General features: G+C 43.2%; 4 protein-coding genes, 1 long non-coding RNA gene and 1 pseudogene across 12 annotated transcripts; 3 read left to right on the forward strand and 3 right to left on the reverse strand.

The window, feature by feature from the left end:
• Positions 1-4,960: 4,960 nt before the first annotated feature.
• On the forward strand, positions 4,961-56,361 carry Dapp1 (dual adaptor of phosphotyrosine and 3-phosphoinositides 1). The gene is made up of 9 exons (XM_027395799.2): positions 4,961-5,173; positions 21,898-22,020; positions 26,078-26,211; positions 38,109-38,239; positions 46,614-46,661; positions 48,245-48,307; positions 49,413-49,498; positions 51,548-51,635; positions 53,759-56,361. The coding sequence occupies exons 1-9, from the start codon at positions 5,073-5,075 to the stop codon at positions 53,825-53,827; spliced, it is 843 nt and encodes a 280-aa protein (XP_027251600.1). The 5' UTR covers positions 4,961-5,072; the 3' UTR covers positions 53,828-56,361.
• A 1,934-nt stretch (positions 56,362-58,295) lies between these two features.
• On the reverse strand, positions 58,296-68,639 carry Lamtor3 (late endosomal/lysosomal adaptor, MAPK and MTOR activator 3). 6 transcript variants are annotated; one of them, XM_027395796.2, is made up of 7 exons: positions 67,704-67,844; positions 67,446-67,489; positions 66,361-66,395; positions 62,193-62,251; positions 60,631-60,764; positions 59,875-59,938; positions 58,296-59,113 (listed from the first exon to the last, which is right to left on the reverse strand). In XM_027395796.2, exons 2-7 carry the CDS (start codon positions 67,452-67,454, stop codon positions 59,040-59,042), a joined length of 375 nt encoding a protein of 124 aa, XP_027251597.1. In that variant the 5' UTR covers positions 67,455-67,489; positions 67,704-67,844; the 3' UTR covers positions 58,296-59,039. The 6 variants fall into 6 exon arrangements, with proteins under 6 accessions (XP_027251597.1, XP_027251598.1, XP_027251599.1 ...); XM_027395797.2 differs by having other exon boundaries at positions 67,700-67,841; XM_027395798.2 differs by having other exon boundaries at positions 67,730-67,806.
• A 2,384-nt stretch (positions 68,640-71,023) lies between these two features.
• On the reverse strand, positions 71,024-117,855 carry Dnajb14 (DnaJ heat shock protein family (Hsp40) member B14). Of its 3 annotated transcripts, XR_003481297.2 has the most exons (9): positions 117,637-117,855; positions 104,167-104,338; positions 96,017-96,162; positions 85,920-86,105; positions 84,314-84,408; positions 83,515-83,624; positions 82,868-83,040; positions 79,053-79,328; positions 71,024-78,421 (listed from the first exon to the last, which is right to left on the reverse strand). XR_003481297.2 is itself a non-coding variant. In XM_027395791.2 (8 exons), exons 1-8 carry the CDS (start codon positions 117,767-117,769, stop codon positions 79,204-79,206), a joined length of 1,140 nt encoding a protein of 379 aa, XP_027251592.1. In that variant the 5' UTR covers positions 117,770-117,855; the 3' UTR covers positions 71,024-79,203. The 3 variants fall into 3 exon arrangements, 2 of the variants coding, with proteins under 2 accessions (XP_027251592.1, XP_027251593.1); XM_027395791.2 differs by having other exon boundaries at positions 71,024-79,328; XM_027395792.2 differs by lacking the exon at positions 104,167-104,338 and having other exon boundaries at positions 71,024-79,328; positions 117,637-117,740.
• On the forward strand, positions 74,293-74,382 carry LOC113831559 (annotated as a pseudogene).
• Positions 81,506-84,856, forward strand: LOC118237980. The gene is made up of 2 exons (XR_004771564.1): positions 81,506-81,678; positions 84,036-84,856. It is a non-coding gene; the product is annotated as an uncharacterized LOC118237980 (long non-coding RNA).
• A 953-nt stretch (positions 117,856-118,808) lies between the features above and the next one.
• LOC100763852 (histone H2A.Z) lies at positions 118,809-121,135 on the reverse strand. Its single transcript, XM_027395790.2, has 5 exons — positions 120,979-121,135; positions 120,426-120,503; positions 120,002-120,115; positions 119,509-119,638; positions 118,809-119,248 (listed from the first exon to the last, which is right to left on the reverse strand). The coding sequence occupies exons 1-5, from the start codon at positions 120,979-120,981 to the stop codon at positions 119,187-119,189; spliced, it is 387 nt and encodes a 128-aa protein (XP_027251591.1). The 5' UTR covers positions 120,982-121,135; the 3' UTR covers positions 118,809-119,186.
• Positions 121,136-144,179: the final 23,044 nt, after the last annotated feature.

Here is a 144,179-nt window from a genome sequence, read left to right on the forward strand (position 1 = left end):
TCGTTAACTGTATCCTCTCAAACTGTAAGCCAAATTACATACTGCATCCCTCAAGTTGCTTCTTGGCTGGTATTTGGTCACAGCAACCAGTGCTGTACTATATAAGGAAAACTGATATTGAAAATGAGAGCAATAATCATGACTAAAGCTGATCATGTGGCTCTCAGACCTTTGGGATTTTTTTTTTCTTTTTTTCCTGAGAGGATGCAGACATGTCTGGAGATGAGGGGCAAAACAGAACTAGAGTGTTGTAAGCTTACGATGGGGCTTTCTGGTGGAGCTCAGAACACAAGAATGCCGACTGGAAGACAGGCAGAAAAGATTAAGCTTGGGAAGTGTTGGAGCAGAAACCAGGAATCTATCAGGAACTAAGCTATTCTGAGAAAAGATCTGGCTGACTTCCACCAGAACGGAAAATTTGTGTGAGACCGTCCAAATTCAAATGTAAGACAATTTGTTTGGTGGAAATTCAAGAAAGCATAATACTCACATTGTGACAGTGCTACTACTCTTAGTCAAATTTTTGTTTGAGAAAGAATAGAAAGATAGGAAAATCGAGCCGATAGTGTGAAAAAGGAATGCATGTTTAAAGTCATAGACAAATTGGCTGGAGACCAAGTATTTATCAATGTTGAAGAAGTTAAATTTTATACCCTGAGTTGGTTAGTTGTGATCATATCTAGGTGATCTTATCTAACATAGAACCTGGGACTGCGTATATGGACAACAGAATAAAATGAAATAGAGCCCAAATAACTTAGAGCATAAATTGACTCAGCCCCTGAGATCATTTCCTGTTGTAGCAGAGATCACAGAACTGACTGATCTGAAGTAAAATTCATCCATTCATATTTAAAAGTAACATGGCAGCAGCACGGAACTTGCCCACGGAATTAGGAGGAGCTATGGTGGACATCGCTTTGGGAAATTGGCGGGCAGTGAAAGATGATTGGCAGTTATTTCTGTAGCTCTCAGCTCAGTGTGAAATGAAGAGTACCCTGTTCATGAGTGGGGAGCACAGGCAGGCTGAAACAGAGGGAGGGGCCACGATGGTTGGTCTTGACTGTTAACTTGATTGGAGATAACTCAGATGAGTAAAACACACCTGTGTGTGGTCTGTGGGGAGATGCCTGAGATGGCTTAGTCCACTGATGGATTCAAAACTTGAATGGATGATGGAAAAGTGGCGAATTAAGGAAAGTGGAGCCTCGCTGAGGGGTGCCGTCATTGGAGGGTGTCTTTGAAGAGTACGGCTTGGCTCTTCTTTGTCCTTCTCTTGCATTCCTGCTGCACTCACTAAAAATCCTCCACACCTGCCCACTGCCACAGTGTCAGCATAACCCCGGGCCCTAGTCATGAAGCCAGCTCACCATGGTCTAAAACTATGAGCCCATTTAAATTTTTTCTTGCCTGCGCTATTTGTTCAGATGGTTTGTCACATCACCAAAAGGTTGACTGACATGGGGCACCTCATCCCTCAGCTGTGGCAACTTTGGTTCATGTGATCCTGGGCAAAGCTTGTATCCTTTTTTTTTCCCATTTGCACTGCGGTATGGAGATACAGAGGCTATGTTTAACAACAAACAGAACCAGGTGGTGGTGGCGCACGCATTTAATCCCAGAACTTGGGAGGTAGAGGCAGGTGGATCTCTGTGAGTTCCAGACCAGCCTGGTCTACAAGAGCTAGTTCCAGGACAGCCTCCAAAGCCACAGAGAAACCCTGTCTCAGAAAACCAAAAACAAAAAAACAAAACAACAGAGCTGAGGCATCTGGAGGACCATTCTCTCTGTTGATGGGAACAGCGGGCTTGTCAGGTGGGTAGATGAAAGTGATCTCTGGGCTTTCTGTAAAGATAAACAGATAAGAAAATGCAAAGGCAGTCTTCAATTACAAGGAGTAATTTCTTTTCCCTACCTCTCATTTTAGAGGGTTGTCAAGTATTAGGTGTCTTTCTTCTAATGAATTACATTATTATATTTGGGGTTTTGAGATAAAGTCTCATTCTGTAGACCACATTGGCCCAGAACTCTGTATGTAACCCAGGGGGGCTTCAAGCTCATGACTTCCACATACTGTGATTACAGATGTGTGCCACCACACCCACCTTCTAATGAAATTAAAATTTGGACAAATTAGCACTCTCTCAACTCTATTTGTTGTTTGCATAAGCAGTCATGATATCAATGTCATAACTTAAAGAAAGGCTTACCAGATTTTGATAAATAAAATGTTTGTAAAAATATGGCAAAAGGGATGTGGGATGGCACCAAGGATAAAGTGCTCACTCTGTGAGTGTGAGGACCAGAGTTCAGATTCCAAGATGCACTGGAAATCTAGGCAGGAATGGAGGCTGCCTGCACCCCAGGACTTAGAAAGCAGAGAAGATGATCTTCAAGGCAAGCTTGCTAGTCAGACTAACTGAACATGGTTCAAAGAGCGACTTTGCTTAACTGAGATAAAATGGTGAGTAATCAAAAACACTTGACATCAATTTTAGGCTTCCACACACCCGCTCATGCATGAGCACATACAACACACACACACACACACACACACCACACATACACTCACACACTCACACATATACCACACACACACACACACACACACACACACACTCACACATACACCACACACAAACACATACACCACACACACACACACACACACACACACACACACACACACACTTGATGATTCCAGATGTAACCCATTGGTAGAATGTTTGTCCAGAACTCATGGGGCCCTGGGTTTAGTCCCCAGGACAGCCAAAGGGGGAAAAATATCAACAAAGAATAAGATAGTTCAAAATTGTTTAAACTACTTTGCATACACAGACCTTGAGAGGGTATTTGAAAGCAAAAATCAGGTTCCTTAATTAAAAAAAAAATTAAGGGTTGGAAAGAGATGGTTTAGTAGCACTGACTGCTCTCACAGGTGGTCACAATTTATTCTCAGCATCCACATGGTGGCTCACAGCTGCCTATAGTTGCAGTTCCTCCAGCTCCAGGGAATCGGATGCCCTCTTTCAATTTCTGTGAGCACTGGGCATGCACACAGTGCACATACAAACATAGAAGCAGACAAAGCACTCATATACATAAAATAAATGAACTGCAATAAAAGCAACATCTAAATGATCTAATATAAAGTGTGCTGTTAAATATGATCTAAATAAGGAATGCTGTTAAATATTGCTATGTACATCCAGCATTTTGCAGACACCAGCTCTTAATTGTGGCAGATAGTGGCGAACAGTGCTAGATGGTAGATCAGAGGGCCCGGCTAGGGAAGGTAGAATACCTGGGGAAAGGGGGTGACAAGGGGGAAGGAAGGCTGCTATCAAAGGAGAAGGCTGCGGAGCAAGATAAGAAAGGGAGGCCAGGAAGGTTGAGGAAAAAGAAAGGGGTCTTCTTAGGTTGTTACTCTGCCCTCTCCCCCAAAAAAAAAATTATGAAAAATGGAAACCCCAGAATGTGCTAAAGTGGCAATGAATGAAGAAGATAGTGGAACCCTGAACACGGGGCTACAAGAAGGAAGAGGCCATCTGTTGTACTGGCTGTCCTGCTGTCCTGCTTCCTCTGCCCTGCGCACACTGGTCCCTCCCTGCTCTCCAAAGTCCTCTATCCAAAAGAACTGTAGCTGCTCATGTATGCTCAGCTCTGTGTGTGTTATCAGGGCAGATTCTCCGAGAGACAGTCTCTGGGCACTGAGGAACTTCTCGGTGGCAACCAGCAGAAGCCTGGGTCTCAGGGACCACTGGGAAGCAGAGATGAGAGGAAGATTCCCGAGGAGAGATCAGCCTCTTTCTACCGCTGCTGTAGAGGACTCGTAGTCGGGTCTTCATTCTAGCAATTTCCTTACGATGTCAAATGAAAGCGCCCCCTGTAAACCCTAGTCCATTGTGGGAAAATGGAGGCGATGCATGCAGAGAGGAGGCTCTTCGTCCACCCTCTGCGGGACTTCCGGGCAGGTGGGATTCTCCCCTGTATAAGAGTCTAGATACCACTCATCTCCAGCATACATCAGTCCAGCAAAGCCCAGTGGGCACTAATGTGACCCCTTAGGTACTGTAACTTTCTTTTGCCTTCTCACTGAATCCTTTCCCTTGTTTGTTTGTTTACTTTTGGTTTTGCTCTGAAACAGGGACTCATGTAGGGTAGCCCTGAGCTTGTGATCTTTCAGCCTCTACCTCCCGAATGCTGGGATTTCAGGATTCTATGTGGTGTTGGGGATGGAACCCAGGGCTCTGGGCATGCGTGTCACAGCCTCAGCCCCTAGTCCTTCTTCCGTAAGAGAAACAACAACTGTCCCCCAACCTAAGCCTCAAGGGGATATTAGAAAGAAATCCTGAAGACAGTACCAAAAACAAACTGGGAGCAAGTAGGAATGCTTGTTTGACTCTAATTTTTTATTTTCAAGACAGGGTTTCTCTGTGTAGTCCTGGCTGTCCTGGAACTCACTCTGTAGTTCAGGCTGGCCTCGAACTCACAGATCTACGTTCCTCTGCCTATGGAGTGCTGGATTAAAGGCATGCACCATCACTGCCTAGATTGCTTTCTTTCTTTTTTATTTTTCCTTCCTTCCTTTTTTATTTTTATTCTAATTTTGTTTATCCCACTCAAAAACATGTTTCTGATGTACAAGTTTTCTTGATGTTCCTTGTGCTGTTGTATGAGGTGTCTGTGCACATGCAGCCTCCTCTAGAAACTACAGGCAAACAGAACCAGAGAGAAGCTACAGTTGGCCTCCTACAAAGAGTTTGAACAGTCCAATCCTGGGTGGGTGGTCTTTCTGCTTGCTTTGGCAAAAAACTGGCTTGTTGATGCATTGTGGGTGCCAGAGGTGCTGAGAGTTTGCACACTTCCTGACTGACAGAACAGCTCTGCCTATGCCTCAGGCCCAGGGTGGCAGTGTCAGTGGGAGGAGCAACCAAGTTTCACTTCCTAGCTAGTCAGAGCCTCAGCCACAGCAGGCTCATATCTTACTGAGGAGCGGTGTGTCCAGAACTGAAGTCCATCTCTCTCTACAGCACCTGGCAGGGAGTCAAGAATCAGCAGCAAGGGAACGAATGGGCAGAGCAGAACTTGTAGGAGGGAACATGAGTACCCAGGATCCCTCGGAGCTATGGGAGCGATCAGATGGAGGAGAAGAGCTGCTCCAGGACTTGGGGTAAGAGCACCTTTTCAGGGAGTGTAACTTACCACTCCATGTCCACGTTCACGTGTTCACTTCCATCAGTGGGTATTTTCAGTGAGTCTCTTCCCTCTGTCACCCTGATCCTGTACCTGGCCATTCTATTGATTTGTGGGAGCTTCCTTTTAGGGGGAAGAGGGCTGATTCATTCTAAGTATAAGTTAGTTTTTTCTAAAAGTGAAAACTGACTGAGAGAATGAGACAAAAACCAACCGTTGGGCAGGCATCCTTTAACAAGTGGGGCAGAAGTGGGATGTACAAGGGAAACTGAAAAGCCTGGTTATTTTGATAGTGTGCTGGTTTATCATTAACGTGGGGTTGAAGAGTTCTGAGCGCTGCCTCTTGGCAGTGAAGTGTGTCACTGGTCCCATAAACAGCAAGGCTACATTGCAGCAAGTAAAAGGGATTGTTTTTTCAAAAGAAAAAGAACGAGGAAGTTTGTACGACAATCTGGTTGATACGGTTCTTTCTTCTGACGTGGCAGTTGGTGAACTCTTGCATAGATGTAGTCCAGGAACGAGGTAGTGACAGTTCTGATTTAGATGGGTAGGTAAGGTTAGTTAGGTGAGATCATCGGAATGGTTCCGAAGGGAGGCTTATGACCCTGCTCATCTGGACATTTAGTCAAGAAAGAAGGGGTTTTTCAGAGAGGAAAGGGGCTTCCTTGGGGACAAAGCTTTGCACCCACACTGTGCTTCCCAAGAGAGGGGGAAGCTAGACTTGCCATCTATAGAAGTAGCTGGAATTCCTCATCACCCAATGACATAAGACCTACTGCCATCTTGCAAAGGATGAAAATGAGCACCAAAGGGTCCTTATCAGTCACATCAGCGAAATAAAGCTGAGACACCTGCCAGAGGCTCCATCGTCCTCTGAAGATGGCTTGAAATCTCTGTTTACACTGAAAAGATTGTATCTTTTTGTGTTGTTCTGCTGTGGAATCTGTCAGCCTACTCAGCTGCCTCAGCAGGTAAAGGTGCTTGTGACCAAGCCCAACAACTTGAGTTCCTCCCCCCTCCAACCCATGTGGTGCAAAGAGAAAGCCAAGTCCACACAATTGTCCTCTGACCTCCACATGAGTGACATGGCAGGCAGGCAGGCAGGTGCGCGCGCACACACACACACACCATGCACGCCTATCATAATGATGTAATAAAAATTCTAAAAATAGCACTCAATAATTCTTTACATTTAAAGCCAAGGTCTCAGCTGAGACCTGCACCCTCATTTGGCAAACCAGACTTGACAGCTAGGATTTTCAATAAAGGAAAGTCCTTATGAGGCCATCAGTGCCAGAATCTATTTGTGACTCTTTGAATCTAAGACAGGAGAAGTAAGGACTCCTCGGAGATCGTCCAAACCGGGATTAGAGGCAATCAATGTAGCTGCAGCCTTACTGCCCAGCTCCTGAGGCTTTGTAAGAGACCCCAAAGGAGAAGTCAGACCCAGGAAATAGTAACCTCTGTCTCTTTAATTAAACAAATCCCGAAAGCAGGATCTATGCTTCAGAGCTCTGAGCACACACAGAGGACACAAATGAACCTGACCGTGTGTCTGTGCCTGGTGCTCAAGCAGATCTTGGGACACAGTGAAGCCACTGCTGTTGAACCACAGGCAAAGAATAGATGCCTGGTACTTAGTCCAAAGGGTCCAAAATAAGTGGTGCATTTGTGTCCAGACTTCTCAACTTCAAAAGACCTGGACATTTGCTTGAATATCCGAGTTTGGTTTCAAGAACAACATAAACTTCAGCTGAGGAAACTGTCCTGTAGTGTGGGTGGATGTCAACCTTCTCTGTGCACAAGACAGACAAAAGGACATTTTTATTTGGTTATTTTTTTTTATTCTTGCTTTTGTACCTGACACGAAGTCTCATGTAGCTCAGCTTCTAATTCAAGGTAACTGAGAACGACTCGAAGCTTTTGCTCCTCCTGACTCTACCTCCCAAGGACTGGGGTTACAGGTGTACAGCACCACAGCCCAATTTATGCAGGGCTTCCAGTATTCGAGGCAAACACTCCATCAAATGAAGAACTTCTTTGGTCTCTGTTTTGTTTCAATTCTTGGTGCCAAGGCACAAAAACAATCTGTCTCTTGGGTGAATATTTGTTTCTTTCTATAAGTTTCTAAAATAGGACTGGAACTGAGAATGAAGGTATACACAATGTATATTCTCTGAAGTGTTAAGTACAGTTTTATCATTTATTTTAAATCTGTTAGCTGTGTCCCCAAATTTTAAAATCACTAGTAAATCCTGGCATTCTGTTTGGGAGTTTGAGACATTGTGGCTAATAAATCATTGAGGGGCATTTTAATTTAAATCCACCCATTTCAACTTTAAGGGTGCAGCTGTCACTATAGTAAATGTTTTCACCTCCCTTGAAAACCAGTAAGGAACACGGTTCATTTAAACATAATCAGTGGTCTACCTGGATGTCTAACAAAGAAACCCTTGGTATCTAGAATTCCTTTATTTCCAGACACTGCCTGTTTGAGATGTTTGCTCTACAAAGGGATAAACAAATGCACCAAACTGCTGGTGACTTAATCTCCATCCTGTAAAACTGAATATTTAATCAGCAGAAGCCAGCTCTGGCCCCCAGCACACCAGCGATAGGCTTTTCACAGGAGATGCACAGAGGGATCTTGGCAAGGACCTGTTGCCTCTGGCCAGATTCTGGATGTAAATGAAACCTGGTCTTTGAACCTCTAATCCACTTTGGTGATGCACGGTCTATACCAAGCCTCCAGAATAATCCAGTTTTTTTCAAAGCTCCATTTTTGAGAAAAAAAATTGTAATGGATATATAAAAGATAGGTTTAATAACTTGAATTTTCAAATTGTTTTAATGGGCTTTTCCAGTCGTTAGATGTTTCTTTTTGTTTTGTTTTCTGTGGTGCCAGGGATGAAACCAGGGGCCTTGTGTGTTTTATATAGATGTTAAAGAGATAATTTAGTGGAGGCATACACACACAGAAAGGGGTGGGGGTTGATCTTGGTTCTTTGATCCCCATTTTTCTTCAGGCTCTGAAATATGTAAATCCTGTGAATTGAACCCGGAACTGCAGCAAATCCATTGCCGGTCCTCCCAGAGCACACAGGACTAGCAGAACCCTGGCTGCATAGTCTCTGAAGGAGACTTGCACCTCATCAAGCCACTGAGCTTCATTAGAGTGCCAGTCCTAAAGCACTTATTTTCCTCTCCAGAGCATTAGTGAGCCCCCAAGGCGAGGAGAAACAAAGCCTGTTTGTTGTGGAGGTGTAGGAACAGGGCAGGCCCAGGGAGAGCGGGGGTGGGGGAAGCTCAGCTTTGTGGGACCAGCTAGGTCCACTCCTCCGCTTTCCAAACCAAGAGCTGGGGGTGGTGGGTCAGGCACTCAGCACTCCTGCCACCCAGCTACAGCTCCGCATGCCCAGCACCCCAGCAAGTCACGGGGCCCAAGACCACAGCACCGTCGGAACTCTCGGGGCCAGAGGTGGTGTGGGTGAGCCTCGTGGCCAGTTTTCTAGGACTTATTTGATAAGGGATTATAACCCAATCACAGACACTCCTACAGAGAGCATGTGACAGAGGAGCAGCCAGGTCACCAGGACACACAGGCACGGAGGCAGCGGAAGGGTGTGGAGTCCTACGGGTCTTTTACAGTTCAAAGACAGGTCCAAGGAAAAGCTCCAGACAGTCTCGGAGCCTTTAATTGATAATAAGGCACAGCCCGCGATCATAGGAAGATGATTTAGGAAGGACAGCCGTTGGCATGGCAACTTCTGCTGACGAGGATGAAAGTGTCTGCGGAGGTTAAGATGGATGTAGATTAAGTTTCCCTATGGAATCTTGCCTGGGAATACAGAAATAGAACCGCCCCCCTCATCGATCCTACTGGGAAGAAAAAGAGGAGAAGCATACTGTTGTGTTCTTTCTAAGAGTCCCAGAATTTGAGCTGCCACTGCCAGGAATGCCCCATCCCCTCTCCTCGCTAATTTCATCTTCACTACTCCCTAGCCTAAGGCAAATTACACAAGCGTTAAGACTCAGACCTGGGAGTTGGGTGATTCCAGTCTGCGGCGTTGATGCAGTGGCCATTTCCAGAGAAACGCAGAGCAAGAGCAAAGACCTGATTCTTTAAAAATAAATGTTTGAACACACAGGTACATTCTCCTCAAGGACTGACATGTAATGAGGGTAAATCAGTTTGGGAGACTGAGGCAGCACAGAGCTGAAATCACAGGTTATGATATAACTTTTAGCTTCGGGAACTAGATGGCCCACTGTCCGCTGTGCACAGAGACGGAGATTTTTTTTTTTTTTAATGAGAATTCACCTGTCCTTAAAAATATTTGATTTGCAAAGTGGGTATCGAACATGAGTACTCCTAGCACTTGGGAAGCTGAGGTGAGGTGAGGAGGATTGGTGAGTTTGAGGTCAGCCTGAGCTATATGGTGAGGCCCTGTCTTTAAAAGGGAAGAAAGGAAGGGAAACGGAACCTTTTCTCACATGTAAGAGAAAGTCAGAGATTGGCAAAAAACAAACAAACAAAAAACAAAACAAAAACAAAAAAACTCACAAAACAACAACTAAAAGGTCAGCTTTTTAGTAAAGGTACAGGTAACAAATGATTTAGGCTTCACGACTTACCACAACTACTGTTGAACTATACACACGTCAGAGAACACACACAAATGATTTGATAGTGCCCAAACAAAACATTAGCTATGAACAATGACATGGATTTTATATACAATTGTCCAGCATTCACACACACACATAAACACACACACACACTCACACACACTCACACACATACACTCACACTCACACACTCACACACACTCACACTCACACACTCACACACACTCATACTCACACACACACACACACACACACACACACACACACACACACACACACACACACTTTTCCCTAACCACTTCAAGATGTTCAATCATCCTTGCCTCTTAGTCCATACAAAACAAAGGGTTTGTGGAACTGATCCTTGACTGGCAGTTTGCTGGCCCAGGGAATGCTCAACGATAAATGCAGTAAGTCCCCATTTCAAGGCAGCTACTTTGTGGACCCTCACTCCGGTCTCCCCAAACACACTTATTCCAACTTTACATGTAAGAAGTCTGGGGACCTGAGCAATCAGCTGGCTGAAGCTCTAGAATGGCCAGGTCCAATGCACACGCATATTTTACAAACCAGGTGGTAGTTTCCTTCTGTGACAGTCATTAGCCATGCTCACCTACTGTGCACCAACACCTTGACTACCTTACTCTCAAATTGCTGCATTTAACCTTCACGATGCCCACAGTGCAGTGTTAGGCATTCCTTTCGTAGGTACAGACCTTTGTGGCTTCCAAAGCCAAGTGTCCTGACCAGGTCACAGACCTTAGCAGTGGGGTTCAGGAGCATGGGGAGGGGATTACACACAGCTGATTGACTCCCTCCGTGCAGTGCTGCTTTCTTGAGCCCACCAGTTAAACAATAATGGTGACCATTTCATCTTGCAGGGTTACCACTTGCAACAGTCTCATGGCCTTTGCCTGTAGGAACTCATTAATCACATACTGCTGGTGTTTCTGACATGAGAAAGTGAGGAACCTGCCTCTTACATATGCCCAGGTTTACAAAACCCACATGCTTGACCACAAAGACAACTTCCTAATTTTTTCCTTAAACTTCTCCCTTTTCATTAAAATGGTACACTGTTTGGTGCATGTGTAAACTGAAGGGAAAGAGAAAGTTCTATGACTTCTACAAATTAGCACAACTTACAAGAAAAGGCTTCGTTCTTTCATCACCTCACAATAGATGGGCCACATCCACAGGCCAATGTCCCAATGAGCCAGAACCTTACTGAATTTTGTGCATGTTCGATTTTCTGGGCTAGGAAACGAAACAGGCTAAGAACATTTTCAGGTCAGAAGTGTCAACACAGATGTGACACCCCCGGAAGAGTGATGGGCTCATTCTTCTGTGGACTCTTCTGAAATCTTCACTTCTAAAAGTGGAAGGCAGTTCTTGTGTGGCTGTTGTTGTGTGACAGCAGTGAGCTGTCCGAGATGTTTGGCTCAGGCCAGTTTCCTCTCCTCCTCTTCCTCCCATGGGTGATTCCCTGCCACCTGCATATTTGGGAAGCTGCCCCACCAGTCCCTCACATTGGGCGGGGCGGCTTTGCCGCATTCTTTGCTCGTACACCCATTCATAAGCCTATCTATTGCAGGAGGGCGTTGGGCAAGACTGGGAGGCTGTGGAAAGAAGGCACCGGCTGTGCAGAAGCAAAAATACACCCTGTGCATAGCAAGAACACACAACCGTGTGGGCCGAGGGCCTTACACCGCCTGGGGAAACACTGTCCCAGGAAGGGCACGATGCAGGTGGAAAAGGTGGCCTGGGATGATGATTGTCAGCTGAATAAGAAAATATAGCACTTTATGGGGGTAAGGTGGGGGTGGAGGAGTGGAGGTGAGGTGGGGGTCATGGGTAAAGACGGTAAGCTGAGGAGACTGGAGTGCTTAGACATCCCAGGCATTCAGTCTGGCTTGCTCAAGCAAAGCAACCGCCTGACTGCTGTAGAATTTCACTTTTAGGACCAACCCCATGAGTTTGCTTTTTAAACCCTTGCTTGATTCCTAGCTGAGATAGTAACTTTTCACACTCTGGCTCTGGCTCCCTGCTATGCACTTGCCTGGAGCCCTGCCTAGTCTGAGCACCATCCCTGCTCTCCTCAGGCTGCTCTGCTGCAATTACTCCCCACCCCCACCCAGCCCAAGCCCTACCACCATGTGATCTGTAGCCTAAAAAGTTTACACATTTAAAGTACATACATGTAGCCATTTAATTTATATTGGCGCGAGAATTACATGAAAGAATGCTGTATTTTGGAGACACTAAAGGGATTATTATATAGGCCTGACATATCAAGATTGAAGAGACCCTCAAACAATTGGGTCTTCCTCCCAGGCCCCAGATTAGGCACAAACCACACCCAAACACCTGTTTTCACAGATATCCTTTGTTAAGCAGGGAAGAAAAGTTAAAGTGGTTGCTTTCTGACTCAGGCAGAAAAACAGCAGCAAATGACCTTGCAGGTGTCATTCTTAAGAAGAGAGGAAGGGGAGGTCTGTGTTAGAATGGGCTAGGTAAAGGGCTAGGGTGTGGTGATTAAGGAAACAGGGGTGATGGGGAAGGGAAATGGGTATTTGTCCCTCTGGATAGAGAGGAGACTGACATGGAGCATAAACACATGGCCATTTGGTTTATAAAGGTAAAGGGGGAAACAATGTGTTAGGATGGGGTGTTAAATTTTAATTGGGCATGTTAATTGGGTGAACCATAGAGGAATTTTGATAGCTGGACTTTGGGAGTCAACCTCTGGAGGAGGAAGTGGCCAAATGAGGAAACAGACCTTGGTAGCTAGCTTTAGGAAAGTAATCTAATATTTTTTTAGCAAGGTGGAGGGAATGGGAAAAGGGAAAGTCCTGTCAGAGCCATCAGGCTAGTGTCCCTTCAATACATCAATTTGATTTTACAGCCACTCACCAAAAACTATATAAAACACAGCAAAAAGTTAAAAATGTATTTGCCCTACGGAGTAGATACCGTAGGTCTACAGAGATAGCCCTATGTGTGGGTAAAGGCAGTTGCCACCAAACCTGACAATCTGAGTTTGATCCCTGAGACCCATATGGTGACAAACCTAATTTCCATGTTATCCTCCTGTCTCTGCACATACCTAGGGCATGCACACCACACCACACACACAAACACACTCACTCACGAACACAGGCATGCATGAACGCTCCAACACACATGCACACAGAATAATGGGTATTTTTAAATGTAAGCTTTGTTTAAACTATTTCCCCACTTCTCTGTGTGCTTGAAGGTGTTTATAATAAACAGTTAAAATTATATTAATCTGTTAATTACTAAAAATTGGAAAATAAGCCAGGAAGTGGCGAATGCCTTTAATCTCAACACTCAAAAGGCAGAGGCAGGTGGATCTCTGTGAGTTTGTGGCCAGCCTGTTCTACGGAGAGAGTTCCAGGACAGCTGGGCTGTTACACAGAGAAACACTCTCTCTCAAAAAAAAAAAATTAAGAAAAAATATGGGAAATAAAAAAGTTAGTCTTTTCTATCCAAACAAAACATGACATTGTTTAAAATCTTTCCCGTCTTATAACTGTATTTTTCTGTGGACACACACATTACATACACAGATTAAATTGTATTCATAATTTTGCTCTTGGTCTTTATCAGAGCAAGTGCTGGGTCTCATATTGAGGAGTGGGGGGCCTGTTAAACTTTGAATGCTTACATTAGTCTGGCTCCCAGAGGACCTGGGATGGACTTGGTCAGTGGACGATATGGACTCATTGAGTGTTTGTGGAAATGTAATTAACTACTTGGTCTGAAAGACCCCTGGAGGCTCAGGCCCACAGGATCTCGGCCCAGGACTGAGGCAACCCCAATCACCAGGTGGAGGCGAAAGCTTGATGCAAACAGCAAGAGGCTTTATTGCAGTTGTTTAACGAGCTAACTCCATGTTAGCTCTGGCCTTTCATCCACCCACCATGGCGTATGGCTGGGGAAAGGCTCTGAGAAGCCACAGGATAGAGATCTTGTAGGGCAGCATAAGGGGAGTGTCTAGGGGCACGCACAGGCTCAGGATTGGTGTGCCTCCAGGCTTGGAGGACTTGCCCTGTGTTGATTGGTCAACTGGTTGTTATGGCCATAGCTATGTTCTGCACATCATTGCTGTGCACTTGTCCGTAAAGCACACCCAGAGCCGTAAAGCATAGCACTAGCAGCTAACTTCTGATTGGTTCCTTGCCACGAGGCAGGCATCTGACCTCCTAGTGACCAAGACAAGTGTTATTGTTTTGTTTAAAAAGAAGAAAAGAGAAATGCTGAGACAGACATAAGACTATAAGTTTATTATAAGGCCCGGCAGAATGGGGAGACTAAGAAGAGGAACAGGGGTAATGGCTGACCACCATGGCCAGTCGCCATAGAGAGAGAGAGAGAGAGAGCGCGCACAGAGCACGGGACAGAGGAACAGAGCGGGACAGAGAAACAGAGAGACAGAGAGCGTAAAGGCGCAGGGACTTATCTTTTAAAGGGGTCCTCTGCACCTGTGTGCAGACTTAGTTCCCATGGAACCTTGGGCTGACCACGGTACTGCCTGTTTCACCAGGTAACAGGGGCAGGCCAGCATAATGCCTGAACCTCTCAACAAGGTCAGGCAAACATGTGTTAGACTGTCGTGGCTGCTGAAATGGGGAGCTGGTCCCTTCAGGTCTTCACACCACATTTTTCAGTGGGATAATGCAGTAGTTGAGCCTGGTGAAGTGTCACAGTTAAGGAGCCTAGAACGCCTTAGGCAGTTCACAGAATGGTGAGTGAGAAATAAAGTGGTAACAGAAGTCAGGAGTGTGGATGGGAGCCAGCCATTCCAGGGAGCACTAAAAAGGAGTCACACCCTAACAAAGCCTAGGTCTACTACTTTCTGTTTTTTGTTTGTTTGTTTGTTTTGTGTCCCCTCCCATGGGGTGGACTTTGTTTTTTTGTTTTTGTGTGTGTGTGTGTGTGTGTGTGTGTAATAGAAGAGGTTGTGAAACCCTTGAGACTCACAGATACCTTCTAATTCCTCCTTTGTTTGCTTGAATGCTGCGTATTTCCAAAGCTGTCTGGGTTTGTATCTCTGTTCCAATTGTTCTGACCCACACCTGTGCCTTTCACCTTTTGGGTTGATACTTGACACTTTGCAGGTGTCAATGCTACAGTGCTCAGGGGTTAGGCCACCTACTTCACCCCTCCTTTTGGAAGGGAGCCCCTTAGGAGCAGGGCTGGAGGCCATTGATTTTACCTTTCCCGTGTGAGCCTACTTTTTGTCAAAGAGCAGATGTATAAGCAAGCGTTTGTTGACTAGGCAAGACTAGAACTCACGGCTGCTGACTTCAGCCTGGTGATGCCATACCCTCCTTACTCAGTCCCCTTCCATCCAAGGCTCTTTACTGGTCATCTAAACCAATACTGGTTGAAACCATGCAGTAGAGACGATCGAGATGGAATAAGGACCTACCTGTGACATTCCTGGAGGGTTAGGGCGCTTTTCTGTGCCCACAGGGGTGGGTTGCCACTGGCAAGCATAGTCCTAAGACAGCTAACCCCAAACCAGCACTTTCTGAGGGCTACAAGGGCAATCACAGTGAGTACACAATTAACTTAGTTCCCCTCAGAGACAGAGCCTTCTGAGGGAACCTTGGGTTTGGGATCCTTGACCAGTCAGAATGCTTTTCCCAGTGCAAACTAAGCGTTTCCTCTGGGGAATGACGCCCTGACACTGTGCAGGCTGGCCTGGGGACTGAACACGAGGAACCTGCAGGGATGAGATGCAATTTCTACCCCTCTCTCCAGTTAGTGGCTGTGTCCTTCAGCTGCTTCAGTATCTAACTCCTCTGGGCATATGAATCTGCCTCAGGGCTGCACTGTGAGTTTCTCTTTGTGTGACTGCTGAGCTCTTCGCCTTCGTCCTCTAATGACTAGGTTGCTCTCTCTGTGTTCTCTACATCACTGCTTACTGCTCCTAACTGCCCACAACACACATCTCTTTTTTTTTGCCTGTTGTGTGAGCTTTCTTCCTCATCCTTTCTTCAGTCTCTTGTCTCCTTTGATTCCACTTGGAGGCAGGTCCTGATGAGAGAGACGACTACCCCTTCCCCCGCCTTGTTTTCATTCATTCTTTCCCTCATCTTTTGAGATTTGGGTTAACATGTAACCTAGCCTGGTCTTGAACTCTTCATCCTCCTGTCTAACTCCCTTGCCTGCTGGGATTACTGACCTCCATACCATGCCCTGCTGTATCTCTGTGTCTTTGATTCCTGTGACTCTGAGTCTCAGCACCTCTCCCTCCATGTCTATGTGCTTCCATCGCCCAGAAGTTCTGGTCTCATTCCTCAGATTCCCCTGACAGGTTGATCCTGCCGCTTTAGTTGTGCCTCTGCTGTACCCCGTGTCTGTTTCCTAAAGCCTGAGGCAGCTAGCCTCACCATTTAACTCTGCAAGTAGGGTGCATAAGTGGGACGCTTAGAGCAGTGATGTGGAAAGTCCCAGCCATGCTGATTCCATCACCGAAAACTCCCTGCTGGAAAGACCGTGGGGAGACTCTGCCTCCCCCGGACAGTGCTGCGCCTACCTGAGCTGTTTTTGAACTTCCTCAACCCTTTGTATAGCTTCTGCTCGCCTCTCTCTACTTGAGAAGTTAAGTTCAACCCTGTGGGTGTGTGCATTCACATGTTGTTTTAGGCAAGACCATCTTGCTTGGATATAGCCTGACTGTAATACCAACTACAGCCCTGAGAGCTCTTGAGCTAAACAAGAGACATCTTTATATTACATTGACAATTTACAATGACACACAGAGAGGCCAAGAGCTTTGTCTTTCACACAGTTGAAGCATCCAGCTCGGACTCTGCGTACAAATGAACACAGATGAAATCAATGCCCCAACAGTTCCATGGAACAACTCAGGAGCCGAGGTCAGATCAACCCGAGTGAAGACAGCTTGTATCAGGAAAGCCCAGTGGAGTCATCTCACATTTTGTCAGCCCTGTGTTCACAGGAACGTGGAGCCAAACTGTAGGTTAAGCCACAGATCTGTGCCATGGCTTTCGAGAAGGAGAGTGACACAGCATTACACACTTGTCATTTCAGGACATGTCACTGGCACTCAAAAGTGAAAACAAGAAAGAAAATTGTTAGTACTTATGCTAGCTGTTCAACTCCAGAGCCTTTATCTAATTTCCTATAACCAGGGTTTCTATTCCTGGTTTTGATTCAAATGTCTGTCCCTTTATTTTGTATTTATTTATTTATTGATTGGTTGATTGATTTTTTGAGACAGGGTTTCTCTGTGGCTTTGGAGGCTGTCCTGGAACTAGCTCTTGTAGACCAGGCTGGTTTCGAACTCACAGAGATCTGCCTGCCTCTGCCTCCTGAGTGCTGGGATTAAAGGCACACGCCACCTCCCAGCTGTCTGTCCCTTTATACCTCTCAACAGAATCCAAGTTCCAGATCACTGCTCGTTACCAGGAAGGGGGGTGTGATTAAATACATTAATAACCTGCAGGCATGGGTTGATAAGATATTTTCTCACCGAGAAATACTCTAGGGCTGAGGGTGTTGTTTAGTAGTAGAGCACTTAACATGTAGAAGGCACAGTTCAACCCCCAGGAGGGAGGAAAAAGGGAAAAAAAAAAGATACCTTTAATTAGTATGCAAACCAGCAGTTTTTCCAACATTACTTCGCATTACTCCCCAACATGGACCCTGTCTGTGCCTCACTCAGCTAGGCACTCTGCTGTCCTTATGCACCATGCATGAACTGGTCCCAATGTCTGTGCTTGTGTACTGTCCTCTTGAGATGTCCTTTCTCTCACTACCTAATAGATCAAATATCTGTTCTAAAGCCCAGACCACGATTGTCTTCCTTCATGAAGTTTCCCTGAATCTTCCCTACCTTCCATGAGATCCAGTACCATACAACACTAAGACGTCAGCCACAGGGCATTTCTGATTGTGCTAACTTGAAGATCCTTCTCCTTGCCTTTCCGTACTGAACCCAAGAGCCTTGCTTTTTTCTCCTGATGGCAAACATCCAACTCAAACCATTAGGGCTCCAGAGGTGAATGGAAGTTCTTAGGATCTAAGGTCTTTCATATTCATTTTTCTCAGATTCTTAGCAGGGTAATAGTTGCTTGAGCCTCAACAGCTCTGGGGCCTAGGGGACAAGAAATACATTAATAGCAAGGTCTCAGGTGCTGAAGATGTGGCTAGCCTATATTTTGAGTAGCAAGGCTTTGAATTCATTTCCAAACTCCAACAGCAACTCATCAGTGGTCTGGTAGTGAATTTAGTTGTTTATATAAATAATTTCTCAAAATAAACATAAAAATATTGAAGTAAATAGCATGTAGGAGGATAATTTTTTTCTTGCAAATTTCCTTTTTGGGCATGCTTTATTTTCATTTTTTTGAGAGTATTTCTTGGTGTACCCCTGGCTGTCCTGGCAGTCACTCTGTAGGCCATGCTGTTCTTGAACTCACACAGATTCGCCTGCCTCATACCACCTGGCTTGGGTGTGCTTTTAACATATACATAGGTGTGTGTGAACATGCAATGATACATACCATGTGTTATTTCAAAAGTTTTAAAGTCTATTCTTCAAATGACAGAGCATAAATGAGGCATAAACTTAGACCAACAAATTAAAGTAATAAAATCCAAAGGAAAAAGCAACTTCGTGTTTGCAGCACACTGGAGCAATCTTCTAGAGGATTCTACCATGAAAAGGTACTGGGATGAAGGCAGGAGGGGCAGAGTTAAAGACAAACTTTCTGGATCCAGCCAGTGTTCTCTGTGGTTGAGTTTATTTCCTGCATCTCACTGAGAAGCAGCTATGAAAACTATTTACTGTGTGGGTGTTTCCTAATTTGCTACTGTATCATGGGAGAGATAATACCACTGTTTCCTTCAAGGTCAACTGCTAGCTTTGATATTCTTCTAAACCCAGTGCAAATGTTCTGTTCCAGTCTGATTCGTCTGTGCTCTGTTACTGCCACTGACCTTGAGACACACTGTGAAAATGGATAAGCCATAGGGATAAAAGGTGGCTATAACACATTGCTTCTAAAACACTGTTATCAATAGTAGTTTCTTGACCTTCTGGTTTCTTTAGAGAAAGACCAAAAGACTTGAAGAAGGACAATAAGCCTTATTCTAAACTGCACAGCCATATACTAGTAACCAGCAGCTAGGAGAATGTCTGGCATATTAGTGATATATAACTTAGTAAAGCTTGTGGTTTCTTCTCTTTTGAAGAAGTTAAGGGATTGGGGAAAATATACGCTAGAAGATAACATCTCAATATATGAAAATAAGGTTTTTCGCTCTGGATATTGTGACTCATCATCTTGATGTGTGACAACCTTAAGTTCCTGCTGGCAGGGGACCACGAAGTTCCTAAGCTAAAGCAGTTGGAACAACTAGAGCTACTAAAGAAGAGATTCCAGCGAAAGCATGGCTTCTTCTCACAGCATTGCTTGCTCTGTTCCCCATGTTCCTGGGTCCAAGGTGGATGCTCACTAGCTGTTTTCTCTTAGTGTTGCCCACTAGTCGCCTGGTTTCTTACTTCACTTCATGCTAGAAGTATCAGTCTTGCAGAGGTACAGAGAAAAATGACAATGGGGAGCTTTTGTACACAGCAGGCTCTTTGTGAGCTCCCTCACACAATTCTGTGTGAGATCCCTCATGCAATTCTTAAGAGACTGGGGCAAGCTCAGGCCACCTTGTGTGTGCCCCACAGCAAGACCAGAAAAACATGGGGCTGTTCCGTTTGGCCATCGGAACTTAGCTCTTAGATGGAATTCAAAATGCAAAACGTGAAAGGTATTGAGAGATGAGGGCTCTGGGTGGTAAAGGAAACAAAAGCCTGTGATAAAAGAAGAAGTTGAAGTTGATGGACGGGCAGAAAAGGGAACACATCCCAGGTGCTTCCAGCTACGTGTATTGCTCCACCTATGAGAGGATTCTGCTGAAGAAAGAGGCACTAGAAAATGCAGGTTTCGGAGACTGGAAGATGTATGTAGCAACTTCCTTTCACAATCTCAAGCTTATTCTTTACTGCTCAGGCTGACAGGTTGTGCCACAGCCACATCACGATGGATGCCTGTGCTGTTGACAAAAAGCTGTTCCTTCAGATGCCTTCTTAACTCCACTTATCTCATCATGCTGGCATTGTCGGCAGGACCAGCCATCTCTGCCTCACAGTCACCAACACCTTGGGACTGGAGGTCACTGTAGCTGACAACCACCTCTAGTCCCTAGCTTTCTGTTATCTGCAGTAAATGGAAATGATACAAATTAGAATAAGGAAAGCATACCACAACGAAGAATTTGCTAGGTATAGTTGGGTGAATCTCACCACTTCGTGACAGTACTAGCCTACTGAGTCCTACTGTATTTCACTGGTGTGAACATGAGCAGTTCTCACCTATGATGAACAGCTATTGTTACTCTGTCTTTGGATATAATGGAGCTAAGGTTCAGACTGGTGAAACAATTGCCTAAGGTCTTGCTTCAAGTGAAAGGTATGACCTGGATTGGGACCTAGGCAACAGGACTCCAGGGTCCTGACAGCAGTTACCACCCTGCACTGTCACAAGGATGTGCTGAATGACCAATTGAAGGACCTATCACTAGGAGATAGGTCCAAGGTGCAGAGCCATGGCCTACAATGCTCTTATCCATATAGAATTAGGGAGTGATGGTTGAGGGCCAGAACTGATTGTGAACTCAATTCATGGGCTATTTCTGAGGAGACACAGTTGTGTGGTAAACTGCCTCCTGGAGAAAGAAACAGGGAAACTGAGGCTCAAGGATAACACAAGGGCTTTTTTTTTTCTGTCTTCTCTTAACCACACATATGTATTACCTTTTCTAAGCCACAAAGATCAATTAAAAACGCAGGCCCATGAAAAGATAAATTTGAATCTCCTTGGGACTTTCCCAGCTCCTCGGATATTTGTCAACTTGAAACAGTGTCTGTTTGACTTGACAGACCAATGCTCACTATAAAACACCAGGGTTCTTGGTGCCCAGCTTCATTGTTCCCATGACCATGGACTGTAGGGCAGTTTGGGTTTTCTCCCCATCAAACTGTCCTGCTCTTGGGAAAGTGTGACAGGGGGCAGAAGGAAGAGAAGTGGTCAATGGTCTTACAGTTGTTTTATTTTTACTTCTTTTTCTTTTTCCATTGTCATGTTTGTGTGTATGTATGCGTGCATGCCTGCACGTGTGTGGACACATGTTTATGTTGAGGAGAAACATGTTTATGTTGTGGAGGCTTAGTTGATATTGGGAATCTTTCTCTGTTAGCTCTTCCACATATTTGAAGCAACGTCTCAATCAAACCCAGAGCTTGTGGGTATGGCTAGTCTTGTGAGCAAACTTGCTCTGGAGATCCCCTCTCTATCTTCCCAGGCTATAGGAACAGGCAAACTCTAGGCCTCAGGCTTGTGGGACAAATATTTAACCACTGAGCTGTCTCCTGGGCCTCTACTATGGCTACTTTAGCTTGGTCTCTTTAAACAACAGTATTAGCTTGCCGGGCTCCCTTACAAACTTGGATGCTTTGCCAAAGAATAATCCTCTCCTTCACAGCTTTGAGGGCTAGACACTCAAAACCGAGGCATCTCTGAGGCTGACTCCCTGGGAAGGCTATGAGGAAGAATGAGTTTGAGGTCTCTGGCTCTCTGGCGCCTTCCTTGTCACACAGCATACTCATGTATGGAAATCCCTCCAGCTTTCCCTTTTTACAGGAGGATCCCAACCACACTGGATTGAGCCCACCTACTCGCCTCGTTTTCACTTCTCTCCATATAGGGTCATACTCTTAAGAACTGGAGGTTTGGATGGTGTGAGAATTGTCAGGACATAATCAGCCTATATCACACTGCTATGAGCCACTTCCATCCCTCACACTCATCCAGGGGCTACCTGTCCTCTTGCTGGGACTGAGAGCTTGGCCTCTGGCATCCTTAAGATGGAAACTATTTCTCGTTAATCTTTGAGAGGAGACTCCAGTGAAGGCTCACCCACGGTTCATCCTGAAGGAAAGCGCTGTTCTGTTCTTTGCAGGTGGTATCATGGCAACCTCTCAAGGCATGCGGCTGAGGCTCTTCTCCTCTCCAATGGTCGTGATGGTAGCTACCTGCTAAGGGACAGCAATGAGCAGACTGGACTCTATTCGCTCTCCGTGAGGTAGGTGCTTAAGGACTTGGTATAGTTCATCCCATATGTCACTTTTTCACTTTACAGCACTCACACTGTAAACAACAGAAACTCCCTGGTTCCTAGTGAGTCACCAGATTAAAGGATTACAAACTCTGAATGGTAAGACTGTAAAGAAATCTTCCCAGGGCTGGAGAGGTGGCTCAATGGTTGAGAGCATTGGGCTTTGGAAATGACCCAAGTTAGGTTCCTAGCATCCATGCCAGGTAGTTCACAATGGTCCAAAACACACACACACACACACTCTCTCTCTCTCTTTCTCTCTCTCTCTCTCTCTCTCTCTCTCTCTCTCTCTCTCACACACACACACACACACACACACACACACACACACACACACACATTCCTTCCTTGTTCCATTCACTAGCAGGAAAAATATGTCAAAACCAAAAGAGACTTTGGGAATTATTTAATCTTAATCCATCACATGAAGGCCCTGAAACCCAAAGTGGTGGGCTGTTTGGCTTTGCTCAGTGAACAATGGACTGAGTTCCTGGACTGGGCTCCTTTTTGCTTTTCCTTTCTTGCCTGGGAAAGCCAGAATGATTTGTAACCATGAGTTTTCATAGTCATAGACTCAAGAAGACAATGTGCAACTTTAAATTTTTTTTCCTATGGACTCCATTTCCCCAAGTGGTGAGTTCATCTAGCTCCTCCAAGTTGCACCTGGCTTATAGTCTTCAGCCCCTCCCTGGTACCCTGGCAAGCAGAGAGTTTTCTTGTGTTCTTGTAGCTTTGGCTGGACATGCATGCAAAGGTTCTACAAGTTTTCCTGGGCCACTAATAATGGCCATTGTATGACTGTGGTACCATCTCCACAAATCCAGGAACCCTTGAAGGAAATCACAAGTTCCCTTCTCAGTGCAATCCCTCAAGTCAGCCTGAAATACAGATGTCTGTTGCAGTTGGGGTTCCTGTCTGGAACTCAGTATTTCATCATCCCTCCTTGCCTCTTCCGCTTTTCTTTCCTTTCCTTGCTGTGGTAGCACTAGGGTCCCGACTCTCCCAGCTGCCATTTAAGGACCAGTGTCAGCTGAAGATGCCACTTGAGTTCATGCTATGTGGCCTTGCATGGTGTATGCAGCATGGATGTTTGCTGCCTTCCTGGCAGCCAGAACATATTGCTCTGATGTCCTCTTCTGTGGGCAAAAAGAATTCTCTTTCACAGAGCTCATGTGAAGAGGTCAGGCCCACATAGAGATTCTTCCTACTTTAAGATGAACGAATGTAACGATGTAAGATCCACAAAGTCTCTTCACGACTCCATCTAGATCTGGATGACTGGAGCAGGGATATACACTCTATGGGATGAGGTTTGGGCATCTGTGAATGCTGCCTGCTGCACCTTTGATTTCCTAGCAGTGAGTCTACTCGCCTATTTAAAGGGGAGAGGGAGAGACAGATAGAAAATGAGGGACGATTTAGGCAGCCTGGTTGGAGGGGTATATCTACTAATATTTTGATGTCACCCTGGCAAGTTTTATTTGTAAATTTTCTAAATAACAGGACTAAAGGCTATGGTAATAGCTAAGTCTATGCAATAAAGAATAACTGAGTTTGACTCCCATTTAAAAAATTGAGCATGTTAGTATGTGCTTATAATCTAAGAACTAGGGAGGAGGACACAAAAGTATCCCTGGGGCTAACTGGCCACAGCCAGCCTTGCTGTATCCATGAACTCCAGGTTCAGTGAAAGACTTTGCCTCAAAAATTCCAGGTAGAGCGGGAGGTAGGGGCACACGCCTTTAATTCCAGCACTTGGGAGGCAAAGGTAGGTGGATCTCTGTGACCAGCCTGATCTACAGAGTTAGTTCCAGGACTGGCTCCATAGCTACTGAAAATCCTTGTCTTGAAAAACAAAATGAACAGACAAAAAAAATCCATAGAGAAGATGCGTGAGAAATGACACCTGAGGCTAACCCCTGGCTTCCACAAACATGTGCCCACATGTGCTTATGAGAACACATATGCTTGTGAGAACACATGTGTATATATATACACACAGAAAACAATAAAGCATAGGAATACAAAAAACTACCAATCCAACATGGAATTCTGTTTTAGTGGGGAAAGAGTCTTGCTTTCTCTTATTGATGCTGTATTGCATGGTTCTCCCAAATATCTCAAATAAACACGTAGAATTATTGGATCACAGATGTAATTAGTGTTTTATCTGTGTGTGACTCATCTAATCACAAGCTATTTATGAATAGATTGCATGCATTTCATTTTCCCGAAAAATTAAAATGTAAACCATTGGTTTTCATTACAAATATTTGGTGACACTTGCTGGGGAGGGGCTCAGGGATTACCAGCAGAGGTGACAGAACCCTTAGGCCAGTTGTTTAAAGGTATGATTATTTTTTATTAATTTATTTGTTCATTGCCTCAATAATAGATATTTGAAAGCATGCATTCTGTACCAGCCATCTTAATCCAAAGACCTATAATCCCTAAGTATAATCCCTAAGTATAATCCAAGAAGTATAGACCCATAATCCCTAAATCTTGCTATGAAGTAGAGAGCAGTAGTAGCATGAAAGAAGGCAGGCTAGGTGTTTGGATGATGGAGAAATAAAATGGCACTCAGTGTGAGCCAGAATTACCATGTAATACAGGTGAGAAGGTGGAATTTACAGGAAAACTCAATGGGTAGCCAGAAACTCAGTGGGTAGTGAGGGTTTCTACCAGCAGAGACCAAGGAGAAGGTGACAGGGACATTGGAGTTCAGGAGCAAAGGTGGAAATAACTCCTAGATGGAATAACAGCAGCAGGTTCGGATGGACAGGGATCCTAAAGCAGCCTCCCCTGACAGCAGCATCCACTGACAGCCCTTAGAATCTAAATTCTGATGGAGGGCCCACCTTCTACATGCTGAATCTTTGTCTGGGGGTTTTAACAAACCTTACAGTTGACTCTAATGATTCCAAAGTTGGGATGTGGATGACACATGGGAGGTGAGGCTAGGAAGCTAGAATGGGGACAAATAAAGTGAGGGTGATTTTATGTAATTCTTTTTATATAAAATGATGGGGAATGTACTTCTCTGTATGTTCATCTTATTGATTGTTGAATAAAGTACTGTTTGGCCAATGAGGCAGCAAGTTAGATGGGACTAGGAGTCGAGGAGGATTCTGGGAAATGTAGTAAAAGGAAGTCTTGTGATATAGGCAGGAAGTGACATAGCAGGCAGACTCAGAATATAAGCAAGGACAAGAAGGAAGTCTTTCCTTTTCTCTTGCTCTTCCTCCTGGTCTCTGCTCTGGAATCGCCATGTGATCTGCCGGCAAGAGAGAGCACCAGTGGGAGGTGTCCTCGATAAGATAAGTCTTATAAAATATATAGATTTATGATAATTAAGACTGAGCTAGCATATAAGAAATCCTATTCGATTAGCCAAGCAGCATTTGTACCTAATATAAGTCTCTGTGTGTTACTTGGGACTTTAACATGGAGGTGGGCAGAATTCAGGCAGCCTGGTGTAAAGCTCCCACATGGCAGCAGGACTTGGGCGGCTTGACGGAAAAACTTATTGTAACAATAAAAAATGACAGCCTTAGAAATGTGACACTTTATTCAGTAGACAATCACACAGCTAAGGGAGGAGAAGACAATCACACAGCTAAGGGAGGAGATGACCATCACACAGCTAAGGGAGGAGAAGACTAGGGATATGTAACTCACTGATAGAAGCAGACTTCTGACTGATTCCCAGACAAGGGAGGGCCAAGGACAAATAGGTCATTTCTGTCACCTCTGCCTTCCTGAATTCATGCCATTTATGGACATTAATGTTCAAGAACCTTTTCAGACAGTCCAAGAGAAGGTGGGGGAACTGTCTCTTCTCTCTGGGAGAGTGAAAAGCTGAGTGTGTTTTCTGCCAGAAGAAATGTGTAACTCTCATGGATTTTGATAGGTTTGTGTTCCGCAATCTCAGACTGAAGGCGATGCTCACACATTGCTATATTAGCCTTCAAAAAGAATCATCTTTTGTTAAATAACATTAAACACTTTCTTTTTCTTTCAGAGCCAAAGACTCTGTCAAACACTTTCATGTTGAATACACTGGGTACTCATTTAAATTTGGCTTCAATGAATATTCAACTTTAAAGGATTTTGTCAAGCATTTTGCAAATCAGCCTTTGATCGGAAGTGAGACAGGTAAGCCATTCGTCCAGTTTTTGTTGCTATAAACAACTGCCTGGGATGTGTGATTTATTTAAGAAGAGTATTATAATTCATATCTCTGTGTGAAACTTCCTTGGAATCTGGTGACTTCTGCTGGGGCTAAGAACTTGCATAGTGAGAGCCAGGAGATAAATACATCAAAGACCAAGCCCTCACCACAGCCCAAGCTTGCCTGGAACATGTGATCTTTCTGCCTCGGTCTCACAAGTGCTGGAGGTATAGACATGCACTGCCACACCAGGCTCACGTCAACATCTATACCAAACCCATTCTTGGTATAATCCATTAGCTCACTAATCCATTAACAATATAATAGATTGGTATTTCATGATTGGGATTAAGTCCAAATCACCTCTAAAAGTTTGATCTGGTCCTTCGGTTTAAATGTCATAATAAAAATTAAATCTAACATTAGTATTGAAGAAGACAAATTATATTCAAACCATAGTATAAACTATAGACTTGACCTCTAAAATACTGTTCCAGGAAGAAGAACTGATGGAGATTTCAATAAATTTTATCCTTGTTACTCTTGAGTTTTATGCCTGTGGTGGGAAATTGTTATGTTGAGAAACAATTTTATACTGCTGTGCCATATAGAACATTAAAAAAATATGCATATGAACAGTCTAGAGAGATGGCTCAGCCGTTAAGAGCACTTGCTGTTCTTGTGGAGGACCTGGGTTGGTTCCAAGAACCCACATCAGGCAGCTCACAACTGTCAGTAGCTTCAGTTCCAGGGGATCTAACACTCTCTTCTAGCTTCCTGGACATGGGCATGCATGTGGTACTCATGCAAACAAGGGCACACACATACACATAAACAAAACTAAATACTTCTTTAAATGTAAGTATTATGATTTCAGCACCCTCTCTAGGTGAAAACAAGGGATATTCTACATATATTCTACAAAGTACATAATTCTCAAAACATATCAACAGATTGATGGAATATTAAAAGCTCACATAGGCAGGAAGATCTTCATCAGTTTGAGGCCAGTCTGAACCACGTAGTTAGTTCCAGGCCAGCCAGGGCTACATAGTGAGACCTGATCGAGACTCAATATCTTTAGAATGTTCTATTGTATCACACATACAGTAAAGAAAACACAAGCCAAGAAAGATTTTTTTCCTTATCATTTTAGGCATGAGCACTGGTAGGAAACTGTGCCTGTGACATGAAACTGATATGGTTAGAAACATTCTTTTTGCATGTAGGTGAGACCCAGAGAACTTAATTTGAAGCATTTTCAAAGATAAATTTCATGTGAGATGTCTACAGCGATCAAGTGCTCAATATTGAAAATGTTGCTTAGAAAGCATTTTCTTTTTCCTTTTCTTCTTTTTTTCTTTCCTTTCTTTTTTTTTTTTTTTTTTTTTAAGACAGGTTGACTTTGGAGGCTGTCCTGGAACTAGCTCTTGTAGACCAAGCTGGTCCTGAACTCACAGAGATCCTCCTGCCTCTGCCTCCAGAGTGCTGGGATTAAAGGCATGTGCCACCACCTCCCGGCAGAAAGCATTTTCTCTGAACAATAAGGGCTCATATCTGTCACCTTGGTTCCTTACAAAGTTTTAGGACTGTACTTTTGTATGTATAACTTGGAAGGATTTGAAATTTCCCATTTCAGTAGTTAGACAAACTGGAATAAAAATTTAGAGAGAAAGCCATTTTGTCAGCCAGCATTTAATTGGTGTAACAGATATTAATACCTGAACTATTAATACCTAAATGGACGTGTAAGTAGGAAAGTTTTATTTTGTCTGATGACTTCAGAGGTTTTGGTCCATGATGCTTTATTCCATTGTCATCATGATGGGAACACACAGCAGTGAGAAACACTCAGCTCATGACCTGGAAGCAAATGGCTGAGTCCCATTTACTATCTCCTTCAAGCGCACATGACTTTTTCACACTGGTTTCACCTTTTCGTAAGGCCAAGCAGGGGGCCGCACTTGTAAGCTTTCCGGCAGTCCAGCACACAGTGTGCTAGCCCTTGAATTATCTAATGTGTTGCAAATAAGTAAAAGGTGGCCCACGTCTGAATTTATGGCTTAGAATTCCAGCTTTATTTACTCTAAATGATGAAAAATCTCAGTTTATCAACAGTGAGAAAACTTAGTAATGCAGCCAGTCATCATGAATTTGTTCCTATCAGTTTCTCAGTAAACTCCCGCATGGTCTTCGTGCTCGCCAGTGTTGGGGGAGGGGAAGAGCTGCCGTCACTGGTTTCTGCGTTTGCATTTGTGTCTCTGGGACAGACCCCAGGATGAGTCAGTGTCTAGCACAGATGAAAGACACACAGAAGCCACACAACAGTCGCATCTCTTTGTACTGAAAAGACCAGGTCTGTGGTAGAATATTCTGAACTTGTACCTTAAGCTTTAAATCTCTCTTTCCTGGTGGAAACCTTCTGGGTCAGCCCCGACAAAGATCTCCATCTTTAGCCAGCACTGTTCTCATGAACAAACGCACTCGGGGATATTCATCCTCTGTTATCTGGACCTAAGCAAGCATTTCAGTTTCTCTAATCCCTGCCCTGCAGATTTATTTACTGGTTATGTTTAACCCCACACTGGATTTTATCCAATGCTTGGTTTCTTGAAATGGAGAAGAGTGAAGCCAGGACTACCTCTCCTTTTGTACCCCGCCCTGCGCCCCATATTTGCTGTCAGTGTAGGCGTGTGAGTAAATGATTACGTGAAATAGCAGATATTTATGAGGAACCCTGTAGCCATCAAAACCATTATCATTGTCTGCCCACCTTCTCTTCTCCCCAAGCAAAGTCGGTTTTCAGTTTTGTCATTTAAACTTCTATCTTAGACACTATTAAAATCTCTTTTATGGTTCTCTGTGCTCATTACTGGGCCTTCTCAAAATTAGGGAAAGGTGCACATCCTGCCTTTGGGCAGACTTCAAGGCAGGCTATGACAAAAGTGAGTGTAGTGTATTTTGAATGACTTTCCCACCACAGTGCGGTCACCTTCACGCGGCATTTGGAGCAATGTGCCACCTCCCTATAAATACACTCTCCTGACTAAAGAACTCTCATGGCTGAGTGTAGTAACACTTGCAATTCTAGCCCTTGAGAGGCTAAGACAAGAGGATTACAAGTTCAAGGTGAGCCTGGGCTACGAAGCAAGGTAGAGGGCAGCCTGGACTGGATAACAAGACCCTGGCTTTAAAGGGGGAGGGGTGACTAATGTGCCAGGATTTACAATTAGAGTTTATAGAGTGGTTCTCCAAAGTTAAAACTTTCTGTGCATTATTGCCACGGCTCCTGTTTCACTTATTCTAGGAAACTAAGGTTGTTATCCTGTCCACTGGCTGTCCTCTTTCCTATCCATTATCTGGCAAACAATTTGCTGCTTCGGGGCTTGATTCAGCTGATGGATGTGGACATTGGGTTAGAATACATCATTACCCTTGCTTATCTGTCCCCACCAGATGAAGGCAAAGCCACTAAGGCTTGTACAAGGGACAAAACCCATGACACTCGAGTGTTCTAATCTGCCCTCTGTGGGAGTAATAGGCTTCCGGAGAACAAGATAGCATGCTGAAGTCACGATGACTGTTAAGCCTAGAAGCGCTGCAAAAGTCACAGAGTCACCGCTGTAACCACGAGGAATAGTGAATGGAAAACAGGATGCCGCCTTCTAAAAATAGTCCCTTTCTTCTGGTTCACTTACGCATTAGCTCCTGGTGGGCACGCCTGTACTCCCAAGTTCAAAGTCTGCCCGGGCTTCATGGCAAGGCCCACCCTGGAAATCTGAAACAGAAGAGCACCTGTTGCTACCTCTGAGTGATCAGGAATCTCCAGGATCACTTTGCTGTGCTTTGGAAAAGGGCACAGAAAAACTACTTGTTCACCCATTGAACAAGGCCCTTCCAGAACTCTGTTCTCTTGAACTTCCAAAACCAGACCTAAAATTCACTATTTTAGGTCATTCCTGTTCTTTAGTCCCAGGATCAGCTTTGCCCTGCCTTGCCTAAGAGCATGCATTTATAAAGAGGCTCTGCTTGGCGTGGTGGCACAGGCCTGTAATTTCACTGAGGCAGGAGAATCACAAGTTCAAGGCCAGACTAGGAAATTTAGCAAGATACTATCTCAAATTTAAAAAATAATACTAAAGTAAGAAGGGGCCGGGTGGCTGGGTCTATACTTTGGACGTCCAGTGCTTGCCTGACATGCACAGTGCCCTAGGGGAAGGTGACACTGGTGGGAATGCTACTGCCTCTGCGGGCAACAGGATCCCATGTGTGCTCTACAGCTTCAGTAGCATGACACCAGGGATGCTTGGTTGCAGGTCACAGAAAACCTTTGTCTTAAAGGCAGGTGATTATGTTGGTCCAAAGGGACACAATGTAAGTGCCTATTTTCCCCTCTATTCCTGAAACACTCGGGATTTGTGCTTTTTAACCTGAAGAACACAGGCTCCCCATTCACACCTAACTCCCCTGCCAGCTGTGTGAACTCTAGAATTCTAACTCCCTGTGATCTCCGTTAGAGTTTATATTCATTCAAAGGTCTTTGTGTTAACATCCACAAAAACTCTGAAGATGTTTCTAGTCTTCAAAACTTTATCATTTCCTAAGGCCACAACCGAGCTATGCAATGGACTCACTTGCTTTTCCTCTAGCAGATTTGATAGTTGTACAATTTTTTTTATCTGCTTGTGTTAAACTATCTTATTCTTCATATTAGCACACTCTTGGAGAGGGGACTGTGGTCGGTTTTGTCTCGTAACGTATCCCAGAACTTGAAAGCATAATGCCAATCATTTTTTAGTAGACTTGGGTATTTCAGAAATGGTTTTAGTATAGTTAATTTTTACTAAGTCTTCCTCTAATTAGCTAGGTTTCATGCACTCAGTCATGAAAATGTAGACAGCATTTATATTTATATTGAAGTATCCAAGTGTTAGTAAAACAAAAAATGGCCCTTTTCTCATATTTAAATAACTTCCAGTGAAAGCTGTCATGAACATTTGCTTGTTTGTTTCTAATAACTGAAGTCACTTTAGTCACCTAACCCACATAGGCAAGCACACACAATGCTCCAAGTTGGGCCTCTGTTTGTGACTTCCCCAACTGGTGCAGTGCTGGACTCCCTCTATGGTTCTTTCCCAAATGTCAAATTGCCACTTCTGTCTTTTGCTTTAATGTGGGAATGCCCAGGTTCTTGGTAAAAAAAAGTCACAGCTGTTATTATTCACTTGTGGCACCAGCTGTCTTCCTCAGGTGAGAGTTTAAGAACTGTGTATGCTGCTTCTAGAAGTAACTTAATGGACAATTTGGAATTTTGCCAAATCACAGCTAGATGTCACTTCCTCCATTCATGCCGGCCAGACATTAATTTTTTTTTCAGTTAGTAAGTGAGGTGTGTTTGCAATGAAAAAGGTGGTGGGGGGTGTGAGTGAACTCACACTGTGGAGCGCTTAGCAGCTTCCAGGTATTCGGCTCAGGGGTTTTCACACATATCAAATTATTTAATCTTCCCAGCTGCCCACAAGAACACAGCAGTGACCTTATTTTCAGATGAGGAAATAAAAACAGGGGTTTTAAGTTGCTGGAGGCTCAGCGCTGACACTGGAATCCAAGCTAAGCATCATAAGGAACAGGTACTTTCCAGGCTTGCTACATGATGGAGACCTATTGTTCTAAAGAAGATGGATCGGTTTCAACTTCCACCTTCCCTGTTACAGATACTGCCCTGTATTTAGGTGAAATGCCATTTGAGAGATGCTTGAGAACTTTTACCACATTTACTTTATATATTTATTTATTTATTTTCAATTCACATGTGGAAGTCGGGGGAGATCTTTCTGGGGCCGTTCTCCCTCTCCACCACGTGGGGCCCAGTATGAATCTCAGGTCATCGGGTTTGTCATTGAGTACTTCACCCACTGAACCATCTCACTGGCCATCTCCTTCAAACTTGCATTAGAGAATAGAATCTTAGCATAAAAAGCTACCTGGAGCCGGGCGTTGGTGGCACATGCCTTTAATCCCAGCACTCGGGAGGCAGAGGCAGGAGGATCTCTGTGAGTTCGAGGCCAGCCTGGCCTCCAGAGCGAGTGCCAGGATAGGCTCCAAAGCTACACAGAGAAACCCTGTCTCGAAAAGAAAAAGATGATTGGAAGAGCCCTGGAGAGGGAAAAGGGAAGCAAGAATAAGAGGAGCTGGGGATGACGTCCTTCAAGGGAATGTCATAGTTCCAGGGAGCAGGACATTCACTGGTTACAAAGCTTCTCAGCATCTTGCTCCCACTGTGGGGCCCTTGTTTTTGAACTGCTTTCTAGGCAATTAGAAATGGAGGGGATCATTACTTTCTCCTTTACAAATGAACAAACAGACATGGGTGAGGAAAACAAAAAAACAAGCTGATAAGAAAAAAAAAAAAGAGCAAACATTCACATCCCCATTTCACAAGCTGCCCCCAGATGAATCCATTTCTTCAAAATTTGATGTATACATTCGGACTCTTGTCCACAATAGAGAGCAGTTTGCATGCAACAGAGGTTCCCATGGCAACGGCACCTGAGGCTGGGCATGACTGTGGTATGCTGAGCAGATCCACACATTCTCCATTTCACACTAGTTTCTGCCTTTTGCCAACCTCAGGAAAAATATGCTACCTCTTCGAGCCTCAAGCTTTGGTTTCATCAGCATCTAATGTCAAGCTTGTGGTAATAGTTCATACTTTGCTGCCTTCTTGTGAAGACAGGATGACTTCAGATGTGAAAGACGTTTAGAATGGTTCTTGACACAAGTGTTTGTGGTGTGCATAGTTTATGATCTATTAAAGCCACTGGAGAACAAAATAGTGAAGCAACCCTACTAGTTAGCTACAGAAGCTGGTTAGTGGCAGGACACACCTTTAATCCCAGGATTTAGGGTTGAGCAGTAGATGGATCTCTGTGAATTCAAGGCCACACTGACTACACAAAATTGATTCAGTCCTAAAGAGAAACAGCTCACACAAAGGTCAGACACCTTTAATCCCCGGACTCATGAGAGGTATTTAAGACAGGAACAGGGTCTCAGGGCTGGCATTCTTTCTCCAGCCACATTGAGGATAGGAAGGCATTCGTTCTTCATCCACGTTGAGAAGTGGCAGTGGTCTGAAGCTTGGTGAGAACTCGTGGAGACAGGATCAGCACTTTCAGCCTGAGCTAGAGGTAAAGGCTAGCAGCTTGCTTGCCTTGCTTCTCGGATCTTCAGCTTGAAGCTTGAACCCTGATATCAGTCTCTAGGTCTTTTAATTTTCACATTAAAGGTGTTCACCATTATGACTCATTTACGAAAGGCCATGGTGGTTATTAATTCTGTCAGACTCAAGACAGGAGCTGTGAGCTCTTTGGTATAGCATGAAGCAATTAATGACAGATGTGGCCATCAAATATTTGTAATGTTTCCTCAGTTTTAAGCCCTGGTACACTCATATGTGTGGTAGAATCAGGGGAGCACTCCAAAATCAGTGAGCTGACTTGGCTTAGACATTTGAATAGCACCTCCTTCTCTAGCTCTCTAGTCTACTTCCCTTTTCTTAGTGCATCTCTCCCTGGGAGGCTAAACATAGGACAGCAAAGCTGCTATGGCTGTAAATGAATGTTGGCTACTGTATGTCAAGAAGCACCAAGGCAGACCGGAAGAACTGGACTATTCATTTAAGACTCCCACCCCTAAAAAGCCACACCCCACTGGCAAGGACAGAAAAGCATATTGCAATGATATTTTCTGAACCCCAGAGCAGTAGAAACAAAACATGGATGACTACTATCTCATATTTAACTTAGTAAGCATGGATTGAGTGTCATCCACCAGATGGACACTGTTAGCCACTGTTTTTTTTTTTTATAGAAAGAAAATTATTTTACATGTCAATCCCAGGTCCCTTTCCCTCCCTAGCCACTGTTAAAATAGAGAGGTGAGTTAAGTATCATTTATTTTCTGTATATGAGGGTTTTTTTTTTTTTTTTTGTCTTCACATGTGCCTATACCACAAGTGTGCCTGATGCCCACAGAGATCAATCCCCTGGAACTAGAGTTACAGATGGTTGTGAGCCACCATGTATGTTCTGGGAACTGAACCCAGGTCCTCTGCAAGAACAACAAGTGCTCTTAACCCCTGAGTCATTGCTCCAGGCCCCTCAAAAACCATTCTTGTTCTCAAACACTTTATGTTTCAGCTAACTTTAGTGCATAAAATAAATAGGAAAATAAAAGTTTTCTAAGTGTGTGCCAAACTACATTCTGTTTGCAAAACAACACCCGAGGCCCGAGGCCATTTCTGTCTTTTTCTGAGTTTTGTCTAGAGTACATCTAGAGTTTCATCTAGAGGAGTCCCTTAGCACAATCATGGTGTTGGGTATGGAGTTATAGATGTCACATAAACTGCCACGTAAGCTGGTATCCATCAGTCCGTCCGTGTAGAATGCCTATGCTGGTTCAGATCTGATCATCTGAGAGCTGTATCTCTGCTGAACATGACTGAAGCCACGCTTCATGTCTGTGGCAGGAAACAACCTTCATGAAGTTCAGAAACTGAAGTGAAACTTGGAACCCCGTGGCCAGGGCAGGCAGTTTCTGATCTGCTTCCCTCTCCCTCCTCTGCCACACCCCCAACCCCAGCTCCACACCCAACCTCCTCCCAATGCTCTTTAAACGGACTCTCCTAACCAAGTCCTGTGCTTCCTTTGATTCACCAACCTAGAGCATCTTTCCCATAGAGTGAAGACGCTGTCTTGGGCTGTGAGTGGAAATCATGAGTTGTGCATCTCTAGCTGGCTAAGTTTTAAAACACTGGAGTGCAGGAAGAGGAGGGATGCTTTGGTGCATGCACCCAGAAGGCAAGGACAAGCTGAACAGGAGAGCAAAGGGAACCAGCTCAGTAGTCACAGCCAGTCTGGGGCTGTCAGTGATGGACATGTCTGCAGGGGCCTAGCTCTACTCTTCTCCAAAATGGACTTCGGGCCATGTTTGTGGAGCAGGAAACAGCAGTCAGCTTCTGCTGTAGTTGTTGAGCCTTCCTCCAGAAGAGGAGCCAAGTGAAATGAATCCAATTAGTACACACACACACACACACACACACACACACACACACAACACACACCCCACACACACACACACACACACACACACACACACACACACACACACACACACACGAGCTTGCACATACATGGACACGGAGGGGGACTTACAATGTGGGGCTAGAGAGAGGGCCCAGCTTGCTCTCCTTGCCATGGACCAGAGTTTGATTCCAAGCACTCAAATCAGGGAGCTGAGATGTCTGTAACTTCAACTCCAGGACGTCTGACACACTCTGACCTCTGCAAACACCAGCGTGCACATGCACACAAATACACACACACACACACACACACACACACACACACACACACACACCACACACACACACACACACACACACACACACACACACACACACACAAATAAAACCTTTAAAAAAAAGTTCTTAAAAATTTAGTCATTAGTGTTTCATTTAAGGACTTTTAAATGTTCTTTATCAAAGAATAATATTTGTTTTGTAATCTTTGTAATCTTTCTACAAACACCCTTTATCTAGTGCACAGCTCAGGCCTGTGAAGAAAGTTTGGCTATTTGCACTAGTTAGAGGAAGAACAAAAGCAGAGAAGCGCCAAGCTCGGTACAGTGGTACAAGGGAGGGGCAGTCCTACCTGGCCTTGACTGGTGAGTCCAGGGATCTTTCCACAGTGCCCGAGTGGCTGCCTGGCATATTGGTAGATGTGTTTCTTGGGCATAGGACATTAGCCCTGAGTTCACCCAGCATCTACAGACTGAGCAGTGTAGCCCTGACCTCAACCAGTGTCTACAAATGTGAACAGCCAGCATCTACAGGTGTGAGCAGTGTCCACATAGCCCCCCTCACCCAGTGTCTACAGACTGAGTGGTGTTCACAAAGCCCCCACCACCACTCACCCAATGTCTACAGATGTGAGCAGTGTTCACGTAGCTCCCGAGCCTGCTCAAAGGCTGCTCTTGACTTAGATGTCATGCTTTCGTTCTGACTCCTGCCCCACATATGACTGATGGATTCTCAGAAAGGGTCACAGTGATTAAAAAAACAGAAGAAAAGAAAAAGCACCAACAACGTGCAAGAGCAGGGCTGTGCTGTCTGATAACTGCCCAGCCATTTGTCACTATGAGCCCCGTGCTACTGACGTGAATGGATACACAGAGGGGCTCGGTCCTGTTCTTCTCTAAGGCAGCATCAGAGACCCCCTTCTTTTGTCTTTGCTAACACCCAACCCTCCTGACTTTGTGGCAGCCAGGGTATCTGACTTGACAGTCAGTCACGCATAAGCACTGTATAAGTCATGTGTAAGTCACATAAGCGCTGTACAGTGTTTTGGAGGGCACAGTTATTAACATTCTAGGCTTTTGCACCACCAAGGAGGTATTTTCTATCATTATTTGTCCCTCTTTTGCCCTAATTTGTGTCTATTCTTCCTATAGCTTTTTCAATTCATCTTTTCAAAGGTGGCCACCGATGGAGACTGTCACTCCTCCCCAGCTTCTAGCTTCTTTCTGCCCATCTTCATCCATTTGTTCACAATGCATCTTACGCCAGAAACACATTGACCTTGTGTTTCTGGTCCCTGGATCTTGACTATAATATTAAGAATAGGCATCCCATGTCTGCTGTGGTGGCCCCATGGCCAACACAAGTATTTGGCACAGAGCAGAGCAAATGACCTAAGGACTGAATTACTTATTTCCTTCGGGTCTTGTACAGTCCCAAATGGAGCTGCTATAGAAAAGACCTCTTAAAATAAAAATCAAAAAGGAGGCTGGGGGTAGAACCCAGTGGCAGAGAGCTCTCGCCTAACTCATCCAAGACCCTGGGTGTGATCTTTAACAATCCCACCCCCCACCCCCAGAAAATTAGCAAGAAGCCATTGCAATAGAGAAAAGGAAAAAGACTTCGGCCTTCTTTGTAGTCAAAGTTTCTAGTTTCTGGTTGACTGATCAGGAAGGGAAGTTCATGGGATGGGAAATGTCAGGATGCTGACTCAGAAGTCCTCTCAGTCTCTGAATGATGTTCCCAGGGCCTACTTGTCTGGGCTGACCCTCCTTTCTGCCTAGCCCCCTCTTCTAGATGGAAGTGGAAGCAATTACAAACAAGCTTTCGTCTGGTCTGCCCAGGCCATACTCACCCAAGTCCCAGGCTTCCTAATGGAGCTAGGAGAACACAGGGAGAGGGCTGGGAGGCCATGGTTTTGAGTCCCACTGATATGTTACATTTGTTTCAATGCTGCTGTGCAGAAAGGGCAGTGGCAAAGACCTTCCCTGTGCCCTGTGCTTTCTGCTCTATCTTCATGGCTCTGTTAAAGTCCACTTGCAAATTTTCTGGTTATTGCTTCAGTCTAGGTCAATCGCCAAGCTTCTTGTGAAAGCCTTTGTGAACACCCCACTTTGTCCACATTACTCTATGGATCTCATCACCCTGTTCATTTAAATGACTATATTGATTACTCATCCAAATCCTGTCTCTATCTCTGCATCCAAATGATGTGCCTTGTGTGAAGTCGATACTCTTGGAATGCTGAGAAGATGAGTAAAACAAGGCGGGGGAGTGAGAAGGTTCAGCTGGGAAGAGTGCTTGCTTCACAAGCCTGGTGACCTGGATTTTACCTCTGGAGTCCCATGGTGGAAGAAAGAAACTGACTCAAAGAGTTGTCCTCTGACCTCCACATATGACTCACACACACCGCAATCAATCAATACCAATCAATCAATCATCAATGGATAAATAGACTTTACAATCTAGCCAGTAATATTGAATTATATGTATACATGCATGTATATTTCTGTTTTCATTCAGGGACTCTGATTGTTTTGAAACATCCCTATCCAAGAAAAGTAGAAGAGCCTTCCATCTATGAATCAGTCCGGGTCCACACAGCAATGCAGACAGGAAGAACAGAAAATGACCTCGTGCCCACTGCGCCTTCTGTGAGTATCCATCATGCTTATCACTGAATGCCATCACACATGGCAAGAATTAAAGCTCATGAGCTCAGATGAACGTTCCAGCTTGGACAGAACCCAGTGGCATATGCTCATAATCCCAGCTCTTGGAACTCTGAACTTGAGAGTTGCTATGAGTTCAAACCTGGGCTAAATAGAGGGTTCCTTGTCAGCCAGAGCTGTCTTGTAGCATCCTGCCCTGTCTTGAAAAGCCATCAAACAAACAACAATACAGTGTATTCTAGAGGGTGTATAAAACTTGGAAAGTAATATAGCATTTGAAGGCTATAATTTAGTTCATCTGGTCCAAGGAAAATTAAAGACAAAACAAAACAAATAAAAGAACAACCCATAGATGCTTTAGCTGAGGGTAGCTCAGTGTGTCAGTACTTGCCTGGTGTTGGGAGGTCCTGGGTTCCATCACTAGTTTGACACACACACACACACACACACACACACACACACACACACACACACACACACGGGGTGGAGGAGGGATGCCTTAGTGATAGGATTTAAAAATTTGGAAAATGTCACTGGAATGTCTCTCTTTAAATAGCCAAGCAGGTTCAAGGTGGAGTAGATGAGAGAGGTGCTCACTGAGGAGACTAAGCAGTCATTCTTTGACAAGCTGCTTAAGACTTACAAAAACAATTTCCTTTGCATTTCAACCATCCATGGGGGGGAAAGCCTCCTCCAGCTTCACCATAAACTTGGGGTACAGCTGGGCGTAGTGGTGCATCGCCTTTATTCCCAGCACTCAGAAGGCAGAGGCAGGCAGATTCTGAGTTCAAGGCCAGTCTGCTCTTCAGAGTGAGTTCCAGGAAAGCTGGGACTACATAGAGAAACCCTGTCTTGAAATACCACAAAACAAAACAAAACTTGGGGTGCTATTTTCCTAGCCTTCATTCTTCGCTGACTGGCACCCACAGAGAGAAAGTATCCATACTTCTTTGCAACATGAGCCGCCTTTGGTATGGAGGGTTATAGAATCACTTATTGTTGAGCCATAATCTGTAGGTTCCTCCCATTCCCCATCCGTTCCCCATCCTCACAGTTCTACTCGCTGTCTCTTCCTAGCAGGCTGAATACCTCCAGTAGGAGAAATCTCAATTTTTGCAGATGATAAAAATGGCAATGCCTAAATAAAACACCAAAAACCAGTTCTACTCCTGAAAAACAGCCACTTGCAGTTATACGATTCCCAACCACATTAAAACAGATGAGACTTCCTATCCCTGGAGTGATATTTCTTTTTCCATTCTGATGCCAAAGAAGGCTTCCTTATATGTAACACACTGGGTGTGATGGTGTGATCTGGTAATTCCAACACCGGGGAAGTTAAATTGGAGGCTAGCAAGGGTATGTAGCAAGATGCTGTGCCAATAAAAGAGGAAGGATGTCTGGGCTATGACTCAGTGGGTAATCTACTAGCCACACAAGCCGAGGACCTGTGCTAAGATCACCACAGGCCATGTAAAAGCAAGACTCAGTAACACATATGGCCTTATTCCCCGTGAGAAGATGGGAGGCAGAGGCAGGGGAGCCTCTGGAAGTCTCAAGTTCAGCTAGGCTAGTGTATGTCTCTAAGGTGGAAGGGCAACTCAAGGTTGCCCTTTGACCTCCATATACATCCTGTAGCACTCACATGTAACATATACACCGGGATCGTTGTTTGTGTATTTTTATAATCTGGGTAGTTAATGGTATGCCTTATTTTTACCATTTTCCTACATACAACCCCTAAAAAATTAGTTAAGAAAGATGGTTTTTGTGCGTGCCAGGGATGGGCGGTGGGGGGAGAGGGCTTTGTTAAAGAGTTGTCGATAGGAAGCATCAGGTGTTAGAACTGGAGAAATCCAGGAAAGTAGAGTCAGTGACACATATTCCAGAGTCAGAGGGGACCAGAGACCAGACCAACACCTACCTTCTGCTCAGTTCTTATTTTCTACCCAACCAGTTCCCTTCGCCTTCCTCTTTCCCTGTTCTTAGCTCTCTACCCATCACAAAACCACCTCTCGTACCAATTGTCTGCTGAACTCCACATTCTCCTCTGCTAGATTTTGTCACTGAGAAAAAAATTATACAATATATTCTGATCACATTCTCCTTTCCCCCAGATTCTCCCCATCTCCCTATGCACCTAACCCATGTCCTTTTTCTCTCTCTTTAAGAAACCAATAAAAACCAAGAAATGTAGCACAAAAACAAAATTCAAAATACACATGCAAAATACCAATAAGACAAAAAATGCCCTCCAAAAGCAAAATGAGACAAAACGTCTACAAAAATACCAGTGAGTTAGCTTTGTGTTAGCCAACTGCTCCCAGGCATTAGGTCTACCCTGAAATGTGGAAATGTGGTCAGCATACCCAGTGAGATGCCATCAAAGAAAACGACTTTTCCTTTGCCGGCAAGTATCAGTTGCAGGTAGTTTCTTGGTGAGGGCTGGGAACCCATGTTCATCTTCCCCTCTTGGACTCTACTAGGCTTCTGAAGATTCCTGGTCAATGAAACTCTCATCTTCTACAAGCATCTTTCATCAGTAGTAGGAATCAGCCAATATGTAATTTGTAGCTTTGGCCTTAGCAGGGAAGACTAGGGCTCTTTACAGCAAATTATGGAAGTCATATTACTTTCTGATTGCTTCCTCCATGTGTCAGATAGTTCACCTGCCCAAATGTAGGCACTGTAACACAGGAGTGAATTTTTAAACAGGGTTTAGTGCTTGGTCAACAAGGAACACACATTATATAATGAGAGGCCCATGAAATTTATTATGTAATGATACTGACCAAGGCAATGAAGACTTTCTAATAGATCCTGAAACATATCTCATCATTTTGCTTATGAAATCCTGGACTGACATGGTTGAGGGAAGAATTCTGGTCATATTACAATTCTTGTCCCCTACTGAGCATAAGGGCTCTTTGTTTACTAATTGTCCCAAACAGCCCTCTGATATGGCACCTCTGTCTCCCAATTGCAAGGTCTGAAGTGTCCACACTTCTCTTTTCTTTTTTGAGAATCCAGTTCCTGCCTGAGTCCTGTCTGTGGAGGAAGAACATTACATCACACTTACAGAAGAAGAACTTGCTTGAAGTAAAAATGAAAGTGTCCTAATTTCCCCCAAATGCAGGCGCTTCCATAAAATTACTTAACATCCTTTGTCAAGTGCATCTAGGGAAATTATTATTTATGTGTTGTAAACAGAAAAGCACTGGGTTCCTGGAGTAAGATTAAATTTAATTAATTCATTTGTTAAACTGTTTTAAGTGTCCTCCATAAACCTAATTTACTGAGTTTTGCAGTAAATTAGACAAAGACCCACCCTCATTGAGTTCCTGTTTTAGTGCAGGTCACAGACAATAATCAGCATAATATTCTAATACCAATCAGGCTAAGGGGAGGACTGGACAACCTCTCTGAGCAAGTAACATCAGATCAGAAATGTCATCTAAAGAAAGGTGAAAATGTGTTATGTGCATATATAAAATTGTCAGCAAACAAAATCTTGAAAAAAAAATAAGGAAGGAACAGTTCACATTCAAAGAGTAACAAGATAGAGCAGACAGAGAAAGTAACACAAAATCCCTGAGGCAGGAATTCCATTGAGGGGCTTCAAGGACTAACAAGGTCAGCAACGCTGGGAGGACTGAGCCAGACCAGAGAACCAAATCGAGTTGCTTCCCAGCAGTTGGAAGATTGAGGCAAGCTAAGCATCCTGCAGTGCATGAGGAATCGCCATGGCCTGAATGCCAACTATCTCCTTTGTGTGCCCGGAAAGCCTTCACTGTCCAAGGCAGATCTTTGTTCAGGGGGTTGCGAAAGTTTGAGAGCATTAGTCATTTAAATCTTCACATTTGGAAAGAGATCCTGTAAGCGTGTGTACTAAATGTTCAGTGGACTTCCTGCTAAGTTAGGGGCAAGGAGACTTCTCAGGGCATGAACTGGTCACCTAGAAGATGTTGTGAAGGTCTGAGATGACATGATGATAGACTGAATGTAGTTATATTCCGGGAGACAATGTGTTTCAAGTTTCTGACTCTGACTTCGTGAATCCTTAGCTTCCCTTTGAACAACCCTCTCCTTTAAAAAACGTTTCCTTTGCTTCTGCAACATCTTTTTCCATTATACGACCTATGACATACGATGGTTCTTCTTGGGTGCCTCCCTTGTATGCTTCCAGCATCTTTGTGTCCATGTGTATCCCCATATCTGTGCGTGTGCATGTGTGTGTGTGTGTGTATGTGTGTGTGTGTGTGTGTTTAGACTCTCCATTTCAGAGTTATAGTACTCATAATTAACTATATCCTGTGAACATCTTCCATGCATTATTGTTTCCTAAAACACAATTAAGTAAATTCCTTTATATTTTATTATTGAGTATATCAGTTTACTTAGAACAGTCATTCTTTTTTTATGGCATTTTAAGATCTGAAATAATTTCAAATTTATAGAATAACTGAAAGAATAATCCAAAAAGCTTTGTATTTCCTCAGTCATTTAAGAATAAATTGCTGGTAGGATGCCTGATCATTTTAAACATTGCAGTGTGTATTTCCTACAAGCAAAGATACTTGTTTGCATGACCACACACAACCATCCAAATTAGGATAATGCTATGCTACCACTATGTCCACAGATCTCCGTTTCCCCAAGACAGTCCTTTAGAGCACAAAGATCCTGTCCTCAGTTTTATGTGTCCTGTCTCTTGAGCACCCTACCTCTCTTGAGCATCCTTACTGTCTCTTGAGAGTCCTTCCTGTGTCTTGAGCATCCTTCCTGTGTCTTGAGCTCCTTCCTGTCTCTTTAACATCCTTCCTGTCTGAACTCCTGTTTTTCATTGAGTCCTCCCTCTCTCATTTATGAAAACTGAAGGCCGATCCTCTTGTGAACTACTCCTCATGTTGTCTTGTTTCTTGTTGAGTCATGATTAGGTTGGAGTGTGTTGGTTGGTAGAGACTCCAAGAGGGACTTTTGTTCACCTCACTGCTCTTCAGACCCTCCAAGTTTACAGTTTCTCCCATGAGGATGGGTTTGATAATGTGAAAGGTATCACTAGCTTTCTTCACTTAAAATCATTTTATCACTTTTGTTATTAATAAAGATTTCAGGAAAGCTACTTGGGACTGAACAAATATGCACACTCTTTTCCTTGCTATGATTTGGCTAATCAGTCGGTGTTTATTATTAGCTTTCTTAACTACAGCTCTGGCTATTGAAAGTGGTGAGCCTCCGGTGCTCTTGCGTTTACGTTTACTGGCTGCACCCCAGGCTGCTGTAAGGGAAAACTCTTCATTTCTTACAGTATCCCATGTTTTGTGTATCAATGGATTAAGATCCTGACGATCACGATTTATTTTGAGCTTTCACAATTGTCTGGAATTTGGTGAGTAAGAGCCCATTCAAGGTGGCTTTTGTGTCTATAGCCTCTTGATGTTTTGGTAGCTTTACTTAGCACATGGTATCCTTTTGCTCATAGCTAGAATCAACTATTTTTAAAATGCCTTGTTCTTCTTTGTCTTTTAAAGTGGTACTTTATGTCTGTGTCTATCTGTCCATCTGTCCATCCATTCTTGCCTCCATAGATACACAGCAGTGACTGAAATCCTTACCAAAACCACAAGGCTCATTCCAGGTCTTTCCCTTTTCATGGTTGAGACACCCTTCTCTCACAGGAGATATATGCATCCCAGTATCTGGAATTTGCTGATCAATAGAGTGTAAGCAATCTCCATCTGCTACTCCTGCTGCCCATCCCCCTCCCCAAACTTCCTGCTCTCTCAATGATCAGTTCCAGGCCACTGCACCCCCTCACTGCAGATGTCTACCAATTTCTCTGTGAAACTACACTGGTTGCCGCCCTCACCCCAGCCAGCTTCATCACCTACACAAGCTGCTGCTCCACAGCTTAGCGTCATCCTCCATATGAATTCTCCCTGTTCTCTGCTTGGGCTCCACCACACTGTGACAAGATACACCACTCCACCACACTGTGACAAGATACACGCACTCATTGAGGGCTTTGGATGTTTACGGGACACAGTGAGGGAGGCAGCTTGGTTAATCCTTGATTGTTGAACATTTAGGTTGTCCCTAACCTGGAGATCTTTCAAATATCTTTCCTGCTACAGTGTTTAAGGGCAAATCTGCCGTACGATTATTTCAATTCTTACATCTGGAGGCTATGGATCAAATTACATTCTCAGCTCTTCCACCTTCAGCATTACCTATCAAAACCACAGAAATTACTAGACTGTGGGTATATTAGATAGAGGTAACATCAAGTGAGTAGCAGGATCCCTTAGCTTGAATTCAGTGGCTAATTCTATCAGGATCCTTTACAAAACATTTTACCCTTAATCATTTCATCTCTGTATTACTTACAGCAACCGCAGATCATAATTTTTTAAAAATTTTCTTAATACTTAATTCAGTGTGATTTCTTTTTTGAATTTTATTTATTTATTATGTATACAACATTCTGCGTCTATGTATATCTGCACACCAGAAGAGGGCACCAGATCTCATAACGGATGGTTGTGAACCAACATGTGGTTGCTGGGAATTGAACTCAGGACCTCTGGAAGAACAGCGGGTGCTCTTAACCTCTGAGCCATCTCGACAGCCCAATTTCTTTTTTAATTTTCAATTTTTTTTGTAAAAAAAAAATTAAGTGTCTGCTGTCCATGTTTTGTCTGCATGTATGTCTGTGTAGCATACGCATGCCTGGTGCCCTCAGAGACCAAAAAGGGCATTGGGTCCCTTTGAACTAGAATTAGGGGTGGCTGTGAATCACTGTGTTGGTACTGGGAATTGAACCCAGGTCCTCTGAAAGAACAAGTACTTTTAACTACTGAGTCATCGCTCCAGCTCCTCAGGTTTAGTTCCTTTATCACCAACATAAATCACAGTGATTACATGATGTCGAACGCAGCAATATTGATTAACATTGGTAAAATGCACACTTAGGGATCCATCTTGACTTCTCTGCCATCAGAATTCCAGAAGTGGCTCTGGGCAATTTCTCATCCCTGGTTCTTGGGACTTTGGTGGTTCCTCTCTTGGCGGTAGGAGGAATTCACCTCAGGAAAGGACACTCAGGAAACCCTGTGAGAAGAGCCTTGGCGTCAACCAAGTCCATCCCCAGTTCTCGTTTGTTTTCTTCTCTATTACGAAAGGTCCATCATGAGAGCACATTAGAACAGAATAACCTCCCAGGAATTCAGTTTGTTCAGGAGGTTTCCAGACTACCAAAAGTCTCTGTCTTAGGGCCCAGGGCCTATGTAGATTTATTTCCCTACCATTCTATAACTCATGGGTGCTAAGTACTGCTGTTACAGTTGAACTAATGAAACACGGATTAAAGCAAATGATTCATTTGTTTTTCAAATTCCATTTTAAATAGAAGAAGTATAAACACATCTGTACTTCTGAATATCTTCTCCATGGGTTATAAGTCCTATGAGGCAGCTTTGGAGTGGAGGAGAGAGTGGAGGAGAAGGAAGACTACGGAAGAAAGCAAATATTGATAATGCTGTTTCTTAGTTCTCTCCTAAAACTTTAAAAACAAAGCCCTAAAATAAAGAAATTCTTTTACTTTTCTTAATATGCTGCCCCAAATGTAGTAATCTCTCTGTATGTCAGTATTTCCAAGACCCCCATTTGGGTACCAGTGTCCTTAGATGTCCAAGACCCTAATATAAATGGCACAATATTTGCATAAACTATCCACATCCTCCCGTGGACTTCAAATCGGATTTCTTATCACACCATTGTAATATAAATGCCACGTAAATGGTTATTAGACTGTTTGCCTAGGGGATGATAAGAAAAAGGATCTATTCATGTTCGGTATAGACTCAAAGGTTTAAACAAATGTTTCAATTTATGGTTTGTGGACCCAAGAGAGAAGAACTGATGGCTACAGAGGCTGATGGCCAATCATAGCGCCCAACATCCATTAATACCCTTTTAAACTAGGATTCCGATGGCAACACAAGCTGCTGCTGTTCTAACAAACACCACCTGTGGTTAGTTGTTTTCAAATCGCCAGCTCTAGTTAATAGAGACCTTCCCAGCAATACCTGTTGATATGGAATATGTCAGGTGACCCAGTCTGCAAAGTGCTCCCAGAGCACCTGGGAGAGTTTTGAGAGCTAGGTGAAGAATTAAAGATCATTGGTAAACATGTTCTTCATAGAACAGGACAGGGGGCTAGCCTGTAGCTTGGTGTTCAGTGCTTGCCTGGAGTAAGGGTTCATCCCTAGTACATCCCTAGCAAGATAAAATAGGACAGGAACTCAGGGCCATCTGTGACACTTCTGAGCTTCATTCTGGCCTTTTTCTTTTGCAGCTTGGCACCAAAGAAGGCTACCTCACCAAGCAGGGCGGCCTGGTAAAGGTAAGGGAGTGTGGTTTGCTCATGCCACCACAGGAAAGACACCAGACCATAGACTCAACTCTTAAAATTGGCAGATAAAGGAAAATCATAAGCTTATTTTAAGCCACTTGTATTTCCCTGAAAAATGTCTTGACTGTTCTCTGACGGAGCCCTGTGTAAGAGTAACCTGTAGTTCGTATTAAAAAGGAAGCCCTGTTTAGCATGTTCAGTTGGAGGGTTAAGAACAGAGGTAAATCAACTCTTGAACATTTGTGCTCTATTTTTTTTAATAAAAAAGTCAAACTTTTATACAATGTTTACTGAAAGGTAGACGAAATGCATTACTGGAGCTTAAAAACAAAAATACATTCTAACATGCCAAAATAAACATAGTTCCAGTCTTTACAAGTCCAGGGCACCTGACTGCTCCCTGTCTGCAATTGTACCTTTAAAGTTCTGTTATGTTCCCATGTTCATGGTCATCATCATCCAATATATTGGCTCCACTCTCGGCGCTTGTCTGTTTTAGGGGTCAGAGTCCTTACCTCTTCTTTCCACTGTGAACAAGCTGCCTGACTCTATTCTCATCATGCAGTTATCCATGCCCCCGTTGGGCTGCATACTCCCTAAGGACGGGAGGTATCCCCATTTGTAGCCTATTCATTGATGTTTGCTTCGTTTTCAGATAGGGTCCCACTCACAGCCCCGGACGACTTCAGATGTACAGCCTAGGATGGACAATCTTCTCAGTGCCCTCAGTGTTAGGATTATAGGCATGAGCAACCATGCCTAACCTGAATGTTTATTCCTGAATCTTCTAGTGTCCCTTTTAAGTAGGTGCATTGCCAGCTGAGACAGGTCAGGGCTTTGTTAGGATAGAAGAAGGAATAGCAACAGTTTTTGCTCTTCAGGGAAGATTTAGAGTACCATGTGGCTAAAGGTTCCTGCATCTCAACTGGCTTATTTGTGAAATAATAGTAATAATATAATGAGAGGTGGCATTACTTAGTTATCATATACATTATATATAAATAAAATTTCAAGAGTATACATGAATATATATGTAAATTTGTGGTGTGGGGATATAGCTCACATTAGGTTCTCAAAACTGAGATCTCTTTTTATTATGGTGTTAATAAAATAGAAACTTGAGTGGCTTGTTGCAAATCACCTTGAATGTTTACAACAGCTGCATCTCCATCTATTCGTTTAAGTAAGCTAGTGGTATTTCTATTGTGATCTTAGGACACAGAAACATCTTATTTTCTTTCTTTTTTTTTTTTGGTTTTTTTATTTTTCGAGGCAGGGTTTCTCTGTGGCTTTGGAGGCTATCCTGGAACTAGCTCTTGTAGACCAGGCTGGTCTCGAACTCACAGAGATCTGCCTGCCTCTGTCTCCCAAGTGCTGGGATTAAAGGCGTGTGCCACCAACGCCCGGCTACATCTGATTTTCTTAATAGATATTTTGAAACTTTTCTCAAAAGTGATACATAAGAATATTTTAGGCTTACTTTATCTAATCTTTTATATACTTTTAAAATGAAAACCAACTATCGAGTTTAGATATTACATTCTGTCCTCTAACTTAAAATTCTTTCCCCTCAGACCTGGAAAACAAGATGGTTCACTTTGCAAAGGAACGAACTGAAATATTTCAAAGACCAGATGGTGAGAAAGACATTAGCATCCCTCTCTGTCTTAGACATCAGCTTTGTAAGGTCCCCACATCCTCTGAAACAAGAATCTAGAGACCCGAGCTCTTTTCAATTTGAATTTGTTTATAATGGGGGTGGGGCACACTTCCTACAGCCTTTGTTTGGACAAGCTGTGGAGTTGTTTCTCTTTTTCCAAAATGTGGTTCCCAGGAATCATCAGATTTGATTTGACCACAAGCATCTTTACCCACGGAGCCATCTCGTACAGCCCAAGGTCGGGATTCTTGATTCCTGACCTACTCCAACTCTGTGAAAAATGGTTTGCCTCCAGAAGCTGCTCTTGGTCAGCACAGCTGTTGCTCTCTGGAGCACATGGCTCCCTCTGTTCTGGACAGTGAAGTTCTTCTCTTGCCATACTTTATTTACCATCCCTATGAAGCAATTTCCCCTTTTATTAAAAGCCTATCCATTGCTCAGGTCCATTTTATCATGCCAACTTAAAATGATTCCCCTTCTCTTCTTTTGTGTATTCAAATTTTCTGCAAAAGTAGAAGTTTATAAAAAAGATGGGAGAAAATACAACTCCTTTCCATGTGTTAAAAATCTGTCTCTGTCTGATGTAAATCGACAAAAGCAACATCTTTTTAAAGATATATTATCTTAAGTTAGGTGTATGAGTATGTGTCTGTCTTTTGGGTGTGTGTACATGCCATAGGCATGGACCCCTTTGGTGCTGGAGTTACAGGCAGTTTTGAGCTGCGTGGCGGGGATGCTGAGAATTGAACACAGATCCTCTGCGAGAGCCTAACCACTGAGCCATCTGTGTGGCCCAGCAATGTCTTCCCATTGCTTAGTCTGTGAAAGGCTAGATCTCAGACCCCAGTGTGTGCTTTCCTTCGTCATGGTTTCCCAGCCTCCTTGATCTTAGTGAAAGGAAATTGACAACAGTTGCATGCATCAGAAACCTCCTTGAGGGGTGAAAGATGGACACACACACACACACACATGTGTGTGTGTGTGTGTGTGTGTGTGTGTGTGTGTGTGTGTGTGTGTGTGTGTGTGTGTGTGTGTGTTTATTCTTATGACACAGTTGTTTTTTGTTTTTTTTTTCCCCCCAGTCACCGGAACCAATTCGCATTCTGGACCTGACAGAGTGCTCTGCTGTCCAGTTTGATTACTCACAGGAAAGAGTGAACTGTTTCTGGTAAGTTATGCCCAGAAAGGAAATGTTTCTAAAAGTCTTTTCAGCCAGGAGTAAGAAGCCACCTATCTTAATGTCTACATGTCTGGATGGAGAGACATGGACCTCACACAAGGGCGCTGCATGTCAGTGCCTTCAGTTGCAGAGGACACAGTGCCTTATCTAAAGTGGCTTCAACAAAGGCAGGTTGGCCAGGGTCAGGCTGTGCCCTACACTGTTAGGACATGTCAGCCTGTTCACATTTTCACACAACTTTACTCCCTTGAGATTTTCCTCTCAATTGTAATAATCATTTCACCAGCTTTGGAGATAGGTGGCCTGTATTGTTAGGGTGGTGTCTGGCTGATGGAGCGTTTTGATCTGATATAATCAGAATACTGTGAAACATGTCTGATACAAACATTTCATAGTAAATGAAGGCATGTCTTCTTCTCCACCAACTCAGACACAGCAAGCCTGGAGGACGTAAACCACACTCTGTTTAACCTTAGCGTATTAAGGACTTGCTGGATTTTCTTTATCACCATTTGCCTTTATCACTTCTTTTCCTAACTCAGTTAAAGGTTGTAAAGATATGGCATCTTGATGATGTACCTCCTGAAATTGAAGATAGTATATATAGAACTTAATTTCATTATTACACCCGGGAAAGTGAGCAGTTTACAGTGTCAACCAGCCGCCTGCCATGTGGTCTAGCAAAAGTTTGCTTTTCTTGAGTCACAAGAATTTGAGAGGCAGGTATGAAACGGTCCTACCCATGGACTCCACCATTCTCTTGACTGTCCTCAGGCTGGATCCTTCAGATCCAAGTGGCTACCTTCAGCCCTCATGTTTGAACAGCCATGAAGAAAAACATTATCAGCCGTGCCTGTGTATCAGGAAAGCCCATGTTTCCCTGGAAACCTTGCCTTGTGAAGCTTCTGACTGATTCACTGGCTGCAATGTCAATGACCATAATGTCATCATAGTCATTGTCTTAACTGTCTTAAGCTAATTAGAATTTATTGCTTGGGCTTCTGATTGCAAGAAGAAAGGGAAATTTGTGTGAATTTATAGAGCAACTCATAATGTCTCCGCCAGGGAGCATCAATGACAAGCCCAGAAACCAATTTCCATTCAGCACTGTGTACAGCATGTACAATGTGAGCATCCCTCCCTCCCCACCCCTGCCTACTTACCCACCCACACATCCACAGGCCTGATAGCTGCAAGATATGCCGTTTGGGCATTAAGGTGACAGAATTCTGAATTTCAGCGCAAGGAGGATCAGAAATTCAAGGTCATCCTCCTCTCTGTAGCAAGTTCAAGGCCAGCCTAGGATACATGAAAAAAAAATACAGATAGAAAAAAATAGTATTTGTGTCTTGATTGTAAGGATAGAAAGAATGACCAAGATATGTTAGGATTGACTTTATCACTTAAATAATTTTGACTAAATAATCAAAGGCAGCAAAATGAAGACTTACCATACACCTACCTAATCTTTTGTGGTAAAAGGAGGGTTCCATTTCTTTTTGGCAGAGATTAACTCATGGAAACAAATGGGTGAAATAGCAAACTGAGGCTTTTTGGTCTCCTTTTCCTAGTATGTATCTCTCCTGGTGGAAGTGTTACCCTCCTTAAAGTAGCCAGTGCAACTGAGTCCTTTCAGGAAACCCTTATCTGCCTGGCTTGTCCTTTAACCCACAGACAGGCTCTGGACCACTGCGGGGCTCATCTGAGTATATTCCACAACAAAAAGGTGTGTGTGTGTGTGTGTGTGTGTGTGTGTGTGTGTGTGTGTGTGCGCCCTAGACATATACTTCTTCTTTGAAGTCTCCTGGGAGAATATAAATCTCTCCTGTAATAATACAAACTTAAACCATCCTAGGCATTTCTGCCATTGCTGGCAGGAGCTGCTCTGTACACACCAATTCTTCAAAGTCAAAGTCACCATGATAATTATAGGACCCCTCAATTCTTTTTCCCCTGGAAGACACTCATACTATTTAAACCAGGATATATACAACTAGTCATACTGATTGTCACACATTCTTTCTTTTGTTTTGTCAGCTTAGTGTTTCCATTCAGGACATTTTACCTCTGTGCAAAGACAGGAGTTGAGGCTGATGAATGGATCAAAATACTTCGATGGAAGTTGGTGAGTTATAAAAGTCACCGGATGTCTAGTCTTGATAGAGAACATGTTGATGACTTTGGTGAGTTATAAAAGTCACCGGATGTCTAGTCTTGATAGTGAACATGTTGATGACTTCAAGTAGACTCCAGTTGTCAAAGCAGGCCCTAGGATCAAAGGAAAGTCTGTTTGCAACTTTGTGGGATAACCCATGGATGCTTAAGGGGTATAAAAAGAAAGAGAGGTTATAAGGAGGAGGGGTGGACTTGTGCTTGGGTCTCAGCCTAGCCTTGGCTGCAGCTGCTGCCAGCCTTCCTGTAAACTGTTGGTCAGCCCTATTTTGTCTTGAAGAGAGGTCTCAGAGAGGGATATTGACATATGCTTCAACTTGGAAAGCCTTTAAATTGTCCAGGAGGGAGCTTGGGGGGGGGGGGACTTGGTTCCCAGTGTAGTGTGGCATATTACCAATACGGAGCCAGGTATTACAGAGCGACCTAGCCAGCCTGCGTGGCAGCAGTCCATACCGCAAGCCGAAAGTGAAACCAAAAGCAGAAGCCTACCACCTGAATGTCCCTCACTCCCAGGCATGGTCAGGCACACCTGTAGCCAGCCCCTAAGCAGGCGTGGCTACAGCATCCCCTACACCAGTGTAAGCAGTAATATATTAGTCTGGTTTTTGTTTCTCTCATGAAATCCACGAGGCTACTTAGGAAGTAAAAGGTTCATGGTGTTTGAGGTTCAAGGGCATAGCACTCACGTCAGCTCAGCTTCTGAGGAGGACCCCTTGGTGAAACATAAAGACAGGGATATGTGGAGGAGGGAAACCTCACACTTCCAAACAGGAAGTCAGAGATCAAGTGGCATTGAGGGAGTGTGGGTCAAGCTCAGACTTCTAGAACCCTCTCGGGGCAGTACTCCCTTCCAACAGCAGTGTACCAGTGACATGAGAACCTCCTACCAGTACCACCACCTTGGGAAACAGGCCTTTATGTACTTCCTTGAAACCCTTGGTGTATCCAAAGGCAAAACGCCTTTTCCCCCCTAGGTGTGTGTGTGTGTGTGTGTGTGTGTGTGTGTGTGTGTGTTGTAATTATTGTATCTATACCATTGTCTGAAAATGGATATCCTTAAGATCAGGCTTATAGCTCAGTGGTAGGAACAGCCCTCCTCCCTGGCAAAAGAGTGGGGGCGGTGAACATTTGCTGAGCATGAGTGTCTTTTTGGTTTGAAATTCAAGTTAATACAGTGCTCATTTTGAGACTGCTCTGAGTGGGGAAAAGCTTTGTCATGGCCAACCTGGGCTGAAGTGACTCCATTTCTTTTCTTTTTTTATTTTATTTTATTTTTTTCCGAGACAGGGTTTCTCTGTGTAGCTTTGAAGCCTGTCCTGGAACTCTCTGGAACTCACAGAGATCCACCTGCTGGGATTAAAGGCTTACACCACCCGGCATGACTCCATTTCTAATTCAAATGTATTTTCTTTTCTTTTTCTTCCTTCCTTCCTTTTTTTTTTTGAAAGGGGAGGGAGAGGAAGGAAATAGAAAAGAGCTAAAGAGACACAGAGAGAGAGAGGAAGAAGAGAAGAGGGAGACAGGTGCAGAAAGAGAGGAGAGCATAGAGAGAAGAGCCAGAAAGAGAGCAGAAAGAGCAGAAAAAGAGGAGACTAATTCAGTGTGTTTTGTTATTGTCCGAATGACACCCAATTATTACAGAAAATTTAAATTGAAAAGTGGTGCACATGTCGACTTTCAGACTTCTCCCTGGGCAACTGGATCTCTAAGAACACAACCCTTCTCTGGTGGTCTTCACCGGTTGACCCCCAACTTTACAGTATATTACTAGCACCTTCTTAAGTCCACAACTACAGGCCTGAATCTCCCTTTTGATTGGACAGGGTTGGGTCATGCTTTCCCAGAAATAGTAGATCCATTCCCAAAATGTACACATTGTAACAGCCACTCTACCGTGTCTGGAGGGAAAATAGAAAACAAACATTAAAACTTGGTAACGGTGTTGGTAATTTATAGCTGCACTGGCGCTTTACTGCTCAACATGTCTTCCTTGCTATCTCAGAGTCAGTATCTCAAGAGACTGAGTAGTAGACGTACCTATGTTTTAATAGCAGTTATACCTATGCTTTGTTACAGTCAAAAATAAGAAAACAGCTGGACCAAGGAGAGGACACTGTCCGACCGCAGTCGTTCATCTTCAAATAGAACTTTCTTGGCTCAGGGGCAAGGTGGAATGTTCCAGGTGCTCTGATCTGTGGCAAGCTTCAGAGGAAAGGTCATTAAGGGATTTCCTCTGAAAACAAACACAAAGTAGACTGTGGTCGGGAGCTCTACTTTGTTTGCTGATTCATGGAAAACAGCTGGTGGGACCTGCCATCTGCTCAAGAACAGGGAAGCAGCACCCGTTGATGGGAACTGCCTAACTCCCACTTCCAGGTGGAGTCCCTCTCAGAAAGAACACAGTGCAAGAAGAGCTTGTTGGTGCTCACAGTGGCGTTGACTGGTTGCCTGGCGTCCTGCCCCAAATCACCGGCCAGCACAACTAAGCTTCAGATGTGTAAGGAAACAGCAGTATGTCGGGGCTCAGGCTGCTCCTCTAGGAAGCAAATTAACATAATAAACACCAAAGACTTTCAAAGGAGGGGCTGCCTGTTTTGTTTATATACAAAACCTCACATAGGGCTGGAGAGGTGGCTCGGCCATGAAAAGTGCATCGCTCTTTGCAGAGAACCTGAGTTCAATTTCCAGGACCAGCACCAGGTGGCTCACAAACACCTCTAACTCCAGTTTCAGAGGCCTCACACGCCGCTGACCTCCTTGGGCGCACCTGCACTTAGGCACACACGCTCACTCGCACATATGCACATAATGCAAAAATAATAATAATTTAAAAGAGTTTCCAGCCCAGTGGTCGTGACCCACGCCTTTAATCCCAGCACTGGGGAAGCAGAGACAGGAGGATCTCTGAGTTGGAGGCCAACCTAGTTTATCGAGTGAGTTCGAGGACAGGCTCCATAGCTACTGAGAAACCCTGTCTCAAAAAAACCAAACAACAGCAACAACAACAAAAAAGTTTCCAAAATTAAAATGCAAAAAAGTTCATCATATTTATTTTATTTTTCCTTTGAAAAGGTTTAGAAATCAGGCTGGTGAGGTGGTTCATTAAGCCATCTTAGCATTTGCCATGCCACAGTTGACAACCTGAGTGGGATTCCCCAAAACTCACACAAAAGGTGGAAGGAGAGAACCAGCTTCTCAAAGTTCTTCTCTGACCTCAACATGTATGTCAGCATCACACACACACACACACACACACACACACACACACACACACACACACACACACACTAATCAATTTTAAAAGCTTAGAAATCCATTGGATCCTTTACTGCTAATGCTAAACTGTGAGAACTAGATAGGAAAGAGTAAATTATGTGTCATAAGCGGTGAGAATGTTTTAAACAGCAAGAAAACGCACTTTGAGGGAGGGTGATAAGCTGTGGGTGACTTTTAGTTCACTGGTTATCATTACAAATGTAATACACTTGTAAGCACTAAGATATCTTTAGCAGCCATTTCTTCAAATTGATCGAGACTTTTCCATAAAGGCTGCCTCTGTATCTTTCCAGGATCTGTAAGAGAGCAGCCCTGGGAAGCACCCTGAGATTATCTGTGAAGTGGCTGTTGCAAACTAGAGAATGAGAATTGAATTGGAAGGAAGTACTGGTATTCGGGGGTCATGGGTAGATTTTAACTCCTATTATCATGGTTGATGTGGCTTTTAACAACAGAAGTTAGAAGGGCGTGGGGGACAAGCCAGCAAGTGATACAGAGCTGATGGACCTCTGTGCTTGCAGTGCTCAAGCACCTTCGTCAATGTGACAAAGATCATGTGTGAACAGCTTACAGGAATAATTGACTTTACTTCATGGTTCTAGAGGTTTCAGCTTACCACAGTTCGGGTGTGGGATAGCTGCTCATATCATAGCAGGCAGGAAGCATAGCAAGGCAGTAACAGGAAAGAGAGCAGGCAAGACAGAGACCCCGGGAACCGTTCTGAGCGGCGTACTTCCAGCCAGGGCCCATCTTCCACATTCTGCCATGTCTTAGTAGTCTGTTCAAATTCTGATCCATTTGGATGAAATGAATGGACCACAGTGCCCACAAGGTGTTTCCTGGTATTTCTCAAGTTGGCATTGAGATTCATTCATAGTGCCTTGTTAAATATTTTTCCCTGTTGTTTAAACAGCTAAGACTCAGAAATGGTTTTTCCAGGAGGGTTTTTGGAGTTGGGTTGTGGATCACTGGGTAGAATACTTACCTGTCTGACCAAAAGGGGGTCATTCAATTTATTATGTTTATTTTATATGGAATAAACTGAGGTCAACATAAAACGTATTTGTCAAGTTTGCAAAATAAGGAGTAACAATGCCCCCCTTTGAGTTGTATGGCTTTGTTTCCTTAGAAACAGCCTTTCTTCATGTGTTAAATATTCTTTTTGCCTTCTGTAAAATATGTTTATTTATATCCTTTGGTTCTGTTTATTAAATAAAAAAGTGCATGATTTTGTTGTATATGTCCAATTTTGATGCTATAACATTTTCATTGTTTTGAAGTAGAATAGGGTAGAAAAGACCAATTAATAGATACTGATACATTAGTGATTATTTAAAGCAGTTTGCACGGCCTTCTTGCCAAGCATGACTTCACTTGCTACCTGGAACAGAGTGACCTGGGGAAACAGCTGAATCAATGGGTGGTTGCCCTCAACAACCTGCTGACTGTCACCGGAAGCTTCTATAAACTTGTGCTTGCTTGCCCACCTACCTTGTGGTGTTAGAGTATAAGATGAGACTATAACCTGGACCCAGGATGGAAGCCGTTCAGGAGCTGTCCTGGCCTTGGTCCACCCTGGATGTCTCCTCTTTTCCACTCTCATTAGTGTGGGAATGTTTTCTCCAGAAAGATTCCTGTAGACTTTTAAAACTTAAATATAACTGATTAATACCATAGATAGCAATGGTTCTTCACAGAAGACTAGAAGCTCAGGAAATAGCCACATTCCTCCAGGGATTTAGCTGAATATGGAAAGGGCAATACACACACACACACACACACACACACACGCACACGCACACGCACACGCACGCGCACGCGCACGCGCACGCGCACGCACACGCAGCAGTCAATACTGGGAGGGGTCTGCAAAGCAGTGTAGAAGAGTGGGCAGGGCATTAGGCCATCTGTTAGAGGGGCTGACTTGAAATGGGGGAGCTACCGCACACACACACCTATTTGCCTAGGACCAGGTCACATGCCTTATCTGTTCTTGGCTGTCCAGTGAGAGCATCATGCTTTACTTCCAAAGAAGAGCCTGGTGGGGAGCTCTTGGCTAGTTCCCTAAATCCGAAATGGCAGAAGGGAGGATGCCATGTGCAGACAGCAGACCAGAGCAGGGGGATGTGGGAGGAAAGTGAGTGAGGCGTGTGTCCAAGTTCCCCTAAGAAAGACACAGCCAAACGTTAGCAATAACTGTCAAAATTCCTGGGAAAATCTTGCTCCACACATTCCTGCTAGGATGGTAAAATCTTCCCTTGGGTGAGGGAAGAGTAGTGCAGTTTGAGAAGCTGACCCTGCTTCCCAGCCTCTGGGCATCAGAACACTGTGAGGTGCCCCTCTGTCTGCTTTCCTAGGCAGGTGGCATGCAGCAGTGTGTTAGCCTCCACCCCTCCCCCATTCTGATGATGTGAGCCTGCTCGGCACAGACAGCATGAAGACTGTGGTAGAGGACCTAAGATCCTACTTCCCCCTTCTACACTTCAGACCGTCACTAATCTCTTCCTCACCAAGGAAACCATACAGTGGAAGGCCAGATTTGAGCCATGGCTTCAAGCTGTGTAGCCAGGACTTCAAGTAGAGTTGCTTAGCCACCTGTGCTGGAGGACCAGTTTTACTTTTTAAAACATTTCTGCCCTATCATAGACAGGGATTCTATAAAAGTCATTAAAAAAAAATGATTTAAGGGGACTGGAGAAAGGACCAGAAAGAGTCCTAGCACCCACATCAGACAGCTCACAACTCCAGTGCCTCTTCTGGCCTCTACAGGCACCCATACACATACCCCTCACCACACACACACAAACACACATAATAATTTAAAATTATATATATTATCTATTGTATAAGTGAAATTACAAATCTCATTTTAAAGATGAGATTCAGCAGATGAATAACGTATCCCATATATCCCCTGAGATAGTGACCCAACAGCAGCGTCCATAGGTAATAACCCAAGGACATCGCCAGCCAGCACTTACTCCATGTGGAGAGCCATCCCTGAGCACACACTCCAAGCCAACATGGACTCTACAGCTGTGCCGTGGGAGTGCCGGAGACTGGCACACAAGCAATGCGTGTGAAATGAATCATGACAGACGATGACGAGGAGAGCCAGAACCTGAATGGTTGATCCCCTCCTGAACCTCTTAGGTGTATGAAGCAGATATAAGCTCCTGGTGATCCAGTCAGGCTCATGGATGAGGTTTTCTTGACAGTTAGGTAAAACAATCTCCCAATACAAACCCTGCCTATCCATGTGGCTGAAGACAGAATTAATTTCACCCATTGCAGTTTTGAAAGTCTGAAAAAAGAGGCCTGTACAAAGCTCATTTTGTATTTTTAAAAATACTATTTTATTTATATTTGTGTATGAAAAACGGCTATACTGTCATTTTATATACATACTGATACTGGAAACAGAATTCAGTAACACGGCATTTCCAATGTAGAGAGAGCACAATCATGGAAGCACTGTTACAGAAAGTAGAAGAGAAACCAAGAGCAGTGATTTTCGTTCTCACTGAAGAGCAGCACCCTCAAAGATCAAATCCACTGGTAATACTCATCTTCGCTGAGATCATATACAGACAGAAGTTAGTGATTGTACGTATTTATTATTTGTACTAAGCCATTTATCTTCCTCACACCCAATGCAAAGAAATAAAATAAACTCTTATGAAAAATATGTCCTCATTATTATTCTCAGGAAGTCTCTGGCTTGTGGAGCGGGAGCACTGTGCAGCTGGCATGCTTGCTGGCTCCAGAGCATCAATCTGATCCTGATGCACTGGGTAGAATACCACCCATTATCAGGCATCCACACTAACTCCATGGGAGCTGCACCAGAATGAACCATTTTTGTGGCGTTTCCAGATCTCACTAAGTAAGAAAAGACTTTATACACATAAATACAACAATTGATCTGTCTATAAATTATAGCTATAGGCTCTTCTTTAGTGTAAGGTGGAAAAGCGGCCCTCTGAATACATAGATAAAGTATTACTGTGGTCTAAAGATTGCTGGACTGGTACAGTGTTGTTGCAATGAAGGCAAGGTATACATCAAAACCACTTTTAGATTAAGACACTTCCACAACTTTTATCAGTTCTTCAAATAACGGAGCCAGTTCCTTTTCTAGGCTGACAATTAGTCCTAAAAGAGATTTAAAAAATCAGAATGTTAGAAAAGTTTTCAGCCGGGAAGTAGTGGCACACTCCTGTAATCCCAGCACTTGGGAGGCAGAAGCAGGCAGATCTCTGTGAGTTCAAGACCAGCCTGGTCCACAAGCCCTAATTCCAGGACAGCCTCCAAAGTCAAAGAGAAACCCTGTCTCGAAACACCACTCCCCACCCCCAAAAAAGGAAAAGAAAATTTTTCTTATGAACGCTGGCTAAAATCAACCCTTTCTCCTCCTGTTGCTGTTGTCAGAGCATTTCACCACAGCAACAGAAAAGAAGAAACTATCTTTAAAATCTCAGTCAAACTCAACTTTTTTACAAGTATTCAAAAATCTTAAAATTGTAATTTAACTAGTGAGTCTATAGAATTAAGTCATTTTTAGCATTTAATATGTGTTCTGTTTAGTTTATATTCTTTAACCCTTCATTTCTGTAGGCTGTTTTAATGTGAGTATAAATAGCACACAAAATGCAACACTGAACTAGCTTCTATTGCAAAAAAATCCAATCTCATTTGCATATGAAAATGACCCTGTAAGACGGAGAAGTCCCTGTTATTCGGACATGGAAAATAGGAATCAGGTTGAAGAGAAAGTGGGGCTGAGCCACAAATGCAGATTTTCTCACTCCATGTCTGTCATTCCTAATCGATCATGCTGTGCATGCCACCATGCCTGGCTACAAGCATAGTACTATAGAGAAGTAAAATACGCATTTGCAAGACTTCTAACATACCTGTGTTGGCATTACTGCTGGCTATGAAACTCACGACCAGAGGTAAACGATTGAATTGAACCACCTAAAAAGAAAATGAGATCTAAATAGTGTGTTGTATGGTGAAAACACAGTTATGATTCAGCTGAAACAACACATTTAAGCAGCTGATCACTGACTTTTCAAGGCAGGTCTTTTACCATCACAACATAGGAACTGTGTTGAATCACAGCTGTGTAAGCTAATGGCACCATCTACTGGAGTTCACAGCACCCCTCAAAGTACACATCTACTAGAGTTAACAGTGACCTAACGCAGCATATTTCATAGAATAACAAGCTCTTTATTTTTAAAGTTTTTAGTATTTTTCCATAATAATTATTTCCTGACAAAAAAATATCAAAAAAGACTAGTTTTAACATAAGTATTTTGAAGACTAATTTTTCTTAAATTCTATCCTCCACATGCTAAAATTTAGACTTATATGAAAACCAGTTTATAAAAAAGATATAAAAGGGGGCTGGAGAGATGGCTCAGAGGTTAAGAGCACTGACTGCTCTTCTAGTGGTCCTGAGTTCAATTCCTAGCAACCACATGGTGGCTCACAACCATCCATAATGAGATCTGGTGCCCTCTTCTGGTGTGCAGATATACATGGAAGCAGAATGTTGTATACATGATAAATAAATAAATAAAATCTTAAAAAAAAAAAAAAGATATAAAAATGCTAGGTGAAACCAGTGAAGCATTTGGTAGCTATGTATTGAATATACCAACCTGGTAGGTATTATAGTAACAGATGATACTTTTATTTTTTGAAAGTCCGAGTTTGCTGCCTTGGTCTGTTGCGAGGGCAAAGGTGGATAAGAAGCCAGGCCTCAGGGCATGCTCTGGAGCACTGTCGTTGGCCACTGGGGAAAGAAAATTAAATAAAATTATACAGAGTAGGAGGAAAGGGTTTAACAGCAACTTTCTAAAAGCAATAAAAACCTAGGCACAAAGGTACATTTACAGTGTTGAAAACCCTACTACTACTAACTGGGTCTCATCAATCCAGGTGGGAAAAATTACTTAATCAGAAGTTCATTCAGTATTCCTAACTCAGGGAAGATACGCTGACTTACATGTAATAAAGTGAATATTCTGGTCATCTAATAACACACTAGAATAAAATGGAAAAAGCTTCAAAATCATTTGCTCTCATAAAACCCCCAGAATCAGTGTCTCTCATACAAGCTTACAGCCCCATGGTCGGCTGCCTGCTTCATCTTCCTGTCAGTCATTCAAGGTTGCATCAGTTAAGTATGGAGCTTTTCCCAGAAATTCTGAGAAAGAACATTAGGGCTGGAGAATCATCCAAGCCTTCTATGTGGAGGTGAGAAAAGACAGGTGGCCTGCCCATGGCCACCCACGCTGTGTGGTAGGAGACACATGATAATGGATTCTCATGTCTTGTCACCAACTCAGTCCACAGCTGTGGACAGGCAGGATCCTCTCCGAAGTTGATTGTGTTAATGTACAAAATGGAAGGACTAACCCAGGTGACCTCTAAGGAAGGTTTCAATCCTAATGTCTAAAAACTACCTGATATGTTTGCATTGATGTAGAAATGAAATTGTAAAAAAAAAAAAAAAATGCATGATATTGTTTAATCTTTGCTAAGTAAAACTAGCAACATCCACTTGGATCATGCCAGAAGATACAAACGGTCAACCATCTGAGTTCACACTAACTCTGTTACAGCAAACGCATGTTAAAAAAATGAAAGCCGAGAATCAGCCAAAACCATGTCGGGTGGGTTAGGGGGCGGTAGTGAATATAGTCGAAACACATGGTACACGTGCATGACATTCTCAAGATTCAGTAAAGATGCATTTCTAAAACTCCTAAGTTCAGATCAACTAAAGTAATTATGACATTAAAGTTTCAAAAAATATGTTTCTAGTGAAGAAGCAAAAACCCATAGAAGATTTAAAAACCATCCATCTGAACTAGAGATGTGGTTCGGGGATTGGCTGCTAGCCTGCCTTGCACTCTCACTTTCAATACTGAAGATATATTTAATAGCTTATATTATATCATAAGCATCTTCAGTGAAAAACCGGGGCCTATGGTAAATGCATGCAGAGATTCCAGATGTGAACAAGATCCAGCTGACATGGAGCCCACTACAGATTCCACACCCAGTCTGCAACAGACAAAGTACATAACTTCTTCAAAAACTAACACAGTCTTTCCAATTTGTTCAAATAAGCTTTATATAGTTTTAATTATTTAAATATTAGACACTTTTTTTGTCAAAAATAAACACGCCATATGCACAAAGTACTCAGTTTTACCTTTAATAACAGGCACCCCATCTCTATCTGACACAACAATTGCATGGAGCCCTTCAACGCTACAAGAAAACAAAGTTCAGCATTACAAAATCATTTTCATTTCTACAAATAAGTACCTCAGACTCATGATGGTAATTCTCAAGAGAGAGAGACAGAGAGAGAGAGACACAGAGAGAGACAGAGAGACAGAGAGACAGACAGAGAGAGAGAGAGAGAGAGAGAGAGCGCGCATGACAGAGAGCAGAGATAAGACGACAGCCTTGGGCCTCTTGCCTGCCACTGCCAGCTAGCTGGCCATGAACTTCTAGGGATTTTCCCATTTCACTACAGGAGCACTGACTTGAGGCAAGTTCTGAGGATCCAGACTTGGGTCATTAGACTTGCATATTAAGTCTTTACCCACTGAGCCATATATTCTCATTAATTCTTTTTAAATCTGTGTGTCTACGTGTATATGTGCCACACAAATGAAGGTGCCTTCCAAGACCAGAAGACAGCATCAAAGTCCCTGGAACTGGAGTGACAGCTGACATGTGACTGGAGTTACGCCCATGTAAAAATGAGGGTGGTGGGAACTTAACCTGTCCCTGTCTTTTGCAAGAGCAGCAAGTGCTCTTAATTATTGAACCATCTCTCCAGCCCCTCAAAGTTATATTCTTAAGTAAAAAAGAAACTCCAGTTTTGAAAAATATAACTTAGTCAACAAATTATATAACAAAATGTGTAAGCAAGCCTCATGTGTGTTGTGTATTGCACACACACAAGCATGTACAAGTGTACACTTACATCTGTGTCTGTTGTAAGTACACAGATACCTCTGTCACCAGATTCTTCTAGCAGCAGAACTACGTGACTGAATGACAGGCAGAGGAGGCTTCAGAATCTTGAATTTTATAAATACACTGTCTACTCAAAAATCACCAAATTAAAAGAGCACTGGCTACTTTTCCATAGGACCTGGTTCAATTCCCAGCACCCACGTCACAGCTCACAACAACTGTCTGGACCTCCTGTTCCAGGGGACCCAACACCCTCACACAGACATACACGCAGGCAAGACACCAATGTACATAAAATAGAAATAAACAAATCATTTTTAAAAAGATAGATGCTCGGGGGCTGGAGGGGTGGCTCAGAGGTTAAGAGCACTGACTGCTCTTCCAGAGGTCCTGAGTTCAAGTCCCAGCAACCACATGGTGGCTCACAGCCATGTATAATGAGATTTGATTCCCTCTTCTGGCATGCCAGAAGAACCCTGTATGCATAATAAATAAATAAATAAATAAATAAATAAATAAATCTTTTTAAAAAATATATTGATTGCTACCTGGAACTGGTCTGATTTTGTTGAGGTTCCATTCCCAGTATCCACATGTCCTCTCACAACCATCTGCAACTCCAGTCCCAGGCGACCTGACATCCTCCTGGCCCTCCAGACACAGGCCATGCACACAGTGCACATACGACCCCCCCACACATGAATAGAAATTAAAGATAACAAAAACAAGAATGCATGAACTCCACCAAAGCCATTTGCCATGGCAAATACTCTTCTGCCCCTTTGGAAGCGCTGCAGATTGAACCCAGGGCCTTTGGAGTGCGAGGCCAATACTCTATCACTGAGACACACTCTGCCTTTATGATATTCTTAAACTGCATATATCTGTTGTATGGGCCTTACCAAAAAAGGTAAATTGTCAGAATTCAAAAAGAAAACAAACATTTACTTTCAACTAATTATAGTCACCATTATAGCTGCTCAGATAGGAAGCCAGGGGTACCCAGTGGAGGTAAGCTTCCTGACACGAATAAGGAAAGCAACTGGATGAAAACGTCACAACAAACACACAAACATCAAAGGGAAGCTCCAGGACTTCTTGGCATGGGGAATACAAAGGATGGAACAAGGAAAGCTGGTGGGAGGTGAGGCCCAGAGAAGAAAAGACGCCTGGGTCCTTATCTGAAGGCAAATGAGAGGAGCACAGCCGGAAATGACTCCATAAAAAGCAACAACAACAAACCCCCAAACTCAGTTTCCTTTGCTGTGCAGCTGCTGTTGCAAACATTTTTATTTACTGTGTGTGAGCAAGCATGTGGTCAGAAGACAGTGTGTATGGGTCAGCTCTGTACTTCAACTATGCATGTCACACCTCCCACATCAGGTTTTGTAACAAGTGCCTTTCCTACTGAGCCATCTAACCATCCTTGTTGTTGTTTTGAGACAGAATCTCCACTTCTGCCACCTTCCAAATGCTGGGATTACAGGCCTATCCACCGTGCCCAGCTCATGGTCACAAGGTTCTTAATGTTTTAGTATACTAAGCAAATACTAGTTAGTGACCTGACTGTGTGCTGGTTAGATTTCTGTCAGGTTGACACAAGGTTGGCAGATTCTGGGAAGGGGGATCTCAATCGAGAGCATGCCTCCTCCACTGGACCAGCCTGTAGGTAAGTGCAGGGCATTTTCTTGATTGACGGCTGATGAGGGTGATGCCACCTCAGGGCAGGTGGCTCTGAGGTGTATAAAAAAGAGGCTTGAGCAAGCCACGGGAGACAAGCCAATAAGCAGCACTCCTCCACGGCGCCTACTTCCATTCCTGCCCTGCCCTTTCATGATGAGATAAGCCCTTTCTTCCGTGTTCTCCTAGTCAGTGTTTTATCACAGCCATGGAAAGCAAGGGAGGACAGTCTGCATTCCCGAATATACTTGGAAGCAATAATGAGAGAAGTTTTAATGTTTGAAAAGAGATAAGGTCACAAAGCGATTATTATTTCCTCCACTAGTCACTAAAGTTCCCCAGCATGGTTTTAGCCTATCCCACTGTTTCTGTTGTCACGAGTTAGTATACAAAGCTACAACTGCCGTCATGCTGCCCATTCGTGTGAAAAAAGAACCAGCAGCTAGTCTCTATAATTTGCCATTTTAGTCAAAGGAAGAGAATTAAAATTAGCTTAATGATTTCCCATTATTTCATTCAACACACCAATAGTGTTTTCTTCATGAATCCATAAGAGAAATACAAGTAAGTCAAAACTAGAACTCATTGTCATTATCTCCACTGATCTATAATCAGATAAAAGTGTAACATAATATTCAAACACATCTAACAATTCAACCAAGAGTCAAAACAATCATTCATTTTTTCCCAACCCACAGAGATAAACTAATATCCAAACAACTATTCATAACTCTAGACTGAGGAGATAGGAAAGGGTTTCCTAGAATATTCCCCTAGACTATCTCAAAGATTATTCAATCCAGTCTGATTGCTTTGTTCTGGAACGTGAAAACACAACACTCAAGTCATTCTTCCCCTCCCTCTTGTCTCATCCTGGATGATCACAGATCTGTGAACAGTTGTGAATGTAGACAAAAGAGGCACTGTCAACAGAGGCATCTTTTTTTCCCCATTTAACTAAGGTGAGTTTTAATGAATTCAAGTGAGAAAGTCCTCTGGATCTGTAAACTATGTAAAAAAGACGTTTGTAACATTAACACCTGAGCCTTTGTACAACAGCATCCAAAGCACGGGCTGAGGTTTTAAGTATGAACCCTTGTCTGAACCTCATATTTTTGGATTATGCTCACTCAGCAATGACATTAAAAATAATGGCGAGTTCTTAATTTGTTTTCTTAAATTTACCCAACAGCCTTAAACTATAATCCAAACACAATTATGATAGTGCATTGTAAAAAACTTGAAAGTGGAGCTGGAGAGATGGCTCAGAGGTTAAGAGCACTGACTGCTCTTCCAAAGGTCCTGAGTTCAATTCCCAGCAACCACAAGGTGGCTCACAACCATCTGTAATGAGATCTGGTGCCCTCTAGAGTCTGGCCTGCAGGTGTACATGCAGACAGAACACTATACAAAATAAATAAATAAATCTAAAAAAAAAAAAAAACCTGAAAGTGTCCAGAAATCTAAGTTCTGGGCTCCAGCACCTATTTCATATTAAACATAAAAAGTCTTAAGACAGCTCTAGCCTTATATCATCTATCTATAAATTCAAGTCATTACTTATGATACTTGGGGTTAATTATGAATTTAAATGTGGGACATCATTACCATGACACACATAAGATACTAATCTAAAAAGGTGAAACAAAATTCCTTGTAAAATTAATGTTACACAGAATTTAATCAGCAACAAATTAGTAATTTCTTACCTTGGCAACTTTTTGTACAGGAATCGTTTTAGATCCTGAAAGAGAATAATTTTTAAAAATCGTATTATAGTATGCTTTTCTAGGTCTGTCCATATGCCCCTTTAAAGGATATGAAGTCACCATTCTTAACTGGGGTCTCATCTTTTACTTGTATAGCTTGGAAGAAGTTAACCTTCTCTAGGCCTCAGTATCATTATGTTTCATTATATGCAACAGGGATAACCACAAACCCCACATCCTAAGAATGCTGTAAGATTTTAGCAAGGTGTGTATGTTAAGGTTAGTAAGGTTGGTGTTCCTGGAGAAGGGAACCACAGATACATATTTGCTATAAAACGAAATCATGTGTTTCATAGTAACTTACATCCTGATAATACTGTATTTATTTGGGAACAGTCGATGAACCTCTTCTCATGTCCATAGAGATTTCCCCACAACCGTTCTTAATGATCCTAAGTCAGTTGAGCTACTCTGATATTCAGTTTCTTGACAAAGATAAGGCCAATGTGATGTATTTAACATGGAACGTGGTTCCGACCAAGAGAACAGAAGGCGATCTTGTCTGATACAAACTCATCTGCACTCACTCACTGACAGTTCGGGTATCACCGACGAGCCCCACCTCAAGGTGTGCCGATTTGAACCTTTATCTCAACCCTGGATGCGTATCTTATTCCATGCCACCACCACGAACTCACTGATGCTCCCGTCTTAAACAGACGCACAAAAACGGAGCATAGGTTGCAAAAGGCGCACCCGTCAGAAATCCTTTTAGATTGCAACAAAGGACCTAACGAGACATGGCGAGCTCTTAGTGGGTTGGGAATCAGCGGTCCTTTAGAATTTCAGATGTGAGCTACACGGGGCTCTCGCGTGCCCACCAGGACTGGGAGGCGGGGGTGGGTGGGGGAGACCGTTCTCTCAGGCTAAGGCACTTGGGTGGCCCTCCACAACCACTGCTGATGGAAACCCGGGACCCTGCCAGCCCCCGGGGCAACAGATCCGGGAGGAGGGGCAGCACTCGGTGGCCGGCGCAATCCTCCCACCCCACCCCCGCTCTCTGTCGGGAAGGGGTGTGGACTCACATCCGCCATGATGACCCCCTCTCCCGCGCAGGATCACTGCTCGCCTGGAAGAGAAGCTTGGTGACTCTCCCTGCATCCCGGGCTCACCGCCCTCCCCAGACCCCGCATCACGAGACTCCCCCAAGCCAGGGCCCGGAGGGCGTGGGTGGGGAGGTGGCCGCCAGCCCCACGTCCCGCCTCCGCCCGCCCGCCTGCCCGGCCACCCACCCGGCCACCGGGTCCCCGCGCCGACGGAAGGGGCGAGCCCCGCAGACCCACGCGCGCGCGCTCCAGCCTGGGGCCACCTGCCCGGCTGTCCCCGCAGTTCCGTCGCCTCCCTCAGGCCGCCTGTCAAGCCGCTGTCACATGACTCGTGACCTCCGCCGCCTTCCAGGAAGAACTTGCTGGGCTCGCGAGGACGATTCGGAAGTTCCGGGCCGGCCTGGCGGACAGTGCGCCTGCGCGCTGCGCCCAGCGCGGCGGGGCTTGCCCCTGAGGTCCCTGCACCCCGGTTGGCTTCCACCCAGCACCTCCGCGGCGGAAGACGTTCCCGTGCGGACCGTGCACACGCTTTCCCCAGGCCCATTACCTGAACTCTTTTCTTGTGAGTGGAGGCGTTTGCGGAGCACGGACTGAACGGCCTGCTTGTTAGAGGCCCCCGGTCCCTAGATGACCCCATTTTCTTGTCTCGCCCGCGGCCTACAAGCTCTGCACTTGAGTTTCCACCCGGAGTCAATGCAGGAGCCTGGGCGGTGGGCTCAGGTTTGTCGCGTCTGTTTTAAACTGGGCTGTCTCTTTGGCTCTGGATCTGCATTGGCTCTGCCCTCTAAAAACGGTCTCTATCTTTGTGTGTGTACATTCAAGAAAACCTACTCTAAGGGGAATGCTAGCAAAAATGGACTCTCCAATCGGTTTGGCCCAAGTGTTTCTCACTGTTGATGCTTTGGTAGTTCTTTGTGGCAAAGGGCTGCGCTATGGTCACCTTAGTGGACTCCTGTAAAAACGCAGAGACAGATAGAAACCACCTGGGATAAAAGTCATGGCCCAGTGGCCCAACGGTCTGATCGTCTCAGAAAAGTGAAGTTGATGGCTTTTGAGGCAGATTTCCTCTTACCTCGTGTATTCTTAACAGTAGTGTACCTTGAAAAGAAGTAAGATGTGTGGGAATACATTCCTACTCTTAGTTTCCAATCCCTAAAAGCAGGGGCGCAAACACACAAATGTTGGAAATGTCGAATAGGCATTATTACCTCAGTTGTCTGAGAGGAAGACAGTGTTCACTACTCTCAGCTCAACAGATGACCGGTCCTAGTCATTTCAGATTGTTACAAGTGACATGAGAAATTGAAAGGGACATCCTTAAAAGCCACTCCTTCTTTTCCTTTTCATTACTAAAATACTTCAATTAAAAATTACTATTATAATTTTGAGATAGGGTCTCACTATATTTCTGGCTGGCCTAGAATTTGCTATGTAGTCCAAGCGGGCTTCCACCTCACAGGATCCTCCTGCCTTTGTCTCCTGAGTGCTGGGTCTAAAGGGCTAGCCCAATTTCTTTCTTTACTGTGGGACACTGCGTAACATGATTCAGATCCCCGTTCTCTCTGGTCTCCTAACGCTTCAAGAGACAGCATTTATTATTATTATTATCATCACCATCATCATCAATTATTATTTTGCAGTTTTACTCTTTCCACAATGAATTCGTTCTGAACCTACCCTTTTCCACTGTGTTCTATCTTCATTTTCTCTTGCTTACTGAAAGTTGAAATTTTTCCTTCCTGTCTCTCTCTCTGCTCCAACCCAGAAGCTCTCAAAACACCAGTGAGCCAGTTTCTCCTTACAGTTGTGTTGGAATCATTGACTCTCTAAGTCAGCAGTCGTGTTTGCTGACCTCTTCCCTTGCACCCTGTTTCCCTAACAATGACTTTTACACATACATCTTTCAGTTCTTGATTGAAGCCCTCACTTCTGTTCAGTGAGATTAAATCAATATCCACCCATGTCAATCAGCTTATTATCAGTCTAATAGTCAACTTAGCTTTAACTCAGTATTACAAGTTTCTTTTCATGGCTGATTGATGACATTTCTTGGTATTGGCACATCAAGATATGGGCATGTTGAGAGACAAGTGATCAAGGTTTTACCATATAAGCCGTTGGAAGATACTTAAGACCCAAGCTACACCACCACTTAGTAATAGCAAACACAACTGCTGAAACTGTTATATTACCAGCTGCTCAACAAGTTGTTAGGAGTACATCGCTGTAGCCTTCAAATAGCAACTAAAATTATAACTAAAAACTCAAATCTGATACCATGACTCCCTCCTTAAAACATCTAAATTTTTGGACACTGACTTGAGGTGCAATACCATGGCCATTGTGTATCATCTTCCGAAGATTAGGACCCTATCTTTAGTCTCTCACCTACTTGGGAATTCTTATACTAAATTGTCACACAAGTTTATTTTCATTTCCATAAAGTTTTTTTTTTTTTTTTCTCAGACAGCATTTCTCTGTGTTACACCCTGGCTGTTCTGAAACTTACTCTGTAGACCAGGCTGGCCTCGAACTCATAGAGATCAGCCTGCCTCTGCCTCCCAAGTGCTGGGGCTAAAGGTATGTGCCACCACTGCCTGGTTCCATAAAGTTTTAATGCTTTTATTCTTGGAGAATTTCATACAATGTATTTTGATATTAATCCCCCCCCCAGACTCCTCTGGTCTAAGTCTTCCTAGGTCCACCCCTATGACCATACTCCCCAAACTTTGTGTCTTTTCCCCCCCAGTAATCTATCAAGTCCAGTTTGTGCTGCTCATATACTCCTGGGCCTGTGGGAGTACCCAATGGATCATGGTTAACCTGCCCGTAAGCACCCTTAAAGAAAAGTGACACTCCCTCTCTCAGAAGCCATCAACTGTTCGTAGCTCCCCAGTTATGAACTGAGGGGCCCATGTACGCTCCCCACACACACTCCATGCTAGAATGCTGACTGGCTTGATCTTATGCAAGCAACCTCAGCTGCTGTGAATCCTAACATTTTCATGATAACATCAGTTGGCACACACTGCATGAAGTTTTTCTCTAGTATTTCACCTCACTCATTTTTCCATCTTTTGGGTTTCAGCTTAAGTTTACCTTCTCAGTGAAATCTTCCTTGACCTTTCCAGAACAGTTTAGCTACTCTAGATAAATGTTCTCATTGTACTGTGTGATGCTCAAACATGTATCAAAATTAAAACTAGATTTATTTCCCTGACAATAATATTTTCTTGATTAAGTTTACAGTTAGAGCTTTGTCTTGATCAGTTAATATTCCCAGCTCTTAGCTCATTACCTGTGATACAGCAGGGACTCACAATTCACTGAAGGGCTCAATGAATGAAAGAATGAGCATTTAAAGAACATAAAATATGTCCGGCAGTGGTGGCGCACACCTTTAATCCCAGCATCCAGGAGACAAAGGAAGGCAGATCTCTGTGAGTTGGAGGCCAACCTGGTCTACAGAGCGAGCAAGTGAGTTCCAGGACAGCAAGAAATACAGATGAGACTCTGTCTCAAAAAACAAAAGGATAAAATATAATAAAGACAAGCCCTTTCATGGTGAGAACATCCTTCTTTTTATTATTATGTTGAGATAAATTACAGAGACTGAAAGACAAAAATTCATAAATCATTCATTAGAACATTCATTAAAAATCAAAAGCAGCATGAGAGTTCTCACAGGAAATCTTATAGAAGTCTGATATAACATTAAATTTTTACAAATCAGACCTTTCATTTTTAAACCTAATTATGTGATCTTGAATGCACTACAAAGATCTCCTTTACCAATAGCACTTCATTTTACTAGCACAAGGCTTCCATTAAAATCTTGCCAGACCTTGGAAATCTGTATCACACCTTGGAAATTACCTGCAGCTTAAAAAAAATAAAATTAAAACTTTAAATGGAAAGTCTCACACAGCAATCTAAAGACCATAAATAAAGCAGAAAGTAAGCACTTTTTAATAGAAATAAATTACAAATACCAATTGTTTCTTTCTTACTGTAGTCACCCCACTCAATTCATTTTAAAGGTAATGATGAAAATGCTAGCATCACTCAAAAGTCCCTTCCAGTGTTAGCTGCACCATTTGGAAAGCTAACCAGAATCTCATGATGAAACCGGCAGACTTGCTGCCACTTGCATCAGGTGTCTGTTGCCTCTATGCAGTTATTAGTCATCTCAGCAACCAGTCACCCAAGTTTTAATAACTTATTAAAGCAGGACATTTCAAGAACCACTTCAGGGTTACCAGACTCGGAAAGATACAATTTTACTTGACACATGGGCCTTATAATAGGAAATCTGCATAAGAACATAGAAATCAACTGAACGACTTCATGCCAATGAAATTCTGTTGACTGATAGCCAGATTTTTAAATAAGAATACATACTGCTAATGGAAGCCCTGCTCTGTGCAAACAGTATGGTAGTTATTAAACAATCACACATTTGAGGTATTATTAGCTGGAAAATATATACATTTATATACATATACACACACTTATACATGAACACATCCACAGAATATTCACAAATCTATTGGCCCCTACACCAGCAGAAGATCAAATTAATTGAAAAAGAATCACATAATAGGAAAAAGTTACACAGGGGGCATTTACAAAAATGTGGTTACATAATCCTTAATATAAGGAGCATGTTTTGAATAATTGCTTTGAGGAAAAAATGTTTCCATTTGTATGAAAATATCTGTCATAGAAATGAAACTAAAAAGGGAACCTGGATTCAGGACTATGAAGCCTACCAGATTATTAAAGGTTGTGCAAGAATTGCTTCAACAACCTGGTTCTATCTGCTTTTGTTTTTAGTTTTTATTGTACTTGAGACAGCCTTACAAGGTACCCAGACTAGCGTCAAATCCATAATTTCCCTCTCTCACTTGGTCTCCTAAGTGTTGGGACTACATGTATGAGCTACCATACCTGTCTTTGATTTGTAATGGAAAACTGGATTTTAGAAAAAAACAAAATGTGGAGGTTATTATCAGGCTATTCTTTTATTTTCATTGGTTACTAAGAATTTTAATGATTTTATCTACTCTGATATGGCTACTAGACAAGGGATTTTTAGCTATCTCATGATTAAAATTCAGACTGTGCACTTTCATACATTTTTCTATACAGATAATAAAAATGTTATGGATTTCCTTTCAGTTTAACTCACAGAATGAAAAGATGGATAGCGAAGCATCTAGAACCAGAATCAAACCTAAAGTGGAGAAGCTGAGCAAAGACACTCGTTCCTTTTTAAACCATTTGGTTCTTTGTGACAATACTTGCCTAATTGAAAGGATGGCTTATGTGGCCCACTGGCATACCAATAAATATTTCACTGCTTTAAAAGGTGGGAGTTTCAATTAAATATCTCTGAACACAGTAACAACTGTATCATGTGCTCAACAACTGCATTTCAAATATTACTTATACAGATAAGGAAAGTAAAACCTCATTTTAGTTTACATTATTAGTGTAAAAGTTTGAACAGCAAGAAAAAATTAAGCCTAAAAGTGCATTTGGAGTTAAGGGCTAGCATTGCACACTCCTGTTCTTGTGAACTCCGGAGCCAGCACAAAACAAAGTACTCGGACACAGGGGGACATACAGGTGCTTGCACACATGCCACACCCGTTCTCTAAGGACCTTGATTTTCCTTAGCAAAATTATCAATTGAAAATCATAAATAAGCATGTCGTGGGTATGAAATGATTATGCACTCAAATGCAATCAGGTCTCAAAATGTTGTTTCACTTATTAGATGGAAAACTTGAGATTTCTCTGTTCAATTAACCTATGTGGTCAAAAACATCCTAAGACTTCAAGATGACTGAATAACTAATGTCACTGTATTCAGGAAGAAGGTAAGCAAAAGGAGAAGTGCTGTTTTCTTTCCTCCCAAAGTGTGTGTGTGTGAGCATGTGTGTGTGCTGCTCTATGTATAAAGGGATAAAATGTCAACTACTGATAAATATAACTACTGTTACCAAACTTCAAAAATAAAGCCACCTAGAAACCTAATTAATATGCAAAGGTAAAAGCTACTGGGAAACAATAAAGGTGATCAAATAAAATTAAACTTGTGTAGCTAGAAGACAGGAAAATATTGGGGTTTGTATTACAAGAGTAAGTAGCAAATCCAAAAATCTTTCAGTTCAAGCCATATTAGTACAAATAAAATTAAATTAAAAGCCACTAGGCAGTATTTTCCACAACAAAGGCATCATTAAGGACTCAGTTTTTACTTAAATACTTCATATGTCACTTAAGAGACCAGGCACTTAGCCAACTACGCCCACGGCTATTTCCAAGTTTTGTTTAATCTAACCCATAATGTCAAAAATGTGATGGGATGCAGCAATGAAACTGAAACAATACTGTCCAAGCCATGTGTGACTTTATCATGTGTTAGCTTCTCTCAATCTGATAACCTGACCTATCTTCTCTCTCCCTTTAAAGATGGGACATAAGTAGGTTTGGTTCATGTAAATATCAATCACATTAATGTAAATTTCCCACTAAAACTGGAAAAATAGCTTAAAAACTTTCATTCAAGTTCCTACAAATTTCCTGATAAATATGAGCTTTCACAGATAATTAGAATGCTACATTATTAGGTGGTTTATTCTTTTTTGTTTGGTTGGTTTTCTCTGTGTAGCTTTGGAGCCTATCCTGGCACTCGCTCTGTAGACTAGGCTGGTCTCGAACTCACGGAGATCTGCCTGCCTCTGCCTCCCAAGTGCTGGCATTAAAGGCGTGCGCTACCAACGCCTGGCTCAAGAAAATGTTAAAAATTCTATGATGTGTGCTCACTTCTGCAGCACATGTACTGACAGCAGAACAATACAGAGAGCATGGCCCCTGTGCAAGGATGACATGAAAATTCTATATTTTTTAATCCAATCAAAGGCAAATAGAAACTACGAATAAACACAGTGAACTACTTTGAAGAAAAAGAGAAAAAGTGTGAAATAAGACCAGTGTAGTCAAGACTAGCAAATGTAAAACCATGAGGGCCAAAGACCATATGCAAGTGGAGACAGACTTTGCAATTGCAGATTTCCATTATAATAAAAAGGCAACAAAGTGCTTGTTATGTTTTTGTGCCCACAGGTGAGAGCTACAGCCAGTTATTGTCAGAAAAACTTGTTTTTGTAGTGGGCAGAAGTAACTTCAGAGCTCGTAATGGTCACAGTAATGAGAAGACATGACTACTGAGTGCTCAGCGTGCACTCTGAGGCTCAGAGAACATTACAGAACGGGTGGGAATAATGCGAGACATGGTGACGTGTTGTGGAACACTGCTTTCTGGCCATGGCATAGTCATCACACTGATTCTGCACATGGTCTCTGTAATGTTGGGCCACTCCACATGTTGCTGTGAAGGCTGCATTCCCTTGAGCATCTGTAGGTAGTTAGGGCTCATGAGGGAGGGAGACATTTTCTCCAGGGTTGCAAGCACTGGTGATGTGCCTGTGTTTCTGTAAATAACCCCTCACCTATGCCCTACATGCAACCATAATGAAAACTCTTTGGGTTCTCCTCCACCTCTTCCTCCTCCTCATCATCATCATCAACAAGACAGAGGAAAAAAGATCAGTGCAGTAGGAAGGAAACAAGAGAGGGTCATGAGGAGTGAAGACGCAGGAATGTATTACACATGTGTGTATGAAAATGTCATAAAGAAACCCAATCTCATATATAATTAGTATGTGCTAATAAAGCACAGTTCTTGAAAAAAGACGGGGGAAAAATGAAAAAATTAAACATAATTACCAGGGAGAAAGAGCTATATAATGAAGAGGCTGAAGTCTCTCTGAGGACACTACCTTGAAATTAAGAGAATCTGAGGGCTGGTGAGACGGCTCAGTGGTAAAATACTTCCTGCACAAGTCTGAGGACTCCAGCTAAATCCACAGAATTGAACAAGGAAAAAAAAGAGAACTAACTCCTGCAAGTTGTTCTCTGACCTCTTGGTACACACTCACACACACACTCACACACACACACACACACACACACACACACACACACACACACACACACCATAAGAATAAATAAAATTTATAATAAAACCATTTCAAACAGTCCCAAGAATCACAGGAATGTCCGGAGGCTGACTCACTGACAGAGCTTGAAGCCGAGTGTTCTAAGTTAAAGGCTGTGCCAGCAGGAAGGGGGAAAGCCGAACAGACTGAGATGATCAGTGCAAATGTGGCTGGAGAGGAAAGGGAACGATTAAGGAAAGTTGAAACAGAGTATATGACATGTCATTCTTTAGATAAAATATACAAGAAAGAAGACTTTAAAAATGCAGTGGACTTAAATTCTTAAAAGTAAGAGCAAAGGACTTACACAAGCAGGAAACACAGAGCTTTAACAACTAGAGAATTTGAAATGGATGCTTCAATGGCTATGTTAAACATGAGACCCACGATCTTCGTGGAAAATGGAAAATTATGTATTCCTCGGAATGAAAATAAACATTATAGCCAGGTGGTGGTGGCACACACCTTTTATCCCAGTACTTGGGAAGCAGAGACAGGTGGATCTCTGTGAGTTCGAGGCCAGCCTGGTCTACAGGGTGAGTTCCAGGACAGCCAGGTCAACACAGAGAAACCCTGTTTCAGAAAAACAAAAAAACAAAACAAACAAAACAAAATGAAACACCCCCCCCCACTTTATTACCAGATGTGGGAGTATATGCTATTCATTCCAAAATGGGTTGGGGCAGGGCACAGACCAATCTCTGTGAGTTGCAGGCCAGCCTGGTCTACACTGAGAGTTCCAGCCAGCCAGGGCTACATAGTCAGACTCAAAATAGAAAAAAAAAAAAAAAAAGAAAGGGACAGATTGAGCAAGCAAGCATCACAAAAGCAGTATGGCCACCTCCTCGAGGACCAGAGGACTCTGGGAAGACACGCACTATGCCGCATCATCTTGTACCAGAGAACTAGATCATCAGGTGACAAAAACGCAAAGAAATTAAAGGAACAATAATGATTCAGTGCAATTCAGAAATCTGCAAATGGAATGAAAGGAATAGTAATAGTTCAATGCAATTCAGAGATCTACAAAAGGATGGCTGAAATGGCAGCTGAAGATTCTACAGGAAGAGAACTGGGAAAGTGCAAACAGCTATGTTTAGAGGCATGCGGCCTTAGAAAACCATCCACACGGACTAAACAACACTAATTCACGTAACACACAGGAAGTTTGCTGAAGGAAGCAGAACAGAACTTGGAAGGCTCTGAGAACAAGGCCCAGAGTACCCTGGGATTATGAGTATGACACTAGTGTCAAACTCAGCCCCAGGTTTATTCCAAGCAAAGAGCAGTGATTCCTAGGCCAACCCTCGCCTTTCTGAGGGCAGGCAGAAGAATCCATGCAAGAGGTGACCAAAATTGGCAAGATGATACATACTGAAGAGGTAGAGGCAGTCACTGTGGAACGTAGTCCTTTGAAATTATTCCTCAGAATCTAGAAAAGTCAAGATTGGACTTTAGAGAGTAAGAAAAATATGAACAGATGGTGAGGAAAAGGTTCTTTCTTTCTTTCTTTCTTTCTTTCTTTCTTTCTTTCTTTCTTTCTTTTTTTCTTGGTTTTTCAAGACAGGGTTTCTCTGTGTAGCTTTGGAGCCTATCCTGGCACTCGCTCTGGAGACCAGGCTGGCCTCGAACTCACAGAGATTCCCCTGCCTCTGCCTCCTGAGTGCTGGCTGAGGAAAAGGTTCTTACTAAAGATGACAAGATATACAACATTTTGGTAGTGTCACATTAAATGTATTTCGTGAAAACTTTAAAATGGACTTTTCCTTTCTTTGTAGCACTCCTACTTTTAAAGGTCATGTTTCTAGACATGGTTGGGCTGTCCAGACTCCTAAAACAATGTGTGTAATTTAACCCACTATTATAATCAAAGTATTATACTGAAGGATCTGACAACAGGACACAAGAAACCATTTAAAAAAAACTCAACAGATGACATAATCAGCAATATTTAGAAAAAAAAAACCCCTTAAACAAAAGCACAAAGCCACTCTACTTAATGTTCTAGTTCTTGAGCAAGGGATTGGGGCAGGGGCAATGACAACAAACGACCAAAAATGTGTTTGCACTTTTTTAACTCTATGAAGCAAAACCATGAAGCCATCACTATCGTTATACATAGAAGACCAGAAATCATTTCAAACCCAATAAGCACCAAAACTTCAAGCTGTGTTTTCCCACCATATATTACAGATTTGGTTACAAGGAGCTTATTCTAATGATCTGATGAGTTGCCTGGTGCTAAGTGGAGCTTAGTTCAAAATGCTCTGAGGATGCCTTGCTGTCAATCACTACTCTGGCTGCTGCTCTAAGGATGCCTTGCTGTCAATCACTGCTCTGGCTACTACTCTAAGGATGCCTTGCTGTCAATCACTGCTCTAGCTGCTCTGAGGATGCCTTGCTGTCAATCACTGCTCTGGCTGCTGCTCTGAGGATACCTTGCTGTCAATCACTGCTCTGGCTACTGCTCTGAGGATGCCTTGCTGTCAATCACTGCTCTAGCTGCTCTGAGGATGCCTTGCTGTCAATCACTGCTCTGGCTGCTGCTCTGAGGATACCTTGCTGTCAATCACTGCTCTGGCTACTGCTCTGAGGACGCCTTGCTGTCAATCACTGCTCTAGCTGCTCTGAGGACGCCTTGCTGTCAATCACTGCTCTAGCTGCTGCTCTGTCTCTGCTCAGGGCTGTGTGTGACCCAACAGATCATGTGCTGTCAAGGAAGCCAGCGCAGTTGGAAGGCACAAAGCTGGGTGTTGGTGGTCATTTTGTTCTTACTACTTATTTGTAGAAGAATCCATTTGCTTTGGGGTCCTGCTTCAGTTATCTCCATGAAACTGAATTTCCATGGGAAGAGAGTTCATCTTTTGCTTCATAAGCTTCAGTAGCCTTGAAAGACACATAAATGAACATTTGGGGCTAACCTTTAATTACCAGAATTGTGAATGGCATAATTGCAATTTATCATTGAAAATTCATTTAGCATAATATTTATCATCATATTTTCTTTAAAAATCTATCTTATAGCATTTTGTTCCTATGTATGGCTTAGCAGTTCATAAAGCTAAAGAGCATACTGATAGTATACACCAGTTCATTTATCTCATTACATACTCTGGAATATAAGAACAATATTAAAAATGTCAATTCCTTCTATGCCGATATAAGATTTTATATAAAGTTTTGCTTTTTCTTTTTGAGAAACTTTCGTTGTTTAAACTCCACACACCCAAACACCTAATGGAAAATCTGACTGTGTCATAGACATCCATTCCATCAGCCTAAGCCAAGTGTCTCATGGAGCTAAACACTAAAATAATTTAAATAAAAGGCAAGCACTCATATATACACAAAATCATTCTAAAAATATTTACATGGCAAAGGAATAATAGAGAATCACTAAAACTGGCAATTGCTGCAGGTGTAATAATCCTCTCCAGACATCATAAGGAATCATGTAAGGTTTTAAAGTGAAAGTAATTGCAGAAGCATACTAAAATATTTAGTTTTCAGTTCTTACTATTGAAATGAGCCAGTAGATCATTAACAGTCCAAGATTTCAGGAGTCAACTACTCAGCTTAGTCTTTAATCAAATTTTCTTCAGCCTCACTGCAAAATGAAATTACAGAAAAGACAGAGTCCATCGGGAGGAGTAGGCAGGACTTCCGGCTTATCCCCCCTTGTAGAGACTGGTCAGCCGCTCTAGCTCTTTGCAGTTGTCCATGCTGAGAGCATCCGCCTTCCTCCGCAGCCGTTCATCACGGTACACTTTTGCTGCATACTGCATATCTGTTTCTGTAGACAAAATGTTCACCAATTACTAACCATTTACATCACCCTAGTTGCTTACATTTAAACAACACTTTAGAGAAGTTCATGTATGTACATACATATTTCTCTGAACTGCCTTTGAAGAAAGAATCAAGTATAATTCTCTCTTCTTTAAAACTTTTTTTTTTTTTTTTTTGGACAGGATCTCTACATAGACCTGGAAGTCCTGAAGCTCATGATGTAGACCAGACTGGCCTTGAACTCAGAGATTATCCTGCCTTTGCCTCTGAGTGCCATGATTAAAGGCCTGAAACACTACACCTGTCAGGTATTTTCTTTATATAACTTTACCTTGAGCTTAGCACACAGAACCAGCACCTACAGGAAATAAGGCTAGAGCCCCGCCATCTTCTCGAAGAGCCCTTCCTCTTCACCCCTCAGCCCAGTGGCTAAGGCACTGGAATGCCCTCTCAGCCTTTTCTAAAACATCACCTGAAAAACAGGACTGCCAGGGCTCTGTGTGTTGTGGTTTGTGGTAATTCCAACAGTTAAGAACACAAATTAAGTGTCTTTAATCCTAGAGCTCAGGAGGCAGAGGCAGGTGGATCTCTGAGTTCAAGGCCAGCCTGGTCTACACAGCAAGTTTCAGGACAGCCAGAGCTATATAGAGAAACCTCTCAAAAACCAGCCCCCGCCCCCCAGAACACAAATTAAAATAAACTCCTCCTCCCCATCTTCCTCCACTTTGCTTCTTCTTCATGAGAATAGGTTTCATTATATAGCCCAAGCTGGCCTCTAACTTGTGGTCCTTCAGTATCAGCACCCTAAGTGCCAAGACTGTGTGTGCTTTCACACATGGGGAAAAACTGGAAAATTCAGCATTCTCCCACATATATGCAAACACTGCCCACACACATCTTGGAAGAATAACCATCATTCTGCCTGCCAAAACTAGACGATAAGACCTTACAGATGGACATATCACATGGTTTGGCCACAGGAAAATCAAATGGTAATTGAGCTGGAAGCCTCCTCCTTCTAGATAGCTTTCACGGTGACATAAGGGGCTATAGAGGCTGATGAAGAATTATTATCAACAGTCTTACTCAGCTGTGAAGGTCTGCTAATCTGCTAGGCAGTATTGCCCATCATACAAGCACCATGGTTGTTATACGGTAACTGAGCACTTTCCAATTGGTACCGTAAACCTGGTCAAAAACCTATGGCTATGACATCATAGGCCCAGCTAGAGAAGCTATGCTGTTGTTTGGCTAAATGGATACAACAAACTTGTCTTTCAACACTTGTTTACACCCAGTGATTAACATGCCATCAGCTTTGCAATGGGCGGAGGTTACTGCAGACTCATAAATGATCAAAATATTGAGCCCAAGTGGCTGCTGAGGACTCAGCCCACCACGGGGCAGTCCTGTTACCCCTCCAAAGCTTGGAAGAATGGAAGGAAGGAAGGAAGGAAGAAAGAGCTGGAGAGACTGGAGGGTTGTCGACCCATGTTCACCAGGCATGGTATCATTGAACCTCAGTAGCTGTGATCTGCAAGGTCTGCACAACATTGGGCCCACCAGTATTCTTACTTGGAGGGGGCAGGAGGCTCCACCCCTCTCTGAGGATCTCTAACCAGATAACAGTTGGTAGGGGGAGAGCATCATGAGGGCCTGGCCCTCCCTGAGGGGCTATTTGCAGTTAATGGTTGCTGAGGGAAAAAGAGAGAGATTTTCTTCAGTGGTGTCACAGAACAACTGCTAAGAGGCCCATGTTCCTGTAAATACCCATGCTTCTGAAAGTATACTAACTTACACACACACACACACACACACACACACACACACACACAGAGAGAGAGAGAGAGAGAGAGAGAGAGAGAGAGAGAGAGATAAGAACAGAAGAAGAAAAGAGGGAGGGATCAGCAGGACTATGAGGGGAACAAGAGGCTAATGGGAGGTGAATATGATCAAAATACTTCATATACAACTATTAAATGTCACAATGAAACCCAGTATTATGTATAATTAATATATACTGTGGTAGCTTGAATGAAAATGGCCCCCATAGGCTCATAGAGTGGCACAATTAGGAGGTATGGCCTTGTTGGAGGGGGTGTGGCCTTGTTGGAGGAGGTGTGGCCTTGTTGGAGGGGGTGTGGCCTTGTTGGAGGGGGTGTGGCCTTGTTGGAGGAAGAGTGTTACTAGAAGTGGGCTTTCAGGTTTCAGTGTTCAAGTGAGACCTAGTGTTGCTCTCTTTTCCTACTGCCTGCCAATTTAGATGCAGAACTCTCCCCATCTCTCCAGCACCATGTCTGCCTGCGTGACACCATGCTACCGCAATGATGACAACAGACTAAGTCTCTGAAACTGTAAGCCATCCCCAATTAAAAGTTTTCCTTTATAAGAGTTGCGTGGTTATCATGTCTCTTTCACAGCAATAGAAACCCTAAGACATATGCTAACAAAAATAAACCATAGCCGGGCGTTGGTGGCGCACGCCTTTAACCTCAGCACTTGGAAGGCAGAGGCAGGCAGATCTCTGTGAGTTTGAGGCTAGCCATGTCTACAGAGGGAGTTCCAGGACAGGCTCCAAAACAATACAGAGAAACCCTGTCTCAAAAAACCAAAAATAAAAAAATAAAGCATAACTAAATACTAAATAACATTTAACACTGATTGGTATAAGCCACTATGTTAAATGCTTATTGAATAATATGTTATAATGATAAGGTAACTAGCTTAGCAAGAAGTAACTTGGTCTTCTAGCTAAAGTGTGACTGGAAGAAGACTTGTGTAAGGCTGTCTACTCAACAAAAATGTTTATTAAACACAGTAGGACAAGAGCCGGTTAGGAAGTTCCTACCACGTGCCAATTATTATGTTTTGTCACATGTATAAAAACCATCACAATCAACCCCCAATCGACATGTTAGAATGCTTCTAGGGTCTCCAGACACTAAAATACAAGGATGCTTACGTCTCTTACACAAAACATCTGTGTTTGCATAGCCTACACATATCCTTCTATGTATGTTGCCTCCATCTTACTAATGTTGCCTACTATGGTGGAGATGTCATGCAAATTGTTGTTACAATGGATGGCTTAGAGCACAATGACAACAAAAAACATTAGCACATGTTCAGGACAGATACAACTGCTCTCTTTCTGCAGAGTTTTGATTGACAGCTAGCTAACTGAATCCATGGATGAGGGATGCCTCAAACACAGAGGACTGACTGTACTTATTCGTGTTCTGGATTCCAACTATAAACCAGGTAGTTTCCCTCCTTTTTTTTTTTTTTTTTTTCTTTCTGGTTTTTCGAGACAGGGTTTTTCTGTGGCTTTGGAGGCTGTCCTGGCACTAGCTCTTGTAGACCAGGCTGGTCTCGAATTCACAGAGATCGGCCTGCCTCTGCCTCCCGAGTGCTGGGATTAAAGGCATGCACCACCACAGCCCGGGCGTAGTTTCCCTCCTTAAGTAGTGAAATCTACAACAATAATTCCAAAGACTCTAAGTTTAGTTTTCTAGAATGGTAGAAACACTTGGTAAGACTTACTCTGCTGTCTTTCTTTCCAGCAGTTATTTCGGATATTAGTCACATAATCCTCTTCCACGCTCTTTTCCACCTTTTGTAACAGCGCTCCTTTATATTCGCTTTTAAAGTCCTTACTGACGTAATAAACAACACCCAAGTTTTCTGTCTGCATTTTAATAGTTTGTCCTGATCCACTGCAAAAGAGATACACCATCATTCTTCTTTTAAGACTACATCCTAATGTGCAAATCAAGAAGCAAAATAAAAGTAATTTAAAGTTAACATCAGTATTTGTTACATTTTTTTAAAGCTTTTCACAGAGTACACTGTTTTGGTTAAACTTATTTTATCTTCCCATCACTTAATTAAGCCATTCCCCACTTAATGAAATGAGCCGAAGACCAATCCTTTACTCCTTTTTCTTTTTGTCTTCATGTCAATATAGTAACCACTACATTAAATTCAAATTCAAACATAGCACTTTTGCTCTTACCCACAGTGGGACAAAAATGCACAACACCAAGATTCATACAAACATATCACTTATTTTAACTCTTTTTAAAATTAGAGATTTTCTTGTAAAAGAGTTGGCACTTATAAGCATCAAAGGACCCCTTCGAGGGAAGAAAAGAAACAGCAAGGATTAACTTGTGTAGGATTTCACTTACGATCTGGGATATAAGGAATAAGGAGGGTTAGAGACCATCAGCTGGCTTAACAATGACACGAGGATCAGAACGATAATGGGCATCAGCTGGATAAACACAGAAAAGCCTCCCTATAAAAAGACCAGAGACAACAGAGTCTATCGCCACTGTCAGCAGTCCAGGCGTTGCCATGCATTCTTACAGGTACAAAGGACATCTGGGCTATCTAAGGCAGTGCTTCCTGTTGTAATTCATAAAAATACAAACTCCCCAGGGCTTGAAAACTAATCTGACCTTACTTTAGAGATAAGGACCCTCCTCCTGCCATACACCCTGAGACGCCTGGGTTTATAAAAGGATATAATATATGCTGGAGCTGGGCTCAGGTCCCTTCCTGTCTAGTCTAGCGGCCTTTCCAATCCTTTCCTTTCCATGAAACTTGCTCACTCAATACAGGCAATCAGGTATACCTGCATTAGAACCAAGCAAAGGCAAAGATACTTCTAACTAAGGTTTTTCAGCATCATTTCTAAATCTTTCAGGATCTACAAAAAGAAGCACCTTGAGAACATGCAAAATAGATACACCATTGTCAGAACTGTGCACTAGCAAATCAGAAGAACCACACTGCACCACCACCCTCCCCGACCTCGACTTCTGCGACGGCATTATTCTCACAGGATTTGAGTCTCTTTTGAACACTTGCTAAGAAAAAACTCATTATTTCCTAAAACAACTTGCCCTATTTTTAGACAATTCTAATTGCTTTTCTGAACTAGAATTTGTCATTTTGAGATTTACAGTCACTTTAGAAACATACATCTCCTCTCTCTTCCTCTCTTTCATGTCCACTGTGTCGGTGCTGATGTTGATGGCTGTAAGCAGCCCGGCCATTTGAAAATGAGTGTACACTACCTAGAAAATGAAAACAAGGTTAAATTAGTGAACCATCATTTGCATTGATGAGACTAAAAGCACAAGCCACTGCACCTACCTTTCTTGAACTAAATTAACAGATGTTTGGTTTGAGCCTGTTTACTGCCTGATCTTATCTCCTCCTTTCAATCAGCTACCATACCCAGCTTTCTAAATTTCTTTGTGAAAATGGAATAAGAATTCCTTAACAATGCTACACACATGAAGGGCCATTATTAAGAAAATGTGGGCAAGGGCTCCTTAACAATGCTACACACATGAAGGGCTATCACTGTGGGTGATTGCTCCTACAAACCATAGGTCTTTATTCTGAAAATTCTGATTTCTGCACTTAAATGAATCAAACACATCTAGAAATCCAAAGAGATCCTTACAATTAATGTTTTTAAGATGCCAATATATTAAAGTATAAGTGGATCACTCTGGACATTCAAGTTGTTTTCAAATGGGGTGAAGAACCAGAAATGGCTATTATTGACAAAGTAAACCATGTTACAACTAACAGAGAACTGCAAATTAACTACTAAGAAAAAATTATTGCTTCAAAGATTTCTGACTATTCCCAACATATTTTCAGTCAAAACTCCTAGTTTTAGTAACTTTTCTTGGAGGTAACATATTCTAATTTGTCAAGACACAGGCTAAAGTTTTTTTAGTCTTCACTTGTATTTTTACAACTCAGGGATGACTTGCAAAAATGTCCCATCAATGACAACTGTCTTTCTCTACTCTGAAAGGTACATTTTACTCAGCACCCTAAATCAATGCCATAAACAAGCCTAGAGCCTAAAGAACTATTCTTAAATTCATATCTACTGAAACAATTCACAGTAAATGAAAAGAAGAGTTTATACTACTTATGCCAGCCCTGTAAGATCTACTCATTTAGTGGAAAACTGTATTTCCTGTCAGCATCGGTTAAGTGGCCGTTCCTACTGTACCACAATAAAAAGGCACCTAAAGAGTTCACTTATAAATCGAACCAACTGTCCATTACTTCAATGAAAACACAGATGGAGACATTTACATACATTGGCATTAATAGTCTAGGCACTCATGTCAATCACCCAACGAAGGTACCAGATGCTTCCCCTAACTGTAACCATGGTGATGAACCGCCTCTGTGTCTCCAGCCTATCTATACTCCTTTTCTTCACTTTTTTATAGGACAAGTCATCTGTACTCTTCACCTCCTTTAATGAAAGTTTTCTCTAGGAAAAAGACAGGCTTAGTAATAGTGGTAACCCTTAATGTTTTCCCTCCTTTGATAGAAAGCCAGCACTGTAGAAAACAGGGGAGATACTCATGCTGAAGCCTGTAACCCCAACACTTGGGAGACCAAGGCAGGGGTTGTTGTAAGTTAGAGATTAGCCCGGGTTACACAAGGAGTTCCAGGCTAGAGTGAAACTGTCTCAAAACAGAACAAAGCCCAGACGAGAATGGAGATCTTTATGAAGTCTAGCCGAGGAAGTAAAATGAGCTTGGAGTACCTGAAGGGAATCCACCACCAAAAAAGATATTGAACAGGTCCTCCGGAGTTATGTCAGCTTCACAGCCTCGGTGGAAGTTGAACCTGCCGTTGTTTTGGTGATTACAAGCTTGTTCTTCACTGCCTGTGAGGTCATACTGTTTTCGTTTCTCTGGATTGCTTAAAACCGCGTAAGCATTTCCGATCTCTAAAAAAGCAACAAGCAGCAGCATTGGAAAGCAATGTCTTCAGTCTGTAGAGGATTGTCCCCATACAGCAGCATCAACTCAAACACTACTTGAAACCAATTGAGAAAAATCACAAAACCGCAATGATTTCTTTTAAGTATTATGTGTATATTTTGCAGCATCACAAGCTATCTCTTTACACAAGCTAGCTTTCTGTACTAGCCAAATCTTCCCACTGCCTTGAAAATAAAGGGATTGCCGTCTATCCCCCTGAAGCATTGAACCATAGCCTTTAAATCCCTGCTCCCCCACTCTGAGTTCGCAAATTATGCCAGGCAAGATTGTTCAACCTACACACCATGGATGGAGGTCACATACCTTTAATCCCAGCACATGGGAAGCTGAGGCAGGAGGGTTAAAAGTTCAAGGCCACCCTTACAAACAAGACTGTTTAAAACAATCTCAGTGGGATCCACCATGTATTGAGAACCAACAATTTTTGCACTTCACTGGTTAATATCATCCCCGTTGCAGTAAAGATCCAAGGCTTACTTGCTATGTAAGTTGCTTGGGGTCAAACACTCAGCAAATAGACATATCCTTTACTCCAAGACATCTCTGCTGGAAATCTACTTTTCCTTTTTGCACATTACCATCCATTTTATTTCTGAACAACTTGTTTTCCTTAAGATAAAAACCCCATGTGAGAGTAGGGACTGTCTATACCTCTACTGCTCAGGGGTCCAGCATAAAGTCTTACATGTTGTTGCTATTGTGTTTTGGTTTGTAATTGGGTCTCACTATATAGCCCAGATTAGTCTTGAACTATTAACCCATTTGGTGCCGGTGCAAAAATCATGAATGCCTGCAGCTCCTTATTATTTAGAGAATTAAATACAATTTTTATTTTGGTGTTCAAAACTTTACAAGTTCTAACTCTCTGTCAGTTTTTGCACATAAAAAAGGCCTTTCTTTTTTTCTTCAAATGTTTTAGTTTGTGGCAATTACAGATTCATGCACAGTTTTAAAATATAAAAATAGAGATTCTCTACACCTTTTTCCTAATTTCTCCTAGTGATAACATCTTATCAATTATAGTGAAATATCATAAAAGGAGTACTGACATTAAGTCAATAGAACATTCTATGGCCATCTTTAGAGTACTCTTCACATGTGTGTGTACATGATATGTGTTAGGGACACATAGACCATGTACAACCTGATCGAGTTGGTTCTTTCTGACCACCTTTCTGTGGCTTCTGGGAATGGAACTTGGGTCACTGGGTTTGCATGGCAAGCACCTTTATACTAACTGAACCAACCATCTCACTGGCACTAAGGTGTCCTTTTTTTTTTTTTTTTTTTTTTTTTTTTTTTGGTTTTTCTGAGACAGGGTTTCTCTGTGGCTTTGGAGGCTGTCCTGGAACTAGCTCTTATAGACCAGGCTGGTCTCGAACTCACAGAGATCCTCCTGCCTCTGCCTCCCAAGTGCTGGGACTAAAGGCATGCACCACCAACGCCCAGCTAAGGTGTACTCTTTTATAACCACATTCAATTCCTGCTCCATCCTGCTTCTCTTCAATCCCTGATAACTACTCAATGTTGGCCGTCTCTCTAGGATGCTGAAGGCCCAGTTGGGGGTCACGTATATAATGTAAGCACATGAAGACTGAGACAGAAGGACTCTGAGTTCAAATTCAGCCTGGGTTAGTCATTGAGATTGTCAATATATATATATATATATATATATGTGTGTGTGTGTATATATGTGTATATATATATAGATATAGATATATGATTACTTCATATAAGTGAAACTCTTTGCAACTGACTTTTCAATGAGCATAGAATCCAGACAAATCCAGCAGAAGTGTGTTCATTTTTATTACCACATACTACTCCATGGTATGGCTACAGTACTGTTGGTTTAACTGCTCATCCCCTCAATGACAGCTGGGCTCCTTCTAGTTTGGGGTTATTACAATAAAGCTGCTATATGCCTTTACCACAGGTTTATGTATAAATGTAAATGTTCATTTCTCTGGGATAAATGCCAGGAGTACATTGCTCAATTGTATGGTAGCTCAGAATTAGTTTTTTGATCAACTTCCAAAGCTGTTCTGTAAAATGATTCTCATTTTACTTCTCTTCAACATTACATGAATAATCCATTCCATGCACTCAGAACCTCTAAAGGGGGCCAGGACACTTTTCTGTGCTAGCCAGGATGACAGGTTAGGTGCACAGCGCTACCTGCTATCTTGGTTTCACTCTGAATCTCTCTAGTGGCAAAGGATGCTGAAGTCTTTTCATGGGCTCCTTTGCCAGGTGCAAATTACCTTCAATAAAATGTCACTTCCTTTATGTACTGCCATCGTGCTTTCCTTCACATGGGTTCTAGGGATCGAACTCAGGGCACTTTACTGAGTCACCTCCCCTTCTGTGCATTTTTAATGATAATTGTAGAAGCTTGTATTAGCATACATTAATTATGCATAATAAAGGGTCTCACTATGACATTTTCATATGTGCAGACATAATATATCTGATCATATTCATCCCCCTTAGCCTCCCACCCACTCCCACTCAGCCTGTTTTCTTCCCAACTGCCCCCCCCACTTCTACGTTCATGTTTTAAACTGTTTTTAAACATATTTCGTGTGTGTGTGTGTGTGTGTGTGTGTGTGTGTGTGTGTGTGTGTGTGAGTGACGCACGCATGCAGAAGTCAGAGGACAACTCGGTTTATGTCTTTAATCTCCAGAAGGTTGACTGTGATGTCTCTGCTGTAATTTCTTTTGCTTTAACTGCTTGGGGCTCATTCAATTTCTCATATTTAAAAACTTGCATTTTGGGGTCAAGTTTGGGAAGTCTCCAAACTTTCACTATCAGCACTTTCAGCTCCGTCTTCCTCCCCATTTTCAGGACCGCCACCCCCCAGACGTGAGCATTAGATCTTCTGTTATAGCCATGGTCTCTGAGGCTGTGTCTTCAGCCCTCTATTAGAGTCTTGTTCAAAGTGTCCACTTTTCTGTTGTCTAGTTCATCTGTTCTTTACTCGTTCTGCCTTTTCTTCCATTCATTCATTAGCAGGCATTTCAGATCTTTACTTTTAATAATGAATTTCCACTTTCTTTAGCTTCTGTATTTCTTTTCTCATCTTGTTTCTATTAGCTCACTTACGTTCATTCTTCAGAACACCTGTATCATAGCTACAGCAACAGCTTTACTGCGAAGTTCTGACTCTTCTGTCCTCTCCATGTGGGTGTCTAACAGACTGAGTTCTTAAAATTCCATGTGAGGTCCTGGTTCTTGGAATGATAAGAGATTTTCAATTGAAATTTTGTTATTTCGTCTATCACAAGGTGCTGCTCTTTAACGTCTTTTCCTTGTACCATTCCAGTGGCGTAGGGGACACTACCTCACCACTTTCAGGCAGGTTCCTTGCCCCTCAGATCTGACGACGCCAAGTGTGGAGTGGGAAGCTCCTCACCAATGCTGGGAAGATATGGGCTTTCCAGACTCATAGGACTATAGCTGTCTCCTGGCTAGAAAGAGAATGGGTACCTCATGGTTGCTCTCTGTGTGGTTTTACTGACACTATGAGGCTATAGCTTTGACACTTCCAGACGGTGATCACCATGTCATCTGTAATTCCCCTTGTGGTGGTAAATCTAAACTACCAACATGATTAGACTAAAAACTGCCTAGGATATTGGTAAAGCAATGCACTGATTAGTAGGTGCTGAGGGTAGGACGTGGGGCCCAATTGGAGGAAGTATGCCATGTGAGTCATGCCGTTGGAGTGGTATCTTACTCTGGCTTCCTTCTTGTATCTCTTTTCTTTGCTGTCTTTCTACCATTCTGTGAATAGCCTTGGCATGGCATGCCATGTACTTTCCCTTCATGATAGACAGACACTTCTTAAACCATATACCAAAGAAATCTCACCTCCTCAAGCTGGTGTGAAAGTAACTAATCTGCCATCCCAATAGGGAGGAGAATGGCTGTTCATCTCCAGGGAAGCAGGGGTTTGGCCCCACACCATCCCACTGACACTGCGGAAGGAAAGGCGGGAAATGTGGCATGAATGAAAACTGAAGCTTTTCCTGAGGCTGGAGAGATGGTCCAGCCGTGAAGAACACTGGTTCTTACCGAGGACCTGGGTTCAGTTCCCAGCACCCACATGGTGGCTCACAACCATCTGAAAGTCCAGCTCCAGGGGATCTGATGAGGACACCAGACACATATGTGGTGCACATACATACATGAAGGCAAAACACTTACACCTAACAAATAAGTAGTTGGAAGGAAGGGAGGAAGGGAGGGAGGGAGGAAGGAAGGAAGGGAGGAAGGAAGCTGAAGCTCCCAGTTACCCCTCTGCCACTGTTCCTTCAGGGCTGATAGTCTAGTATGGGTCACTATGAGGCCAATTTCTTCTGTAGTATTTGAGCACTATGGAACAGCTACTGCTTTTTTCTTCTATATTTCTCCATGTTTTGGGGTTGCCAAGTCCTCCATCACTTAAATTTGGAATATGTAAGGACAGATCTACCAGACATTCAAGTGTGCCCTGCCACACTGCTCCCTAGTTCTGAGTACTGTGTTCATAGACCTACTCACCACCTGTGGAAAACCTATGTCCACTTGACCTATTCATTGTATAATGTTCAAGCTTTTCATCTACCTGGTATGAGGAATAAGGTCAAATTACCAATTCCATCCAAAAGGCCACTGGTGTTTAAACTACTCTGCCTCATTCTCACATCTAAGCCTTTACCCTTCCTCTCTTCTCTAACCATAAAAATCAACCATCTCCCAAAAGAACGGTTCTCACTCAAGATCTGAATGCCTGTTCAGTGACTTATCCTAATGCCACTTCATTTTTCACCGTCTTTTCTCTTTTATGGCACAGGGGATAAACTACTCATGAGCGCTCTATAAATGCTGAACACTTAGCTATATACACAGCTCTTTAAAGAAATAAAGGGGTGGGGCTCTTAATAAGTTACTGAAGCTGTCTTGTATGCAGTCTGCATTCTGCAGTTCCAGCGAGCCTTGAACTTGTGACCCTCCTGTCTTAGTCCCTCAAGTGCCTGTGATCAGTTTTCACACACCGGCTCAGCATCACCTGTCTTTCTGGTGTTTCCTCAGCTACCTTTTTCTGCTTGGGTATTTAATTACAGTGAGTCTCCTGGGAGACATGGGATAAGCCAGTTACTCTTTCTCCATTTTCTCATTTATGAAACAAGGGTGACACTAGCCCCATGACTATCTCACTTTGTTGGGGAAGATGTGGTTGAGACAGGCCTCACGGAACCCAGGCTGACCTGTAGGCATCTGAGGGTGCCCTCGAACTCCTGATCCTCCTGCCTCTTTCACTCAAGTGCTGAAATTACAGATGTGTGCCATGAAGTATGGTCTCACAGGGATTTTAAGGAACATTAAATGAAAACAAAAAGGGAAAAAAAGGAAAAACCAGAAATGAAAAACTACTAGATTTTGGCATCACTTTGCTGTGACTCTTGTGTGTGAAACACTGCTTCCTTTCATGAGTTACACATTCTGTGAGGATGAGGGGATCTCAAATCCCTCATTTATGATAAGCAAAAGCCCCAAAGGTAGTGATTAACTTCTTTGTTCTGAGAGACTTGCTTTTGAATCTACAATGTTAATATTAAACTACCAAACCTAGCACTAGCCATAGAACATGATCCGTAATTATTTATGAAACAAATGGCTAGTGCCCTCTGCTATGACTCTGGTGTATATGCTGATAATGTAACAGTTTGACATACCTCAGTCTTGAAGGATAATCTGTACTTGTTTTGTTGGGTTTTTTTTTTGTTTTGTTTTGTTGTGTTGTGTTTTGCTTGTTTGGTGGTGATGGTGGATAATGAACAAAAGGCCTTGTGAATGAGAGGCAAGTGTCATTGAGCTACACCCCCTCAGGTCCAGGTATGCTTTAGTGGTGTTTATGCCAGAGAGAACAGAGGGAATCCACGCCACTGGAATAATTTGTAAAACATGGTAAAGTATGTTGTGAAAAGCATTCTGCATAGTAAATATTTCTCTGCTTTGGTAAACTGAACAAATTTCATGGAAAGACAAAATAGCCACATTTAGTCTACTGTTGTTAGGAGTATTTTTGTTTGCCTTACAAAACATTAACTTAAGTCCCTAATCTAATTATGTTTATTTTTCTGTTCATGAACAAAATAAAATGCAAATGACTTCCACTTTCTATAAAATAATATTTCAGTGTAATCACGTTAGTTTTCATATAAAAGACCAAGGTGGGGCTAATGCAACAGCTCAGCAGATGAGGGCAGGCACCTGCCGCAATCCCCAGGACTCACATGGTGGAGGGACAGAATCTACTGCAAATTGTCCTCTGATATCCACATACCAGTGTGCTCACACCTGAACACATGTGCAAGCATGTGCGTGCAAACACACACAAATAAATAAATAGAATTTTTTTAAAAAAAGAAGAAAAATAAAACAATGCCTCTGTTTAGGGAGAAATGGCTTGATATCTCCAAACAAAGATTGATTAAGACTACAATCAGATATTATGTCACAAATGAAGCCTGTCTTTGCGACAAAACTGACTACAAGACAGCTAACTACATTCGCTCACTGAAAATCTATGGGTTCCAGCTTGGAGTTTCTGTCCAGTTTCTCCTGGGTGAAAACTGGCTCCTGAACTCTCAATTCTAATCCCTTGAGGACCAGTAAGATGGAATTCTGAAGTATAGATAACCACCCGTAGTCTGGCTGTGTGAGCCTCTCCCTAGAGGTCACCATCTCCCTGCATGCTGATCAGTATCATTTCTCCTTTAAAAAGCAGAGCATTAAACCACGACTATGTAACACCCAGCCTTTAAAACCATCTTTTCGAGACCCCACTGAGTGCATGGCTGGCTTTGTCTGGGACATTGTGCTGTTTGCTGCTTCAAAGGGACAACAGCAACTACTGCAATACAAGCACCTGCATTCTTAGGGTTTTTATAAGACCAATAATGTTCACATGACCTTGCTGTATAAGTGGGAGAAACCAGTTTAACCAGCATTCTTTGTTTTTATTATTATTATTATTATTATTATTATTATTATTATTATTATTATTATTTTGGTACTAGAGACCAAATCTAAGACCTTGTGCACACTAGGCAAACATTCAACCACCCACCTACAGCCACAGACAGCCTAATATTCTTTTCTGTTGGTTTTCAAGTTTTTATTTTATGTGTATTAGTGTTTTGCCTGAATGTATCCATGTGCCTGTGAGCTACTGATGCCTACAGAAGCCAGAAGAGGGCATCAGGTACCATGGGACTGATGTTACAGCCATCATATGGATTCTAGGACTCAAACCTGGGCCTCTGGAAGAGCAGCCAGTGCTCTTAACAGTTAAGCCATTTCTATACGTTGTTTGTTTAATATTCTTTCTTTATTTTTGGTGTTTTGAGACAGGGTTTCTCTGTGTAGTCCTGGCTGTCCTGGAACTCACTCTGCAGACCAGGCTGGCCTTGAACTCACAGAGATTTGACTGCCTCTGCTTCCTGAGTGCTGGAACCAGCACCTCCTGGTTTGTTTATTATTTTTTGACATAGTTCTGTAGCTCTGACTGACCTTGAACTCACTATGTAGCCAAGGAGACCTTGAGTTCCTGTTCCTGCTTCACCAGCTTCTACCTCCCAAGTGCTGGGATCACAGGTGTGCACAACTACATGTGGGGCCAAGCCTAACATTCAAACATTAGGAAGAATTACCTAGGAAGTAACATTAGGAAGTAAATTACTATTTACTCTTATGATGATCAGTAAGATCTTACTGATCTTATGAGTGTTCTTGCCTGGATGCTTGTACCACATGGGTGCAGTGCCTGTGGGACCATTAGAGGGCGTCAGATCCCCTAGAACTGGAGTTACAGACAGTAATTGAACCTGGGTCTTTGGAAGAGCATCATGGACTTTTAACCACAGCACCATCTCTCCAGTGCATGGAGAATTACTGATAACACCAGGCGATCACAAACATTGGGATCACAAAAATACGTCTAAGCATTTTGAAACAAAAGACTCGTCATTTTATTAAGTTTGTGCTGACACTTTTATACACCTGTAGAATGTATTCTGAGTGACGACACTGCCCAGCCTCTCCTATGTTCCTCTCCTACACTATGTCTTTCTTGTGTGTGAGCTGCTGAGTTTAACCAGGGCCACCCCTGTGATCATGGGGTTGGCACTAACCATCAGTCTGGTGGGCTCATGAGACAATGAGAAGAATTTAAACTAAACTGTTGAACTGTTCAAATACAGTTTCCCATAATTCCTTTTTCTTAGCTTTTTATTTATTTGTGTGTGCATGTAATAGGATGACCTGTGGGAATCAATTCTCTCCTCCCACCCCCTGAGTCCAGACTCAAACTCAGGTTGCCAGGCTTGGCGGCAAGTGCCTTTACCTGCTGAGCTATCTTACTTTCCGCAGGCTTTCCAATACTTTCAACACACCTCTGTTAAGTTAAGGAAACACCACTTTGGCAGTGCTTTCACTGGAATATATTACTAATTCCCAGATGTATTTTCCTTGGCAACTTCCTTCAACAAATAAGACTGTTCTGTAAACAATATCTTCCCTCCCCTACCCACCTCTCTCCAGCTATGACGGGAAAAACAAAAACAATGTTATAGTGCATAGCCCTGCTGGCCTGGAACTTGCTGTGTAGACTAGGCTGGCCTCAAACTTGTGACCCTCCTGCCTCAGCCTCCTGAAAGCTGGGGTTATAGGCATGCTCCACAATGCCTGGATGGTAACAATTTTATGAAGGACCAAACAAGTCTTTTTTTGACACATTGAGGATGTAAGTGCCTCCTTCATTCCACCATGCTACTGAAAACAAACACTGGCTCTATGAATATCAAAATCACAAGACTCAACAGTCACAAAGTTACATGTTTCACTATGGATAACACATTAATCTTTACAATAAACTATAACAAAATATGAAATTATTGCTATTGCTCTCTTATTTAATAATAAGCCCAAGGCACAGGAATCCTACTGCCAGCAGCCCTATCTTTCAGAGAGGAGCCTCCCTGGAAAGACGAAGTTAGAGGAAGCATGGGGAAGGAAGGGTAATGGAGAGAAGAGACAGTCACGTCTCTTTTATTACGACATACAAAATAGGAAATTATGAAATCAGTTACCTTTTATTCATATTTTATATAATACTTACTAAACTCACCAAAACTTAAAAGAATACTGGGGAGTGAAATAAAAAAAAATACAGACAAGAGATAGGAAATCAACTTTGAAGAAGCAAAAGGAATCGTATTACTAGAAATACACACAAGGAATGGAGAATCGTGCTGTGTCTGTGACCTCGGCACTCAAAGCGGGAAGACTGCTAAGTTCAAGGCCAGCCTGAGTTGCACAGCAAGACCCAGGTTCATAAACCCCAGCTCAGCAAACCCCATGCTTGCCTACCATGTACATGGCCCTGGGTTTGAACTCCAGCATCCTAAAACCTGGCCAGTGTCACAGAAAAATAAAAACACTACCATCATTCTTAGAATAGACTGTCTAGAAAATCCTGGTTCCAGACTATGTCCAGGAAAAACTTCTTAAAGCTGTCTCTTTCAGTTAACTTGGAGCCAGATGTCAATGCAAACCCATCAATCTACCTCCTCAAACTAAACTAGAAAGCATGCATGCTGTCTAGAAAAGTTACTAAGGATTGCGAATATCAGCCACACTGCATTTGCTTGGCTGAGTACTGGAAGCGAGTACTAAAGTTTTGAAGGATCTTTAGCAGTCCTTAAGCTGGTCTCTAAATGCACAGTAGAAAAGCAGACTCTCACATTCTGGAACACTGTAAAGTGCATTCTAAAGAAGACCGTGTTGAAGCTTTACAAGTTACTTTACTTTTGAAAGCATCCGTGGCTCCAGGGGCATGGTTTTTGTCTGGATGGAACTTCAAAGCGAGCTTCCTGTAAGCTTTTTTCAAGTCTTCATCAGCAGCATCTTTCGTAACTCCGAGAACTTCATAGTAATTTTTACATTTGTTTATGCTGTCAACAAGAAAGGTATGATGTAAATTTCAAGCAAGAGCACAATGTCACTATTAGAATGGTACACGGAATTTCTGTGGATGTAATGATCTAGCCACTCTGTGTGTTCAATTCTCTTCAGTACACAGACAATTCCTCCACCCATGAGAATGTCCGCATCATCGTTTATCAAAGCTACAGGGAAATACAGCCCATGGTGATACAGATGAAGGACAGTACACTCACCGCAGCTAGAGTGCAAGAAACTCCTCAAAAGTGTGTCACAACTAAGGATCGAACACTGTAACAACTGTCAGTGCACGGTGCAGGGCTACCATCTACACAGGAGCTGTGGTGCTCTCCCGTGTGAAGCCGAGACAAGCTAACTCCACATCACTGCCATTGACAATTTACCTGAGTTACTCTAAAAGATCAGGGCCCCTGTGCTAATAAAACATTCAAAAGTGATAATGGAGATTAAAGAATGCTTGTTACATCCAATTTCCATCAGTGCATTCCTAGAGACTACTTAATACAGTCCATTTTTTAGGTCTTCATGAAGGCTTGCACACTGAAGTCTGGAGTGTTGAAAGCATACTGGGAAAAGCAGAGAAACATTGAAGGGATTAGAGAGCACCGAGAACTCTAGGATGGCAACACCAACAACTAAATTACCTGGCACCTGAAAAGCCAAGGTAGGTATAAGGGCTGGGAGTGGAGCTCGGTGGCTGAGAGAGCACACAGCATGCGTGGGTGAGGCTCTGGGCTGGTCTCCAGCAGATGTGCATGCCTTTGTACAATATTTTGTAACTGGAACTGTGTCCCATATTCCGTGTCTTGAGAGCATGACCACAGGTAAGCTACCAGGGAGAGCTGGTCACTAGGGGAGAAACTGAGAAGACATGAGGGAGAAAAGGAAAGGGAAAAGGGGGACAGAGCCCAAGAGGAAAAAAACAACAACAAAAAAAACAAAAAACAAAAAACAAAAAACAAAAAACAAAAAAAACACAGGAGTTGAGGCCAGTTTCACCATCACAGTGCTTGGTACTCAACAGGCACCTTGACTCTCACTATATAATGACATCATCCATGATGCATTGGAGAGGAAACAGGAGAAGGGACCATTACAGAAATTACAGTTTTCTTGGAGATGCCAGTGCTAGGGGATGGTCACCAAGGACAGCAGCAGCTGTGGCATGGAGCTGGCCTCAGTCTGGGAGACTCCCTACATGCTCATTGGAGCCTACAAGACCAAGTCCCAGAAGACTGACATTGAACTTCACAGTGTGGGAGGGACTTCAGTTTTGCTTTGATCTGATTTTGACTGTGCTCTGATTCTTTCCTCTGGGAGTAGGAAAAGTACTGAATTTACTTATTTATTTATTTTACAGGAGCCCACGGTTGACAGATTTTGAGCTTTTATAGAGACTTTGGTGTTTTGGAAAGACTTCGGATATTTTATTTTTGGGGATAGGGTCTCTCTGTGTAGGCCTAGCTGTCCTGGAACTCTCAAACTTACAGAGATCTGCTTGCCTGTGCTTCCAGAGTGCTAAGATTAAAGGCATTCACTACTATGCCTTTTGGATTTTGGATATTTTAAAGAGACTGAATTTTTAAGGCTTGAATTTTAAAGATTTTCAGACACTTAAAGTTTTGAATATGTTTCATATTGTGATACTGTTATTGATGATATCTTGGGGACAATAAGAAAAGTTATGGCTTAACAGTGATTTGTTTGTGCATTAAGTTGACAAAGGGTCAATTGTGATGAATAGTTTTATGTCAACTTGACACAAGCTAGAGTCAATTTTAGAAGCGGGAACCTCAATTGAGAGAATGTCCCCACCAGACTGGCCTGTGGGCAAGCTTGTGGTACATTTTCTTGATTGATGATGATGGAGAGAACTCAGCTCACTGTGGATGGTCCCATCCCTGGGCTGTTGGTCCTGGGTTCTATAAGAAAACAGGCTTTTTGCCATAGCCTTTATCACAGCAACAGAAAACCAAAGGCAAAAATCTAAGTCAAAGTCCTTCAGGGATTCGTTTTCCTAGACATACTTAGAACTATGTGTTGGGAAGGTGTGGTGGTGGAAGGTGGAACTGCAGAGCACCTACTAAGTGCCAGGTGCAGTCCATGGGCACTACAGGTGAAGATAAGGATTGGCTGAAGATTGCCACCCTAGTTTGCTTTCTGCCGTTGGGACCAAAATCAACTTGGTGATGGAAGGGTTCATCTTAGCTTACACTTCTGCCTAAGTCTGTTACTGAGGGAAACCCTGCGCTCAAGCAGGAGCTAAAGCAGAGACCACACAGAACCCGGCTTACTAACTCACTCACCCTGGCTCACTCGTGATTGCTCTACAGTGTATAATGTAACCTAAGACCACCTGCCCATGGGTGGCACCCCAGAGGCTAGTGTCTTAGTTAGGGTAACTATTGCTGTGATGAACACCATGACCAAAACAAAGTTGGTGAGGAAAGGGTTCATTTCACTCACAGTTCCTCATCAAAAGCAGTGAGGGCAGGAACTCAAGCAGGGCAGGAACCAGGAGGCAGGAGCTGATGCAGAGGCCATGGAGGGATGCTGCTTACTGACTTGCTCACATGGCTTGCTCAGCCTGCTTTCACAGAGAACCCAGGACCACCAGCCCAGGGAAGGCAACACCCACAATGGGCTGGACCTTCCACCATCAATCATTAATTTTAAAATGCCCTACAGTTGGATCTTATAGAGGCGTTTTTCTCAATTGAGATTCCTTCCCTTTAGATTATGCTAGCTTGTGTCAATCTGGCATAAAATTAGCCAGCACAACTGGCTTCTCCCACATGAATGAACAATCAAGACAATTCCCCACAGATATGGCCATAGGCCAATTGTATCTGTGCAAATCCTCCACTGTGATTCACTCTTTCTTCTTGGTTGTGTCAAGCTGGCAATACAACTAGCCAGGAGAATTACACTTCAAGTAGTGCTCCACCATACATGGTGTTCTGGATACGAATGGCCCCGACAGGCTCATATATTTGAGGGCTGGGTCATTAGGGAGTGGTACTACTTGACAAGGGGTTAGGAGGTGTGGCTTTGTTGGAGTGAGTATGGCCTTGTTGGTGGAAGGGTGTTACCTGGGTGGGCTTTGAGTTTCAAATACTCGTCGGGGCCACTGTCTTGCTCTTCCTGCTGCCTGGGGATCTGAATGTAGAAATCTCAGCTCCTTCTCCAGCACCATGTCTGCCTGCCTGCTGCATGCTTCCCACCATGAAGAAGACAATGGTCTAAACCTCTGAAACTGTAAGCCAGCCCCAATTAAATGCTTTCTTTTCTAAGAGTTGTCTTGGTCATGGTGTCTCTTCACAGCAAAAGACCAATCACTAAGACACCTTACTTTCTCACATCACAGCCCTTTTCACTCAGCTGTATGTTATTTTTCTCATGATCAAATGCTGACTACAGCAACTTAGGAAGCAAAGGGGGTTTATTTTGACTCCTCTGGTGGGGAAGTCTGTCACAGCAGGGAGGGAAGATGTGGAGCTGAGCACACTGAAGTGCAGTCACCATGCAGACAGCAACAAATGCTCACTGTGCTCAGCCTTCTCCTTGCTATGCACTTGCAGCCCACAGAAGGAGCTGCCTCAACCACTACAGAAAACCCCTCACAGATGTGCCCAGATGCATGTCTCCAAGATGATTCTAGGTCCTGTCAAGTTGCCAGTTGAAATAAGCATTTGGCATATGTTTAGTTTGTTCTTTTCTGGAAGATTCAAACTTTCTGCATCCCTTGGCTTTTTTTTTTTTTTTTAAATTCCTTCCTGTGCTGTGTCTTTTTTTTTTTAAGATTTTATTTATTTATTATGCATACAACATTCTGCTTCCATGTATATCTGCACACCAGAAGAGGGCACCAGATCTCATAAGGGATGGTTGTGAGCCACCATGTGGTTGCTGGGAACCGAACTCAGGACCTCTGGAAGAGCTGTCAGTGCTCTTAACCTCTGAGCCATCTCTCCAGCCCCCATCTCTTGTTTGTTTTGTTTTTTTGTTTGTTTGTTTGTTTGTTTTGGTTTGGTTTGGTTTGGTCTTTCGAGTCAGGGGTTCTCTGTGTAGCTTTGGAGCCCATTCTGGCACTTGCTCTGCAGACCAGGCTGCCTTTAACTCACAGAGATCCACCTGCCTCTGCCTCCTGAGTGCTGGGATTAAAGGCGTGCACCACCAACGCCCGGTACTTTCTGCATCCTTAACAATAAGACAAACTTTTAAAAAGAAGTTTCAAAGGACAGATCATTTACACACATGTGCAGTCTCCTCCTGTGCTGTCTTGGAACTCTGCCAGCAAGACCACAAACAGATACACACCACCCACTCCTGAAGCCTGGGCCAGAAGCACAAGTCAAAACAAATCTCCTTTCTGAACAATTTTAAAAGGCAGAGGGTCCCCATCACTTATCTGGAAAGAGAACATTGCATAACAAGACCCACAGGACCTGTCTGGTCCACTGTTTATACCTTCTTTTGGTGGGTTGGAAGAATAGAGGCAGGAAAGGGAAGTCATTTTTCTACCCCCTCTCTCTTTAAATGAGTTATAGATGTTCATTTAAATTGATTCCAGTGGCTGGACTGTAGCTCAGTTGGTAGAGCGCTAACATGCAGGAAGCCCTGGGTTTCATCAGCAGCATAGCATAAACTGGGTATGCTAACTGGGTGTGCTGGCAAACACCGATGACCCCAGCATTCAGGAGGTAGAGACAGATAGAAAACCAAGGTCATCTCCAGCTGCTCAGAATTCTAGACCAGCCTGAGCTATGTGAGACCTTGTCTCACATAAATAAATAGACTCCAAATTTAACTGGTGTTTGGGGAAACACTTCTGGGTCAAGGTATCATTCCCCTGATGTGTCTAACAACTGTAATTTATCTTCCTCTAATTTAAAGAACTGAAATATAACAAGACCAGGCACTGTGGTCTGGAACCTGTAATCTCAGCAATCTGCAGGGAGACGGAAGCAGAAGGAACATGAGTTCAAGATCAGACTAGGCTACGCAGCAACAGCTGGTCTAAAAAACAAACAAAAGGGCAGAGGAAGACAGGGGAGACGGAATTGTAAATCAAAGCTGAAACTCCAGTCTCTGCAATTCAAATGAGACAGAGCTGGATAGAAGTAGTCGCAGACACTGACCACAAGTGCCCGCTGGGCTCCACACTGCCCTTACATGTTCAAATACAAAACCGTCTTTTTACAATAATGTATTAAAACCTTCAAATAAAATTCATTTTCCTCAATTTTTAAGACCCATTTCAACTCAAAGACACAGAGCCTAGTGGCACAGACTGCTCCTTGCTAAGTTACACAATTTTTTTCCAGTCTTACTGTAAGTTTGCACTTATGCAATGGGTGCAGTAGCATTGCGTGGCTTCTCCCCATTGAGCCAAACTGTTACTGAGCAACTTGTTTGCATAATCATCCTCTCTATCAAGACAGTGTACCTTCCTGAGGAAAATCCCCTGTGTATAAATAAAACAAAACACAAAACGACAAGTACAAGTTCTGCTCTCTGATCTGCTGCCTCACTAGGGCCACATTTATGAAGTCTACTTTGAATATATATACACTTTGCAACTAGGCAACTTACATACAAGGGACTGACTGAAATATTTCAAATAACTTAGGGATTTCACTTAAAAGAATGTTTCATAATTGGTCCCAGAAGGGGATTTTATATATACAATTTATGTTATATAGATAGATATAATTTCTATTATATATTAAAAGATATAGCAGAGTTATTGGTTTAGAGACTCAATCTGTAATGCTTCTAAAGTAATTCATCTATCCATAAAGAACTGTGACCGTAAATACGGCTAAATCTGCATTCACTCCATTCCATCTGTAAAGAAACCCACACTTTACTAGTCTCAAGACTTCAACCTCATCTACAGCTTTCCCTCCAATCACAGCCATAACAGAAGCCGACAGACAGATGCTCCCTCCAGTCTCTACCTGTCCAGCTCCGCTAACATACCTGCTCCCACTATTAGCTCTCATTCTTTCATTCTCAAGATGTCCCAAAGGCATGTCCCCTAGCCTTGGGGAAAATGAAACACACACACACACACACACACACACACACAAAACACACACACACACACACACACACACACACACACACACACGCATGCACACATGCACACTCACACCAATGCTAAAACAAATCTACTTCCCTTATTCATACAAGTTCCTCTCTTGTGTGTGCTCTCACACATGTATGTTCTCTCTCTCTCTCTCTCTCTCTCTCTCTCTCTCTCTCTCTCTCTCACACACACACACACACACACACACACACACACACACACCAAGGTAGGGAAAAAGAGATACAGATTTTAAAAAAGAATTCTGGAAGAATATCATTTTCCAAAATTTACAACTGTAGTTTTGTTTGTTGGTGACACTTCCAAGCAAATTGGTGATTCTATGGGGGGGGTGTCGCAAAAATCACATACAATTAAATTTGTAATCAGAAAATTCATGGAGGAGCTGAAGAGATGTCTTAGTGGTTAAGAGTACTTGCTGCTCCAGAGGACCCAGGTTCAGTTCTAAGCACCCACTGTTATACAGGCCAGTACAAATGCCTGAATACTAACACCCACAACCTTCTGTAACTCCAGTTCCTGGGGATCAGTCACTCTTTTCTGGCCTCCACAGGCACCAGGCATGTATGTAATGTACATATATACATACAAGTAAAACACTCAAACAGATAAAATAAAAGTAAATAAATCCAAACAGAAAGAAAGAGGGTTCATGGAGAGTGTTCTCCTAGGGTAATGTAATGCCTACAGGAAAACATGACTTGTTTTAGGATATAGTATCCAGCACACTGTTTCCTTATCGCTTGTCCTCCAAAGAAGCCAGGAAACAGTCTTTCTCTCATTTACTCAGTTAAATTTGGTAAGGCGCGGCACATGGAAGTGGTCAGTGGCTCTCATACGCCTCTGAAATGCTCGCTACCATTCACACCTGTCAAGAGTCCTCTTTCGTGGCTTTACTTGACTAGGGAACACGTTTTCCTCATTGTGAATTCAGACACAGACACAGTCAAGTTTTAGCATTCACATATAGAGGGGAAAAATAAGATACGGATACATCCATATTAGATTCAAGACACAGTGACAAGTCATTTTCCTTACTAGATAAAGTCTGAGTCAAAGTATTTATCATACAAATTATGCTGAGAAAGACAAAGGGAAAAGGATGGGAAAGGAGGCACCTAAAGGACAAGGAACAAGACCTACTCCGCTGCTTTAGACATGCTTTCTTACGTTAGTTCCCAATGCCATGGGATCCACTCTCCCTGAGACTCGGGTTGGCCATCTTCAGGGTCCAGCACCTGTAAACCCCAGCTGCCCAGAAGAGCAGCACTTTCCTTAACTTCTGACAGGAAACGAAACAATCTATTCTGATGTATTTCATGTCCCAGAGCTTTGCCCTTTCTTCTTTATAACATTGGTAATGCTGTATTTCTAAAACCGAGGTTCTCGCTGCTCAGCTCCACCCAACTCTGCTGCAGTAGGGGTGGATGGAGAGGCTCCGGAGGCAGAGAGAATCACTTGGGGGACAACCAGAAGGGGCACTGTGGTGTGTGTACACAAAGGTAGGCAGGGAATTTAAAGCACTGCTGCCCTAACTCCTAGTTTTCCTCCTATGAAACGCTCCCATTTTCAACTGTGTATTACAATAAAGCAATTCATTCTTTCACTACTACAGACCAAACAATGCATAGAATCAACGCTGAGACCATTCATTATTTTACAGTCGTGGCTTGTTGTTGATTTAGGAGAATGGGACCTTCCAGAGAGTTAGCTCCTAACAGGCTGATCTCACAAGGAAAATGAAGCACAGGACACCCAGGTAGCACCTCCATTGCCCCCCTATTAAACTGTGCTTCAAGCATCTTCCTTAAGCATTATAACATCAATCAGGTTCTATCGGAATCAATGATCATGGGGATGATGAGATCACATTCACTCCTACCTGAGAACTCCATCTACTTGGTCTTTGGTATAAACTTTTCCACCTTCGCCACTACTGGGGTTGCTGTCCTTTGTGTAGGTGGGCTTGCTCTGGTCACCACTCCCGGGGGGTTTTCGGCAATGTGTGCTACTTCCAGCAGTGTTTCCATTTTTCATAATTATTTCCAGTAATGCTGTGGAAAGACAGACAAAGGGAACTGTACCTTCTTACATCAGGACACAGATACAGGACTCCACAAGAAAATAAAGCAGACACACTGCAATGTCGTCTTCTAAAAATGTTTAACACAGCCTCCCCCTCCTTAACGTTTTTGAGGGGAGGAGGGTATATTGTTTTGTTTTTCCTTTTGTTTAGACAGGATCTTGCTATGCATTTGGACTAACCTAGAATTATGTGGCCCAAACTGGTTTGAACTCTCAATTCTGCCAAGTTTTTAGTACTGGGGTTACAGGAACAAGCTATCAACCAATTCAGGCTCCATAACGTTTCTTTAAATAAGAAACATCCTGCTGGGCATGGCACACACCTTTAATCCCAAAATTTGGGCACAGAGGCAGGCAGATATCTGTGAGCCCCAGGCCATCCAGAGCTCACACACAAAAAAAATTAGTAAATATTGTGATTCTTTTAGTACAAACTGTCTACAGAACATTAACTGTCATTTAGGAGAATTCAATAACTAGAAATCACTATTATGTAATTGTTATGGCATGCTTATCACACAGTGAAACTGCAGAATACCCTCCAAAAGACAGTTCAAAGTACTTAAATGAGACTACTTTCTAGGACAGCCAGAGAAACCCTGTCTGGAAAACACCAACAACAAAAAAGAAGCAAGCTGGGCGTTGGTGGGACACGCCTTTAATCCCAGCACTTGGGAGGCAGAGGCAGGCGGATCTCTGTGAGTTAGAGGCCAGCCTGGTCTACAAGAGTGAGTGCCAGGATAGCCTCCAAAGCCACAGAGAAACCCTGTCGAGGAAAACACCAAAAAAAAAAAAAAAAAAAAAAAAAGCAAAAATTAGATTTGTTTATTTTTCAGCAGCAACAAGAGAAACCAAAGGGCGCTAACATATGATCTTTTTTTTTTAATACGACCTTTAAAGTAGAAAAAACAATTGTCAATTGAGTTGAACAGTAATATTCTTTCAAATACACAAAATAAAAACATTTTAAAGAGGCTGGAGAGCATACAGCTAGGAGTCCTTCCTGCTCTTGCAGGGACCAGATTCAGCTCCCAGCACTCACATTAGCTGGCTCACAGTCACTTACACTCTGGTTCCAGAGAATCTAACACCTTCTGGAACCAGCACACTTTTTTTTTTTTTTTTTTTTTTTTTTTGAGAAAAACACATCACTCAAAGACATGCTCTAAAGAAAGAATACTGTAATGTTTACATGTCAGACAGAATGAAATTGTGTCCATATGGGCAGAAATTACATTTTTATAACTGATTTATTCTTTAAAGGTGAGCACAGCTACTCCTAGATTGTAGTTCATATGACACTAGTTTTTGATAGCACTCAAATGATGCAAAGTATTGGTATGGGAAAAAGTAACTGTGACCTATAAAGTAATCAGTGTGTGCCACAAAGACTTGTCAAGCCAGCAGGTGAACAAGGGACACTGCTCTATAGGAGCAAACAGACTGCAACTCAGAAATCACTTATTAAGGCTGGGCGTTGGTGGCGCACACCTTTAATCCCAGCACTCGGGAGGCAGAGACAGGCGGATCTCTGTGAGTTCGAAGCCAGCCTGGTCTACAGGGTGAGTTCCAGGATAGGCTCCAAAGCTACAGAGGAATCCTATTTCAGAAAACAAAGAAAACAACAAAAAGAAATCACTTATCCAGACCATAGGCGACAAAATACAGGCAAAAAGTGAGGACGGCTGAGCACATGAAGATGCTGCCAAAGCCTGACCACCTGAGTTCAAATCCCAGCACCCACAGGAAGGTGGAAGGAGACAGCCAACTCCATAAACTGCACACACACACACACACACACACACACACACACACACACACACACACACACACACTAAAAGAATGTGAAATCAAAGGGATAAAAATCTATTCAAAATGATGGGATTGGCTGGGTATGGCAGCACACGCCTGTAACGCTGGCACTCAGAAAGCAGAGCCAGAGTCAGGAAAACCAGCACTGGTCTACACAGTGAGTTCTGGGCCAGCACAAGCTAATAGTGAGACCATAACTAAAAAACCACTAAGTCAGCTAAGTTGGGCATGAGGGCACACCTGTAACACCAGTGCGTGGGAAGCTGCAGGAGGGGCTCAAGTTTAAGGCCAACCTGGGCTATACAACCCTGTCATTTAAAAAAAAGGCCAAGCTAGAAGAAACAGAGTTACTTAAAGCAACAGATAGTACCATACAGAGAAATAAGCATATAAAGGCTGAAAATTTCAAAATTGAAAAATAAAAAATTTGGGAGGAAAATGGCAGATACTGAAGATGAAGAAAAGCCAACACATGGAAAACAGACATCCTGAAAAAAAACAAAACATACAGTAATTAGATGACTTCTGACATATGAACAAAAACATCTAACTAACATAATGAAATACCAGAAATCCTAAGAGTAAATGACACCTGAGATACATTCAAATAAAGTTAGCTGGGTATCCACACAAAAACAACAACAGCAACAAACCCAATGATTTAAAAGGATGGAAAGTTAGACTGTCCTCAGGCTTTGTCCATCACTGGCACTCGCACAAGACCCTGGAGTAGGATTACTTGCACACCCAAGAAAACAAGTGTGAGCTAATGACTCACTGACACAGTTAACCTTGATGTCTACTTGACAGGCTCCAGGATGACTGACAGACAAGCCTCTGGACATGTCTGTGAAGGACTCTGTAGTCTCTACATGAGCATAACTGGGGTAGGAAAAGCCATTCTACATTTGGGCAGCACAGTTCTGTGGGCTCATGTCCTGTACTCCATAAAAAGGGGAAGACAAACAGAGCATCAGCATCCATTTCTCTGCTTCCTGACGGCAGATGCCTGTGACCAAGCATCCTCCATCTCCTACTGCCAGGACTCCCTGCTATGGTGGGCTAGCCCATAGACTGGAGCCAAAATAAACCCCCTTCCTCAGATTGCTTTTGTTGGGTAATTTAATCCTAGTGACATGTAGAGTAACTTAATACTTCAACAGCAAAGTCACAGGTAAACTGTCTTCAGCACTCTAGAATTTAAGGAGCATAGTTCTTCAAACTCTCCCTGTGTCCCCCTAGGAAATAAGCTTTAGAAATCCAAAATAATGACATATACCTTAGCATGAAGACTGGTGGCAAACATCACATGGATATTGTAGAATTAAGACTGAATTACAGTTGAGAGAAGATTGTATCTAATTATACTGTGTTCTGATGCTATAAATACTCTTCAAATATTCTTTAACTAGTGGGCTAGAAAGTTACAAGGGTTCTCACTCCTTCTGTTCCTTTTGTCAGCTAAGGTTTGCAGGACCTACAGGCTTGGGCCAAGAAACATTTTTGGGCTCAAACTTGACATGGGATGTCTTTCTGTATGCTGAAAATATGTTTTGCTTTTATTGGTTGATAAATAAAGCTCTTTTGACCAATGGCTAAGCAGGATATAGCTAGGCGGGGAAATCCAAACAGTTACTGAGGGAAAGGAGGAGGAGTCAGGGAGATGCCATGTAGCCACCATGGCTAGAGCATTATCAGTAAGCCACAGCATTGTGGCAATATGCAGACTAATAGAAATTAGTTAGTTTATAAGAGAGAACTAGCCAGTAATATGTCTGAGCCTTGGGCCAAACAATTATATTTAATATTAGCCTCGGAGTGTTATTCCATAAGCAGCTGCAGGGAACTGGCAGGTGGGGGGAAAAACTGGTCTGGTGAGACGGGGTGTGACAGAAAACAACTTCCAACTACACAAACTGGCAATCATTGCCAAACACACGGCTGAGCTTGGCATAGCCTGAATCTATGGGGTTAAGGAGTTAACTTACAACACACAAAAAAATGAACAAATAAGTGGGAGCTACACTGCCCACTCAAGAGCAGAAATGACATGGAAATAAGGAACGTGACTGTGCTGGTTTGAATAGGAACGATCCCCATAGGCACATCTATTTGAACACTTAGTCAAGAGGAGGTGGCACCATTTGAAAGGATTTAAAGGATTGGTATGGCCATGTTGGAAGAAGTGTGTCACTGAAGATGGGCTTTGAGGTTTCAAAAGCCTGTGCCGTGCCCAGTATCTTTCTCTGCCTGCAGATCAGTATGTAGCTCTCAGCTACTTCTCCAGCAGTCTGCCTGCCACCATGCTCCCTGACATGATAATGGAGTAAGCCACTGAAACTGTAAGCATGTCCCCAGTTAAATGCTTTCACTTAGAGGAGTTGCCATGATCATGGTGTCTCTTCACAACAGAACACTGTGAGAATGAACAATGTTGCACTGGATTGAAAATGAGAGGTGTCTTATGTGTATATGTGGCTTACTGACACCACACACATAAAAAATTAAAATAGTCATTACTCATAATGGAATGCCAACACAAACAACAGACACACATACATGTACATCTATGGGTTTCCCAGCTCTGTCTACTTAGAAGACTGGATACAATGATATTCCCATAGCAACGAACTCATCTAGCATTTACCTCAGTTTCTGTATTTCACTGTACTAAAAGGAGGCAGGCATGGTGGGGAGCTGATTCCTTTGGGCAGAAAATATAAAACTGTTATGGACTAAAAATTTCAATAAATGATGAAGGTATATCAAAAAGACTTAGAAGCCAGATTTAATAGGGCACCCTCTGACTAACCTTGACACCAAAATAATGATGATGAGAGGTTAAGTGGGAATCCATGAATCCATTTGGAACAGAACGACTAAAGAGCAACTAATAAATGAGGAAGGAATTAAAACCCCATTTTTTTAAAACAACTACCAGAACTTAATTCAGAAAAAAAATCATTCATGCACATTACAAAGAGATGGAAATTTTGTTGAGGAATATGATATTTATATGGTTTCAATGATTTCCCCCCACAAAATATTTATTAATTACAAAGGGAAACAGTCAACTTTATAGTAGAAAAATGTGGCAATCAACAGCTTAATTGGGAGACCAAGTAATCTCAATAGAAAAGGCCAAATCAAAACCATGTGTCTCTTGATAAGTTACACTAAGAACAAAACATCAATTCTGTGGTCTTTCTGGAAAAAAAAAAGAAAAGAAACAAACAAACAAAAAACACTGATATAAGAAATGTCAATCAAACCCAAATTTCAGGGAATTCTATAAAATAACTAACTCTACTCATCAATGTCAAGAAACAAAAAGTATGATGATGTATACAGAATATCCTGCCTACCCCCCCCCCAACACAGGGCTGCAGAGATGGTGGCTTGGCAGTTGAGAGCACAGAGTTCTCTTACAGAGGACCCAGGGTTTGGGTCTCAGCATCCACAAAGTGGCCAACAACCATTCATAACTACAGTTCCAGAGGATCTGACGCCCCAGCATGGTCTCTGCAGGTACTGCATGAACATGGTGCACAGACATTGCAGCAGGCAAGTCACTCATGCACGCAAAAATAGAAGGATACATAACTCTTTTAAAAATGTTTAAAGGGGCTGGAGCTAAGCTACTCTTGCTGAGAGCCTGGGTTGATTTCCAGCACCCACATGGCTGTTCACAACTGCCTGTGACATCATTTCCCGGGGACCTGACACCTTCTTCTGTCCTCTGAAGGCCCTTAACACATGTGGTACACATAAACTCATACAGGCTTACACATATGAACACAAATAAAAACCAATTAATAAAAACATTTTTAAGCCGGGCGGTGGTGGCCCACGCCTTTAGTCCCAGTACTCAGGAAGCAGAGGCAGGCGGATCTCTGTGAGTTCAAGACCAGCCTGATCTACAGAGTGAGTTCCAGGACAGCTTCCAAAGCCACACAGAGAAACCCTGCTTTAAAAAATAAACAAAACAAAACACCATTTTAAAATGTTAAAAACAACACATACCCCGCCCCTATTTATCATAAGAGATACAATGAATCCACTGGCAGAATTTAAATGAATGCATGAACTAATGGCCTAAATGTTATTGTTATTATAGTTATATCTGGAAGTCCTTATCTTATCAAATATATGCAGAATTATTCAGCAGTGGGACAACCTACCTACAGCTACTCTAATTGGTTCAGGGGAAATAGACAAATTATATGTGTGTGTAAACAGACGATGACTATGGCCAAGAAAACTCATAAAAACTTGAACCCTAACTTAAGTGTTTTGGGGGTTCATACTATTCAGGAAAGCCTTGCATTATTGTTCAGTCAGCATTACTTAATTATGAGGTTATGTCCTAATTGTGGGAACACAGAGTGTATCTGCACAAGCCCAGGTACAGTTCTGCAAATATGATACCATGGGTTTTCAAGAACCAGGACTACAGCTAAGGAAGCTAGAAACAAGGCTAAAAAAAATGCTTAAGCAAAGACTGATTCTTACCTTGAATTGGAAAGAACAATATACACTCACAAGCTGATCATCTTTAAAAAGACAACACACTCGCTAGCCATAGTGGCACAAGCCTTTAATCCCAGCACTCAGGAAACAGAGGCAGGCAGATCTGAGTTCCTGGTCAGCCAGTCTCAAAAAAAAACAAACAAACCAAAACAGACAGACAGATGAACACACACACACACACACACACACACACACACACACTGCATTTCCCAACCCTATGCTTTGAATAGAGCCCTAAACAAATAACAACTAGTTGCAGTGTCCCTAGTACCTGTACTGTGATGCTGAAACAATTTTCCACTAGAAGAAACCAAGACTATAAGACACAGAGTTAGCCAGACAGTGGTGGTGTATGCCTTTAATCCCAGCACTTGGGAGGCAGAAGCAGGCAGATCTCTGTGGTTCAAGGCCAGACTAGTCGACCAATAGAGTTCCAGGCCAGTCATAGCTACATGGTGAAACCGTCTCAAAAAAAAAAAAGGAAAAACAAAATCCACTTCCACCACCACCAACAACAGATAAAAGCAATCAAGCCTTTAACATTCATTTCCAATATGAATTGAATGTGTCTCTTTACAGTTTCAACTAACAAATGAAGTAAGTACTTTTAAAAGCTGTGGACCAGAGATGAAAATGGTCATCTGTTGGATATTTACAGGTGGCCACAAAAATCCTATGGAGTTTAAGGCTATCTCTTCATTGTCTCATTCTTATCTAAGACAATTGTTCCTGGTATGCTAGACATCTATGGCTAGATATGGGACAATGTTAAAGCAGGCTTTATGAGACTGCTTTGGATTTTCAGTAGTTACGATGACAAATGAAAATTTTTCTACGATACTATGCTTATGGGCTCTCTGCCTAATAATGGCATTATGGCAAGGTGTGTGTGTGTGTGTGTGTGTATGTGCTAAACACTCCCTGGATCCACTAAGTTAAAACTCAGCACAGGGGCTGGGAAGAGGACTCAATCACCTGTATTTTAAGGAGCTAATAAGTTCCTCTAACTCCAGTTTCAGGGGATCTGAAACTCTCTTTGGCCTCCAAGAGCTCTAGTACACACATAAAACATGGGAACTTGTGCAAGCACACATATACATACGTAAGAAAATAAATCTTTTTAATTAAATAAGCTAAGACAAATTCTACTACTTTGGAGCTCCAAATCCAGTTTTATTAGTTTAAAAAAAATGGCATTAGGGAAGCCTTTGTATTAGCAATTGTTGCATTTATGAGAAAATAATGATTTAGAACTATTAATCTAGTTCCATATGCTAATGGAGGGAGGGTCAAACAGAAGCAAGAGGCTCTCTGTGAGTTCGAGGCCAGCTTAATCTAAATATCAAGTTCCAGGGCAGCCAAGGTTACATAGTTAATTTAATTTTGGACATGCTTTTTATGTGGATGTATCAACATAGAACACATCACATGCAACTATAAAAGTTTTATTTCAAGCTGGAGAGATGGCTCAACAGTTAAGAGCAGTGGCTGCTCCTCCTGAGAACCTGAGTTTGATTCGCAGCCCCTGGGTGGCAGCTCACACCCATCTGCAACTCCAGACAAGCTCTTCTCCCCTCTATGTGCACACACGTGTATCCCTCACATGCGCACACTCACAAAACTAAACACGAAAATAACTTTTCAAAAATAAAATGCAGCTCCAAACTGGAAGGTGGGCTGGGAACATAGCTAACTTGGTGGCGTGCTTGCCTAGCACACATGAAGCCCTAAGTGTGACCTCCCCCCCCAGCACCACATAAACTGGGTGTGCTGGTACACGTGTATAATCCCAGCAGCAGAAAAGTGGAGGCATGGGGATCAGAGGTTAAAGGTCATCCTCAGCTACCTATAGAGTTTGAGGCTAAGATCCTATCTCAAAAAAAGGGGGGGTGATACGGAACTATAGAAATCACGCTATCATTGTTACGGCTACCAAGATACTTAGTTTTCCTTTAGGATGCAAATGCCATAATGCCATGAAAATGATTGTTGTCATATTATCTATTTACTCCCTAGTACTTAAAACATTGCCAGGGGCTAGGGAGATGGCTCAACTCACAAGTGTCCATAACTGCCGTTCAAGGGGATCCAATGTCCTCCTCCCACCTCTGAGAGCACCAGGCACACACACACAGGGCACAGACATATATACAAGCAGGGAAAACATCCAAACACATAAAATAAAGCAAAATGCTGCACGGCACAGAGAAGTATGTATCCGATACACATCTGCTGGATAAATGAACTCATTGTTTAGATGAGGGAGTGGAGATCTATACCTAGGGCACAAGACCAAACCCGAACTCAAGTCAATGCTTTTTCCTCAGAGCTAACATCTGAAACAGTTTCACTACTTACTAATGGAAATTCGGAAGTCATTTTCTGACACATAACTGGATGATACAGAAATAATTGTTTTAAATGTTCTCATCACTGAATTTTAAATAAGCCAGTTAGGAAAAGGATGGAATGATCTTAAAGGAATAGGATGTAGAATGATTCCGATACACACAATGGTTAAAAACTTCGCAGATTGCCGGGCGGTGGTGGCACACGCCTTTAATCCCAGCACTCGGGAGGCAGAGGCAGGCGGATCTCTGTGAGTTCGAGACCAGCCTGGTCTACAAGAGCGAGTTCCAGGACAGCCTCCAAAGCCACAGGGAAAACGCTGTCTCAAAAAAAAAAAAAAAACAAAAAAAAAAAACAAAAAAAAAAAACTTCGAAGATGAGACAAAAGGAAGAACAATTTTCAACTTTGTATTAAATACAAAGTAACAGTATAAAAAAGCAGAAAAATATGCTTCATCTCTCGAACGGATGGAAATAAACTAAAAGGAATACTTTAACTGTTTTTAAGCCAGGAGCATATATACATTATCCATGCACCTAAACTTATCTGTTTATTCATCACAGCAGATACCGAAGGGCTTTTTTGTGGTTGTATGCCATTATTTAATTCAAATTGCTACCATGTTCTTGAAAAGAATAAAAATGTTCTTTACTTGCCAGATATAGTTGGGCATAGATATCTTTAATCTTAGCACTTGAAGGCAGCAGCAGGTGGATCTCTGTGAGTTCAAGGTTTATATAGTGAGTTCCAGGCCAGCCAAAGATACATTGTGAGATCTGTCTCATTAAAAAGGAAGGAAGGGAGAGAAGGAAGAAAGGAGGGAGGAAGGAAAGGATGGAGGGAGAGAGGGGAGAGGAAGAGAAGGAGAATAGAAAAGAAAAATATCTACACTTCGAACTATCCCCAATTACTATGAAAATCTAAAAATTAAAACAACAATGTGTGTGGCTGGAAGGCTGGCTCAATGGTTAAGTGCACTTGTTGCTTTTGTAAAGGGCCTGGATTTGGTTTCAGCACCCACATAATGGCTCACAACCATTAAAGTATTTAATCCAGTCCTAAAGGCATCTGATGACCTCTTCTGACCTCCATGAGCCCATGCAGTCAAACACTCACACACATAAAATAAGAATAAATTAAAACAACAAAAAACAATGTGCACAAAGTCTCAAAACAGTGATACTGTATCCTTCTACCAAACACTCAACCATACCAATTAAGCAAACATACCAATGTAACTCTTAGTGTGAGCATTTGAAAGTTGTGCCAGTCGACAACTATGCTGAAAGGAAGTCTCAACTAAAACACAGAAAGCAACAGTGTCCTTCATCCATCTCAGTGTTAAACTTTTCTTCAAGGAAAGAGCTTGCCAGTTTATTAAAGTGTTTTATCAGATTACCTCCTTACTTGATAGGAAATTCTAAGAGGGTGAAAATCCTGGGGTATAACTAGAGTTTAATCTTGTGGTTCCCCACTAATCATAATGGAAGAATAATGGAAACAGAAGCACCGCATTTTCTTTTGCCTTAGTACAAGCAGATCTAAAAGACTATCCAGTCAGTTTTCCTGAGCTGTTAGCTTGGGAAGCATCACCCAAAAGCTCCCAATTTCCCCCTGTACAAAACCTTTATCAGGGTCTTTCATGAACATTCCAGGTGTTTCTATTTCCTGAGTTCTTATTTAATTCCCATAAACATTTCCTGGGAATACTCTATGTAAAAGACATTTTTCACAGAACAGTCACACTGCTTTATTTTGGGTCACATCAACTCTGTGATGACATCTTCATTTTGCATATAATTAAGGGTGAGAATAGCTAAATATCTTGTCCCTGGTTATAGAGACGACAGACCAAGTCTGCATTGAACTGTTTTTAGACTACTCCACAATTATACCCTACCACTTTATTTGATAATTAATTACCCACCATCCTTGTAATAGCTTTGTATCTGACTTTCTCTCTTCCATTTCCTCATTTTTCCTGCATCTATGACTTTCAGAGCAATAATGATATTGAACTTTTACAGTGACCTTTAGGAGATTCATTTTAGCTGTTTACATGATAGAAGCATGACCAGTGGTAAATTTGGGCTAGTCTTAAGGATTCTTAGATGATTTCACTGAAAATAGAGAGGATAGTAAAAATTTATTATAATGCTTTCCATCAGCTCATTTTGTCCTCGGAGGATCATGGGGCCAGCACACTGTTCCTGATGCACACATGAAAAAGCCAAGGACTAGAGGCTGTCCACCTTGACTAAAGTTGCAAGCTAGTTGGTGAAGAACCAGGTCTGCAAAGCCAGGCTACCTTGCTGAGTGTCTACTACTTTCGTGTTCGAATTGTTCCTCCAGGGCCAGATGACACCTAATTGGAATCTATCTACATAGTGGAAGGGGGGGCGAGAATAATTTCTGCCGGTGACTTCTTGGATATGGCACCGAAAGCCCAGACAGCTAGCAAAACGCGACAAATGAAACGGACACATCTGACAGGGTGGAAAGCAGATCTACAGAAGGAAGAGAACCTCGGCAAGCTAGAGATGTCAAGGAATTGATGCCCCAAATGTATAAAGAGCCCACAACAGTATCCATGAAAACAGCCTGACTTTTAACTGGGCAAACAACTTAACACATTCCTCCAAAGGATATACCAATGGTCAAATAAACACAAGAAAACTGCTCAACATCCTTAATCATCAGGGAAACGCAACCAAAGTTACAGTGAGGTATCACCTGATAGTCACTAGACTAGCCACAATCAAAACAAACAAAAACTGGGGGTACCGAGTTGTAACGAGACACTGGGAAAATGCACCCTTGGTTTGTTGCACAAAACGGTGCAGCCGTTCGGGGAAAACAATGTGGTGGTTCCTCAAAACTCAAAATTAGAATTACTCTGACCCACTAATCCCACTTCTGGGTATAAATGCAGAACTGAAAGCAGGCCTGCAGACACTCAGGCTCATGGGAGCAGCATTCACCCAAGCGCCCACCAACACAGGTGAATGACTAAAACCCGTGGTGGCTAGTGAGAGACTACAGACCTGTGTGCAGCCCACCGTGTAGGGAGAGAACCTTTCCCCTACAAGTTGTCATCTCATCTTCACCTAGGTGTTATGGCACCCCCCCCCACACACACACATAAGTACCTCAGCAAAGAAAATGTGATATTTGAATATGCATGCGCAGACTCACACCAATACACATGTGTGTATATAAATAACAGAATGCTAGTTAGCATTTTCAAAAAAGGAAATCTGCCCAAGCGATAGTGGTGCACGCCTTTAATACCAGCACTCGGGAGGCAGAGGCAGGCGGATCTCTGTGAGTTCGAGACCAGCCCGGTCTACAGTGAGTTCCAGAACAGTCCCTGCTGTTTACACAGAGAAACCCTGTCTTGAAAAACCAAAAAAACCTTTTTTTAAATTAAAAAGTGGATGAAATCTGAAGTTATTAAGTGAAATAAGGCTGGCACACAGAGTTAAATTCTGTATGATTTCTCTTAGGTCAGGTACCTAATTAGTCTAATCTATGAAAAGTGATGGTAGAGTGAAGGTAAAGGGGGCTATTTGACTGGTCAAGGGTGTAAGATAAAAAAAAAGTACAGATCCTATGGTGCACGATGTGAAAATACTTAACACTAACAAACTGAACACCTAAAAATGATTAGAATAATAAATCTATGTTGCACTTTTTACAGTTAAAATTAACTTTTACTATCTTTTCCTGTCCTAATCCAATGTAACAAAAAGATAAAGTGAAAAACAGCAGAAACAAAAGACTTCAACAATGTAAAAAGAATTAAGAAAACAATAAAGTCAAACAGGCACCCTGTTTATTAAGTTTCCTCTTAATTCTCTTAACCTGGAAATACTAGACATCGGCTAGACAAAACGGTAGTAGTTAAAGGCCATTTGGAGATAAAACTCAGCTTCTATTCCGACTTTGCCACTTACTGTGCGACCTTGGGCAAGGTATTTTTATTCACTCATTCATTCGTTCGTTCGTTTGTTCATTCATCCATTCATTCATTTGCACATGGGTTAACTGTTCTGAGGAATAAACCAGGGTCACACAAAAGCCTAGGCACAACTCCTGGCTCTTTGTGAGTGTTGTGTTGACTATTACCTCGAAGCCTACAGAGTTAGACAATGAATAAGGTGAATTAAAGTAGGGTAAGTCCATGCCCTACTCTTTAGCGATTTGCCCAACTTGCGGGTACTTACGGTGTCATATCAAATCAGACACTAGACATCATTAATAACTTCACCATCCCTGTCAAAAGTGGAGCTGTCTCGTAAAGGGGCTCTGCCCGACTCCCTGGGAAAAGCAGTGTCATCTAAGGTATTGGAAGATACTTAGGAACAGCTACATACAGAGCCCAGGGATAGTGAAGCCCGATAAGCCACCGGAGTCCCGCTCCTGTCACTTCACCGGGGCCTAGGCTGATCTGGGGAGGGGCCCTCTCGCCCAGCACCCCGCAGCGCTCCGCCGGTGTCCCCGAGGGCTGGAGCGGCCGCGGCCCGCGGGGCGGAGGGCGCAGGGGCCGGGGTCACGGCGGGGGCCGGGGCTCACCGCGCGCGGCCGGCAGCGGGTACAGCTTCTCGGCCTTCTGCAGGAAGCGCTGGGCCTTGTCGCGGTTGCCGGCGCTCAGGGCCTCGCGAGCGATCTGCACGCATTTCTCCGCCTCGTCGCGGTTGCCCTCCATGGCTCGCGCCTGCCTCGGTGTCGGCGGCCGCGCAGCTGCGAGGGGGGCCCGCCGCGGAGGAGGCGAGGCGGGCGGGCGGGCGGCGGGCGGGGCGCGGCGCGGGGAGGAGCGGGCGGCGGCGGGGCAGCGGCGGCGACGGGCGGGCGCTGCGCCTGCTCCCCCCCCCGCACGCGCGCGCGCCGCGTCTCTGCCGGCCTGCCGCACTCCGGGCCCGGCCAGAGCGGGGAGCCCGGGGGGAGGGGGGGGAGATCGGCCCCTACCCTCAGGCGCGGCCCGGGAGCCCGCCTCCCGCGCCATCGGGGCGGGGACAGGGGACCTGCGGTTTCAGTTCGAGACCCAAGGCCCCCCAGGCCCCGCCTCTGGGCCCATAGGTTTTCGGAGGCCTCAGGCCTGTTAGGGGGAAAGACTGCGGCATGGGTCCTGCAGATTTAGAGTTGTGGACCACCCACCCATCCCACTGCCCTGCCCTTTTCAGTGGCACTGCTGCCCAGCAGGTACAATATACACAGCTCTTTTGGCTAGTCAGCTGTAACTCTTGAGCAGGAAGCAGTTCTCTCATCTGCAGAGGTTGCATGCATACCACCTCCTGTTACCAATTTTTGCCTCAGAAAGGAGCACGCATGTTGTCTCGGTAGGGTGAAAGGGGCAGATGCGTTTTCTCAAGCTCTTAAGGAACATGCCTGATATGTATCAATGTTTTCATCATGTTACCCTAGTCTATGAAAATAGCACGCATCCCCTGTGACTAGCATTTCACAGTTGACAACAGTGTCTGGTCACTGAGAATGATTTAACTTCTACATCTTAAGTTCATTCTGTGGAGGTTATTATGTTATACCTGGGGGTCTCTACCGGTCCAGCTGTCCCAAATTGTGATACAGTGCCTTTCACAGTTACTGTGAATGTCCAACAGCATGCCTAGTTCATTATGACAAATTGGTTATGACTTGTTGGTCTACAGATGAAGTGTTTGATTAGTAAGCAAAGAAGGTAGGGGAGCTGAATGAGATCTAGTAGTAATCATCAAGCAAGTTTAAAACTAGTTTGGGATATGACCTTTATTGAGCTTATCCACCAGAGTGGAAATAATGTCTGTACAAAACCAAATGTTTGTTACTATAACTTCTGCATCACAATTAAAATCCAAACAGTTTTTTAAAAACAGTCAACTCAATCAAAACCCACTACTTCAGAATCAATAGCTTCTTTGAAGCCACAGTAACACTTAAATATGGTTAAGACTCGAATGCAGAAATTTGGTTGGCTGGAAGGCTAATTAAGCCTCCAACTTGCTCAAATAGAATTACAAAAAGGCAAAATTGTGTTTTTCACAGAGATACAGTCCACTGGAATCACCGACACTGGACAGCTGTTAAGAATATTTAGAGTCCTGAGATAATAAGGAATCCAGGCATCCTTAGACAGTCTTCTGTTGTCCTTTCTTTCCAATCAGAGATTTGTGGATGTGTGGGATGACACCTAGGAAAGTGACAAGGATTAATTCTACTTTTTGTAGAAACATTTTGAAACAGTACATGAAATCAAAGCAGGTAAATCTACAACTTGAAAGGTCTTAAAAAAAAATTCAAACATAAAGTAAAATGATGAATGATGTTGTGTAAACCAAATTCCATAAACCACCATGATTTATAAAATATATTTAAATGCCCTCTTCTGGAAGCAATGAAAATGTAGGAATTTTCTTATTGGAAAGTAACCGAGTGTCAGTGATAACATACCACCACCAGCAATTGTAGCCTTGATCAGAGAGTCCAATTCTTCATCCCCGCGAATAGCAAGTTGCAAGTGACGAGGGGTAATACGCTTTACCTTTAAGTCTTTTGATGCATTTCCTGCCAATTCTAGTACCTAAAAGGCAAAATTCTGATCAATTTTCCAATTCCCTTCAGTCAAGATCCAGGAAGCTGGCTAAACGTCAGTGGTGTTTAACCCACCAACTGTCGTCATCCCCCCACTACCTGAATGACAAAACTATGCAAATGATGCAAAGGACTGAAGGGGCACGCAATTGCTTTTGCAACAGCAGCAAACTCTGGCTCAGCGGGATCCTTGGCTGAACACTAGCTCCCTCTAGCGCCCTCTCTCTGCCTAAGCGCCGCGCTTAGGGCCTGGGAGTTTTCTTGCATCACTTTCCTCCTTCCCTCTCGCCCACTTTCCCCCCCCCGCCCCCCAAACCTTTTCCAGATCACAGGCATACTCACTCCCGCTTACCTCTGCGGTGAGGTACTCCAGGATGGCTGCGCTATACACAGCGGCGGTCGCGCCCACACGGCCGTGGCTGGTTGTCCTAGATTTCAGGTGTCGATGAATACGGCCCACAGGGAACTTGATTTTTTTTTATGCACACAAACAAAAATGCACAAAGATAGAGGAGATTCAGAGATGGAAAGATGATGCGCGCGCGCGCCAAAGCCAAGGACGGTGGTGCACCAAGGCGCCCGGGCAGTTAGCACACGCGATCGACGCCCCCCCCACCAGCCCCCGCCGCCCCAACATTCAGTCTCCGAAGGCCAAGTCGCGACACATCACCCACGCAAAAGATGGAACACCCATGCGAGGCGCCGACAAACAAGCCAGGGGGTGCAAAGATAAAGGCCGGGTCACCCGGGCTGCGTCTGCGGCAGCAGCTGCCTACCTGCAAGCCGGCTCTCTGCGAGCGGGAAACCGCCTTTGTCTTGGCCTTTCCGGAGTCCTTTCCAGCCTTACCGCCAGCCTGCGGCGCCGCCGACGCCCGCGAGCCCGGGAGGGACGGAGAGGATAGAATTACCAAGGCGGCGCGGAGCGGCGCGCCCCTCCCCCACGGCCGCGCGTCCCGGAGGCGGGCGAGCGAGCAGGCGGGCGGGCGGGCGGCGGGCGCGCGCTCGCGGCCCGCCGGGGTCTCCGGGCCGCCGCTCGCCCCCGCCCTCTCTCCCCGCCCGCCCGCCGACCCCCGCCGCGCGCCCCGCGCGCGCCCCGCGCCGGCTCCCAGCTGCGCCGCGCGCGCCCCCCTCCAACCGTCGCCTCCCTCCCGGAGCTCCGAGCTCAACCAAACACCTCCCTCCGCTCGTCCCCGACCCGTCTCCGCACGCTCCCGCCCGCCGCCGCCGCCTCGCCCAAGCCCCGGCGACGGCGGCCCCGCCCGCTCCAAGCCCGCAGCTCGCGGCCGCCGCCGCCCCCCGCCCGGCGGCCCGCCGTCACTCTCACGTTACCATCTCGGACCGTGCTGAAGATCGCACAAGCGAGCAAGAGACGAGGCCAGGCGGACGCACAGCGAGATCCCGGCGCCCACTCCTCCGTCGTACCGCGATTCAAACTGCGCCGTCTCCCGCCTTCCTCGCGCCCTTTATACCGCAGAATGTTCCCTCATCCGGGAACTCGGCTGGCTCGGCCCACCAATGGTCGCCGCCCGCCTTCGGGACGCGTCCTTGAGGCTCCGGCCAATGGGAGGGCGCGAAGCAGGGTGGTGGGGCGGGCGCTCGCGAGCTCGAGCCGTGATTGGCGCGCGAGGGGTGGGGAGGGGGAAGAGTGGGGGAGGCGGCGGGACGGGACCGGGAGGGGAAGGGCGCCGCGGCGGGAGGGCAGACACAGAGCCCTGCGCCACCGAGGAGGGAGCGCGGGCGAGCGCGAGAGCGGACGCGGGGTCACGTGCCTGGAGGGCGGGGCTGAGAGGCTGGGGACGGGCGCGCGGGCGTCCTCCCGCGGTGTGCGGGAGACCACGTGAGCTCGCCTCCCGGTCCAGCCTGGGCCTCGCAGCGTCCTCCGGTCGGCCTGGCCGTCCCCCCCCCCTCCCCGCAGACCTCGGTTCCCCGCGGGCCCCTCCTTTGTGACAGGTGGCGCGAAGGCCTCCAGTGAGAGGAGCTCGGCTCGGCCCGCACTTGCTGAAGCACTTCCCTGAGAGACCGTCTCTTACCCCCGCCGGAGGTTGTTTTTCATCTTCCTCCGCTCCGGTCCTCACCTCTTTTGACCGCCCCCCTCACCCTCCCATCCTGTCTCGTAACAACCGTGGGGGTCAAGTTACCTTGGTGATAACAAATAATTTTGTCTACACACAGGAAGCTCAGGATGAAGCGTTATTATAATGAAATCATCAGCCATAATTTTGCCGAGAGAGACTCCACATCAATGGGGATGCGCCTATAGCCTGGTGTCTAAAGTTGATTTATTGAATCATCAAAGCTATTATGTGTCAGCTTTCCGACACTAAACATTTTGCCACATGAAAAATGTTGGGTAAATGTCAGTGGGGTAACTGTAACATGATTCACAAGCAGCCACAGATGGTTCATGTAATCAATTACAAATGCCGGGCTTAAAAAAGAAAAAGTAGGACTGTACGTACACACGGTCCTGTCCTGATGCCAGTCACTTAGACGTGCAGTTAGCAGGTCGACAATCCCTGTGTACATCACTTAGCTGCTTGGAGACCATAATGATCTAAATCTTTCATATTTACAGTACTTAATGTTTAACTCTTTAAATAAGAAAAATTATTGTGTGGGTGGTTGCAGGTGCACATGCCATGAAGACTTTGTGGAAATCAGATGACAACCTGTGGAGTGGGCTCTCCCTCTCTCCACCTGTACATGGGTTGCAGGGATGGAACTCAAGCATGCTTACACAGCACTTTTACCCATGGAGTCATCACCAGCTCAACGGTACATTACACTTTTTATGTAATTGAATAGTAATGTGAAGAGAATTTTGAAGCATAAACTCTATATTTGGGCTTCAGTTTGAAATGTTTTATGAAATTTGAGGCCCTCTCTGGTGCCAGGAGATTAATGGCTAGAGGAGAGGCTCCCAGCAGTTTTGATGCCATGGCTTATTGGAACTAAAGAATTATAGTGATGCCATCATATGATGACAATTAAAAAAAAAAAACTGTGAATCTACAATCCCAGCACTTAGTAGGCTGCATCAGGAGAATCACACACGGAAAGCCTGTCAAAACTAAACACAGATTCTATTTCAAAAACTGTGGCAGCCCACACTGGTACCCTTACACCATTAATTCTAGCACTAGGGAGGCAGAGGCAGGCTGATCTTTGTGAATTCCAGGACAGCCTGGTCTCCAGAGTGAGTACTAGGATAGGCTCCAAAGCTACACAGAGAAAACCTGTCTCGAAAAACCAAAAAAAAAAAAAAAAAAAAAAAGATTAAGGAAAAGGGTGTGCAAAGGACATGGTAGCATGTGCTTGCCTGACACACAGTATATAGGGAAGGTGTGGTAATTTGAAAGAGAATGGCTCCATATGCTTATATATTCGAATGCTTGGTCCCAGTTAGTGGAACTGTTTGGAAAGGATTAGGAGGTGTGGCCTTGTCGGAGGAGGTGTATTATAGGGGGCACCCTCCTCCTAGGGGTTTGGCAACAGGTGCCCCCTACAGTGTAGACTGGGGATGAGCTTTGAGGTTTATAAGACTATGCCAGCCCCAATCTCTCTATGCCTGTGTGCCTGCAGATCAGGCTGTAATAGCCCATGCCTGCCTACCTGCCTGCCTGCTCCCATGAGGATCACGGACTAAGCCTTTGAAACTGTAAGCAAGCCTGCAGTTGAGTGCTTTCTTTGATACAAGTTGCTTTGGTCCTGGAAAAATAAAACAGAAGGATAAATAAAGTATTTTGTATTTCTAATCTGTTTATCCTAACTAGTATTTTTACTTCTTTTGATGTAGAAACAGTAAATTTAAAGGCCACCCAAAGTGTGGTTAAATGAAAAATGTTGCTCATAATCTTGGGCATTCAAACACTTGGTCCCATGTTTGGGGACATTTAGATGTTGCAGCCTTGCTGGAGAGCTAGCTTCACACCACTTCCATCTAGTTCACAATGCTTACAATTAAAGATGTGAGTTCTACCTTTTCCTCCAGCCATTCCCACCTCTTGCTTCTGTGCCTTTTCAAGCTGATGGAGACTTAACCCATTGGAAGTGTAAGTCAAAATAAACTCCCTATGTAAGTTGCCATGGTAATGGTGTTTATCACAACAACAGAAAGGTTCCTGATACAAAAGTTGGTACTGACAACGGGGTGTTGCTATAAAGAACCTAACCATGTCTTTTGGAAGAATGTAGAAGACTTTGGAATAGTTGAACTACAAAAGTTATTGCATGGTATGAGTAGAGTAGGCCGTCATTGCAGAAGCCTGGAAGACAGTAGTGCTGAGAGCCATGCAGACTGTGGGAAACCTGCCAAGGAGAACTGCATACATGGAGTGGAGCCAGCCCAGGAAAGAGCTGTTTTGTAGACAGCAAATCGGAGGGGTGGAGCCTTTGATGCCAGAAATAGCACTACAGAATTTAGTATTTGCCCTGTTGAGTTTGCACGTCCTTGGGGCCAGTATTTATTATGTTGTTAATCCCACTGAGTGAGAATAAGACCACTATCACAATTTTCTAATCAGTTTCAAAGCAAGTTTTATTAAGTCCTGGCCAAGACAAAGGACACTGACCAGGTCCGTAAACTGGGATTCCCAGAGTGTGACCAGGAATTGCATTAGGGGCTCATAAAGGCACAGGCTATGTATTTCCCACCTTCATCCAGTCAGGGGCAATCATGCATCCTGATGTACTTCCTGCCTACGTATCTCCCACCTACATGTGATCAAGCACATCCTGTACAGTTGGAGCACCCAAGTTTGTTTACAGACGTGAAAACACACGGCTTATTATCTTATGTGAATAACAGCCCCAGCATGCCAGGAAGTTTATCTGTCCTTAGGCAACTGGGGCATACAGGTTAAAGACATTTTTGTTTTATAGATCTCTTAAGCCCAGATATTTAAACTTAAAAAATAATTTTATCCCTCACATTGTCCCTACTCCTCTCTTTTGGGATGGTAATGTATTCACTGTACCATTATATGTTAGAAGTATGTAATTTGTGTTTTAGTTTTACAGGATGTTACAGTTAGATTTCCTTAAGTCTTAGAAGAGACTTTGGACTTTTAAATTGTGTTGACACTGTGAAAGACTATGGGATTTTAAAAGTTTGACTAAATGTATTTTACATTATGATTTGTCCACAAGCCTATAGGGACCAAGAAGTGGAACATTATGATTTGAATGAAAATATCCCTGTCTTAGTTAGGGTTTCTGTCGCTGTGATAAAAAACACCACAACCAAAGGCAACTTCGAGAGGAAAGGGTTTATTTCAGCTGAGTCAGTTATCCGAAGAGGTCAAGGAAGAAACTCAAGGCAGAAACCTGAGGCAGGACTTGATACAGAGGCCATGGAAGAGTGCTGCTTGCTGGCTTGCTCCCCGTAGCTTGCTCCCTGTAGCTTGCTCCCCGTAGCTTGCTCTCCGTAGCTTGCTCTCCATAGCTTGCTCTTCAATGTGCTTTCTTATAGAACCCAGGGCCACCAGCCTCAGGTTGGCATCACCCACAATGAGCTGGTCCCTGCCACATCAATCACTAATATGTACTATAGACTTGCCTACAGGCAGATCATATGGAGGCATTTTCTCAATTTAGAGTCATTTTCCCTGACAACTCTAGCTTTGTCAAATTGGCATGAAACTAACCAGCACAGCCCCTCCTAGTATCAGGCATTTGAACACTTGGTCCAGTTTGGCACTGCTATTAGGGGAGGTTTAGGTAGTTCAGCCTTGTTGGAGGAAATATGCCAGAGGGGTGGATATTTGAGAATAAAATTTCACTCATTTCACTTCCAGGTCTCTGTCTGCTTTATGCTTGCACTTGGCAATATGAACTCTCAGCTTCCTGTCCCTGCAGCCATGCCTGTTACTTGCTGCTACGCTTCCTTGCCATGATGGACTTTTACCCCTCTGGAACTGTAAGCCAAAGTAAACTCTGTCTAAAATGAGCTGCTTTGGTCTCGGGCTTTTATCACAGCAACAGGAAAGTAATTAATATATGCACAACCAAGTCACTCAGCCTCCCAACTGTTATTTATTTAATACAGTAACAAAAGTTTCCCTTTTCTTTCAAAGAAGAAGACAGTATTAGTTTACCTTCTTTTCACAGTAATTGTGTGGTGATCTCCCTGGTCCCTTTCCTGGGCTGAAAAGGATATGATACAAATGTGTTACTATTTGGGGGTTATCTTTGCTGTAGTTGCGATCATCATAATACATGTATATATGTGTACATTGCTCAATGCAATACCAATTTTGTAGTGTGTGGTACTGAGGATCAGACCTCCCACATGGCAGGCAAGTACTAAAGCCCCAACCACATGATTACCAATGTAACAAATTATCGCAAAAAAAAAAAGTAGTATGAAGTAGATGGTACTACTATTATGGAGTTTAACAGCTTTCTCAGAACAGACAGAATTTCTATTAGCTGCTACTATCTTCTCTCAGGTGCCACCATTGTCCTTAGCTTTTCATATAAAGAACCAGAGATAATGTCACACTTGGAAATTCTCAACTACATCTTGCTTAAAATGCCTATTTTTAAGCAGAGAGGAACAGATTTCCAAGCTATTTCAAAGGATATTAACATTTATAGACAATGGTAGAATTTCTAACCAGAAAATTCATGAAAGAATCTTGATTCTCTTAGGACATGGGGTGGAGGGACGTTAATACAAAATGTTGATTGAGAATAAAAGAATCAGACAGCCACTTGCATTCAGCAAGGTGTCAGTAAAGCAAACTCTGAACCATGATTTTTGCATTTATTAAATAGCTCACGGAGTCAGAGAAACGAGAGAAACACTGCATAGTTGTGAAAAGGCTTAATAAGGTGAGACACACACACACACACACACACACACACACACACACACACACACACACACACACACGGATGCATTACTATCCATGTCACAGTAGCTCTTCCAAATCCCTCTCATAAACATAGTAAAGAGATGCCTTGGGACCTAAGAGAACCATTTAAATCAGTGGTTAAACTAAAGCCATGTGTTTATGGCACACTTCTCATGACTACTGATGCAACACTAATTCACAAATGCAAGGCATAAGTTGCAAACATAACCAGCAAAATCTACTCAACCCAGACTTTCACATCAGGAAAAAAAAAAAAATCATAGGTTATGGACTCCATTGTGTTTTTATAATTTTTTAATACTTATTATTTGTTTTCTTTTTTGAGGGGGGGGGACAGGGTTTCTTTGTATTGTTTTGGAGCCTGTCCTGGAACTCGCTCTGTAGACTTGGCCTCGAACTCACAGAGATCTGCCTGCCTCTGCCTCCCGAGTGCTGGGATTGAAGGCGTGCGCCACCAACGCCCAGCTTGTTTTCTTAATTTTATTTTTGTCTATGTGTTTGGGAGTGTTGTATGTATGTATGTATGTGTACCATGTGTGTGCCTGATACCCTCGAAGGCCAGAAGATGGCACTGAGTCACATGGCACTAGAGTTGCAGATGGTTGTTAGCTACTATGTGTATGCTTGGAATTGAACCCCAGTCCTCTGGAAAAGCAGTCAGTGCATTCAGCTACTGATCCATGTCTACAACCCCCTCTAATAGCTCCTTTAACTCAGTAAAAAAATGTATCAGAGGTTTAGAACTTTTGGACATTTACTATTTTAGCAAAAATTAATGGTGTTTCCTTCTCATGATACTTAATTATCTAATATTGTCATCTTTAAGAGTTATGAGATATAGGGAACTATGTCTATGCATTGATATTATTTTCTTGAATAAGATCTTAATTACCTGTATTAGTATTTTTAATGATTTTTTATTTTAAGATTTATTTATTTCTTTTATGTGAGTGCATTATCTGTATGTATGATTTTATGACAGAAGAGGGCACCAGATCTGTTATACATGGCTGTGAGCCACCATGTGGGTGCTGGGAATTGAACTCAGGACCGCTGAGCCATCTTTCCAGCCCCTCCCCTATATTAGTATTTTATGACTCTTCTCTCTCCAGATAATTTAACAGATCCATTGCACAATGTTTGTAACATAGCAAGGAGATGATTGTAGATTCTTAACATGTTTTCACTGTTCTGTTGTCTCCCTTTGTCTCCATATAATCGCGATGGAACCCAGGGACACGCATTATAACATATGTATGTAACACCCCCTGGCAATGGAATATATGACAGCACCAGATTGGCTCTGCCAGTCAGTTTGGTACAACAAAGCATGGTTAGCCAGTTGTTCTGCTTCAGGCATTCTGCCAAGCAATAGCAGCTGGGAGAAAGAGCACAGTGGTCACACACAGACGTTTCTGTCCTACCCCTGTCCTAATAAATCATAAATAATAAATCACCACAGTCATGGGTCCTTCCCTCAGTCCGGCTGATCTAGAAGATCAGACCAGGAGAAAACTTCAAACAATGATTCGGTCATTAAGTCCATCCTGATAAGGGCTGTTGAGCCATTGCAGACTAAAGACTTGATCGACACCAAGGGGACAGCATCTCTAGTTTAGAGACAGAGCAAATGTAGAGGGTGCTTTTGAAGACTGTGTGTTTAACTGGCTTAGTGTGGCTGGAGTGGCAGGTTGGTCTAAGGAAGTGGCAGTTGGAAGGTAGGTGTGGCAGAGATTTCCTGTTTGTGATATAAATTAGTAAATTGTCATATACTGTGTATACTTATTAAGGGCTGACTCTGAGAACAGGCAAATATGTCTTATTTCAAGTAGTTCCCAAGTCTCCCTTGTCCAGAGCCCTTGGCTCTGTAACAAAGAAAAAGGAGGACAGCAAACAAATACGACTATTAAAAACAGTGTGCCCTTGGAAACAGCTGAAAGGCAAACTGTTACTGGTGAAGTTACCACTGTTTGTCCCATAGTATAAAAATACCCATGTGGGGTTGGGAATCCTGAAGCCCATTCAGAGAATGCTGAGCTCTGCTGGGATTCTCTCTCAGTCAGACACTCTAGCATGGATGCTGTAAGCACCTGATTTGATGATGTTTTGCTGTCTATCTGCTACTTGCTACTTGCTATTAGTTCTTTTACATTTGCTTGCCACATATTTGGAGACTGAAAGCATGGTGAGGTGCTTAAATCTTGGTTGACGACCTGGGCAAATCTGGAAATAAATAAAACCCAAGCACCTGAATACACCATGAGGGGTTTTCTGGATTGAATGATCTGAAGTGGGAAGACCCACCCTAAATCTGGACCATTTGCAGTTAGGAGAACAACCCTAAATCTTGGCCAGACCTTCTGGTGGCAGCCAATATAAAAGGCCATGGAAGAGGGAAACTTGCCTTTTGCCTGCTTGCCCTCACTCTCACTGCCAGGTCATCTATCCTGTTCCTGAGACATTCCTTCACAGATGTGAGAACCTACTTCTTTAGGATCCCAGCGTAGACTGAAAACTGACAGCTCTCTAGGACTTCCTGGGACTCCAGCACCAGATTGAGACTGCTGAGACATCCAGTATCAAGGGCGGAACAGCTACCAGATCCTTGGCCTTTCTATCAAGAGACAGCCATTGTTGGACTACTCAGCCCACAGCCTGTGAGTCGTATGTATGTATGTATGTATGTATGTATGTATGTATGTATGTATGTATGTGTTTATATATTATATCCAGCCTATCGAGTCTTTTCCATTAGACAGCCCTGGTAGACATGGCTCCAAAGTTCATTCTCTGAGCCTGTGTCTACTTGCCTTCTAGTCATCAGCAGGATGTAAGGTATGTTTGCTTTTTGAGACAAGGTTTCATGTAACCCAGGATGGCCTCAAACTCATGATCTTCCTGCTTTAGTCTCCCAAATCTCACCTTACTTGACTAGGACATAGGATGTCTTCATCCACTGCTTGCCTCTATAGAAAAATGCCTGAGGTTGAGTAATCTGTGTTTATTAATATTTAAGTTAGTATTCAAAATAATGGGCTATTTTTCATTATATTTTTATTCATTGACAAATACTCCTGTATCAAGGGCTGACTTTCAATAAATTCATTATGACATTTTCACACTGATTTATACGTTGAATTTTGCTCATATACAGACCCCCAACTGCTCTTCATATATCTTCTTCACAACTCCTTATAGTTTTGGAAACTGGGAAGATGATGAGCACGACTCCAGGATATTAAATTATCCAGTGAGAGATGCTTCTTAATACCAAGTTGGTACCACAATGCTGCATCCCATGGTAGGAAGGAACACTGTGTCCAGTCGTCAAGGAGGGAAAGGAGGTGAGCTCCCTTTCATTAGTGCATCTGGTCTTATTCATGGGGTCAGGTCCATCATGACACAATCACTTCCCACTGTTGCACTGGTGACTGTTCAAATTTGGTTTCTGTTGCTCTGATAAGATACTAACCAAAACTAACATGGGGGAGGAAGGAGTTTATTTGGTTTTGACTTGCCTGTCACAGATCATTATTAAGGGAAGCCAAGGCAGGAAATCAGGGCAGGAGCTGACCCAGAGACCATCAAGGAATGCTGATTACTGGCTGGCTCACTCCCCATTACTGGATCATCTTGCTTTCTTATACAACCTAGGACCATTGCCTAGGGGTGGCATGTCCACAGTGGAATGGGCCCTTTCATATCGATCATTAATCAAGAAAATCATCACCAGCATGCCCACAGATCAGTTTGATAGAGGCTGTTCCTAAATAGAGGTTCCCTCTTCCAAGGTGACTCTAGTTTATGTCAAGTTGACAAAAATCTAATGACCACAGAGATTTCAGCAGTGATTTGAGAGGGGACAAAAAAAAAAAACATTTAAATCAAACTACTAGTTTTTATAAGGTGTACTGGTTACTTTTCTTGTTGCTCTCACCAAATACTTGAGAAGAAACCACTTTAAGGGAGATTTCATTATGGCTTGAGGTGATAAAGTCTGCAGGGAGGCCTTGGCTGCTAAGCCCCAGGGAAACTTACAGCAAGGACAGCTTATTGCATGGTTCAGATCAGGAAGAAGAGAGAAGATAAAGAGGGGAGGCCATAAACCTCAAGACCTGCTCCTTGTGCTCTGCTCTCCCCTGTTAATTCCACCTTCTAAAGCTTCTACAACCTCTCAGAATACAGCTGACCGCTGGTGGTCTAGTGTATACAGTAGCAAACCATCTATAGAAATAGGAAAGCCAAGAGCTGGGGCTTCAACTCAGAGGCAGAATATTTGCTTCCTACATCTGAAGCCTTAGTTCTCACACAGCCCAGGCTGACCTGCAACCTGCTAAGTAACCAAGGATGACCTTGAGCTGTGGATCCTTCTATTTACACCTGCCGATTGCTAGGATTACAGAGGGGGTGTGTGTGTGTGTGTGTGTGTGTGTGTGTGTGTGTGTGTGTGTGTGTGGTGTGTGTGGTGTGTGTGTGTGTGTGTGTGTGTGTGTGTGTGTGTGTGTGTGTGTGTGTGTGTGTGTGTGTGTGTGTGTGTGTGATCAAGCCCACCCCCTCTGTGTAAACAGAATCTGCAAAGCTTATAGCTAAACAACTTTTAAGAGATCAATGTCAGTTTCCAGAGGAACTTTGTTGACATTGTCCTTTAGTGTCGGTTCTAACATTTGCAACACAGTCTTTAGTTTCTTCAGCAAACCTCAACTGCTCAGCATCTTCACTGGAAACAGAGATTCCTTCCTCCATTAATAGATCAGTCCAACTTCTCTAGGCAGGAACTGTCTGGGCCATTTATCATTTTTCATCACAGGATGTAGAAATTTACACTGCCTCTTTGTTTCCTTTTTAATATCCTATCTTAAACCAGTAAGCTTATCTTAATGAAAAAAAGATGAGGGTTGGAAAGATGGCTCAGAGGCTCAGATGGCTTGGTGCACTTTTGGATAACTGGAGTTCAGTGTCCAATACCCATGGGAGGCAGTTTACAACTGTCTGTAAAGTTTGGCTCCAGGGAATCCAATCCTTCTTTTGGCCTCCAGGGTATCTGCACTGATGTTCACACATGCACATGTGTACATACACACACACACACACACACACACGCACGCACGCACGCACGCACGCACGCACGCACGCACACACGTTTTTTTTTTTAAGATTTTATTTATGTATTATGTATACAACCTTCTGCTTCTGTGTATATCTGCACACCAGAAGAGGGCACCAGATCTCATAACAAATGGTTGTGAGCCACCATGTGTTGCTGGGAATTGAACCTCTGGAAGAGCAGTCAGTGCTCTTAACCTCTGAGCCATCTCTCCAACCCCAACATGTTTTATAACAGAAAATGCCTGGATTAGTGGCATATGTTTTTAATGATAACATTCAGAAGAATCTGTCAGTTCAACATCAGCCTGGTCTATATATGGAGCTCCAGGTCAACCAAGGATACACAATGAGACCCTGTTTCAAAAAATAATCTAAAAAATATCTTTAAAAACAACATGGGTGTGGTGAGACACATCTTTAATCCCAATACTCTAGCAGCAGAGGCAGGCAGATCTCTGTGAGTTTGAGGCCAGCCTGATCTACAGAGTTCCAGTCCATCCAGGCTATGTGGAGAGACCTTGTCTCAGAAAACAAAAACAAAGGAGCTGGATAGTTATTGCACACACCTTTAATTCCAGCATTTGGGAGGCAGGGGTCTCCGGGTTTCAGACCAGCCTGGTCTACATAATAAGTTCCAGGACAGCCAGGGCTATACAGAGAAACTCTGTCTCAGAAAAACAATACTTTTTTTTTTTTTTTTGGTTTTTGAGACAGGGTTTCTCTGTGTAGCTCTTTGGAACCTATCCTGGCACTCGCTCTGGAGACCAGGCTGGCCTCGAACTCACAGAGATCTGCCTGCCTCTGCCACCAACACCCGTCTACAATACTGGTCTTAAAACCCAGTATTTAGGAAACTGAAGCAAGAGGATCAGGAGTTCAAGGCTATCCTTAGCTGTATAAAGTTCAAGGGCAGCCTGGACTCTTGAGATCATGCCAACCTCTCTCCCTCAAAACAAAAACAAGGAACAATTCATTTTCCCCTCCAAACTTAGCTGAAAATGTCTGAAACTGTAGGAAAAACCAGGTGAGTGCTATTGTATCACTCTAATGTAGAAGTGCTTGTTTCATGCCATTAAATTGTGACTTTTTAAAAAATGATTCATTTCCTATTTGTATAGATGTGTACATGTGTGTATCTACATGAATGTCTGTCACGTGTGTGCAGATGCTCCAAGAGTCCAGAACAGGGTGTTGGATCCCTTGGAGCTGGAGCGGAGGCAGTTGTGAACCCCATGGTATGAATGTGGGGAACTGAACTTTGAACCCTTGGTAGAGCATCAAGTACTCGTCACCTCTCCAGCCCCCAACTGACGTAGTAAAAAACCTTATTCATCTGAAGAAAGGGATTGGCCAGAAAAGTTGAAGACAGGCTATATGTATATATGAGATACATAGAATAAATGTGTACCGTCTAAAGCAGTGGTCCTCAACCTTCCTAATGCTGTGACCGTTTAATGCCGTTCCTAACATTGTGGTGACCCTCAACCATAAAATTATTTTTGTTGCTACTTTATACTGTAATTTTGCTACCATTATTAATCATAATGTAAATGTCTGTGTTTTCTGAAGGTCTTAGGTGATCCCTGTGAAAAGGTTTTTTGACCCCTGAGGGGTCCTAACCCATTTTGGTTGAGTACCACTGATCTAAAGCAACAACATTAGTGCCAAGAACAAACACCAAGAAAAGGGATTAGGGACAATAGCATTAAATTTAAAAGGCATTTACAGTAGTATCATTTATATATGTATCAAGGCTCAAGAACTTTAAAAAATGTCTACCTAGGGCTGGTGTGATGGCTCAGCTAGTAAAAGTTCTTCTTGCACAAACCTGATGACCCGAGTTCCCGGGAACAGTCAAGGGAAGAGAGTCAACTCCTAAAGGCTGTTCTCTGTATTCATTATTTTTCTATTGCTGCGATAAAACACCACGACCAAGGCAACTTATTTGGACTTTTGGTTCCAGAGGGATAACAATTCATCATGGCAGAGAACTGGCAGGCATGGCTTCAGAAGTAGCAAGCTGAGAGTTCACATCTCCACGACAAGTAGGAAGCAGACAGAGCAAAACTAGAAGTAGGTGAGGCTTTTTACTCTCCAGCAAGACCACACCCCTTAAACCTACCCAAACAGTGCCACCAACCGAGGACCAAGTATTCAAATGCCTTAGACTCTGAGGGCATTTTTTGTTTAAACCATCGCATCCTATGACCTCCACTCAACATGCTGCTGTGGTATGCTAATGCCAGAGGCACCCATACATCTCAACTCACACACTAAATCAAATTATAAATGGTATCTACCTGTTGTATTTTCTATTAAGTTGGTTTCTAAATGTTGCTTATGGATAGTTCAAACTATAAGATCCATTTCTAGTGACATTGGAATTTCACATGATTAGGACCTAGAATAGTTGTCATTCTACTCTTGGTTGTGTGGGGCAATGGATTGGCCTAAAAGACTGAGGACAGGTTTTGAAATTGCATTTGCAAAGCATTTGCATTCATACTGTAAGTTTTTAGAGGAAGCCAAATCTCCTGCAATTCACCCCTAGAATTTGAACTGTCCTTGAATGATTACTGGTGTGGAAATGCATATATTTGTAAGATTATGTCTGTTGTAGACTTCCTGGTTCAGTCTGTTTCAGGCATTTCCATGGTTATTTTGAATACAGGACAAAGCACCTTCCCACTTACGTGATGGTTTCATGGGTTATGAACATAATTGCCAATGTAAATAGACTGAAGAACGGGAAGTAGATAAAGAAAGTCCTTAGTGGCTGAGACAGGGTCATTGCTAACCAACCCTGTCCTCTTGCTAACCATTCCCTGGGGACTATTAGTTGCAGAGAGTGGCAGCACGTGATTGGTTCATGCTGATGTGTGTGTGGGCAATGTGTTGTTTCTACATCAAAGCTTTAGGAAACAAACAAATCACTCTTTACCCGAGAGTGATGCCCATGTGACTCTGAGGCAGATGTGGTGGTTGGTCTTGATTTTCTACTTGATGGGACTTAGAGTCACCATGGAAACACATCTGAGGATGTTTGTGAGGGATTGTCTAAATTATGATAATTGTGGTGGGAAGGCCCCACCCTGTACGTGGGTGGGACCATCTCACAGCTGGGATCTCAGATCCAGTAAAAAGGGGAAAGTGTAGGGAGACTACTAGCAATCTGCTTCCTGACTCTGAATGCCAAGAGACCAGACCCCTCAGCTGCTGCCAACACTCTTCCCAACTTCCTCAGTGTGATGAACTGTGTACCCTTGAACTGAACTAATGTAGGACTTTCTCTCCCGGCAGCTTTAGTCAGGGTATTTTAATCACTGAAAGAACAAAAGTCAGGAAAGCAGCAGTAGGCAAGGACACATCTATTAAGACCAGGTTGGTCTTGAACTCTTAGAGATCCACCTGCCTCTGCTTTCCAAATTCTGGGATTAAAGGTGGGCACCATCACTGCCGGGCAGTTATATTTTTAACGATGCCTATAAAATGGTACGCTCACAACAATTAACCCAGCACTCTGGAGACAAGAGCAGGAAGACTGTGAGTTCCAACCCCACAACAGGGCTGTGCCTGAAAAGAACAAAAAAAGAAAAACAATACACTAAAAATATTTAAAGATAAGATCAAACAACTTCTCGATTTTGTTTTAAAATGTTCCAGCCTACTAAAAAAGAAGACATGGAGGTCATCTTCATTAGGTTTTTATGGCTGCGATAAACATCATGGCCCAAAGCAACTTGGGGAGCAAAGGGTTTATTTCAGCTTGAAGTTGTAGTCCATCATGATAACCAGGTCAAGAACTCAGGGCGGGAACCTGCAGACAAGAGCTGATGCAGAAGCCATGGAGGGACTCTATTTACTGGCTTGCCTCCCATGGTTTTCTTAGCTATCTTTGTAAACATCCTAGGCCCACTTGACTAGGGCTGGCTTGGGGCTAGGACCCTTCCACATCAATCATTAATCAAGAAAATACCCACACAAACTTGTCCACTGGCCAATCTAATGGAGGCATTTTCTCCATAACGGCTCCTTTTCCAGATAACTCTAGCTTATGTCAAGTTCATAAAATCTAGCTGGGACAGAGGTGGAAGGATAGAGAGGGAGGGCTGACTCTGGAGGCGTTGGGGTGAGCAGTGGGGAGAGAATATGCTCAAAATACATTGTGTGAGATTTTCAAAGAATTAATTTAAAATGTTATACTACAAAAGAAAAACAAATGTGCCAATTAAAAAAAAATAGGTGCAGGAAAAGTAAAAACATGGCAAAATATTGATGATTGTTGAGCACTATACTCATGATTTAAAATTTTCATAGGAATTCAAAATGGAGAGGCCGGTTGTGGTCACACAGTTTGCCCTTTCTTAGGACCTGCATTCTTGGATTTTGGCTCGATTGCCACCACGACCATCACTCCTCCTCCTCTTCCTCTTCTCCTTTTCTCCTCCTCCCTTCATCTCCTTCTTTTCCCTTCCTCTTCCTCCCTCCTCCTTCTTTTTATATATGTATTTTTTAAAATTTATTTATTATGTATACAATGTTGTGCCTGCATGTCTGCCTGCAAACCAGAAAAGGGCACCAGATCTCATAACGGATGGTTGTGAGCCACCATGTGGTTGCTGGGAATTGAACTCAGGACCTCTGGAAGAGCAGCCAGTGCTCTTAACCTCTGAGCCATCTCTCCAGCCCTCTCCTTCTTTTCTTAGGAGTAACAAACTCAATATCTGAATTAAACCAGCTAGGCTAGCTTCTCGGGATATTTAATTGTTTGAGGCTGGGCTAACTGTCTTGAAAAGCTAAATTCGTCTGTGTAAATACATTTGTTGCAACTTTTATTTTGCTTGAGCTATACTAAAATAACACAGAGGGACCCTGTGCAAACATTCACTGGGAACTCTCATGGACCATGAAAAATAAGAAATGATGCAGCAAAGACACAAAAGAGGAAAACTGAATTCAGACTACTCGGATTTGACATGGACACTTCTCAGCTAAGCCAAACTGGTTTAATTAACCTCTATGAATACTTCTGTTGAGCAAAATATGTTTGCATAAATTGCAGGAAGTGCTTTGTCAGCGCTAATGCATCTGTCATACCAGGATGAAAGCGCAAAGTGAGTGAGCAGTGGGCGAGAGTGGCACACACATCTGTAACCCGAGAATTCCGGGGACAGAGTGGGACAGTGGCATGGAGGCTAGCCTGGGACACATCACAGGAAGAGCTTGTCTCAAAACTGAGTAAATGAACAAAGAATGAATACGGAGCATAGAATGGCTTGGACACAGAAGGGTGGAGAATAAGAATGGCCACTCTGACATCAGTGAGGGGTCCTGGGAGTCTCATAGTGACGTCACAGGCACATCTGTGGTGTGAGCTTCAGGAAGCATGCCCCCCAGGCCCTCACAAAGGTCTGGAAATTTGCTACAAAGATGGGAGCTTCAGATGTGTGAATTGATAATGGGTGAGACAATGTGGACTGCTCCATATCTTTTCTGAGAGCATTGTCCCACAAACTTGGTGGTGGTGATTTAACAAACAAGCTCTGTGCTTTAGGAACCTATGTCCTGTCCCCATGTTCAAAACTGGACAGTCGATGGGATGAGAGCTGCTCAATGCCAAAGAAAGCCACAAAACACCAAACAACAATGACAAAACAAACAAAGCTGAAACCACCCTGAATGAATGTTGGAAAGGTGACAGATTTTCATTTTATACAGGTAAAAATTATTCCCATTGATTTTTAAAACATCTTTTAGACTCACATATTTTATGTATATGAGTGTTTGCCTGATTATATGTGTGAATGTGCACCACGCACATTCCTGGTGCCTGTGGAAGTCAGAAGAGGATGTCAGGACCTCTAGAAGTGGAGATTAGGATGGTTGGCAGCCACCATGTGAGCGCGAGGACCACGCCAAGGTCCTCTGCAAGAGCAGCAAGTGCTCTTAACCACTCAGCCAACTGTCCATGGAGTTAGACACAAAATTTCCATTAAAATAATTTGAGGATTTTGAAAATTACTCTCTGCTGCCTCATTCTTTTCTTGTTTGTTCTGGTCTCTAGCAACCCAGGCTGGCCTGGTACTCACTGTGTAAACAAGGATGGCCTTGGACTGCTGATCCTCCTGCCTCTACCCGCAGGTGTTAGAATTATGAATTATAGTGTGGAAGTCCCTTATTTTTAATATAGCAAGTTAGTTTCTTTGTTAACTTTTTTTTTTTTTGAGGCAAGTATTCTTTATGTAATAGCCCTGGCTGTCCTGGAACTCACTCACTTTGTAGCCCAGGCTACCATCATAGAGATCCACCTACCCCCTGCCTCCCAAGTGCTGGGATTTAAGGTACCATCACAGCTGGCTTTCTTTGTTTACTTTAATTTCAGCACAAAATACAGTTTTATGTCCTAAAAATTGTAGGTAAATTGAGTCCCACACCGAGAAGCCCTAGGTCATGTTAACTGTTGTTTGGACTGCTTTGTGTTGTAATTTAAGAAAAGCAGCATGCAAGAGAAAGACACCATGCAATAGGGTTCAAGCAGAGGTTTTTATTTTTTTATTTTTTATTAGGGAAAGGGATCCTAAAAAGGGGAAAGAGGGGAGTCAGGAGCAGCAAGAGAGCAGAGAGGGGAAAGGGAGGGGGAGAGGAGAGAGGGGAACAGACAGAGAGAGGGAGAGAGAGAAGGATGGGAGGCGGGCAGGGCCCGTTTAAAAAGGAGCATAGTGAATGTGCACAGGTGGTGCTCTTAGTGGCTGCAACTGAGGGCGTGTCCTGTCAGAACCCCAAGGACAGGCCAGTGCCTGAATAATAACACTTGGAGTAGTATTTTATACTTCAATTTGAAGTAAATACTAGTGTTGTTGCTTATTTGTGTTCAGACTGCTAAGAAATTGTTCAAGATACTTAGTTAACCTTCATTAATAGAAAAAGTTGTTTTTACAACATAATTCTGAGTCATGAAAAGAAAACCTCAACTTTTTCCATACCCTCTTGGAGAAAGAGGCCACAGGCAGGCAGATGACTCTGGCCATCTCTAAAGATATTCATTTATGGCATGGAATGATAGCCTAATGGGTAAAGACACTGCCAATCCTGATGACCAGAGTTAGCTCTCTGGAACCTACGTAGTAGAAGAAAAGACCCCACATCTCCACATGCACCACACCCACTCCCACACATAAACAAATGAGAGAGGCTGTGGAGAAGGCTCAGCAGTTTAGAACACATACGACAACACGATGTAGGCAGTCTCTTGTCCAGACTGCTGATCAGCTCTGTCCCACCAACTGCTTCCCAAATAACCACAGAGAGACTTAATATTTGTTATAAATGATCCACTGATAGCTCAGGCTTGTCTCCAGCCAGCTCTTACAACTTAAAATAACCCATTTCTACTCATCTATGTGCTGCCCTGAGGCTCGTTTACCTCACCTATGGACTCCCCATGCTGCTGCTTCTTCACCTGGCTCATGACTCCTCAGACTCGGCCCTTTCTCTTCCCAGCATCCTCCTAGTCTGGTTCTCCCACCCAATCTCTTCCTGCCCAGCTATAGGCCAGTCAGCTCTTTATTAAGCAATGGAAGCAATGCACATTTACAGTATGCAAAGATTGTTTCACAGCAAGCACTGTGACAAACTCAGAGCCCCTGTAACTCCAGATACTCTGGCACCCTCTTCTAGCCTCCTTGGGCACCAGATACATACAAGGTGCACATGAGCTCAGCCCGATGTACACATACACATAAATTAAATATTTTGTTTAAAAAAAATCAGTCTTTCTAAAATGGAAAAAGAAAAAGTTCGTTCACTTAAGTGATGACTTAAAAACTACAAAGTATCTTGGAGATAAACCGAAACCTTTTTTCTAATAAGTCAGCAAGAACCCCGAGTTATGTGGCTAACATATCTTCACCAGTGACAAATGCAGCTCCAGCTTCTTTTTAAATTATATTTTTATTAATTCTTTGAGATTTTCATAAAATGTATTTTGATCATATTCACCCCCTACTTCTCCCACAGCCATCCTCTCTACCCCCAGCTCACTACTTACCTGAGAACAATAGCTGCTTCTCCTTCACACCTCTCTTTAGAAGTCCACGAAGTCCAGCTTGTGTTGTCCATTTAGTTTTGGGAGCAGGGACTGTCCTGGAGTGTGTTGGACCTACCAAGGGTCACATCATTAGAAAATGATTGTACAAGGCCTCAGCACAACTGATGCCATGTTACAGGCACCATTCTGACCTTAAAATCCAGCATCTGCCAAAATGGGAACAAATGTCTAATCCATCAAAGACCTAGTCCAAAGTTCCAGGACCCAGGAAAGTCCCTAAATGACTAACCTTACTTTTTTGACTTCTGTAGTTTGGCTTCTTGACATGTCAACCAGGATTCTTCTTTTGTGCATAAAAGACGAAGAGCTGGGAGAATTTGGGCTGCATGGTTCAGGCAAGTTCCCCGTTCAAATAAAGACTTTCTGTTTGGCTTTAAGATTGTTCATATGTGTTCTCTGGTGAGGTTACCTTGCAACACTGTATTCCTGAGCACTTACTTGTAGAAAATTTGCAAATAGTTGAATAAAGCTAGTTTTATGTCAACTTGACATGATCTATAGTCACTGAAAAGAAGGGTCATAGGGCAAAGATAACTAAAATTCATTAAGTATAGTTATGAAAAATGTCAAAAAAATCTTTTAAAGTAATTTTAATTGGCTCAGATTTCACTTTGGGGAAGCAATAACATCTGAAGGAAGGAAGAAAGGAAGGAGGGAAGGAAGGAAGGAGGGGAGGAAGGAAGGAAAAAAAAGGAAGGAAAAGGCAAAGGAAAGCAAGCTAGCGAAGCATGAGTCTGTCAATAAGCAAGCCACTAACAGCATTCCTCCATGACTGCTTCTGCAGTTCTTGCCTCTGGTTCTGTCAAGATGGGACTGTGACCTGGAAGTGTAAGTCAAATAAACCCTTTCTTTCCCAAGTTGCTTCCCATGAGCATGTTTTATCACAACAACAGAAAAGTAAGTAGCAGCCTGGCCTACAAGAGCTAGTTCCAGGACAGCCTCCAAAGCCACAGGGAAACCCTGTCTCAAAAAAACAAAAAGAAAAAAGTAGAACAAACAAACCCATTTCATCTCCTGCATCCTATGTTTTTTCTGCTATGGACCAAAGGTCCCCGATGCTCATGAGTTTGCTGCAGCATCTTTTCCTTGTGCAGCTTTCCCTCATCCTGCCTTGCACTCCTCCTTCTCCAGAGCCGCATCAGCGGCATGGTGTCACCCCCGTGGTCTCAAGGTGGACCATCTTCCTTCTTAGAGCAGGACAGTGGCCTTTTTTTTTTTTTATCCAGATGCATAAATACAAAAGTGAATTTGTTGCCCAGGATAGTCATTGTAGTTCATAGCACCTCACCTATAAAACGAGAGGAGTGGGTCTAAATTAGCTCAAAGATAATTGCTATCTCTAAAATCCAATATCACGGAGGGGGAAACATTTTATCTCCTAAAAACAGAGTTTTAAATACATATGTCAGTAAATTATAAAATACTTTATATGGAAAGCCTCCAATGAGGGCAAGAGGAACTAGCCAGAAATGAGATCTAATCATGAGACACCCACAGGACTCTAAGAATTAGGTGTGGCTGTCCCTCCACAGGTGCTGCATCTGAATTCGAGGCACAGAGTCCGGGAACTAATTACCATTTGAAGTAGGCTGCTGGGGTTCCCCAGAAGGTAATTTCCCAGTGCTTCTCTTTCCCGGCATCTGGCCAATTAGAAGGCTGCACTCCAAAGGACACGTGACAGCTGCTGGGTACAGCACTTCTGGGATCAGGACTACCTCCACAGCCTCCTCCTTCCTACTCAGCCTGGCAGTTCCAAAGTGTCTGGAGGAAAGTGGCAAATGAGTCAAGCAGGGTGGTGTATTCCTGCAGTCCATACTAGGGGATGGAGGCTGAATATTTACCATACTGAGGAGAGTCTGGGCTGCATATTAAGACACTGTCTCAAAGAAAGAACTTTACCTTTATTTTATTTTTTTAATTATTACATGTATTTATTGCGCATGCATACATGTGTGTATGCCTGCATGTTTGTGTGCCTGCATGTTTGTGTGCCTGCATAAGTGTGTGCCTGCATGTGTGTATTCCTGCATGTGTGTGTTCCTGCATGTGTGTGTGCCTGCATGTGTGCGTGCCTGCATGTGTGTATGTCTGCATGTGTGTATGCCTGCATGGTGCTGGTATGGAGGTCAGAGGACAACTCTTGAGAACAGTTCTGTCCTTTTATCTCATGGGTCTTAACTCATGTGGTCAGGTTCCGGTAACCTTCACCACTGAAGTATATGTATGGCTCTATTTGTTTGTTTGTTTGTCTTTCTGTTCATGCCACTGCAGATATGCACAAGAGCACATGCGTGCGGTGGCCTGACTTCACTTGGGCTGTGGTCCTTCATTCAGTGCTGCGTGTTTTCCTTGTTTCCTTATACACCTCTTTTTCTCTAGCCTGGAGCTTGCCAACCGGGCTAGGCCAGCTAGTTCCTGAACCTTGGGGACCTATCTGTCTCCATCTCCTCAGTACCAGGATTACAAGTGTGGTGGGTGCCACCATACCAGACTTTTAAAAGACAAAATTAAACATGGCACTCAGCAATCAAACTCGGCGATCAAACTCGGCGATCAAGGCAAGCACTGTGTCAACTAAGCTATGTCTCCTGGACCCTGGTTTACCCTTTCCAAGGGACTTTCTGGTTCTGTGTGGCTATCGAGAGGAGGTGGTGGGAGTGACCAACCTCTGAAGTTTCAGTTGTACAAGATAAATAAGCTGTAGAGATCTGCTGTGTAACATCCTATCTATAGTCAAACAATATTGTATTGTACAGTGAAAATTTTGTTCAGAGAGTAGAATGCATATTAAATGTTCTTCCAACAATAAAATACAATTTTCAAAAATTATTAATTCAGGAGTTAGGTATGGTGGCACAGGCCTGCAATCCCAGCCTGGAGAGGTGGATACAAGGCCATCTTCGGCTATGAGTAAGCTTTGAGTCAGACAAAGCTGAGGGACGAGGAGAAAAGAACTGAGCATGACAGAGTAGAGACACGTGCATCTCTCCATTGTTTTCCCAGCTACTGTGTGGTACTGTCATGTTCCAGCAGCAGGTTAGGAATGAAGAGACCCAATCTCCCTCAGTTTCCACCACGCCAGGGCACCAAAGGCTGGAGAACAAGCCTTTAACACATGGGCTCCAGGTGGTCCTTTTAGATCCAAAGTGTAGCAGGACTTTCTTGTTAAAGCCAGTAATGAGTAAGACCACTCTTCAGGAGCTGGACAGATGACAAAGTAGTTAAGAGTGAGTGCATTCTGCTCGTCTAGAGGACATGAATTTATTGCCAAGCACCTATGTCAAGTGGCTCACAGTTGCCTGTAACTCTAGCTCCATGACATCTACTGTGCCTTCTGCTGTGGAATATTAGCTGAAGATGTGTAACATTTGTTCATGCTGTGAAATATTTGTTTAGTGATGCAAAGATGTTGCATCTGTTTAACTTTGTGAAGCTGTGTTACTTTGCCTGTCTAAAACACCTGATTGGTCTAGCAAAGAGTTGAAAGGTCAATATATCTAGGCAGGAGAGGGAAACAGGTGAGGTATCCAGGCAGAAAGAATAAATAGGAGGAGAAGGGGAAGAGTGAGAAAAAGGGGAAATGTTCTTAATTATTAACCCATTTCTATTAAACTATGTATTGCCATGAAGCTGTGGTTTACCTGTAATCCGGCATGTTACTCCTTCTGCAACTACATGGCTTCTCTCTCGGGGGCCAATCTTGTTATATGTATATTTCTACTCTTGTTTAGGTATTGTGTTTATACAGCTCATTTAAAAATGTAATATATAATCAAATACAGATTATATATATATAATCACTTATAATAGTCAAAACCTATGTTAGTTCAATTTTCTAGATATACAGAGGTATATTTCAAATGGATAAGTATTCTTCAAAACCTTTCAAAGACCTACAGAAACTCTGGCTACAGGAAAGAGAGGAGGACATCAGGGGGCAGCCACCTAGCCACACAAACAGCCACGGAGTAAGAAGGAAAGAAAGGTCAGAATAGAGAAAGATAAAAGCCCAGAGGCAAAAGGTAGATGGGATAATTTAAGCTAAGAAAAGCTGGCTAGAAATAAGCCAAGCCTGGACATTCATAAGTAAGAAAAATTCTCTGTGTATTTAATTCAGAGCTGGGTGGAAGGCCACCTAAAAGCAACGAGTTAAGGAAAAAACAAAACAAACAAACAAATGGACGAACAAAAAAACGAACTACAGCCCTTCTGGACTTGATAAAACATTGATCAAAATCAGCTTGGATATTCAGAGATCCACAAGGATGACCCCAACTAAGAATCTAGGCAGTAGTGGAGAAGCCGCCTTTGATGCGCTTCCCTATAATGAGATGGATGACTACCTTAATTGCCATCCTAGAGCCTTCATTCGGTATCTGATCAAAGCAGAAGACGGCACCACACTGAACCATACTCCTGGAATAAAGTTGCGGAGAGGG

This window comes from Cricetulus griseus (genome assembly GCF_003668045.3).
Source record: "Cricetulus griseus strain 17A/GY chromosome 1 unlocalized genomic scaffold, alternate assembly CriGri-PICRH-1.0 chr1_0, whole genome shotgun sequence".
Classification (NCBI taxonomy): domain Eukaryota; kingdom Metazoa; phylum Chordata; class Mammalia; order Rodentia; family Cricetidae; genus Cricetulus; species Cricetulus griseus.

Excerpts from the sequence above, each read along its gene's own strand:
- Dapp1 (XM_027395799.2), top strand. The coding sequence starts at position 5,073 with ATGGGCAGAGCAGAACTTGTAGGAGGGAACATGAGTACCCAGGATCCC. Across the intron at positions 5,174-21,897 it reads GAGCTGCTCCAGGACTTGGG|GTGGTATCATGGCAACCTCT; the intron begins GTAAGAGCACCT and ends TGTTCTTTGCAG. Across the intron at positions 26,212-38,108 it reads TTTGATCGGAAGTGAGACAG|GGACTCTGATTGTTTTGAAA; the intron begins GTAAGCCATTCG and ends GTTTTCATTCAG.
- Lamtor3 (XM_027395793.2), bottom strand. The coding sequence starts at position 68,103 with ATGGGGTCATCTAGGGACCGGGGGCCTCTAACAAGCAGGCCGTTCAGT.
- Dnajb14 (XM_027395791.2), bottom strand. The coding sequence starts at position 117,769 with ATGGAGGGCAACCGCGACGAGGCGGAGAAATGCGTGCAGATCGCTCGC. Across the intron at positions 86,106-96,016 it reads AGCCACGGATGCTTTCAAAA|AGATCGGAAATGCTTACGCG; the intron begins GTAAAGTAACTT and ends TTGCTTTTTTAG. Across the intron at positions 83,625-84,313 it reads GAGAGGAAGAGAGAGGAGAT|GGAGGCTTTTCTGTGTTTAT; the intron begins GTATGTTTCTAA and ends GTCTTTTTATAG.
- LOC100763852 (XM_027395790.2), bottom strand. Across the intron at positions 120,116-120,425 it reads CGCAGAGAGCCGGCTTGCAG|TTCCCTGTGGGCCGTATTCA; the intron begins GTAGGCAGCTGC and ends AAAAAAATCAAG. Across the intron at positions 119,639-120,001 it reads TGGAGTACCTCACCGCAGAG|GTACTAGAATTGGCAGGAAA; the intron begins GTAAGCGGGAGT and ends TTTGCCTTTTAG.